The 140,581-nt window shown below is 36.9% G+C and overlaps 4 protein-coding genes, 1 long non-coding RNA gene and 1 pseudogene across 8 annotated transcripts; 4 read left to right on the top strand and 2 right to left on the bottom strand.

Annotated features, from left to right (window-relative positions):
- Positions 1-48,822: 48,822 nt before the first annotated feature.
- On the bottom strand, positions 48,823-50,315 carry LOC145823253 (exocyst complex component SEC8-like). 2 transcript variants are annotated; one of them, XM_082922843.1, is made up of 4 exons: positions 49,604-50,315; positions 49,369-49,529; positions 49,091-49,170; positions 48,823-48,956 (listed from the first exon to the last, which is right to left on the bottom strand). In XM_082922843.1, the coding sequence occupies exons 1-4, from the start codon at positions 49,623-49,625 to the stop codon at positions 48,920-48,922; spliced, it is 300 nt and encodes a 99-aa protein (XP_082778969.1). In that variant the 5' UTR covers positions 49,626-50,315; the 3' UTR covers positions 48,823-48,919. The 2 variants fall into 2 exon arrangements, with proteins under 2 accessions (XP_082778969.1, XP_082778968.1); XM_082922842.1 differs by having other exon boundaries at positions 49,091-49,206; positions 49,604-50,307.
- A 13,838-nt stretch (positions 50,316-64,153) lies between these two features.
- On the top strand, positions 64,154-74,944 carry LOC114314477 (Riboflavin synthase-like superfamily protein). Of its 2 annotated transcripts, none has more exons than XM_028260959.2 (14): positions 64,154-65,148; positions 65,300-65,459; positions 66,191-66,239; positions 67,675-67,788; positions 69,347-69,769; positions 70,551-70,934; positions 71,042-71,137; positions 71,389-71,504; positions 71,593-71,763; positions 71,858-72,014; positions 72,109-72,300; positions 72,453-72,581; positions 72,777-72,855; positions 74,265-74,944. In XM_028260959.2, the coding sequence occupies exons 1-14, from the start codon at positions 64,572-64,574 to the stop codon at positions 74,372-74,374; spliced, it is 2,757 nt and encodes a 918-aa protein (XP_028116760.2). In that variant the 5' UTR covers positions 64,154-64,571; the 3' UTR covers positions 74,375-74,944. The 2 variants fall into 2 exon arrangements, with proteins under 2 accessions (XP_028116760.2, XP_082780339.1); XM_082924213.1 differs by having other exon boundaries at positions 64,304-65,148; positions 72,777-72,851; positions 74,265-74,483.
- On the top strand, positions 73,326-73,632 carry LOC145824476 (uncharacterized). The gene is made up of 2 exons (XR_014366000.1): positions 73,326-73,458; positions 73,502-73,632. It is a non-coding gene; the product is annotated as an uncharacterized LOC145824476 (long non-coding RNA).
- Positions 74,945-75,070: 126 nt separating the features above from the next.
- LOC145824475 (uncharacterized) lies at positions 75,071-84,250 on the top strand. 2 transcript variants are annotated; one of them, XM_082924214.1, is made up of 2 exons: positions 75,071-78,705; positions 81,998-84,250. In XM_082924214.1, exon 2 carries the CDS (start codon positions 82,935-82,937, stop codon positions 83,985-83,987), a length of 1,053 nt encoding a protein of 350 aa, XP_082780340.1. In that variant the 5' UTR covers positions 75,071-78,705; positions 81,998-82,934; the 3' UTR covers positions 83,988-84,250. Both variants share the same exon structure in this region, with proteins under 2 accessions (XP_082780340.1, XP_082780341.1).
- An 8,996-nt stretch (positions 84,251-93,246) lies between these two features.
- LOC114314475 (peroxiredoxin Q, chloroplastic) lies at positions 93,247-96,073 on the top strand. The gene is made up of 4 exons (XM_028260957.2): positions 93,247-93,565; positions 93,768-93,905; positions 94,919-95,008; positions 95,745-96,073. The coding sequence occupies exons 1-4, from the start codon at positions 93,344-93,346 to the stop codon at positions 95,961-95,963; spliced, it is 669 nt and encodes a 222-aa protein (XP_028116758.1). The 5' UTR covers positions 93,247-93,343; the 3' UTR covers positions 95,964-96,073.
- A 1,274-nt stretch (positions 96,074-97,347) lies between these two features.
- Positions 97,348-113,192, bottom strand: LOC114314484 (putative flavin-containing monooxygenase 1; annotated as a pseudogene).
- Between the last annotated feature and the right edge of the window lie 27,389 nt (positions 113,193-140,581).

Here is a 140,581-nt window from a genome sequence, read left to right on the forward strand (position 1 = left end):
TCTAACTTTTGCCAAGGCGCCCGCTGCGGGTTTTCGACCTTGCGAGCTTTATTCTTCTTCCATTTTCACATCTTTTTTGTATCTTTTCATTTCATTTCTTTTCTTTTCTTTTGCATTTTTTCTCTTTTTTTTTCTTTTTTTTGTTGTTTTTGTGTCCTTTTTTTTTTTTCTCTTTCTGTGTTTTTCTTTTGCTCTAACTTTTGCCTGGGTCGCCCTTCCGGGTTTTCGGCCCAACGAGCCTCTCAAAGGGTAAAAGTGTAATAAGTCCATGCCAAATGGTTTTAGGGTTTCGAAGCCATCCGTGTCTAGGAGAGTGGCTATTGTATCGATTTGTTGAAGGACCCCTCTTCGGCTCTTCGAGCACATCGGACATTTTTGCCCCTAGTTGGAGGGGTGCTTCTGATTCAGCTCCGCGAGCTTCCTCTGATGAGGTCTGATCTTCTTGATCTGACTTTGGTGCCTCTTGTTCGAGGGCTGCTTCCAATCTGGCCACACAGGCCTTACATCGCGGTTGATCGTTGAACAGTCTAAACCCAAGGTCCAGGGTTTGAAAGCAAGGGCTCAAGTCTCGAGGCTGAGAGCGATCCTAAGCTGCACAATCTCGAGAGCGATTCCACACAGGTCTTCGCAGGACTGCGCAAAATATTTTATTTTTTGAAAGTTTTTAAAGAAGCGACAAATCGCTCGCGCCGAAGATAGTGTGGAACCAGTCTGGATCAAGCCAGGGTCCTTCTCAGTACTCACGTTAACAAACATGATTTCAATCATTAAGGGCTTAGCACGCCTCTCTTTCTCTCGATTTGATCAAAGTTTTGTAAATCCCGAGGAATTCCTTCCTTTTTGTTTTCACCGCAGTGTTCAAAAAGGTTTTGAAAAACTTAGGTCAATGCAATGATTTTCAGGGCACAAGAGAGCAGGTGGAATGTACTGCTGTTCCATTCAAATCCTCTGGTACAACTAGCCCAAAACAGCAATAAGCACGGAAGCATGATAGCCACAGCTGTTTTATTCAGATTCCCTAGTTGCAACTGGCTCCAAAGCAGAGACAGACACAAAAGAAAGCAAAAGGGTAATTACAAACAAAAGGGTGTTCAAGGCAGCAACCCCGAAATCACCCGACATTCTATACGATGGGACTGACTCGACGCGACAAGACAGACCCTTAAGCAAAAAGACCGACTTAAAACAAAGAGACAGACTCAAAACAAGACCACCGAACTGACTCCACACTATAAGTCAGAAACCACAAAAATTGGCATTCGTAGATGCTCAAAAGTGCATGCCTGACGCCACATCCAGAATGCGCCGAGCGTCGCCCGCAGGTGGTCTAACCCCTGATCACATACTTGCAGTATTTTCAAAGTCCAATAGCTCAGTGATAACAGACTTTGCTGAGGTAGGCGGGAGGATGACCTCATTGTCGATCAAATCTTGCACTTCATGACGAAGGCGGAAACAACCATCGGTACTGTGACCGGACTGTTGGTGGTACGCGCAGTACAAGGCAGCATCATGTGTAAGAGGGAGATTCTTTGGGAGAGGTCGGGGTTCGAGGGGTTTAAGATGCCCATTTTTAGCCAAAATTTGAAATGCCCTAGACAAAGGCATGTAGAGAGCATGAAAGACTCTGCGCCCTCGAGGCAGATACTTCGGAGTCTGAGGGTTCTTGCTAGACGCACTAGCGAAAGGGTCAGCAGGCACTGCCTTGGCTTTCTGATCTTTTCTTGGTACAAGATTAGGAATGACAGGAACTGTCTTGGCATGACGGGGCCCATCCCAATTTTTCGTCCAGCTTGAACTGCCTTCGGTTGAAGTGGGGAAAGCATCATCCACAGCTTTAGTCACGACTGCGAATACTTGTTGCTTATTCATCTCCCTGGCTTTCAAAGCCTCGACTGCCCACAGCAGTCGCTCAACAGGATCAGCATCTGCTCTCACTTTATCTTTACCTCTAGCCTCAGCCTGATCAAGGGTTTGGGTTACTACATCAGAGCGAAACTCGGTTGTTATTGACACGTCGTTGCTGTAGCTGGAGGCAACCTCTGGTTGGCTGAGCTCGATCACAATCCGCCCCAGTAGCTGGGGCTCCTGTGGTATGAAATTCCCGGTATACGGTGCAGCTGGTGGCAAAGCCGACATCCCATAGGCCAGATCGGCCACGGATCTCTGGAGATCGCCGATCATTTCCATTAACTCAAATGTGGTAGGTTCACGAACTTGAAACATCTGGGGTTCCCAGATCGGGCGCGCAGCAGGCGACCTGGGCGGATGCGGTACATCAACATTGGTCTCATCCTGCAAAATGATCCCTTGGTCTAACGCGGCTGCCATAACCATAATTTCCTCTGAATTCTGCGTCATCATAAGTCCGCTGAATTGAACGGTGACTGACGGATCAGATATCTGTCTTACCTCAGCAATGGAGAACATTGGCTATTCTGTACAAAATCTCTGAACTGAAAGAGAAAACAAGCAGCATTTCGGCTCAATCAGAACAGACAAAAGTATAGCTGAATAACTGTACTCTACTACTGATCACTGTTCCGCAAAATCACTGTCCCAAAAAAAACTGAATCTAATACCCGCAAATATAACCGATTCCCCAAAACACTGATACTGATGCTCTCAGGCCTGGTACTAATCTTGCAAACTGATATGTGCATTCCTGTAGAGATACACTCTAAAAGCACATAGCAAGTAAATGAGAACCAAAACATCCCTATGTTGGGGTAGGGTTTCCCTGTCCTATTTTGTCAGGAGCTAGGGTTTCACTATGCACGCAGCGGTTTCAAACAACCTATATCGGGTAAGCAACCTGTCCTAGTTTGGAGTGGTCACTATAGATTTCGATATGCACTAGGTCGAATGGTCAAAAAGGGTGCCCCGGTAAAAAACCAGGGTTTGTGTTCCCATCGTGGCAGAGCCCGTAACCAATCAGCCTTATGGTCATGCCTTGACAAGACAAGCCTCCGGCAAACCATTCAGGAATGGCAGATGGCAAACACGGTGTCCTAGGCGCACCAATGCACATGCAATGCAAAGAAACAAATAAGTGTAGTCAAAACAAGATATCATGAGTTCGAGTCAAGTTCTCTAACTCCCCAGCAGAGTCGCCAGAAACTGTAGACGTCCCCGAATGCCCCGGGAGGATGAGTCTCGTTCTGTTCATATTGGGCTCACTATAGTTCAGGACTCTCAAATTGTCACGGTTCTTAATCTGAACCAAAGAGTCCAAATTCGACAAATCGTTTTGAGAAACAGATTTTTGAAAAGAACTGCCAAACATGGACTGCTTTGCCAGATACAGAGTCGCCATCTAAATGTTTTATTTTGGAAAATTTAGGAAACCCTGACTCGGTACCAAAGGCCACGTGTCCGTCATCACCAAAGTTGCCTCGGCTCGGGAACTTGGGTACGATTGGGGAAGGTCAGCTATGAGCACCCCCTCTCGCCCGATCAAAGATCGGTCTCTACTAACCGTGATATCTAATTTTGAAAACATTATGTGTTCTTAATCCGGTTTAATTAGCTAGAATTACTATGTGATGCGCACAGCAAAATAAGTATAGACTAGATCACCTAATTTGGAACAAAGCATCGCATATCCGTTTGTTTGGAAAATATTTTGAAATTTGCTACTCACGAGTAGGCTGAAACACGGATTTCAACGAGTTGTTCCAACTCAAACAATCCAACCTTCACCCACAGGCATTCAAGCAGTTTATATCACATAAGCATCTAGCCACATGGTAAGCATGCTGTCATGTTGACATTCACACTCATGCGAGATGCTAAAGCATAAAAATACTTACAATGTACTCCGAGCCAAGACAAGAACATGTTAGCAATCAATGCATGATCCAAGTCCATGTTAAGTGGCTAATGCAACGCATACAGAATGCAATCTAGAATAGGCTCGGCTAATCTAAGGATGACATTTGAGAATGCATAGATAGCATGCATTCAAATTAGATTTGAAATACTTTATGCAGTTAGCATGATGCGCCGAGCCTGGTGCATGCAAGACTAATGAATGATGCACGCATGCATAGCATACGGTATGCTAAAGTAAACATGTCCTAATACTAACCATCAAAAGCAGGTAAGTAAAAGGAAGAAAGAAGTGGGGGTTGGAAGACATGCACACACGCACCCACACTTATTACAACTTTGCCCTCACTCGGAGGGACCAAAAGAATATACAAATTAATTAACCTACAAACTAGTTAAATATTACAGACCAATTAATTAATTAACGAATTAATTAATCTAATAAAACAGTAAACAGCCTCGGGAAGAGGGCCCAATGCAATGCGCACTCTGCTCCGCTCGGAAAGCCACTGCCATGCACAAGTTGCCTCTGCTTTGACTGTTATCCTTCTTTGAAGACTGCACAAATCTCAGGGTTGCTTCCCTGAATGCTGTGGAACACCACCGGCTGAGGGAATTGGTCACCGGCCATGGAGAATGGTTATCGACCATTTGTTGGGCTCTCGGCCATCCATATTTGGTCGGTCGGCAGTATAGATGGCCGGCCGGCCAGCCAAAGCTTCTTGCAGAATCTGTTTTCGACAGCAGCAGAGGGCAAAACATAGCATGGCAATGCATTTCAAGCAATGTATGCACCAACCACATCCCTTATCATGTTTATGACTCAAAGGGGCATGGCACTCAGTTTTCGGACCACCAATCGCACATTTCAATGCGTGATGGCCCAAGAAACCACGTATGTATTTTGATATGGGATGCAATGCACATAATCAAACAAAGGGGCTCCACCTCTATCATACTCAACTCAAGAGGTAAAACATGCATGCCAATGCAATGCATCCTAGGTATGGAGGCTAAGTATGCAAAATGAGCATGCAAGGCATGTTATAACACATGAAGGATGGACTTAAACTAATTTAGGCAGCCCTCAAACAAGCCTAAAATAGTGGCCATAAACTATGGAAATGGGGCCGAATGCACATACAAGCATGCATGCATTCATGATCCAATTCCTAAACACCAAAAGGCAACTTTTAAGCACACTTAAAAGAGATGATCATGGGCATATGGCAAGCATACCAAACTCTGAAATTGCATAAAATAGAGATGCCAAACCAACTAATTAAAGCAAGTAAAGCATGCTCATGACATCACACATTCAAGGCCTACAAGCTAGAATGCAAAGAGACTATACAAAATATGTTAAGCATGACCAAAGCAACTGAAAACAGAGCTAAAGTACACTAAAACATACACAAAAGCTTCACAAAGCTTGGCCAAAATCATGCTAAAACAAGGGTCAACACTAAAAGCATGTTTAGGCCAAAACATGGCATTACAATACAAGTATGCTAAGCATGCATGGTATGTCTAAACCAACTAAAAACAGAGGTAACACATGGCAAAATACTACCAAATAGCACTTAAGACATGGCCAACATGCACTTAAATTAGATGCTCACACATGAGACAAAAATGGCCCTTTTCAAGGACAACAAGGAGAGGGGGGTGGACCTCTCTTTCTTAGGACCTCAAGGCACCATCCTCACTACTGAAATCCCTCAAGATTTCAGTGGTAAGGAGGCCCAAACACAATGGTCCCGGAGCTCACCAAAATGGCACAAAAATAGAGCCTAACAAGGCTTAAGAGGGGTCAAACAGCCTCAAAGCTCAAAGTACTCTTAAACAACTATTTAGAGTAGGAAAAAACAAGACTTTTATATGTTATACACCAAGTCTAAAAATAGTTGCAAGGCAGTCAAAAAAGCTATGCAAAAATGGGATAAAAAGAGCAAGAATGTTATCCTTGAAGACCATTTTCACAAATGGTGGACCAGCAGCTTCCTTGAGCTCAAAACCACTCAAGAACACCAAGAACAGCCCTCTTGTGCCTCAGTTCCAAGAGAAGGTGTGATGGTGGGTGTTTGTGCACAAAAGTAAGACAAAACACACACAAAAACACAAAGAGAGAGAGATATAGAGATAGGATATATGCAAACCCTAACCCTAGAACTCAAAGCTCTGAAAAAAAGTTGTCTAACCAAAAAGAGAGAGAAGAGGCCTCCTCTTATAGAGGATTCAATCTTGTAAAGCTTCCAAGGCAAGCTAACAAGAGGGAGATCCCTCTGGAGGGGAGCAAAGTGTATACCAGCTATCACAGCTGGCATGAAAATATCTGCAAAAGCAGATGAACAGTGGTCGGCCAGCCAAAAATGCAATTTGGCCAAAAAAGATGGCCGGTCGACCATCTATAGTGCCGGCCGGCCAAACATTTGGTCAGTGGAAACAAAACACAGCCGGTGGCCTCAAGCCATGGCCGGTGATGTGTGGGGATGGCCCACAAGCCATTCCCTGCCCCTCCAAGGCAAAACACAAGTGTTTGGTGCAAAACCAGACACAAAACAGTCGAGTCGAGAGATCTTAAGGCAAGGCGCGTAGCCGAGACCTCCGGGAACTCAAGACAAACACAAACAAAGATGATCACCGAGTGCTCGAGCTGTGATGTCCAAGTCTTGAGGACGATCAAAAATGGGGTGTCTATAACAATAACAAACACGATTTGCGTTGACGTGCCTGAAAGGAAATGATAAGGCAACCGAGCAAAGAGATTGACGAACAAACGACGGACAAAAACTTGGAAGATATAATTGAAGTACCAGACCCCAAGATGTCCTCAAACCCATCTACTTGTTGAAAGTTATTTGTGGAAGAGAAGTGGAAGTTTTTCTTGGATGGAGCTTCTAATAGGCATGGAGCTGGACTGAGAATAGTCCTCATCTTACCAGACGGCCTAACTATTGAACAGGCGATCAGGTTTTTGTTTCCAATGTCCAACAATGAAGTGGAGTACAAAGCACTCTTGGCCGATCTGAAATCTACCTTTCGGATGAAGGCTACTAAGCTAATAGTGTACAGTGACTCCCAAATGGTGGTTTACCAAATATCTGGCGAGTATGAAGCGAAGGACAACAAGATGGCTAAGTATCAAGAACTGGTCAGAACGGAGATCAAGAAGTTTGAAGTGGTCAAGATAGAACAAAACGACCGAGATGAAAACAACAATGCGGATGAGTTAGCCGATTTCACATCAATGTCAGACACTTCTATTTTAAACCCTTTGTTAATCAACTTCCTCACAGGGTCAAGTATTGAAGAACTTGAAGCGGAAGAGGTATTGTGCGCCAAGTTAGGTCCTTATTGGATAGACCCCATCATCACTTTCTTGAAAGACCAGATTTTGCCAGACGATAAGGAGGCGAACATAATTCAAGCGAAGTCACAGCAGTTTTGGCTTTCCCCATCTCTAGTGTTGTATAAAAAGTCTTTCACTAGGCTTGTGACAACCCCATCACGTATTATGCTTAATCATTAATTTTGAATGTTACTTAAAGCTTAGTTTAAATTTTAATGCTAATTACGTGTTTTATATGATTTTTGGATTCATATCTATTAGCCATAGGAATATCTGTTGTGATTTCTGTGATAATCTGAAATTGAAGCCTTAATAGCGTCAGAACCCAAAATTGATTAATTTATTGTGAATCGCATAATGTTTAGAGCCTACTAAGAAGTTTAATTAAAATTTGATTCAGAACCAATTAATTAGATTAAATCAATTAAATTAAGCCTTGGATTAATTAGCTTAAGCTTTAATTAATTAGTTTGAGCCTTGATTAGTTAATCAAACTGATTGGGCGTATAAATATATGATGAATGTGATTACGCTCATATTTTACACTCAAAATTCTGAAATTACATTCTAGAGAGGGAGTGAGAGCAATTTAGAGAGAGAAAAGACTTAAACTTGGAGATTTGGGCTAGAAGGCTTGTGAATTGTGAAGTAAAGCTCAAGATTCTTGCTAGATTTAGCTTCATTGAAGACCTTAGGTATGTATTTGAACCTTAATTTGTGAATTTAATTCATCAATATGTGTATTCATGAAGATTATGAATTTAGATACAAGAAATGAGCTAAAGATGATGAATTTAGAGTTAATTCATACATGCATGCATAAATTAGTAGAGTTTCATACTTTTGAGCATAGTTCATGTCATCTAAGTTTGAATTGAAGATCATATCATGCATGCATGCATGAATTATGTTATTTTGGAACTCAATTGCATGTTTTTAAAGCTTTGGAAAGGGATTTGAAGTCAATTGGGCCTTGCATGGTGAATTCATAAAGTTTTAGGCCTTGGATTTGTAAATTGGTTTTATATCCATGCTTATGGTTATATATTTGAAGATAAGAGCATGTCATGAAAGCTTACACACTTTGAATACATGTTTTGAAGTTCAAAACCAGTTCTGAAAAACCCAAAATTCGACCGCATCGCTTGAGCGAACAAGTTGTTGCTCGAGTGCACTTCTCATGTATCTAGTATTTTTGCAGACATTGGCAATTGGCTTGAGTGACCGCCTTTTTATTTTGCACCTTGGCTCGAGCGACCATCGACCCTAGATTTAGACCATCCAATACTTTTGCAGACCATGTGGTCTGCTTGAGCGACTAATGCTGCGCTTTAAGCAAAGTGCTCTGTTTTAACATATTTTGAAAAGACATATTCTGATCACGTGTGCATTCTCATTCCTCTCTGAGCATTCTTAGACATGAATTAGGCCTCATGAATGACCTAATAAGTAAGAAATAAAGTGAAAAGAATTAAGTAAAGCAATAATGATTTGAATTAGTCAAACGTTCCAATGTGTTATGTGTAATGTAGGTTGGATCACAGAGGTGTGACAACACTTCGAACACAGTGAGTAATATCTTAGTAAAGTTATATGCAATTTTCTTAAATGCTTTTATGGTAAGTCTCTAAACTTATGATTTTTGAAATATGAATGAGACATTAAATGTTTCAATGTGACTTTTGAATTTGATTTGATAAAGATTAAAGTATGATGGACCCAAGGTCGTTTTGTATATAATGAACCTAAGGTCGTTTTGCATATGAGTTGGACTTAAGGTTGTTTTGTATATTTGTCTTAATGGACCAATGGTCAATTTGAATAAGAATATATTAGACCAAAGGTCATTTTGAATATGAATATGTTGGACCCAATGTCGTTTTGTAGATCTGTCTCAATGGACCAAAGGTCGTTTTGAATAAGAATATATTGGACCAAAGGTTGTTTTGAATATGAATATGTTGGACCCAAGGTCATTTTGTATATTTGTCTCAATAGACCTAAGGTCGTTTTATATATTTGTCTCAATGGACCAAATGACGTTTTGAATAAGAATATATTAGACCAAAGGTCGTTTTGAATATGAATATGTTGGACCCAATGTCGTTTTCTCCCTTTGATATGTTTTAAGTATAATGGACTAAACCCAAGGTCATTTCACTTCACTATGATCTGCTTAAGTCTATTATGAATGGGAATAATATTCCACATGTAATATGTATAAGTATGATTTATTTATATACGAATCTCATTCATTAACCTATTTACTTTGATGTTATTCATTGAGTTTTCGCTCACTCTTTATATATATGTATACAGGTGAGCAACCGGTTGCCCAGCGTTAGAGTCTGCCCAAGAGAAGCTTGTGGTTTTGAGATGTTAACCTAGGAGTGCCTCTTTTTAGAGGCTTTTGTTTCTTTTGTTTTGGTCTTTTACTTTCTTTTGTTAGTCATGTTTGACCATGTCTACATATAAGTTTTGGTTTTTGTATGGTTATGATATATGTATGATCTTAGACATGTGAGATCTTTTTATATATATATGTGTACGAGCACGAAATAATCATTCTCGAGCTTACCGAGCTATCTCGCAAGGACATTAGTAGCCATGCATACAGGCAGACGCAGAGAAGTATGTCAGGAAGTGTGAAAAGTGCTAGAAGTTTGCACATCAAATCCACTAACTGGCCAGAGAACTCTTACCTTTGACCAGCCCTTGGCCTTTTGCAATGTGGGGTTTAGACATAGTGAGACCACTCCTAACTGCATTAGGCAACAAGAAGTTTTTCATTACGCCGACGGACTACTTCACAAAGCAGGTAGAAGTATAAGCGATTGCTTCCATCAAGAAGAAAGACGACAAAAAGTTTGTCTGGCAAAACATCATAACTCGGTTTGGAATTCCCAAAGCTCTGATATTAGACAACGACACTCAATTTGATGGAAGAATCTTTAGAAGCTCTTGTGAAGAGCACAAGATAGAGTTCTACAACTCCACACTAGTATACCCTTAGGCCAATGGCCAAGCCAAAACATCAAACAAAGTAATCTTGGACAGCTTAAAGACACGATTAGAGAAAGCAAAAGGAAAGTGGATTGATGAGCTCCTCAATGTCTTTTGGGTCTACCGAACTACCCTAAGGCATGGAAATAGTCATCCCTTTGGAAGTTGGCCTTCCCATTATCGGAAATGAAAATTTTGACTCATATTTAAATGGAGAAACAATAACCATGGAACTTAACCTTGCAGAAGAATGAAGGGGAAAGGCTCTGATACACATTGCATCATATCAGCAAGAGCTATCTAGAAAGGATAACAAAGTAGTGCATCCAAGGCAATTCAAGGTGGGTGATTGGGTTTTACACAAGGTCATGGGGGACACTTTGGTACCTATTGATGGAAAATTGGAACCCAATTAGGAAAGACCATACAAAATCGTTGGGTTAGCAGGAAAAATGTCTTATCACCTACAAGAAATGGATGACCAAGCTGTTCCTAGACCATGGAACATAACCAACTTGAAGTGGTTTTATTTTTAGTTTCAGCACTTGTAATTTTTTCTTTCTTTTTTGCTCGACATTAATAAAACAAGTATAGTTTTCTTTTCAGACTTTGCCTTGTTGTAGTTTTACTATGTGCTTGTATTACTTCAGTTTGAAATTGGAAATCTTTGACCAAGTTGGTTAGCTCGGCAAAATGGGATAGCAGGATTGACCAATTTTTTTGAAAATCTTTGCCCGACTAGTTAGTTCAGCAAAGTAGGTTGGTAGGATTGACCAACTTTTTAGAAATCTTTGGCCGAGTTGGTTAGCTCGGCAAAGTGAGTTAGCAGGATTGAACAACTCTGGAAAATCTTTGCTCGGCTGGTTAGCTCGACAAAATAGGTTAGCAAGATTGGCCAATTTTTTTGGAAATCTTTGCTTGGCTGGTTAGCTCAATAAAGTGGGTTGGTAGAATTGACTAACTTCTTGGAAAATCTTTGCCCACTGGTTAGCTCAGCAAAGGAGGTTGGTAGGATTGACCAATTTTTTGAAAATCTTTGACCGAGCTAGTTAGCTCGGCAAAGTGAGTTGGCAGGATTGACCAACTTCTTGGAAATCTTTGCCCGACTAGTTAGCTTGGAAAAGTAGGTTGGCTGGATTGACCAACTTCTTGAAAATCTCTATCGTACTGGTTAGCTCAGCAAAGTAAGTTGGCAAGATTAACCAACTTCTTGGAAATCATTGCCAAGCTAGTTAACTCAGCAAAGTATGCATTCAAACTTGATTGAAATATCAAAACAAACTGGGCATGCAAAAAGTTGTGGAATTTTCATTGATGTAAAAGTTGATTACAGAAGAGAGGCAAATAACCCAGGTACCAAAAAATAAAAAATAAAAGCAAGTCATATCTCGGTCAAATCACAAGGTCATGTAGCTTGGTTGAGGCACCGGTTTCACCCTCAGCCAACACGACACTAGCACCATTTTCAATAGTCAGATCGGTGATGCCTTCATTAGTGGCGACATTCAGCTAAGCCTGACTGGCAATCTCCTATCAAACTGAAACATCTACATGTCGTGCTGAACTAGTTGCTGGCAAGGCTGTAGTGGCATCAACTGTCAAACTATCCCCTTCATCCACCTCCAGCAGTTTTTGTTGCATGACATTGGCATACGCCACCATGTAACTTGGAATGAAATGAGAAGAAGGGTTCATGAAGACCTCTAAATCTTGAGCCTGGCCGAGCTTCTCCGCCGCCGCCTTCCAACCACACTTAAATAAAATGTCCTTGGTGGCTTCGCACTGCTAAACATAAGCCTTTTCACCGTCAGCATATCCTCGGTCCTCGGCGTCTTCCACTTGTTTCTCTGGTGCTTTTATCTCAGCGTATTTGGTGTCCTTAAGCTTCTTTAGCTCGTGCAGATATCGATTCTTCTTGTCTGCCAGGGCCTTCTGCTTGATGTCGTCAGTCGTGCGAACTTGCTCGGCCAGTTGATCCCGCTCGGTACTTATCTCGACCAGTTGCGTCCTCAATTCTTTCAATTCAGCGTCATTCACATTATTATCAGCAATGGTTGCTTTGGTAGTCTTACTCAAGTTCATCAATCGCTGATGCACCACTTGAATTTTTTGCATGGCTTGCAAAACATGTTGGATGTTAGGAAAATCGTGCAAACAGTTGAAGCATGAAAAAGAAAACTAAAGACTTACAACTCACCAGAACCAGAGACTTAGTAGCCAACCTGATGGCCTTCAGGTCCATGAGTTGCTTATGCCTCTCTATGTCGGCATGAAGGCAAAGACCCTTGGCCAGATTGAAGGCCAATTGGTGGTCCTTGTCAGTGCAGACCGAGACTAGTGTGGTCATAGCTCAGACCTTGTAAGTCAAGACCGGTGCCCACATCAAGGGGATGAGGGGTTGGCCTGCTCGGTTCGGTTATCCTCTAGAGGAGTATCCAAATTGAAATGCTTGGCAGTTCACTGCTCAATCTCTTCTTTGTCCACCAGGCGTTGCTTGGTGGGCGCAGTTCAGGCCCTTTTGCTGGGCTGAGATGAATACACGCTGGTTGTGGGTAGGGTAACAATAACCACCCTCGTTTCTTTGGTAGGCTACTATTTGGTCTCAGCACCCGCACGTGCTGAAGAAGCTTGTTCGATGATGAGGGCCCTTAGTGCTCTTTTCTTGGCCATGTCCTGTTCTTTCTGTTAAATGAATGAGACTGATTTCAGGCAAAGTTGGAACAGGTTCTAGCGAAGGCTCTAAAAAGAAGTCTGTAACCTTACTTTTTCATTTGTCGCTATATCAATACGTCGGCTCAATGTTAAGTAAATCAGTTCAATCTCTTTGTTTGTATCTCAATGCAGCATGGAGAGCGTCTTGGTTTGCATATGCATAATTCTCTTTTAAAAGGTTCAGATTTGCAAAGAAAAATCAACAATAGTTAGCTCGGCAAAGAGGTAGCAAAATGGCTAAGTTAAAACAAGTACAACCGTGCTACCTATATTGGTCGTCCTTTTATTACGGTTAATGTCATAGCCCAACACTAAAGCCTCTTGGTCCTCATAATTGCCACAGACCCAAAGGAAATCGTCATCATGCAAGTCATTGTATGGCATTCTTTTGACGATCTTCTCACGACCTCTTTTTACTTTTAAATAGTAGCACCAGCCATCGTCTGTCTAGCCTAGAAAGTATTGGTGGAACAGTTCAGCTAAGCCTAGGTTAATGTCTAGACAACGGTTTATCTTGGCTATACCGTTTATTATCCTATAGGTGTTGGTGGAAAGTTGGGTTGGGCAAAGTCTTGTTTGCCTCAGGAATTCGCAGATTAGGAGTTGGATTGGGAAACATACTCCACCCTCTACTATAGATAGCACAGTGAAGGGGCAAAAATCCAATTTTCCCATAAGGTATTATGTCTTGCTCGACTAGTGTGAAGTGTACATCGTCTGGAATGTTGTAGTCCTTACGAAATTTGGCTATGGCATCTAAAGAGCTCACCATGAAGCGGTACTTGCCCATGGGAACTGTTCTTAAGTTAATAAATTAGTGGGTTTTCTCGGCTTCTCAGTGCGGCCGCAAGCTGGTGTGTGTTTGCTCGGCCGAATGGTGTCGCCAAGGGGTAATGGTGAAGGTGTGTCTAACAAAGCCTAGTTGAGTTTGCACGGTTGAAAATGAATTATGTTATGCTCAAGTGACTGACCTAGTGAAAACAACAGTGTAAATTAAGTATAGAGTGTAACGAGGCTTTAAGCAGGTTGCTCGGTTGAGAGAACGTTCGAACACTATTTTTAGCTCGGTTATTGAGCTTGGTGTGTTGAGCTGTAGTAGTTCGGTTTACGACGAAAACATGCAAGGATTCAATTTGAGCAAGGTTTTAGCTCGGCTCCAAAATATGAGCAAGGATTTAGCTCAGTGGGAACAAGCAAGCAAGGTATTAGCTCAATTAGATACTATTTTTACCCGGTTCAATTTATAAGCAATGTTCTTAGCTCGGTTCGAGGTGCTAGCAAGGTTTTAGCTCGGCCTCGCTAGTGAACAAGGTGTTAGCTCGGTCATGGTAGCTAGTGAAATTCTTAGCTCAGTTTGTTTCTTAAATATACTACAAACGCGAGGTTCACTTGATTCTGCAACAATTTTGGATCGAAACACAAGCTCTTAATCGGTTTTGCCCAGATCATTTGACATTCATCCCAGCAAGTGGGAGTTTATGGGTGTATAAAGTCCTAAATCGATTCTGAGCCTAATTTTATAATTGTGTTAGTGATTAAGAGTGCTATAATACTGGTCATGGATATGAATAATAGGATAACAAGACAAAAATGCCTAGAACGTGAAAAACGATATGAATTTTAAGGGAAGATACAGAACAGTATGGAGAACTTACTAATTTGGACTATTGGAGTGATTCCAATTGGTAGAAATGCTCGAATAGAGGCGGTGAATCAGGAGCAGTAGCGAGAACGTTTCAATTCGGGCTTAAATGCAAGAATACGAAGGGCTGGAGCTTTGGTTTTTAGGGTTCTTACTTGGCAAGATGAACAGTGTAACCTACAAGGAATATGTGTGGGTTATATATATGTTGAAGACAAAAAGGCGCGATGATTCAAATTTGGGAGAATGTGCACGACGGCTATAACAATGGTATGAGCTTTATGGGGGCAAGCCACATGTCCCATAAAGGACGATGTGTCAGAGTGGTTGGTGAACATGCTGTACGACTGATGAGACCTCTAGAGACCGAGGAGGCTATGAGACCGAGCAGCTTTATTAGCTCGGCAAGGTTGAGTATTTTAGTTTGGTTGAGGAGAGTAATCCCAATCACGTATGGAAGATGGAATTAAGGAGTAATTGAGAGGGTAATTTGTGTACCCCAATTGGGCCGAGCTAAGTGGAAGTGGATTTGAAGTTTGGACCGAGCTATGTCTTGGAGTTAGCTTGGTTTTGGGCCGAGCAGAAACTAGGCCGGTCAAAGATAATTGACCGGACTAGTAAATGATCACATATTCTTGGACCTAGTTACTTCCTAGTGGCGGTCAACATCTTGACTGAGCTACAAGGACGGTGGTCAAATGGAACCAAGGAGTAAAGTTTGACCGAGTTAGGAGGAGAGCCGAGCAATGTTAACATGGTGGCGCGCTGTGCAAACATAGCATGGCGATGCGTGTTGCACGGCTAAGCCAGTGGCAGACGAAGTAAAAATAGTTCAGTTGCACGGTGGAAAGCCAAGCAAAGAGTTGTATCATCTCACTTGGCTTGCAGTGAGGAGGGTGTTAAAGGATAAGCATTATCCTTTACGAATGTAATTGCTAAGAGAACTCTACAAAGGAGAGTTAGAATTCTACTAAGATTGTGCCATGCATAATCTACAAAAGCTCATGCCAAACCCTAATCTCAGGCATTGCAATTATTATTTCTGAATTTACAAAGCTTTTGCTTCCTTGGTCTACTTGTTAACTTAGGCATCGGAAGGGTTTCCGGCACACACCCGTCAGCTAATTCACGTTTGTGATTTCAGGTATTACGATGACGTTTGGAAGAGCGCAAGCTTAATCAACAAGATTATACGAGCAAAGATTATTTCGTACTTGTACAATATATATATATATATATAAATATATATATATATATATATATGTATATGTATATATTAACAACATATTCGAGTTACTCGGATTTCTCTTGTTGTGCCCAACCCTGTTTGAATTTTATTTGAGCTAAGAAATTTTATCACAAGCCTTGGCCAAGTTTAAAATTATACTGCCCAAGACCTATACGTTTTCGGGATATAATCAGGTTGCTTGGTTAGGCTCTCCCAATTTGCACTCCTTAATGATATGTGTCAACAGAGGAGGGATGCTATATGAAGGTGGCAAAAAATATTTGCGTTGAGGTAACCATTGCTAATTACTTGAGACTACTATAGATGTCTTTTACGTTGACCTTGTTGTGGTTGCCAATGGTCCAAAACCATACACTCTGTTTGGTTTCAGCTTTCATAATTTATTTTTAAAAAATTTTACTTCTTCATTTTTCATATTTATTTGTTTTCATTTAATTTTTTTAATATTTTAAATAATTTTTTTAATTTTTAGACACACCTAACATAAATACACTTAAAATGTATAGTATTTGTTAAAAAAAATCTTTAAAAAATTCACTAAATATCAAAAATAAAAAAAATACAAATATGAGTACATTTTTTGTATATATTAATTTTTTTAAATAATTTCTCATAAATATTTTACAATTTAAATACATCTAAGTAAGGTATATTTTAAAAAAAAATTACTTAAAATTTCAAAAATATTTATTAAAAATAAAAAAACAAGAAAAATAAAAAACTTAATTTTTAGAAAATTAAATTCAGAAAATTGAAACCAAACACACTGATAGATATTATTTGTGATGAATTTTATGTTATTGCACATAATATTTTTTTGCAACCACTGCACCTCTGTCGCAAATAGTCTATAACTTGCAACACCTCATTGGCGATCATATGTCGAGCCATTACACAACCCCAAAAAATTAAAAAAAAAATTAAAAAAAAAAAACTATTATTTGCATTGGATACTAGCGCAAAAAAATAAATAAATAAATAAAGTATAGAAATCCCTTTTCTAGTAGTGTAATTATAAATTGGTCAGTGTTATTCATAAACTACTAGTAGAATGTGACAAAAGATAGATTAAAATAATATTAAAAGAAATGAAAGAAATTTAAACATGTTAGCAGCCGATGAATGAGTGTAATTTATTAAAGAAACAAGGACTCAAAAAAATTTAAAATTTTTAATTCATAGATTGATACATGGTGGCCAATTTCTCTTCATGAAAAAATGAGACAAAGTTTTTCTACATTAAAATCAAATTATATATGCAATTTGTTAATATAATATTCCATGTCAAAACCAGCCATGCTATATAACCCATATGCTAGCTGGTTTTAATGTAAAATCAATTTAATTTTTTATGTTTTCGTTTGCTGAGGTCATCAAAACAACGATTTTACTTAATTAAAGCAGAGAAAGGAAAACATCAAGCAGAAAAGTACATAGGTTAACACTGATCATTATAAATGTTTTATTTTAATTCAAGTTGCTTGGTTCATCACATTGGCAAAGACCTTCCATGTTGTCTCTATTAGTTAGTTAATTTTTGCATTGTTTGATTGTTAATTGTCAATTTTAGAGTAAACAACTCCATATATTTAATACATTCCACAATAGCATGCTAGTTATTGCTCTTTTCTTGCAATGGAAATTTGCTACATTTTTAATTTCAAAGGGAGTTAGTTGAGTTTCACATCTCAAACCTAGCAACTTATGGAGATATCGACAAGAATCGACCCATGATTTTAACATAAGGGAGGTGAACAATTATAACAAAAAAAATTAAAAGAACATATGAATTAAAACATTAATTTTAGATGTATAATAAGTAAAAACAAGATAGAATTTTTTAATTATTTATGTACCAAATCAGTAATTGCGAGACAATTTAGTAATTGCAAGACAATTTATGTACCAAATCTAAGGCTTGAACTAAAATAGTAATTGTTCAATTCATGTGCCAATCAAAAATGGTTGGGACTCCCAAAGTTGGAGACTCCCATGACCCTCAAAATGATGTGGACCAATCATTTGTTTTTTTTTTTTTCTTTCCTTCCTGGACCAATCACATGTGAGTGAGCGTTGTGGGTGTTATGTTTTTTGAGAGTTTGTAGCATTGTTGTGTACCAATTTATGTACTAAGTCTTGTAATAAATACTACATAAGAGAAATTAATTTCTTTTGTTACATTTTGTTTATTTTTTTAAATTTTATACTTTGAAGTCAAGTACCTTAAATAGAGAGAGGGATAGCCACTTAAATTTTCTTTAAAAAAAAAAAATTAGAATTATGATTTAAATGTGACATTCTATTTTATTGACTTTTTAATCTATTTATCTTCTTTTTTTTTTTTGACTATTTTAGCCCAAACCATTTATGTCAAACGAAACCTTAATACTAATGGTGTGTTTGGTTGACTATTTTCACCTACCTTTTCCATTTCTCTTTCCAAATCCCTCCCCAAATCCCCCAACCAAACACACCATAAAAGTCACACAAGTTGGTGAGATTAATGATAACTGCGTAGGAAAATATTTGCAAAATCCTAATTACTCTGTATAGTCTTACTCAAAACAGTTAACATCAAACCACCCACTCCATAATACATATTACATAATAGGTTCGATGAAAGAATTACTCTGTATGTATATATGTATAGTCTTACCCAAAACAGTTAACATCAAACCACCCACTCCATAATAGTGAATATAAGAAAATCAACTTGTTTGACATTACGTTCATTATAGTGCAGCTTTAATTCTTTTTTAAGCCTTTACTCTTATATTCGAGAAAGTTATGTGGGTGCAAGGTTTTAAAAAGCGGCCGCAACCGTAACGTAACGCCGTTACGTAATGGTTTTGGTGGTTACCGCCACCCGTTACGGCCGCTTTTGCAGTGTGATTGAAATTCACAGGTGTGCCGGTCGTAGCGGCTGCCGTAGCGGTCATAACGATGCCGTAACAACCGTAACGGCCTGTTACGCACCGTTACGTAACGGTTTCAAACTGTTTCTTCCGAAAAAACAGACAAAAAAAGCTAAAAATTGGGGAAGAGGGATAGAGAGAAGAGGGAAGATAAAGAGAGAAAATGGAGGAGCAAGAGATAGAGAGAGAGAAAAGGGAAGATGAAGAACATGTTATTGATTTGTTGAAACTGTAAGACCTATGATATTCTATTCAGCTGCTATCACTAAACCATTTTGTTTGTGTGTGTCTATCTATATATTGTTTGAAAATAATAATAATAATAAGTGTGGTTGTTATCTATTTGGCTTGGTTAAAATATGTATATATATATTTAGACTCTTATTTATTCTCTTACTTTTGTCATTGTTTATCTTATATATAATAGTTAGTGATTGATTTTTTATATAATATAAAGTCATTAATTATTAAAATAAAATGTAAAAAAATCAGTTTATAGTGATTTAAAAATAGGAAATGTATTGAATCATACTTAAAAATTTACAAAAATTGATCAATATTTATTTTTAACCCAACAAATATGATCATGGAAAAAAAATATGCGTATCGGTAAGTTTTTTTCAAATTGTGCGAAAAATAAAAAAATTCACGGTTCCGGTTACCGCAACCGTTACACTACGACCTTTACACCCCGCAACCGCAACCGCGTCACCGCCACCGTTACGGCGACCGCAACCGCTTTTCAGAACCTTGTGTGGGTGTTTGGAAAGTGGATTCTTTTGTAGATTTTTTTAGTTGTAAGATATTATTGAAGAAAAAAAAATTATGTTTGGGAAGATAGTTGAGTTTTTTTGTGGTTAAGGCCTCGTTTGGCAAGAGGCTATTTTAGCCAATTAGCCAAAAAGTTACTAAATTAGCCAAAAAGCCAACAACCCATACCAAAAAGTCAAAGATTCTCTTTTCTCTCTACTTTTTGCACATCTTTTCGTAATTAGCCAAAAAGTCATCCCAAACATACAAGTTTTTTTTACCTATCTTTTTAACCAAATAGCCAAAAAGTTACTAAATTAGCCTGTTCCCAAACGAGGCCTAAATGTGATGTTTGTAAGAGAAAAAATAAAATGATTATGGAATTTGATGTGATATTTTGTTTAGATTTTTTTTTTTTTTTTTTTTTTTGGTTTTGTAACAAATTTGCCTTTTAGTGAAAAAAAAATCAAAAAAAAAAAACCAAAAAATTTCCTTGCCAAACACCACCAATATAAGCATTAAGATTTTGAATGCATAAGGCAATAAATTAATCATGAATTATTAATAAGAAGCACATTTTAATGCAATATGATATAATTTAAACATCCTTACATAATTATTAAGGCAATGTTTTAATAATTTCCATGATGTGACACAAAATTGAATTGTTTTTAAGCTATAAACTGATTTTTTTTTTTTTAGTAAAACATAAAATGCAAATTTTGAAAATTAGTTTTAGTAGCACATGAAAACAATTTTGAAACTGATGTTAAAATTCAAATCCCATCAGTTAAAAATAATTAATTAATTGAAAATTCATAATGAGAAACCACATTGTGCACCATAAGCACACCCTACTAATAACAACAATAATAGATATAAATGAAGTCAATAATAGATATAAATGAAGTGGGTGGTTAATAATTTTCATGGAAGGATTTAGACACTTTTTTCAAGAGCTTTCAAAGGCAGGAACTTGAAGAGAGGCCATAATGGAATCAAGAGTGGCCAAGTATGACTTTTATTACATCCCAACCCAACTGCTCCAAGATATATGTCAGCAAATAAATGATAAATCCCGGTCAAGGGTAAGATTCTCTCCTATTCTACTCTACTCTAGTTAATTTTTTTTCATTTTTTTGTTTTGTTTTGTTTTTTTATTTTATTTTTATGTACACCAACTTTAGTTTCAAATCATCTCTAAATCTTTAACATAACTAAAAAATATATATATGCATCAAGGTTTGAAACATGTATAGTTAGTAGACTTTTGTTCAAGGTAAATGTCAAATCTTTATTTTAAAAACAACGATAAATTATACTTTTTTACTCAAATTTTACTTTGATCTTTTATTTTTTAGTTATCATAAATAATTTTTAAATTTTAACTTATATATTTTAATGTAATCCTTTCATCACTTACGGTTAAACATTTAGACAAAAAAAACACTCACCTAACCACGTTTTAAGTATATTAGAAAAAAAATTGTATGATAAATTACATTTTTCATCCTTCAACGTTAACTTAAATTAGTTGATCCATCATGTTCTTAGCTTTTACACAACTTTTAAGTGATAGGGTGATTGGAGAATGTAAGAGGGGCTAATTTGAGCCCACTAAATTATTTAGGCCCAATAGCCCAAGATTAGTGGGCCCGAATTTATCGCAAGTCCAAGAATCGGTGGGCCTAGATTTATCGCCATCAAACGGATTGAATCGCTCTAAGCCTCGAAAGGGTTCGGATCCACGAACCTAGAGACTTACTCAGGCCCGGACTCGAAAGGGTATTAGGCAAGCCTAGAGATCCGAGGCACTCGGACTCGAAAGGATTCGGATCCACGAATCTAGAGATCCGAAACACCTGGCTTCGAACGGATTCAAACGCAATCTAGAAGTCGCTCCGTTAATGAGTCCCAGAACACTTGCGGGCTCGGAGCTTTCCGGGATCTACGCACCAGAACCATGGGCGTAATGGAGTTCGAACAAAGGACCCGATCCCGAGGACGGTGAGTGGAGATAAATTCACTCTTCGGTTAAACTAGCCTATACCCGGGTCGAGGTGGCACGACCCCGGGGGGTCCATGAGACTCGGCAATATTTTGCGGCAGGACGTCCTCTAGGACTACCCCTGACCCTTTGGGATGATTGGGGATCATTGGTTAGGTGTGGCTAAGAAGAAGGGTTTGCCGAGGGATTGATCTCCTCTTCGGGGTTTTCTCATCCTCGGAGAAGTCACCTCCTCGGAGAGGTCACCTCCTCGGACAAGGTGGTTAGAGAGAATATCTCCCATGTGCCTTGCACATGGGCTCCATCCTACATCATGAGGTGCCTATAAATAGCACCCACCCATAGCTTTACAAGTGATGAATTTTGGAGATTTTTTTTAACTCTTGGGAAAGAACTAATTTCCCTTCTCCATTATCAACCTTGAGAGTGAAAGTGGGAGATCCATGGGAGAGCCTTGCCATTATTCTATTCTCTAGCCATTTTGCCTTCTTCTTCACCCAATCTCTTATCTCCATCATCTCCTTTGTTGTTGTGTTCCTAAGTTGAGATTATTGAAGAATCTAAGCCTCTCATCATATTCTAGAGAATTCGATCTTCGAATTTTCCAACTCCTTTCTTGAACCCTCTCCTACATTTTGGCGACTCTGCTGGGGAGGCGGATTGTTTAATGGTCTCAACGAGATCTGGAATCCACACAACTCCAACAAGGATGGCGGGAGAAGATGAAGTTCACCAACAAGGATCCTCTAATGGTGGTGATGACAGAACCATGGCTCCAGATCAGCCACTTTTGCTTGAAGCCATTCAAGGACTTCAAAATACTCAGCAAGAGATTCTTACCACTCTGCAGAATCTCACTCACACCATGTTGGTGATGAGTTCTAACTTTGCACCGGCGCCAAACGGAAATCAAACTGGTGGTGGAGTTATTCCCGCCGGAGCGCAAAATCAAATCCAAGGAGAAGTAGGCCCCAATCAGCCTATGGCTCATGGCAACACGGCCACAGTAACACATGCTCAAACCACAGTAGGCGGCAGTAGTTTGCCCATGCCCGGGCTCCATGGCGTGCCGAGCCAAGATCCAATGGTGACTAGGGGAGTTTTCTGGTGTAATGAATGGCGCTCCAACGACTGCTGGTGTCCAGGAAAACATAAGGAGCATGATGGCGCAAAAGGGAGCTATGCCCGTACCTAATCTTGTTACGCCTCCAGTGAATGTTACCCAAGCACCAAGCGGGCCTCCTTTGGTGCCGACAACAAATCTGCAAGCACAACCCGGTATAGCGGCGCCGTGTGGTGGACTCTATGGGCCTCAATTCAATATCCCATCACCAACTGGCTTGTCTATAGGCGCTGATGGCCAGTATCGTCAAATGTCCTCACCAATGATGAATTCGCAGCACCAGAATGGCCAAGACGCCCCTAGCTCAGTCTTCGGGTACATAAGCCAAGTCCCGGGAATACCACCATCAAACTTTCTCCCTCAACAGTTTCTCACTCTCGCCGATGTGCAGGCCATGTTCGATCTCGAACGGGGCAAGAGGACCTTACCCTCTTTGCCTGATCCAGACGTCAAGCCGCCTTACCCCATTGAGATGCTGAGCTATCCATACCCTGAGGGGTATACAGTGCCGAAGTTCATCAAGTTCGACGGCAAACAAGGAAATGCCCGAGAACATGTTGTGCGATTCATCGAGACTCTAGGTATTCGTGGTTCAAACCACGTCCTCCGACTGAGAGAATTCTCTAAGTCCCTCACCGACCGAGCATATAGTTGGTATGTTAATTTGGCCCCAAACTCTGTCCGAAGTTGGGAGGAAATGGTTAACAAATTCCACTCCAAGTTCTTTCAAGTGGCGGAGAAAGTGACCACACTTACATTGTGTAAAGAGAAACAACAAGAAAGTGAAGACATCCTTGACTACGTCAAAAGGTTTCAGGACAAGGCCGTGGATTGTCATGAAGCAGTTGAGGAGAGTTATCTGGTTCAAATTTGTCTAGAAGGGGCATTGAGCAGGTACAAAATGTTTCTAGTTAACCACAAGCTACCCACCTTCTCGGCATTAATAGAAGCAGCTCGGAACATTAGCATTCCTCAGGCTCAGGAGTCCGGATTTAAAGCCAGTTACAAGACTAGTTTCAAGTCATCTCGTGGACCTATCGTTGCTGCTGCCTCTGCCCCGGATACCCGAAATTCACAAGGAGGAGGTCATAGAGGCCAGAAAAGAAAGCAATATAATGGTGAAAAGGGGAATGTTTCTTATCCATGTGGAATCGAGGAAGTGAAAGCTCTAGTTAAGGAATGGGTGGCTGACGGAGAGCTAAAATTGCCTTATGTTGAAGAAATGCCATCAAAAAAGGACCGTGAGAGCCTTGAATTTTGTGTCTACCATCGTACATTGAAACATCCGACAGAGAAGTGTTGGACTCTCAGGAAAATCTTCAGAGATAAAGTCGAAGCAGACGAATTGAGGTTCAAAAAGCGAGGGACTCAAGACATCCGAGAACAACCATATCCTCAACACCGAGACAAGGGCAAGAATGTTGCTATGATAGCTTATGAAGGCCCAATGATCGAGGCTATCGCTAATCTCGATGACGATGACTGTTATCTGGACGACATCCTCGAGCCAGAGGGTGAGCAAGTTTACTATGGAAGTGCTCTCGATCCAGAGGGCAGAACATTTATGACTCATGGCGAAGATCCCTTTGATCCAGAAGGAGGAGAAGAATACTATGGAAGAGGAGGACACCATGTTTATGTGGCATCTTATTTTGAGGAGACCGAGGAGATGGTTAACTACGAGCCTCCAAGAGTGGAAAAAGATCCGGATCACTATGCCAAAACCTTGCAAGACTGTGTAAAGTTCAAGCAGTTCTTTGACCAGCTTGGACTTTCCAAGGTGGCAAGAACAGAAATCACCAAGTCTATCATTAATATAGCCGAGGCACACCATGAGGAATGCATGTCGACTGAGGGATCTATCCCGAGGAAGGCAAAAGAGCAATCTAGTGCCATTACTTTCTCCGAGGTTGATCGGAAGTATCCTTTTTCTCACAATCGCCCGCTTTATGTGACTGCTTTTATTAACGGGGTTGAGTTCAAAAGGGCCTTTCTAGATAGTGGAACCTCTATCAACATTATGACTCGCGCTACTCTAGAAAAGGCCGGAATCTCTGAAGAACGCATTGTGAAGCAGCCGATAGTCATCACTGGCTTTGGTGGAGAAAGGAGAGTTACTATTGGATGCATAACAGTTGATTTAGCCGTTGGAGAGATTCGCTCGGCCACCAAGTTCCATATTATCGATTCTGAGGCAAATTATCACATCATTCTAGGAAGGACCTGGATGCATAGATATGGGGTTGTACCATCAAGTTATCATCAGTGTGTTAAGGCTAAATGGGGAAAGAAGACGGTGACAATTCAGGCTACAGAAAGGCCTTTCGAGATCCATGAAGCTCATTATTCTGATGCCATCTACTTCACCGAACTGGCTGTCGAAGAAGTTCCCACCACCTCTAAGCCTCGAGGGGTCAAAATTCCTCGTTGGGAGGATATCAAAGATGACAAGGAGCCGATGGCAAAGTCAAGTAAGCGGGCAATGTCTAGAACAGAAAGTCCGCCTATTCCTCGGAAGGTGATGAAAGTTCGAGAAGGGGGCAAGATGGTGTACTATTTATGAAGGTGCGAGGAGTCGGTTTCTTCAGTCACCGACTCCGAGTCAAAAGAAGAGCCTCCTGACAATGATATAGTAATAAAGCCTGAAGTGGCTCCAGAATGTATGCAAGATGGGCCGAAGCCTCAGCCCGAACAACTTATTGAAATAGATCTGAGTGATGGACAAGATGCACCGAGGCCGGTATTCGTAAGTTCGACCCTTAGCCCAGAGAAGCGGGAACAGTTGTTAAAGTTGATAAGCCGATACTCAGATGTGTTTGCTTGGTCATATAAGGAAATGCCCGGACTAGATCCTGACCTAGTCTCCCACTATCTTGATGTGTTCCCAAACTCCAAGCCAATTAAGCAAGCTGCTCGAAAATATCATCCAGATCTCGAGGAGGAGATTGAAAAACTTCAACAGGCTGGTTTCATCCGGCCAATACAGTACCCCACGTGGTTAGCAAACATCGTGCCAGTAAAGAAAAAGAATGGCCAAATCAGAGTATGTGTAGACTTTCGAGGAAAAGCATGACAGAGCTGCAAAAGTCATGGAAAGGTATCATGAGTCCATCGCCCGAGCCTATAACCAGACTGTGATACCAAGGAAGTTTGAAGAAGGTGATCTAGTATGGAAGATTGTAGACCCAATCATGCGAGGACAGCCTTTGCCCAAGTTTTCTCCAAAATGGGAAGGGCCCTACAAGGTGGTTCAGGCGAGCTCAAGCGGGTACTATAAACTTGTAAGGGTTGAAGACGGCTTCCGAACTGGCCCACTCAATGCAAAGTTTATCAAGCATTACTACCCATAGTTGGACTCATCTATGATGAAATTCATTTTCACTTTCTTACTTTGTCTAAAAGTTGTATTTCCCTTACGTTATGAAGAAGCTGGTTCTCTCTATGGTGCATGTTTTATCCCATCACTTACAGTGAATCTATTATACTTTTGTCAAGAAAGTTGAAGAACTAATGAGAATATTTCAGCTTTTATAAACATGTGCATATGATTGTTCTTTCCATTGTATCATTCGAAATAAATATTTTATCAAGTAGAATGAGAAAACAATGCGAAAATATCCAAACGACAAAAATTTTGTCATTTCATTGCATTGTCCTAGATAAAACATTTTTATCGAAAGGGGCAAGAAAGTAATGATAAAAAAAAAAAACTCAATCTTTCCTAAAGACACCCTCGAAGAAGCTGCCCGTCACATCTACATCTGGAGGACAAATAGTAGAGTGTGCCTCTAAAGTCTCCAAGGCCCGAGCATAACCCGACTCAAGTTCACAAAGAGTTGCCTTTGCCTCATCTATAGAGGTGCGATAAGAGGCAAGCACAAACATAAGTTCCAGCCGATGACTGGCGTTCGAAGCTATATCCAGGCGCTTCCGAAGCCATGATAAGTCCACTTGGTGACGCTCCATGTCAGAGATCCCCTGATACGCCGTCTCGACTACTTTCCCATTAAGGTCACACAACCGTTGCCTGTCCAAGCTATATAAGATAGTGGCAAAAGACTCGAGAAGAGCAGTCTGAATGAGTGGACACTGGCAAGCAAATGAAGCAAAGGTCTCCGGGTAACTTGAATGCACAAGCTGTAGAACTGAAGCAAACTCAGGAGCTACCCAATAATGGAGAAATGATACTTTGCCAGAAGCCGAAGGAGGAATTGGGGCCAGAAAGCTTCTAGTCTCAGGAATCTCCCCAATGTCTATCGGGTTAGATGAACCACCCGGAGGGGTAACTCCCGGCAGAGGTCCCGAGCCTGAGAATGCCGAACGATAAGGGGAAAGACCAAAAGCATCACTATCAATGTGGAAATCACAGAGATTCAAATCCAAAATATTCGAGGGCACTGGCGATGAAGAACCTCTGGCAGTCGTCTCAAAGGCAGATGTTCCCCCTTGAGAAGGAGAACCGTGAGGAGTTACAAAAAGAATCGGAGCAGAGTCCGAGACAGGTGAAGGCAGGACCCCGGTAGCAGCTAACGCTGGAGCAGATTCTGAGGCAGGTGAAGGCAGGACCCCGGTAGCAGCTAACACTGGAGCAGAGTCTGAGGCAAGTGAAGGCAGGACCCCGGTAGCAGCTAACACTGAAGAAAAGATAAGGAAGCCTTATTAGAGGTAGGGAACAGGAAATCCATTTGAGTAAAGATTTCTCACAGATAGAAATAAATAACAAACTTCAGAAAGAAAGATTACTAGAGGGAGAATCAATATGCAAAGCCGGAGCAACTGAAGGACTCCTAGCATCAGCAAGGTCACTTGGCCGTATAGAGAGCACCTGATCGATCTCAATGTCTGATGAAGCCTGAACAGTAGCAGTCATCCTTGAAGAAGGAAGGAGGGCCGAAGGATAAGAATCACCATAAGTGCCAGAGCGAGTCTCAGAGATTTCTAGCACATCCACCTCCACACCATTCCCAGAGGCGCACCTCGTCTCTACATTGCTTCTAGAAGCATGGCCTACGGCATCAATTTCTGAGGCATCAGTCCCTCCAGTAATCTCAACATCAGAACGGTAAGCCCCAATAACCTCGTCACCAAGATAGCGCTCATCCTCAGCTACGGTAGGGCGGTGACGACGCATACGTGGAATAAGGTCACAAAAATGGTCGGAGGACTCAGCCACATCATCATCATCATCTATAACTGCTATACGAGAGGTGCGCATCTTCACAAGTCTTGCAGACAAAGGGAGGGTGCCGTCCAAGTCTGAGTCCGGCCTGGGGGAGGCAGCATGGCCAGGAGCCACGGTACTGAGAACGTCAACAACCGCAAGATCCTGCACAACATGGGCAAATAAAAGTTTTCATTTTTAGAAGGTATAGTCGCAAAAAGGAAAGTAGCTTCAAATCAAAAATTTCGGGTACCTCATGAAGCCTTTTGGAAAGGCGAGGAGCGGAAGGACTGGCATCAGAAGTCCTCTTGTGAGCCATCTTCTTAAGGCGGGTCGTCCGAGGACCAGAGGCCTTATTCAAAGGGACTGGCTCCGGAGAAGTAATTGCCAAGCTAGAAGCAGATGCCCGAGCAGAAGGGTCAGTTGGAGCAGATGAGGTGAAGAAACTCTCGTACATGTGGTCAGATTTTCGGCTCTCGGGTAGCCGAAGAGAAGAATCCTTCTTATAAATCGGCGGAGGCAAACATACGGTCGGTCTGCTCTGGACAAATGCAATAAACGCATCGATATTCTTCTGCCAATACCGCCTGAAAGAGGGGGTGAAACCCCCTACTCGGCTCAAGCCTGGCATCGTCAAAGAGCCGGATATGGGAAGCACGGTGTGTACAAGCCCGCGACTAAAGCGCCCGTAGCTCGCTGAAAATGATAATAAAGGATGTGCTGGCCCCGGGGCACATTGACCAAACCCGAATTGACATGCTACGCGGTCAGGCCTATAAACGGCACTATCAACGCCTTCCTCATGCCACACCGGTAATGAACTCGAACGAATCATAATCAACATATCAACAAAGGGTGCAGGGATGTTCTTCGGCAAAGGAAAGGACACCGAGCGGGAGGAACCATGATAGATAAGCGGTGTGGCCACACCCACAGGTGGGCATACATACGGCTGTGCCACAAAGTGTCGGGGATCATCCAAGACCCATCAGTATCGAGCACGGGGATGCCATCTTTATCCACTATCTCCCGAAGAACTTCCGCCTCAAATACAGTCGGAGCAGGGGCAAATTTTGGGAACCTCTAGAAGAAGAAACATAGCAGGAACTGGCTGTGAATACAGGAGACAGGCTCATATCGACCCACGGAGCGAACCATATCTCGATGTAGTAGATCCAGCCGATAGTAGAGATTCCCAAGAAATAGTGGAGCCAAAGGGATCCGATCTCCTCTGAAGAGCCTGACTGCCAAGGGGAAGAAGAAAGGATTGAGGGAATCCGGAGGTGTGCTCGGAAGAATGAAGAATGAAAGGAAGCAAGCCAGAAATCCCAAGAAATAGAGCCTGGAGCCATACATCGGACCGGCCTCATACTCCCGAGAGTCAGGGTCAGCATCTCTGGCCAAGGGCTGAAGATCTTTGAAGAAGTGGCGGATCCATGCAGTATAGGAGGCACGGTCCGTCCTTACTCGACTAGTCCTCCTCGCTAAACCATCAAAAACGGAACTCCACCGACCACAAGTTTGAAGATTTAGCTTCAGAGATTGGATCAAAGAATCATCTTCGGGGGGTGTCTGCTCAGGGTCGAAGGCATCAGGGCCGGTCACTTCCAGACGCAGCAACATGAACACATCCTCAAGGGTGGGCCCCATCTCGTGCTGGCCAAGTATAAAGGTGTGTGTCTCGGTGCTCCACCGAAGAGCCATGGCTTCCAGGCTAGCATTGTTGCGACGAATGGATAGGGATCGAGATATTTTCACTGGGATCAATAGTCGGGCCTCTTGAAGCCGCTGACAGAAGCTCTTGTCCGAGAGGACATCATCGACCCACTCCCGCCAACCAAAAGGAGGGTTTGAGAAGGCCTTGAACTGAGGATAACAGTATGGAAAGTCCCCCCGCTCAATCCGAAAGCGTAGCACCGAGGAAGGAGAAATGAGGGCCTCATGTCCAGAGTCAGTGTCCTCAGTGAGACATAATGGAGCCGCCTTCGGAGATAGAAGAGAAGTGGTGGAGGTAGCCGCCCGCCAGAAGGGGTCCTTCCGACCAAAATAAGGAGATTTCCTCCACTCAGATGCCGGAGGTACATCCCTCTCTTTCATGAGAACCGGTTCTGATGACCCCGGAGCTACGGGTTTCTTTTGAGAAGACATATGGCTGAAATAACCGGTATAAATATTAAAGAGTTGACCGTATTAAAATTCAGAATATTGTTACATGCAACATGATGGGTTTATCAACAAATTCAACTTCGGACGTCATCAACAATTCATTTTCTCGGATATTCTTCAAGCTCAACAAATTTTAATACCAATGGGTGCATCATCAACATATAGATTTTCGTCTTCTATCATCAATAAGAGGTGCAATATCATAGGTCGCTTCATGATGAAGTTCAATCGGGTCAATTTCTTAAAGTCACTATGTTCCATATTAAAGGTCCAATTTATACGGGGCTCAAAATTTGGACAGAGTGAAGTTCAATAGCAAATTTCAGGCCCAAGATCCGAAGTATTTTACATTTCTCATCAGTAGCAAGATTCAATGGATTGTCATGTGAATTACAAGAGTGTTCCTCCCAAGTCAATATTATTTGCTCAGTTCAAGTGGCAAATATTCTATTACGAGGGCAAAATTCAGCAGCAATGGGTCAAGTTATGCAATAGTCCAGAATTTCTTTAGCAAATTTTAAGTTAGAAAAATCGTTTAAATAAATCCCACAACTTATTTCAAAAATTGCAAAGCCCAAACAAATTCAAGATTCACATTGGGATTTCAAATCACCGATATTATTTTTATTTAATGTATCAGAACATGGAAGTTCAAGCATGGATTCATTTTATTTAATATAGCAGTGCATGGGTTTATATATCTATTTCTTGAGCACAAAGACCCATCAATAAGAAGGAAAGTGAATTTATTCATTTATTTATTACAAGAGTTGCCACCAGACAAATATATATATATATATATATAAAACAATTGAAAGAACTTACTCACAGATTCACGCCAATGGAAAAAGAGCACGGCTGGAAGTAGTGGCGAGACCACAAACGCGAGAAAGATACTCCTAAGGCTAACGCCGAGTTGAGCGGTGCTAGGCAAGACCACACATGTCGCGTTGAGTGGGCGCACGTGTGTGGTCAGCGCTGGATAATTCGAAAACGGAAGCAAGAGTGGTGCCACAGAGGAGTCGGCAACCACACACGTCACGTTGAGTGGGCAACGTGTGTGGTCTGCGTTGGAATGGTTAAAGCCGATGGTGGAGTAGAAGCGGAGTGAAGCCAACAGTGAGCGGTGTTGGGCAGTCGAGGTAGGCGTCGCGGGTGATGTCGCGGAGACGACACCGTCAGTGGCTCTCGAAAGCCAGAAGCAGCAGTGGCGTTACGAAGACGCTGGCGTTAGTACTATTCAGAAAAACCGAGCTCCAGAGAGTCTGGGTCTCTGAGGAAGTTATGTTGTTTGGCTCTGCAATAGCAATCAATGTACACACAGATTTAGCCTCTGATCTATTTTTAAAAAAAATGTGTCATTAGAATCATAGATGTTGAAATAAGACTTTTCATAAAAGCTGCCACAAAATAAATAAATATATATATATATACAAGAGGAAGAGGTTCAAGAATGGTGAAAATATAAGCTGAAATCAGGGAGGTTTTACAGACTGTGGTCAATAAGAATGGTGGCACGAGCAACAGCTGAGATCGAAAGTAGGCAAACCGACGTCACGTTGAATCGGCGACGCATTCTGCATTGATTAATTACGGATAGAACCAGCAGGTATAACACAAAACCGAGAGCTACGAGATCTGAGCTCTGGAAGATATCGCCGGACCAAGAAGACGTTGAGTTGAATGGTGTTTGGCGAGACCACGCATGCCGCGTTGAGAGGGCGGCGTGTGTGGTCGGTGCTTGGCAATCAAGGCTACCAGCAGCGACGTGAGTGGGTATAACTGGACAGCCGAGGCCGGCGGCAAAATTGCAGCAGTCGCGACGTTGGGACAAGTCGGTGGTGTTGCTCGAAGCTGTGATAGCAGTCGGTATGCAAACAACAGTGGTCTTCAAAGCAAGAAGCAGCGTTGGTTTGTTGAAGAAGAAGGCTAGCCTGTCGATCTAGAGAGAGAGAATAGGCTGAGAAAATGGGTTTGGCGGCTGTGCAAAAGTTGGTGAGCTAATTAGGGTTTTGCTATTTCCTTAAATAGAAAGAAAGAGGTATAATTGTGCAAAAGACACGTGTGAGGTAAAAAAAAAAAAAGTACAAAAAATTAAAATTTTTGCTTGTCAATTTTTTTTGTAAATTGAAGTGCGTCATCAACTTTATCCATAGGATCTGTCGTGACAAAATGTTTTTTTTTTTTTTTTTTTTTTTTGGGAACGTGATGCGAAACAGGGTCGAAGAAATGACAGTATGCATGTATGAGAAATTTAAAATTTCTCATACACGCAAGGGGCAAATGTAAGAGGGGCTAATTTGAGCCCACTAAATTATTTAGGCCCTATAGCCCAAGATTAGTGGGCCCGAATTTATCGCAAGTCCAAGAATCGGTGGGCCCAGATTTATCGCCATCAAACGGATTGAATCGCTCTAAGCCTCGAAAGGGTTCGGATCCACGAACCTAGAGACTTACTCAGGCCCGGACTCGAAAGGGTATTAGGCAAGCCAAGAGATCCGAGGCACTCGGACTCGAAAGGATTCGGATCCACGAATCTAGAGATCCGAAACACCTGGCTTCGAACGGATTCAAACGCAATCTAGAAGTCGCTCCGTTAATGAGTCCCAGAACACTTGCGGGCTCGGAGCTTTCCGGGATCTACGCACCAGAACCATGGGCGTAATGGAGTTCGAACAAAGGACCCGATCCCGAGGACGGTGAGTGGAGATAAATTCACTCTTCGGTTAAACTAGCCTATACCCGGGTCGAGGTGGCACGACCCCGGGGGGTCCATGAGACTCGGCAATATTTTGCGGCAGGACGTCCTCTAGGACTACCCCTGACCCTTTGGGATGATTGGGGATCATTGGTTAGGTGTGGCTAAGAAGAAGGGTTCGCCGAGGGATTGATCTCCTCTTCGGGGTTTTCTCATCCTCGGAGAAGTCACCTCCTCGGAGAGGTCACCTCCTCGGACAAGGTGGTTAGAGAGAATATCTCCCATGTGCCTTGCACATGGGCTCCATCCTACATCATGAGGTGCCTATAAATAGCACCCACCCATAGCTTTACAAGTGATGAATTTTGGAGATTTTTTTTAACTCTTGGGAAAGAACTAATTTCCCTTCTCCATTATCAACCTTGAGAGTGAAAGTGGGAGATCCATGGGAGAGCCTTGCCATTATTCTATTCTCTAGCCATTTTGCCTTCTTCTTCACCCAATCTCTTATCTCCATCATCTCCTTTGTTGTTGTGTTCCTAAGTTGAGATTATTGAAGAATCTAAGCCTCTCATCATATTCTAGAGAATTCGATCTTCAAATTTTCTAACTTCTTTCTTGAACCCTCTCCTACAGAGAACTACATTAAAACACGAGTTGAAGTTTAAACACTTAATTATTATAACTAAAATGAGAGATCAAAATAAAATCTGATTGAAAATTGAAGGAAGAAAAATATAATTTACCTTAAAGACGAACGTCAAGGTTTTAAATATGTTTATCCAGAAAAAACTTTGTCCGGGCAAATGTCAATATTATGTATGTACTAGTCTCAAATATTTATCTCTCCAAGTGTTGATGACCAGTCTTAAACAACAACTGTATCACCTAATTTTTGTTTTTATATTTTATTAGTGAAAAAGAAACAATTTTATTAATGTGATTCACGAGTACAAAAGAAATTACATTAATAAAACCGCCAACAACTAACGTATCCCAACAAGGTGCCTTAATTAGCATTAAATAAACACATAATTGCATATGCCACTTTCATATTATAATAATAAAAAGAAATAAAAATGCTAAACATAATTTATGATTGCATCTAACATGTCATTATTTAGCATTGGTCTACATCAATCATGGAAGATAGGAATGATAAATATATATGAAGACAAACTTTGATAAATTATTGTTGATTATCACTTTATTTAAATATTTAAGATCTTTAAAGTGAGTTATAACTTAACGACTCGTCTCTATAAACGACTTAAATATATATAAATGCAATTTCAAAAATCAAGCTATGATAATTATTGGACAATTTTCACTGTATTTAAAAGATTTAATTCTATTGTGTACACAACAACAAATAGAATTTAAAGAAATAAAGAAAATGAGAGAATTTGTTTGATTACTAAAATCAAACTCGAAATAAAAATAAATAAATAAAAAACAGATTTTATTTTGTTACAAAAACAAAATTAAAATCTGAATAAATAAACAAATAAAAACAACACTGAAAGTAATTAAATAACTTACTTGATTTAATTTCTTCGAATTATTTTTCTGATCAAGTCCAGTGTTTAACACTGTGTCCTTAAGACAGATTCGTCCTCTCCACGGTGCTTTCAGAATTCGGACGTCTATCTCCCAGGATGAAATGATCTTCCACAAACAATAGCAGCACTACTAATTGTTTGCCTTACGAACACACTAAGTGTTTACACTCTTTCTTTTGAAAGTAAAATGCAGCAAGATGAAGAATAGAATTAACAGAGGTGAAATACGAAATTTCTGAATGCAAAATATCAAATGAGGATGGTCCTATTTATAGATGTGAAGGTGGCTCTTGGATTTGAATTAAACAGGTATGTAGCTCTTGGTTTTGAATTGAACAGGTATCATACCTGTTGGGTTTTGAATTCAAACAGATTTGAATTAATTCAAACAGATAGTAAAACGGGAAGGGCCCTGTTTGGGTGTGCATTAATTCCAAAACAGTTTATTTCTGTTTGAAACCGGGAAGGGCCCTGTTTGGATGAACAAAAAATCCAAACTAATTTAATTTGAATTCTGGATTTTATTTTAATAAAAAATAAAATTAAATTCAAATGTTTTTGGCCCAAAAAGATTAGAAGCCCAACCCAACCACACACCACGCACCCGCGCCCAAGCCCAGGCCCAGCCCAGCCGGACGGACGGCGGCGCGCGTGTGTGGTGATTTTTGGGTCCAATGGGTCTAGCCCATTTTGCCCATAACCTCTCCCTCTAAAACACTTGGGTACCCCTTGGGGCACACCCCAAGTATCTCACCCTAAGCCTTATAAACCCTTTCAAAACTTCCCACCAAATCAATGTGGGACAAGCCAATTTACAACCTTAAGGAATTTCCACCAAAACTCCATTTCCATGGAGCACACTTTGGCTTCAGTTTCCCATTCACTCGGTAATGGTTTTGAGCAACCAAATATACCACGTGAATCACAACGCGGCATAGAACGCGTTACCACTTTGACCCGAGTAAATCGACACTCGGGGCCCACCTAAAAAATAGACCAAACTTGAGGAAAAATTAACCATTTCCAACAATCCCCCACATTAATGGAATTTGATGACAACGGAAATGCAACAATATGCAGACTTAACGAAAGAGTATAAGTCGAAAATATCTTGCATCATGATAGGTAGTTTTCGGCTTTGAACCTTCCCTAGTGATAACCTATCGGACTTACTGGCTAACCAATGGACGCGATGCCTTGAATTGTTCAGCCGTTTGTGTAAGCCAAGACAATAGATTTCACACAAAATATCTTCTAACACATCGTGGTTCTCACTGTTGTGTTCATTTTGGCCTTGAACGCGCCTGGTTTTTATAAGTGTTTCTAGAGAATTTAGCCTTTGCATTCTCATAGAACCGGCCCCAGTTCAACACTCATATAGGTGATTCTTATTGTGAATATCTCCTTATACTCGTCTTGATTTTATGTCTTAATCAAGATATAAGTAATCATTAAAAGCAAAGCTTATCCTTATACCTCTGCATACAACATATGTTGCAGATATCACTCTCACCATAGGAATGGGTAGGAATTTTAATCCCTTGGTGATTTCTGGCGAGCCATACATAACTTAGTTGTCCCTTTGAACTTAGTTCTTGGGATCTCCAGTCATATAAGTAGGGTTACCATTATGACGACTCTTATATAATAGGCTTTAATCCCATCCCCTTCGATGAACTATACACTAGCTCTTTTGTCAAACCTTTTGTTAACGGATCCGCAATATTCTCTTTAGATTTTATATAATCTATTGAGATTATTCCGTTTGACAACAATTGCCTTACGGTATTATGTCGACGACGAATATGTCGTGACTTACCATTATACATATGATTCTGTGCCCTGCCTATTGCAGATTGACTATCACAATGAATGCAAATAGCCGGCACAGGTTTTGGCCACATTGGAATGTCTTCTAAGAAGTGACGAAGCCATTCTGCTTCTTCACCTGCTTTGTCTAAAGCAATGAACTCGGATTCCATTGTGGATCGTGCGATGCACGTTTGTTTCGTGGACTTCCAAGAAACAGCAGCGCCTCCTAGAGTAAAGACATATCCACTAGTGGATTTTGAATCTTTAGTATCCGATATCCAATTGGCATCACAATAACCTTCGAGTACTGCTGGATATCGAGTAAAGTTCAAACCATGATCACGAGTAAATCTTAGATATCTAAGAACTCGAATGATCGCTTTCCAATGGTCTTCTCCAGGGTTACTAGTGTACCTACTCAATTTACTTATAGCATAAGCTATATCAGGACGAGTACAATTCATTAGGTACATTAGGCTTCCAATGATTTGGGAGTATTTTAACTGAGACACTGCATCACCTTTATTTTTCGATAAATAAAGACTGATGTCTACAGGTGTTCTAGCTAAATTCAAATCATCCTTGATAAATTTATCAAGAATTTTCTCAATATAATGAGATTGAGATAATGCATATCCGTCAGATGTTTTAGTAATTTTCATTCCTAATATAACATCTGCGACCCCCATATCTTTCATATCAAATCTTTTGTTAAGCATCTGCTTAGTTGATTTGATCATGTTTTGACTGCTTCCAAGGATAAGCATGTCATCCACATAAAGACAAACTATGACATATCCTTGGTCAGTGTTTTTAACATAGACGCATTTGTCACATTCGTTTATCTTAAACCCATTAGTAAGCATTGCATGATCAAATTTTTCATGCCATTGCTTAGGTGCTTGTTTTAATCCATAAAGGGATTTTACAAGTCGACAAACTTTCTTTTCTTGCCCTGATACTACAAACCCTTCAGGTTGTTCCATATAGATCTCTTCATTTAGATCACCATTTAAGAAAGCTGTTTTAACATCCATTTGATGTATTTCTAAATTAAACAACGCTGCTATAGCAATAAGCATGCGAATGGATGTTATTCTTGTCACAGGGGAATATGTGTCAAAATAGTCCAGACCTTCCTTTTGTCTGTAACCTTTAACAACAAGTCTTGCTTTATACTTGTCAATTGAACCATCTGCTTTCATTTTTCTCTTGAATATCCATTTATATCCAAGAGGTTTAGAACCTGGTGGAAGATCCACCAATTCCCAAGTATGATTTTGCATAATGGATTCAATTTCATTATTAACAGCCTCTTTCCACAAAGGTGCTTCAGGACCTGTCATTGCTGCCTTAAAGCTTTGAGGTTCATTTTCTAACAAGTATGTCGGAAAATCTGGACCAAAGGATTTTGATGTTTTTGCTCTCTTACTCCGTCTTGGTTCATCATTAGTTAAATCCTGTTGGTCGAGACTATTACTAGTCTCTTGTGTTTGATTATCATTAGTCTCTTGACTTTGTGTACAATCATAAGTTCTTTTCTGTGAACTTAATTCCTGTCCTTTCTTGTAAGGAAAGACATGTTCAAAAAACACAGCATTCCTTGACTCTATAATAGTGTTCACATTTATATCAGGTATATCTGATTTATAAGTCAGAAACCGATATGCACTACTATTCTGAGCATAACCAATAAACACACAATCTACTGTTTTTGGTCCTATCTTAGTCTTTTTAGGAACAGGTACTTCAACTTTTGCCAAACACCCCCACACTTTTAAGTATTTGTAGGAAGGTGGTCGACCTTTCCACAATTCATAAGGAATGCTTTTGGTTTTCTTGTGGGGTATTCGATTAAGAACATAATTAGCAGACAATATTGCTTCCCCCCACAAGTTCTGTGGTAAGCCTGAACTTAGTAACATGGCATTCATCATTTCTTTTAAGGTTCTATTCTTCCTTTCAGCAATTCCATTTTGCTGTGGAGAATAAGGGGCTGTAGTTTGGTGAATAATGCCATGTTGTGCACAAAATTCATTTAATGGTGCATCATATTCACCACCCCTATCACTTCTAACCATTTTAATGGTTTTACCAAGTTGATTTTCAACTTCTGTTTTGTAGAGTTTAAACATTTCTAAGGCTTCATCTTTACTTCTAAGTAAATAAACATAACAATATCTTGTGCAATCATCGATAAATGTTATGAAATACTTTTTGCCCCCTCTAGTTTGAATAAATTTTAAATCACATACATCAGTATGAATTAATTCTAGAGGTTCGGTTTTTCTTTCAACCGATTTAAATGGAGCCTTAGTTAGTTTCGCTTCTACACAAATTTCACATTTATGATTAGGATTAATTTCAAACTTTGGTATATAATCTAAACCAATTAATCTACGCAAAGCATCAAAATTCACATGTCCTAATCTACCATGCCATAAATTTGACTCAAGAATATAAACAAAAGATGTGTTATTCTTATTCATAGCAACTTTCGGTACAACTGTCATTACATTCAACTTAAAGAGACCATCACTCATGTATCCCTTACCAACATACATACTACTCTTTGTTAATACAAATTTATCAGACTCAAATACAAGCCTAAAACCATTTTTACTTAACAAAGACCCAGAAACTAAATTCTTCCGGATGTCAGGTACATGCAGTACGTTGTTGAGGGTCAGTTCTTTCCCTGATGTCATCTTCAAGATTACTTTCCCTTGTCCAGCCACAGTAGATGTAGAAGAATTTCCCATGAAAAGTTGTTCACCATTTGCTGCCTCATTGTAGGTAGTGAACATCTTCTTGTCCGCACATATGTGACGAGTTGCTCCAGTGTCAACCCACCACTCTTTGGGATTTCCAACCAAGTTAGCCTCAGACACCACAGCAGAAAGGTTGATGTCATTCACTCCGTCAGAGATGTAATCCAATTCTGTTACATTGGCTTGATTGGTGGTCTTCTTACTTGTACTTCCATGATTCTTTTTAGGGCGGCGGCAGTCAGAAGCTCGATGTCCAGTTTTGCCACAGTTATAGCATTTTCCTTTGAACTTCTTGCTACTATCGCCTTGTTTAGGACCATCTCCAGTAAACTTCCTCTTTTTGTTATGTGGTTTATGAACTTGTTCAACCACATTTGCCTTGGACTCAATGGGATTTTTCCCATTCCTCTTTTCAGCCTTTCGGTTATCTTCTTCAATTCTTAATTTTACAATCAATTCATCCATAGTCATCTCTTTGCGTTTATGTTTTAAATAATTTTTGAAATCTTTCCAAGCCGGTGGTAACTTTTCCACTAAAGCAGCGACTTGGAATGACTCGCTAAGAGACATACCTTCTGAATGAATATCATGCAAAATTATTTGAAAACTTTGAACTTGAGATATTACCGTTTGGGAGTCTACCATAACAAAGTCCAGAAATTTACCGACGACAAATTTCTTCGTGCCGGCATCTTCTGTCTTGTATTTCTTCTCCAAAGAATCCCACAATTCTTTTGCTATTTTCAGAGGACTGTATACATTATACAGCATATTGTCAAGGCCATTTAGGATGTAGTTTCTGCACAGGAAATCTGAATGTTTCCAAGCATCTACAGCGGCAACAACTTGTCGATCACTTTCACCCTCTTTAAGTGCTGGAGCCTCTTCATGGAGAAACCGGGCCAAATTAAGAGTTGTAAGATAGAACAACATCTTCTGCTGCCATCTCTTAAACTCGGTACCGTTAAATTTTTCCGATTTTTCTCCATGATTGATTGGTACGTGAACATGGTTCTGGATAGGGACCGATGTAGGTGTAACAATAGGAGTACCACTGCCAGATGCAGTTTCAGTTGTAGTAGCCATAATCTCTGATTACAAAAATCAGAAAATATTAAAACACAAATTAATTTTCTAGTTACTAAAACCAGAAAATAATTATAACACCAAAATAATTTTATTTTCCTTGTTACTAAAACTAGAAAAATAAAATATCACAAGAATTTTCTGTAATACCAAATAATATTCTGAATTGTTAATGATACCAGTATCGTATTACTAGTAGTTGTCAAAGAAAAGAGACAGTATATTACTACTATCTGTCAAATAGCATAAATCACTATTTGTTTTTCCAACCAGAATATTAATTTGAAAACACAGAAAATTAAATACAATGAAGATACCCAAAAAGGAATCTGTCTTAAGATTGTTGGACAATCTTCACTGTATTTAAAAGTTTTAATTCTATTGTGTACACAACAACAAATAGAATTTAAAGAAATAAAGAAAATGAGAGAATTTGTTTGATTACTAAAATCAAACTCGAAATAAAAATAAATACATAAAAAACAGATTTTATTTTGTTACAAAAACAAAATTAAAATCTGAATAAATAAACAAATAAAAACAACACTGAAAGTAATTAAATAACTTACTTGATTTAATTTCTTCGAATTATTTTTCTGATCAAGTCCAGTGTTTAACACTGTGTCCTTAAGACAGATTCGTCCTCTCCACGGTGCTTTCAGAATTCGGACGTCTATCTCCCAGGATGAAATGATCTTCCACAAACAATAGCAGCACTACTAATTGTTTGCCTTACGAACACACTAAGTGTTTACACTCTTTCTTTTGAAAGTAAAATGCAGCAAGATGAAGAATAGAATTAACAGAGGTGAAATACGAAATTTCTGAATGCAAAATATCAAATGAGGATGGTCTTATTTATAGATGTGAAGGTGGCTCTTGGATTTGAATTAAACAGGTATGTAGCTCTTGGTTTTGAATTGAACAGGTATCATACCTGTTGGGTTTTGAATTCAAACAGATTTGAATTAATTCAAACAGATAGTAAAACGGGAAGGGCCCTGTTTGGGTGTGCATTAATTCCAAAACAGTTTATTTCTGTTTGAAACCGGGAAGGGCCCTGTTTGGATGAACAAAAAATCCAAACTAATTTAATTTGAATTCTGGATTTTATTTTAATAAAAAATAAAATTAAATTCAAATGTTTTTGGCCCAAAAAGATTAGAAGCCCAACCACACACCACACACCACGCACCCGCGCCCAAGCCCAGCCCGCCCGCCCGGCGGCGCGTGTGGTGATTTTTGGGTCCAATGGGTCTAGCCCATTTTGCCCATAACCTCTCCCTCTAAAACACTTGGGTACCCTTTGGGGCACACCCCAAGTATCTCACCCTAAGCCTTATAAACCCTTTCAAAACTTCCCACCAAATCAATGTGGGACAAGCCAATTTACAACCTTAAGGAATTTCCACCAAAACTCCATTTCCATGGAGCACACTTTGGCTTCAATTTCCCATTCACTCGGTAATGGTTTTGAGCAACCAAATATACCACGTGAATCACAACGCGGCATAGAACGCGTTACCACTTTGACCCGAGTAAATCGACACTCGAGGCCCACCTAAAAAATAGACCAAACTTGAGGAAAATTAACCATTTCCAACAATAATAACATGAGAATAATCTTTAAAAGATATCAAAAAAGAAAAAAAAAAAAAAAAAAAAAGACAAAAAAAAATGAGGTAATGTAACTATCATTTGCATTCTCACATCTACTTTATAAATCTTCGTCAATCTATTAATTTAAACATCGTAATAATTTTGACCCGCATTACACTGGTGTCAAAAGTCTCGCAATTCATTACGTTCGTGGAAACAGTCTCACAAGGTGATCAATCTTGTTCACTACAAGCTTGGAAAAGGGACACATCACTAACAGCATTTGCAGGGATAGTGGGGTTAGTTAAGAGATGGACAAAAGGCAAAAAGACAAGAGTTCTCCATCTTCAAAAGCGAAGTATCAACCCACAATTCCACTTTTGAAATACATGAAACTCAAAATCTCTCTTAAAATCAAATCTGAAAAAAAAATTTAAGAATACAAGAATTGATTATAAAATATTATAAAATTAGATATAACTCTCTTATGTAAAGTGGCTCTTATTTGTTTGTAAATTTCATCATTATTTGAGAGTATTGTATATAATTTTGTAATTAGTTTTTATAGAAATAGAAAAACTGAATTTAGCTTGGCTGCATACACTCGAAAAAATTATTTAGTGTCTCTCAAGACATTTGTGACTACAAAATGTCACCCTTAATTTCGTTCTTCAATCACCAATTATAAAGATAATAAATTTTATTATATTCGCTGCCAATGTCTTACATGAGACTAAGGGGCAATTTGGAAGCTAGCTAAAAGCTAGCTTTTTTCACATTTTTTACACATAAAAGATAAAAAAAAAAATTAAAAAATTAACTTTTAACTAACTTTTCAAATCACCCTTAAAACTTATAACTTTCAGTGTAAAGGTTAAAAAAATATACCAATACAAGGCCAATCATAAATGACCTGACCAAATTCATGAACACCAAATAATTTCTCCACATAAAGACATGAAAGTAGATGGTCACACGATAAGGTGATTGGGTGCAATTATTTTCCATCATGACAAAGAAGGGTAGTGTGTGTGTGGATCTTCTAGAAGGATGTACGTACGTCAGTAGCCAATCCCCATCCAAGGCCTCTGTGTCTTGGACTAATCAAAAATCTATCTATAGATATCTAGGCTAAGGCTTCTTGTTCTTGTAGTAGTGGCTTGGACAAAGGCAGCAATAATACAACCCCCAATACCATATCCAATTCATTTCTAAACAAATGTTTATGGATCTCACTCTCAAGTTCTCAACTCAACCTCTCTCTCTCTCTCTCTCTCTCTCTCTCTCTCTCTCTCTCTCTCTCTCTCTCTCTCTCTCTCTCTCTCTCTCTCTCTCTCTCTCTCTCTCTATATATATATACTAGTGTATGCCCGTGCCTAAAGACACGGTGCAAATAATGATAAAATCAAAATGTAATTAAATATAAAATTGTTGGGTTAAAATATAATTTATTCTATTTGTTGCTAAAAAATTGAAGTCAAAATATAAATCAAGGTCTGATTAATTTTGAAAAATTCTTTTTTTTTTTTTAAACTTGAAAATAAACATTTCGGTGCCGTTTGGTAATACTTACGTTTTCAGTTTTCTGTTTATATTTACAAAAATTTTAAAAACTCAAATAAAAACTTGTTTGGTAAAATTTTTGATTTATAAATCAGTGGTCTCAGTTTATAAATTTGGCCAAAAAATGAAAACACAAAAAATGTGTTTCCATTTTGAGTTTTCAGTTTTTTTTTTTTTAACCACCCAACACTAGCCACCACCCGCCACCATTTTCCACCACCGTCTTCCGCCACCACCACCCACCTGCCACCACCACCCACTTGCCACCTACTCGCCACCACCACCCACTCCTTGCCACCACCACCACTACCACCACCACCACCCACCACCCACCACTCACCTGCCATCCACCACCCACCACCCGCCACTACCATCCACTGCCGGCCACCACCACCCGCCACCTACTTGCTATCACCACTCACTACCCACCTACCACCACCATCCACCACTTACCACCACCAGCCACCTGTCACCCACCCGCCCCCACCACCACCACCACCCCACCCGCCACCTACCTGCCACCACCACCCACCACCACCACCAACTCGCTACCAGCTACCACCTACCACCCGCCACCGTCACCTACTCACCCACCCACCACCTACTCGCCACCACCCGCCACCACCCGCCATTCGCCACCCACCACCCACTTGCCACCACTACCAACTACCCACCGCCACCACCACCACTACTACCCACTCGCTACCACCCGCCACCGTCACCCATCCAACCACCATCACCACCAACCACCCACCCACCCACCACCACCCGCCATCCGCCACCCACCCGCCCCCGCCACCACCCACCACCGTTATCCACCCACCCACTACCAGCACCCGCCACGTACCCGCCACCACCCGCCATCCGCCACCCACCTGCCATCACCACCCGCCACCGGCCACCGCTACCACCACCACCACCGGCCACTCGCTACCACCCACCACCCGCCACCGTCACCCACCCACTCACCACCACCACCACCACCCACCACCAGGTACCCACCACCCACCGTCACCACTTTCCACCACCCGCCACCGCCACCACCCACTCGCTACCACCCGCCACCGTCACCCACCCACCCGCCACCACCCACCACCCACCGTCTTTCGCCGCCACTTGCCACCACTTGCCATTTTTCACTCTTTTTTATATTTTTTAAATTTTGTAAATATTTTATCAATTACCAAACACGTTTGTAGTTTATGTTTTTCTAAAAATAAACAAAAAATAAACAAAAACCAGTTTATAAATTTTTTGAAAATATAAACTGAAAACGTAAACGTTACCAAACACACCCTTCGTAATCAACTATTTAAAGTACGTCAAGTAACTCAATCATAAACATTTTGATTTTATTAACAAACTTTATGACTCTAAAGCATAAACTTCATATCAACACAAAAATTAAAAATAAAAGCATCCTTACCAAGCAAGTCAAAAAAAAAAAAAAAAAAAAAAAGAAATTTATAGATACAAAATAAAACGCACAAACCAAAGATATTGTACATTTGTTAACACAATAATCCAAAAAAAATTACACCAAACAATGCACAACCAATGCTTGACAATTACAAAAAAAAAAAAATCAAATTAAAATTGAATATCAAACAATGCATGCCAGCCAATGCTCTATAATCTATAAAAAAAATTAAAATTGAAATGCACACCAATCAATACTTTATAATTTAAAAAAAAAATAATTTTAAACAGCAAGCAATGCACACTTGCTAGTGCTATTGCCACAACTCAACATTGTAATAGTTCTTTGCAAATTATAAACTCAAAACTACATGAGAAAAAATATAGGGGAAAAAAAAAATTTAACTTGCCTACATGGTCACATGAGATTTTAAAAAATGTATTCTCAGCACAATCTACACCACATGAAAATAAGAAAAAATCAAGTACAACAACTTACTAATGGTGCAGAGAGACCATATATATTTTGTTCAAACCTTATGTAACACAACAGATATATAAAATCATGGAAACACCTATGTAAGGACTAAATACTACTGTAAATGTTTTGTAAGGTACATCCCTTTTCTAATCACTGATAAATGTGAACGCATACAGGAAAAGATTTCAACTGTTGAAGCAATTATGGATTTAACAATTATAATAGACCTCATCAGTCAGACAATAAGGTATAATAGACCCTAAAAATATATTATATATCTGTACAAAATTCCTTCCACAACATGAGGAGTTTATTCCCAAAACCAACCAACAATACAAAGTTAATGAAATAAAGAACATCTGTAGGTGTGAAATCAATAATCTTCTACACTTTTCAGTGTTTAAATAAACATCTAAAAAATTTTCATATACAAAATTGTAGAAAGCCTACTGTTTTAAGCATTCGCTTTAAGTGAATAAATCTTCCCTCTGTAGAGATGAACCTTGAGAGCAGTCTCAAAATGCAAAGCTCAAAAAATATTGTTTTTCCACTTCCCGTTGGTGCTAAAATGACCATATTTACATCAGATTGGAAACAGGCAGAAACATTCACTCTGCAATGAGTTAAAGTACCTATACAACAAATACAAATGCATAAACAATACCAATTACACCATGTATAGCAACAGAACAATATTTTAGGCATTGTGGGTCAATTCCCTAAAGAAAATTTAGCATCATACATTGTTTGGGAGGCACGGTGTAAAGAAAATTTAGTGTATGCCCGTACCTAAAAGCATGGTGTGAAGAAAACAAATGGGAAAAAGGATACAAATGGGAAAAAGATTAAAAAAAAAAAAAGGTTTGGGAGGCATCCATTGCCACTGGTGGCGACATCATTAGCAGGGAATGAAGGGGATGCAGAGGAGGCACATGTGAGGCGAACAGAGTCGATGATGGCTTAGGGGTGAACAGCAGTGTTGTAGGTGTAGGGAAAGAAGAGAAAGAGTCAATAGAAGATAGAAGAGGTATGGTGAGAAAGAAGAGAGAAATGGAAATAGTGAGAGAGTGAAAAAAATCTCAACGCTTCACTTTTTAGTTGGAATTATCTAAACCATTCTAACCAAATATAAGAGAAATATTTTCAAAATTTGCTACAACTATAAACTGAACTAACTACACAAAAATTACCTAAATGAACATCTATAAATCTAGAAACAATGAATCAAATGTAAAAGTTAAAAAACCGAACTCATCAATAATGAAAAACAAAAAGAGAGTAGTTTTTTGATGTATGTATGGTCGACCATACTATCAAGAGAGTAGTTTTTGGATGTAGAAATGGTATAGACTATTAAGAAAAAAAATTTATGCTCTATACTAAATAATTTGTCGACCATACATACATTGTATGGAAATAAAATCTGTAGATATTGAATCAAATTTGTCAAGCATACATAAATTATGAAAACGAAATAATTTTGTTCTAGATGATGAAAACAATTTTGTTCAATGATAAAAATATAAAATTTCTGAGTTAAGCTCTCAATTTGGGACCATGAAAGTGGTGGCCCTTTAAACATTATGCAAGCAAGCCATATGACATAATTGTATCTGCATAACAACCAATTATTTGAGATGTTCCTTGAAGGTAACAACACAAAATTACACCCATAGCAGCTCACTTCAGTCATGGTATTAACTGGAAAGGTGTAATTTGATTTGTAGGGTTTACCACTGGTTTCAATTTGATAAAATATGATATAATTGTATATGCCTAATAATCAATTATTTAAGATGTTCCTTCAAGGTCACAACACAAAATTACACCCATAGCAGCTCACTTCAGTCCTGGTATTAACTGGAAAGGCGTAATCTGATTAGTAGGGTTTACCACTGGTTTGAATTTGATAAAATAAGTTAATTAATTTCATCATGTTTATCGTTAAGAAATGAAGAGTCTATTATAAAATTATGCTTATCACTTATTTTTTTTAAAAACAAATATGATAAAAATCATATAATTACAAACCTTTGCTACTCTGATAAGTTATTAGTGGGTCAGTGGATAATGAGAAAATTCAAAGCAAGCAATTTAACATGAAGTTAGAGGGCCACTATGAAGAGGTTCCCTGATTATTTTCTTTACTGTTTAAGTGGGGAGGGCTGGAAATGCGTGAAATGGTAATGTAAAATGTGACCTTCCATGGGTATCCAAAAATCTCCACATAATTGCTCCACTTCTAAGTTGATGCTCACTTAGCAAGAATTACATTTGGATTAGGCTAATCACACAGACACAAACAGACTTACTTGGAATTCACACTTCGGAATTCAAATAGTTCATGCCTTGTGTGAAGGACTGTTGATGAGCAAACTGCCAATATTTTATGACATGACTGTCTTATACCAGTATACTAATAACTCTACACCAGTATACTAATAACTCTAATAACTCTTAGCTTAGCTTGTTCTTGTTTTTGGCTAATATGTTATCCATGTGTGTGTGTTCTTAGATCTTCCGACTCGTATAGAGACCTAATTATAGAAGTATAATGGTTTGTTGAATCAAAGATGAGAGATTTTCTTCAATTTACATTTTGGACCGTTAGATCTCGGTTGATGCTCAAAGAGCATTTGGGCGGGAAATAAAGACAGCTTAACCATTGAAGTTGAGATGAGACAATTTAAACCATTGGATCAAAATGTATCTCTATGACATTTTATATATTTTCAAAAACCTTCTTCCCTTATTATATAGATTTCTTATCGTATTTTCTCATCTCTAAACACAGTAATTGGGTCTCAAGTGAGAAAATAAGATAACAAATGAGATTACATGTAACATTATCTGCATTCATTCGATTCAAAATCAGGAAGTTCGTTTTTTAGATAGGAAAAATCAAGAAGTTTTGGATACATAAAAACTGATTATAGGATTGGACATAAAATATATATGGAATAAAAAGTGAGCGTGTGATGCAAATTTAAAGTTGATGGAATGTAGATCACACACACTCAAAATAGATGTAGACTATTGATTTTTTTTTTTTTTTCTATGTGATTTTCTAAAGTAAATCTTCTGGATTTGTAGCATTACTATATATGAAAGACATTTTTTTTTTTTAAAGTGGGCCTCATTAGCGAATTTTATAAAATTTTATTTCATTAATGCATGTTTTATGCTCTTTTCTGTGTTTGCAACAGAATGGGATGAAAATCAACAACTATATGGGTGAGTTTAGTATTGTCTTTTACTTTGGAAAACAGAAAATAGAAGTTGACTCAGAAAATTTGCTTGCCAACTGTTTTTGAAAATTGAAGTTTTTTGAAAAAAGCTTAGTTGAATTGTTTTCACAAAAGAATGAAAACAATTGGTGTTTTTGAACTACTCATTGTTTTTGTTTCTGAAAACTTGAAAAACAGAAACAACACCCAAAATGACGACCACAATTATGGCTATCTAAAGTGATTCAAATTGATTTTTTTTTTCTTCTTCTTAATCAATCCACCCCAAAAAAAAAAAAATACAAAAACAAAAACAAAACAAAAGAAAAGTTGCTTACTCAATTGGCAATAAAGAAGGGGAATTTTGTCCAAACTAAAATCTAACAGTTATCAACACATGCATCTTCCCAAAGCATCAAAATAATTTTGGAATTAATTCCCTTTGGTTTTGTTTTCAAATTTTGTTTTAAAAAAAATGATCTGAAAACTTTGTTTGGCAATTTCTAAAAACACCCGTCTTTTAGAAAAACATTTTCAAAAACTTTTCCAAATTTTCAACAGCTGTTTTCAAACAAAAACGAAAACGATGAGTGTTTCTGAACTCCTCATTATTTTTGTTTTTGAAAAAACAAAAATTTCGAAAACCATACCTCAGCTTGAAGTTTCTGGTTCTGAGATTGGAGATATCATTATCAGCCTTGATAGCATCAAACTGTCTCTTAAGAACATTATAGTCTTTCTGTAACTGCTTTGTCTTCCACCTAGCCCTCCTGTTCTGAAACCATATAGCTATTTGTCTTGGTTGCAGCCCAAGAGCCCTTGCCAGCTGCATTTTCAAGAGAGGGGGAAGAAAAAAAAAAAAAAGGAGCCTCAAAGATACAAATAAGGAAATTACAGAGAAAAGAATGCCAAAAAGGTATGCATACAATATAAAAGAAAAATAAAGTTTTAGTTTCCTGCCTCTTTTCTTTGGAAGGAGCCTTGTTTGCAAGTCTAGCTGTTTGTACAGCAGCATCTGCAGATGCAGCTTCAGGAGTTGCCTGCAGAATCTCACATATAAGCTGTTGGCATTCACTCTATTATACAAAATTAGAAAAATAAGACTCAATGAGAACTAAATCTATGAACCAATATTTTTAATTAAATGGACAATGTTGAAATTCAGAAAATGAAAAATTTTCAATTGGTCGCTAGATTAGCACCAGAAAGCTAATGACAAATACAATGGCAGACACTACCTGCAAAACTGTCAATGAAAAGCCGATACTGTAGCCTCCAGTATCATGAGATGCATCAGAATCAGGGTTCCAATTTATCTCTGCCATTGACTTTGGTGTGTTCATGTCACTTTGTTGTGAGGATTTTGATTCTAGAAGCTCTCCAACAATAACATGTTTCTCTGAACATTTATATGGTCAAACTTAAATTCAACAAAAGGGAAAAGAATACCCAAAACTAAAGGGAAAAGAATACCCGAATATCCGAACAACAGCATCCAAAATCGAATTAAGAAGTTCCTTTGCTACAGCCTGTGCTGTTCCAATGGGAGCCATCACAGGTGAGACAGGGCTGACAGCTAATAGCGTTCCAGCCAATGATATTCCATTCTGTCGCTCTCCAAATAGTAGCTCTGTGAGACACTCATATAACTCAACAAATCAAATTATGTCGCTCTCCAAATAGTAGCTCTGTGAGACACTCATATTCTGTCGCTCTCCAATAGCGTTCCAGCATCCAATGATATTCCAGCCAATTGGCAACTGGTAGCTCTCCAAATGCCCTTTCAAATAATGCGGCCTGACCAATGCCAGCCCTTCAGCAACTAAAGTGCTCTGCATAACCTTTGATCTTGCCAGTGATAATGTCGTGAATTGTGGGACGCAATCTTTGGCTGTTACAAAGGAAAATCAAGGACGTAAAAAGATCATCCTGAGATACAAACTTATATTAAGAACACTATAAAAAATACATGTGAGACACTCATATATAACTCAACAAATCAAGAATATAATACAAAGAAAATTACACATGCAAACTATATTCACAATGGTAGCCAAATCATGTTTTCTATGATTAGTGAAATATGCAACTCACTGCATGTCTGCCAGGAGGTGGGGATGAAGAGGTAAAAACTGCTTCAATATAAACCAAACGATTAAATACCTATTTGCCCCAATCTATCACAGAAGCTGAAATTGAATGACAAAAATAGGAGTTAAAAATATGTTCCACTAATTAAATACCTATTTACCCCAATCTACCACAGAAGCTGTGGGAGTTACACTTACCGATTCAAGAAATTCATTCACGATAGAGAGAGAGTTCGAGGTTTTAGTTATGTATTCAAACAATTAGTAGCAACTAACTTGCGCATTATTCAGGGGAGCAATAATTCAGAAATCATAAAATCAAGATTCCTTACTTTGATGAAGAATCAAGAGAAGTTCCACACATTTGATTTGAGGGAATAATAATTCAATAATCTTGCAACAATGATAATTTATAATAGAAACTCCAAACATAATGAAAAGAATGTTAACTGAACAATCAAAAGAGATCCACACCCAAAAGTGATTTCACTTTATTGCTTTGCAAATGCCCAACAAAATGCCACTCAATGTCCTTAGGAAGCTGCAAAATGTTCAACAATTTCAATATCAAGCATCTTCTTACTCCACACAATCTCAATTCCAAAACAAACTTCTAGAGAGAGAGAGAGAGAGAACCTGAGGTGCTTTTTCGATGATCTCTTGGACATAGTTCTCGCCGAAACAGCGATGACCAGAGTCGTAGACTTGGCGGATGAGAGAGATGGGCTTGGTTTTGCTCACTGCAACCACCCTCACATCATCGGCTATGCGGCCTGATCTCTCAGCAGCCTGGCGGACTCGGTGGAGCACCGCTCGCAGAGCCGTCGAGGCCGCACCCTCCACGGCGGTAGCAGCCATCATCACCATTATTTTGATTTCTCTATCTTTTCTGGTGGTTCGGAGTCACTCTCCGACAAATGTGGAATCTCCTTCACCCGATAGAGAGAGAGTTCGAGAGCAGCGCCAAAGCATCGAACATTGAAAAAGAAATCGAAACAGAGGGAGAGTGGAGAGATAGAAATCGAGGAAATCTTACCTTGCAAGCCGAGCGATGAGGGAGGGTTGTAAGGGGAGGAGTGAGCAGCGTCAGTATGAAGAGGGAAGAAGAAGATCAGAGAGGGCGAGAGAGGTAAAGAGGAAATGGGGAGAAGACGTGGCTGAGAACAGAGTGGGAGAGAGAGAGAGAGACGTGGGTAGGTGGAAGGCTGAGGGAGAGATGTTTAAGCGGGAATCACATTGTCCTTTATCATGATCTGTACCATTAATATATTCTTAGAACTGATCTTGGCCATTGGATCAAAATGTATCTCACATACATTTTGATACATTTTTCAAAAACCTTTGTGTCTTATTATATAGATATGTACATATATCTGAAAACATGTACATATAAAAGCATTAAAAATAATTAAAGTCCTGAGTTTTGCTAAAAGTTACCAGTCTGTTTTGTATTTGGGTTTTTATTTTAAATTAAGCATCATTTTCATATTATTTTTAATTGTGTAATAAGAATTTTTGAAAATTCAAAAGCAATTCTTCTCTCATTTCTTAAAAAGCGAGTTTTTTTTTTTTGGAAAAAAAAACATTTTGTTTATTAGTATTATTATTATTATTATTATTATTATTATTATATGTTCTCATTCTTGTGTACAATTAATCTTCACTTAATTTTGAGTATGGCCATTTATTCATCTGTGTTGGCATCCCATATCCGTTATGAACCATGTTCAGCATATACTTGCAAGATGACACTTCAATTGCAGACATGCCTCGTGGAGCTCAAAGGGGCAATTCGTGAGTCGAATTGTTGGGTTGGGGTAATAATGAAAAATGTTTCAAAGTGGGAGTTGGGTCACATGTTTAGTATGATATTAGAGTTAGAGATGTGTAGATATAATGAAGGATATATATATATAGAGAGGGAGAGGGGGGTGTGTTTTGGGTTAAAATTTAAAGGAATAAAATAAATTTGTAGAGTCAATTGTCAAATTGAACTGCATAACAGACAATACTTTCAGATGTGAGTTAAGTTTGAAAGATTAAATTTTCACTCTTGTTAATGCATCAACCAACTTAAAAATGATATGGAATAATAACAAAATTTATTAGTATTATTGATATTTGGATTCCTTCAAAAGACAAGAAATGTTTGACTGTCAAAGAGAGAGAGAAAGAGATCTTATAATGTGATTTTGATAGAGCCATTATATATATAAATAATACCACAATTGAAACAGCCAACCTTTCTCCAGCAGAATTGATAGACTAATCACACTGTGGGCGGCCAAAGTGGGAGACACGAATATATATGATGGCTAGACAAAGCTTATATATTTTATTAGGGACTTCCAATTATTATAATATCCATTAATCATTGCAAATTGGATATTTTATTACCAAGCCAATAAATAATAATAACATCATACATATATATCTTTCAAACAACTATTGGCCATTGTCACTCGGTTATTTTGTATATAAAAATATAGAAACTAAATGATGTCACGAACTAGTCAATTTGGGTTTTTCCAATTGATTAGAGCTTATGACTCTTTAAATTTTAAAAGTGAATTAATTGTTAGTAGTTTCATTCTATCATCATGATTGAGGTTATTTTTTAAATTAAAATTCTATAATTACTTTTTATATATAAGATGAAAAGTTATACATACTCGAGAAAGTAAAGTTCCTGATGTCCTCACCAACGGTAGACATAGAGTGCGTAGGCATAAACTACGCTCTCTAAATTTGTCAAAATCTTAATTAATTTCATAAAATTTTAACAACCTTGCTACACACCCCCACTGGGGTCAACCCCCAGTGACGTGGGCTTCCCCCATTGGCCAGTTTTTTCTTTTTTTTTTTTTTTTTTCTTTCCTTCCGATCCCCCAGTGCCACGTGGCACTGGGGGTGGCTTTTACTGGGGGTCTCGCGCATTTCTGAAATTTTAATATTTGGGAGAGTTTAGGGAGTCAAATTTACAATTTTTTTTGACTAAAATCTATAAAAAGATAAAATAGATTAAAATAATTAATAAGACAAAATGTCATATCAAACTCATAATTATTTTATTTTTTCTCTCACAAATATCACATCCAACTACCAAAAAAAAATAGAAAAATTGGTCTAAGATCCTCTCCCAATTTTAGTAATGGAAGAGATCCATAATATTATATTATGATGTCTAAGGTCCCTCAACTTCCACACCAATATATCACAGAGAAAATTAACTCTCTCAAGTCAATCCTTTTTTTTTTTTTCTATCTGTCTAAACTCTGTCTTCTTCGCGGAGGCAGATCTTGAGTTGGACCGTGCCATTTGGTCTGGGTGTCCAAGCTGGTAAATATGGAGATTCAGGTTCCATTGTTCCAGGTCGGTGGTTCCGCCATGCAAGGTAATGGTCCAGCGGTGCTATTGATTTCCGTTCCCGCACGAGGTGAGGCGTGGATTTATTCCTACACATGCTAGCTGGTTGATGGCACCATAGGAGACGATCCTTCTTTCTTGGGTTCAGCCAATCGCCAGTGGAATTCATAAATGCTTTGGTTGAATCTCAAAGTAGAAATTTGAAGCTTGTAGCAGGGGAAGCAAGTCGTAGTGACGAAAAAAGCTCAGATTTCTTCAATCAACCATGGTAAACTCATCTGCTACTTGCTGCTGATTAAGTTCGTGATTGATACTTTCTTATATAGGAGTCATGATTATTTATTTATTTATTTATTGTGGATTAAACAGGGTTGAAGATGCTGTTATTCATTATCTGAATCACAAGCCAGTTACAGATGGTCTTGGAGGCACATGAACTAGGGATCATGGAGATAAATTTAGAATTTCTCTGGAAATAAATTCCGAAGTCAGAGAAATTTGGTTAAAACACATTCCGAAGTCAGAGAAATTCTGAAGTCAGAGAAATTCAAAATTTCTCTGGAGCAAGGTCAATGGAAACAAGACAACCTTTTCATTTCCATCTGAACTGCAATTGATGGTTTATGGAAGCAGAAATAAAAGAATGCATGATAAATAAAACAAAGCAAATGCTTTCAATATAGACATGAATATGATATGACGCAAGAAGAAATATGACAACTAGTAAGAAATTTGGGAAGCAAAAAGGTCTAAGAAAGCAGATATGACACAAAACTTTAGGTGAAAAGATTGAAGAAACTATAAAGCAGTGTTAGTTAATTATTATACGAAGGGCTCAAGAAAGCTTATTCAGAACTGCATTGTTTCACTAATGTTTCTATAACAATTCAAGCAGCAATTCCCATGCCTGTTCGTAACATTTCCTAAATAATTCCAATCAAATTTTTTAGAAAACTCATTTCCAACCATGGACATGTTACTAATATGGTCCAAAACACAACCCAGTGTTCAATTGATGACCAAAATAACATTTTTTTATTCAAGATGGAGAGAAATTCCGAAGTGCAGAGAAAATTGTTCAAAACACAGAGAATCCATAGAAATTCAAAATTTCTTTGAAGAGAAATTCTGAAGTCCAGAGAAATTTGGTTAAAACACAGTAGAGAATCCAGAGAAATTTAGAATTTCTCTGGAGAGAAATTCCGAAGTCCAGAGAAATTTCCAGAATTTCTCTGGAGAGAAATTTTCCAGTTGAATTTTCTCTGGTTGAATTTTCTCTAGATTGATGCTGAGGGACCTTAGACATTATAAAAATATTGAATGTTTTTTATGCTATAAAATCATAATACCAGGGACCTTAAAAAAAAAACCCCAAAAAAATTTAACTATCTTCCTAAACACAAAAATTTTAACCTACTAAAATAGTTAAAAACTAAAATAGTCTATTAAAATAACTAACTTCCCAAATGAGACATTTATAAAATAAAATAAAATAAATTAGTATTTAACCTCCCCAAAAACATATATATATATATATATATTTAAAAACCGTATCAAAGTTTACAAAAAGCCTTATTAGCCAATATAATTTTGAGTATTTAAAAAGAAATAGTATTTTGACGTCCCAAAATTTATGTAACTTTTACTTGAGTTCCACAAAAATTTAATAATTTTATCTTATTAGTCAATTTTTTGAACAATTTCTGAGTCTGTTACTATCCTCACCAGCTGAGAAGCCAAACGGTGTCACGAGCTCTCCTTCGAATGGGTGCACCTAATTTTGACTCTCAAGGACATTCGCTTTCTCAATATTCCATTAGTGACGTAACTAGAGACTAGAGTTATTCAATTGCAATTTTTGAACATCATACACATGCATATTCTGATATATTTTGAGATGTAGGTTTAAAGTCAATTTTTTGATTTATTTATTTATTTATTTAAAATATATAAATAAATAAAAATAGAACAATAATATGATTCAAAAAAAATCAAAAACATAAAAAAATTGACTTTTAACTAAAATAGGCCAGAGGCCCTTCTACCTGTCTTGGAAAAATTGGGAAGTTACCAACTAATTCCCCCATCAAAATTCTATGTTGTCCCTGTTTTGGACTTGCCCATCAATCTTTCCCTCAATTTTTTACCTAATCCATTGACCAGATAGGTTAAAAAAAGTTAAAAAATAAATTGATGAACAATCCCAAATTGACTTGAGGATGGGTGATTGGACCCTCCCTCAACACCAATTCTTTATTTTTATTTTTTATTTATCAAAATGAGTAATAATTTGGACCAAAAACTTCATTTGATATAGTTCACTTTAATAGTAAGAATAACTTTTACATTCCCATTATCGCCTCCCTCTCCTCTTCCTTCACCACCACCACCAATGTTTTCCACTCCTATTGCTACAATAAAATCACGAACTCTATTGAATAACATTGCACATTTCTTTATCTAGTCAATCCATACTATTTCAAACACAATCTAGTATAGTCGAGCCACCATAATTGGCCACATACACCACTTGCAACATCACGAGTCAACCAAAACCACGAACCACCACGCCTTATCATTACCATGTTGTTGGTGTGTTCTATTAAAGATGATGACATGAATAAGATCAAGTTCAATAAAAAAATTTGTACAATAAGACCGTTGGATATTTGATGAAATGTTTGGTATCGACTCAATTTAATTAAAAAAATTAAATTCCTCTTTATTTGATATAAGTTTGATGAAAAGGTTGACAATGTGCAAAATTGTTATGTTTTCATCAAATTGACGAAAGAACTAATAATGCACCATGCATTATAGGCTACACTTACAAATAAGAATAAATGGATGAAATGATAAAATTGCACTCATTATTATTATTATTATTATATTCTATTTAATTAATTATTTGATATGACAACCAATAATTTAATAAACTCTAATAAAGTTAATTAATAATTAATAATTATGAACTTTTGATATTAAAATAATAAATTAACGCAAGATATGAAAAAATAATAGGCATAGAATTATTGGTGTGGCCTGGTGGTCGTAACAAACTTTTGGCTAAATAAGACATGTGAAGAGCCTTTTGTCGCAAAAATAGATTAACCGATTTATAAGAACGGGTTAATCGGCGAGTATATCACCACAGGGTCGCAACAATACTTTATTACCGTTTGACCTTGGGAAAAATTTGAGCCTTTCAAAAGTATTCATAGCATGATAGAATATGTATTAATTTTTAATTTATTACATATTTAATGATGGTAGATCTAATTCTTATGTCACATTATTGTAGGTAGGAGTCTGCGCGGTGTGGATCGGTGCGGTTTGAGAGTAAAATATAAACCGTATGACGGGTGGCGGATTGATAAAAGTGTCACTAGAATTTGTCATTTTCCTTATCAAAAACCGGTGGTTCGGTTGGCAAATAATGGCAGATTTGCCTTAACGGTTCGGGCGGATTGGCGGTTTATTAAAAGTATAATTCAAATTACAAAACTTAAATCAAAGAGTAAAAAAAAAACAAGAGGTACCATGATGTTAAGCATCTTGCGAAGCTTTGTTCTGATGCAGCAAGTGTAGTAACAACATGATAATATCAACGACTATGCCATCAGTTCATTACAAACATTTGCGGAAGGTACAATGATCAAATACAATATATAAAATTAATATCATTCAGGGTTTACAACATATTGAAAATGTTTACTGTTGAAAAGTATTTAGATTGAAAAGTGAGCTGATGCAAGTTTGCAACATGGCCAGAAAAAAAAAAAAAAAAAGATTGAAAAGTGAATTGGAATCCAACTTTATTTTGGATTATTGATATCTTGAATTCCCCTCGAGCAGTAATGTAATACTATATTCTAAGGTATAGAACAACAAGCAAACTTAAGTAAAAAAGAATTTTTAGAATCTTATAAAACATGATTTAATAGCAATGCGGGTCGGTGCGGTTTGGAAGAAAAATAAAAACCGGCGGATTGATAAAAGTGTCACTAGAATTTGCCATTTTTTTTACCAAAAACCGGTGGTTCGATTGGTAAATAATAACGAATTTGCCTTGGCGGTGCGGTTCGGTACGGTTTCGGTGGTTTCGACGGTTTGGGCGGTATTATGCACACCCCTAATTGTAGGTAAATTTGTGAATATAAATGTGTAAATCTTTAATATTACTCCCGTATAAATTAGTTGTTCCCACTTAAAAGATTTGTCTATTTAGTTCTATTTTTAAAACAATAATTATAACTTGTAATTAGTAACTTAGTATATACGATAAAAGAAATATTACATTATGATTTAAAACTTATAATTTATTCATAATGACATCATAATTAAATTGAATCTTACATAAATAAATGGGCAAACTTTACTTTATCCCCTTATAGTTTAGACCATGTGCGGATTACCCCTAACATTCGAATATCACCACATAATCCCCTGTGGTTGATGGACTAAAATGCACAGTTAGTTTTTCCATCTATTCTCACAGACTGTGCAGTACACGTAAGTGTGGTGCAGTTGGACATGAAAATATAATTTTTCCTCCGAATTAAATGATTAAAATGCCCTTATCTTTATCATCAATTTCCAAAGAATACCCTCATATTATTTTCTTCATCTTCATCACCAGATCTGGAAATGTGATGATTTTGATTTTGATTTTGTTTTCTTTCTCCGAACCCGACGGCGTTTGGCCAGAGAGTTTCCAAATCTAGATCCGTCGAGTGCAGAAGCAAGAGCTTTTACTAGGTTTCATCCTCATCCTCATCCTCTTCATCTTCTTACTGGGTTTCATCTTTAATTGAAGAAAATATCCACCAGCATCTATTTGATTCTTCTGTCCAATCCAGTCAACCTAACACAAACATATTTATTCAGCATGAAGAAAAACAGAAAAATTTGGACGGTAGCCCCCAATTTTAGTTGGTTGTGATCAAGTATAGTTGGCTGTGGTGATTGAAGAAGAAGCAACCGATTAAAAAAATTTTTAGTTATTCAATTTTCTTAAGATTGGTAAGTTTATTTGGTTTATCTAATTTTGTTGGTACTGACACGAAGATGAAATAGAATATATATAGTGGTTGATCCTGGTTCATTTTCATTGTTGGATTTCTATTAGTGCAATCTTAAAGGGCAGCTTTGTTGATTATATTGTGGTCACATGTTAATTGTTTGTTGTGCAAAAGCCAACTATTCACCATGCTCACCAATTGAAGAAGTAAGTCGGCAGGATCATCATTGAAATCAAAGACGATTATATATATATATATATATATATTTAGCCACAAATTATATATATTGGATTACACTGGAAAGTTTGCTAATTTATTCCATTTCTTCCTTCTTCTTCTTTTTCTTTCTCTCTCTGTTTCTCTTTCTAGATTGATGTATTATTATCATAAGAAATTAAGAGAAAGAGAACAAAATCAAAATCATCACATTTCTTCTACTGTAAATGTGATGATTTATTTTGTGACTAAGAATGTGATGATTTTGTGTAAATTGATGTAATGATTTTTAGAAGGACTTTTGTGATCTAAAAGCAAAATGATTTTGTAACTCTTAGACTATTACAAGAGAGGAGAAGTTGAAATGTCAACAAAATCCCACCTCAAGAACAAAACCAATTTGAAAATATGATATCCGGTGATGAACAATTTAGTTTAATAACATTGCAAGGATGCGGTTTAGATACTTCATTTGATTTTTACTTCACTGTAAGGGTTATATATACAAGGGTAAATTGGTCTTTTTACGTCTGTCATTAACAGTGTTAACTGTGCACTTTACTCCATCAACTACAGGGGTTATGTAGTGATATTCGAACGTTAGTGGGGTAATCTGCACATGACTTAAATTATAGGAGGTAAAGTGAAATTTATCCTAAATAAATTTGTGACAAATCAAAAATTATCTTATAACATACTAAAATTATTGTAAGCGAATTGTGAAATTTTTTTAAGAGACTCAATCCTTTTTCTTTTGGACAAAGTTTCCATTTAATCCATTAATTGAACTCTCGGTTTAACTTTTAACATTTAGGGCATGTTTGTTTGGGTGGACATGAGGTTGGAATTGGACTAATAGTCTAATAAAATTATTAATCCGATGTTTGGTTAAACAATTGAAGCAAGGATTAATTATTTTAAACTTGACTATTAGTTAAGATATGATACATAATCTAACGGATTCTTAGTCCTAGGACTATTAGTCATGAAAATGCTAATCCAGTCCATCCAAACAAACATGACCTTAGTGATCATATCATCCATATCGGTAATCGCAACATCAAGGCATATATTTGTTGTAAAAAAAATAAAAGATAAGATATGCTTTTAAGAATATATTGACTAATTTTTTAAAATTAAATGTAATTTAATTAAAGAATTATTGTTATTCAATCAATTTAAATGATCTATTATAAAACCATACAAAATAAACCCTCGGAATCAATAAAATAGGCCTAGAGTGGCTCAAATCTGATCACCTAAATTTCAATTTAATGAATGAATTTAGTTAGAGTAATATTACTCTCATTCAAAATTTGGAACTCTTATATCATTTTCCTTTATTTGATTGAAAAATACTAAAAAGTCCACTTAAGTATTTTAAATTTATCCCGAATAAAAGTTATATAATTGCCTATTGAATTTATATAATATAACATTTATATATAAAATAAATTTGAACAAAAGATGACAATTTTCAAAAAATTCTCAATGGGTAATTTTAAATTTGTAGTATTAATCAGTGTGTATGGTTTTAATTTTCTATAAATTAAATATTTTATTTTTTGTATTTTTTTTAGTAAAAATTTTTAAAATTTTAATTTATTTTTGTTTTTTTAGATACATCTTACTTAGATATATCTAAATAAATATTTATGAAAAAATATTTTAAAAAATTAATAAATACACAAAAATATGAAAATGTACTGAATTTTTATATTATTTTTTTTTTGGTATTTTTGGTATTTAGTGAATTTTTTAAAGATTTTTTTATAAATATTATACTTTTTAAGTGTATTATATTAAGTGTGTTTAAAAATTAAAAAATTTATTTAAATTATTAAAAAAATTTAATAAAAATAAAAAAATATATATATAAAAAACAAAAAATAAATATTTCTAAAAAATAAATTTTAAAAAACAAAACCAAACAGAGTGAATGAGTTTTTGTATTAGCAATCCGTAAACTTCCCTCTTTCCTATGATTTTTATGACGCTGTAAGATTCTCACCTACGTGGCGCAATCTATGCCTAGGGGTGCAATTTTGGCCAGCGGCTTGTGGGTGGTTTGAAACTCGCCCGCGACCTGAGGTGGGCCCGGCCTGTTAAGGCCCGAGTCCAAGCTCAGCCTGAGACCATAGGCGAGGGCCTGGGCCATCTTTTTGAAGCCCGGCCAAGCCCGTGGTCCGCCCATGGGCCCGCTCAAGGCCCGCACCGAGGCCCAGTGTTATTTTTAATGGAAAATAATAAAATTTTGATAGAAAAAATTTTAAAAAATAAAAAAAAAAATTATTTAGGCCCGCCCAAGCCTGCCCAAAGCGCCAGCCCAGGGGTCCCGCCCACTTGCCCGGCCATAGTCCGAATATCCCTGGGCCTAGGCCTAGCTTTTTGGCCCGTGGGCCGTCTCGGCCTGGCCCGATTTTTTGGTAGGAGCCCGTAAGGCCCGACATAGGCCCGGTCAGGCCAAAATTACACCATTATTATGTCGTAGTTCCTGCATAAAACAACGGCATCATCGACAGCTTAGCTTAAAGGGGATGGGGATACTGTTGTGTCTCAGATATGCTCTTTGGGAAAGGTTGTCCTAAGTATTTTTTCGATAATCTGAATTGTTCATATTGTAAGGTTTATTAATAATATTATTTATGTAAACAATCAAGTTAATCGGATATTCAAAACTCTATGATTAGGTCCTAATTGTTTTTAAAAATTTATGAAAGTTATGTTAACCGTTAATTTTTATAAAAATAAATATGTTTTGATTATAGGATTACAGATATCCAATCAACTTAATCTGTTGTATTAATAATTCATTCAATAAATCTTACAATTTAAACAATTCAGATCATCAAAAAATATTCAGGACAACCTCTCACAAAGGACACAACAATAGTTACTGTGCCTAAGATACAACAATATCCCGAGTTCAGTTTTAAAGGATAAATACACTCATGCCTCCTGACAATTACATCATATCTTATCTGGTTTTAATAATTATACTAATTTCATTTATTTTCACCCTGTTAAGTTTATATAAAAGACATTAGTCAGGTGTAAAAATAATTATATTACTCTTTGATTTGTATTGTGAAAAGATAAAAATATTCATAAACTAAGAAATCTCATTCATTGTCGACATGAGCAAATTACACTTATTTCTCTTGAGATTATATATATATATATATATTATCAATGACTCATATATATTTTAGCATTATTTAATAAAATTCTTAAATTTTATGAAAAATTAAATAAATCCCTTAAATTGCTAAGGAATTATTAAAACATTTAATGGCAAAAAACCCCCCTTAATTTTCATGATAAAATACTCAAATATAAACAATATCTCTAGAATTAAAAAAAAATCAAATAATAAATGAATTACTTAAAATGATAAATTTTACATTATTTATGTAGTGTTGAATAAGTTTTGAATTAAATTAGTAGGATTTATCGAAATAAATGGATTTTTTTTTTCCCGAGAATTTGCATTACTCATTTATTTATATGTAAAAAAAATATTATTTTATCTTTTCTCAATCATATATTATTCTCAAATTTTAATTTTTATCTTTGAGTCATTAAACTTGTAGTCGATGCATTTTTTTTTTAAAGTTAATATTTCTTACATGATTAAAAAAAATTAAAAAATAAATATAGAAGCGAAAAAAAATAACCTCCCCTGAGGTTACTGGCAATTAAACCAAACTAATTCATTATAAAAATTAATCTTAACCTTAAATACACTAAATTTAATTTATCCTGTTAAATATACATGAAATTATTATTTATTTTTTTATAAAATTTTCAAAATATAAATGTAATTTCTTGACCCTATTCTTTCTCACAACAAGTTTTTGAACTTTTATGAATAAAAAATAAAATAAAATAAAAATTCAAACATTAATGAAGGTGAGAAATTGATTTTAAAATTTAATTTAATAAAAATTGTTTAAATGAGAAAAATAAAGATGAAGAAGTAGACTTTAAGTATCATAGATGACAAATTATTTGAGTATTTTATTATTCTCAAATAATTTTTTCATTTAAGTAAAGATTAATTTTAATTTTAGGTGTAAGAAATGGCAAGTTGTTTGAATTTTTTATTATTCTCAAATGATTTCTTGATCATTCGTTCACTATTAACTAATTTTAATTTATTGTGAAGTGATTAGATTTTTTTTACTTCTATATTTATTTTTTAATTTATTTTTATTGTGAGGCGATTAGACTCTTTTTACTTCTATATTTCTTCTTAATTTTTTTTAATCATGTAAGAAATATTAACCTACATTTTTTCTTTAATATGTTTTGACTAGAAGTTTAATGACTCAAAAATAAAAATTAAAAATTGAGAATAATATACAATTGAGAAAAGGTAAAATGATAATTTTTTTACGTATGAATAAATAAGTAATACAAATTGTCGAGAAGAAAATAAATACATCTATTTCAACTTTTAAAAAAATTCAAATAATAAATACATTACTTAAAATAATAAATTTTACGTTGTTTATGTTGCGTGGAATAAGTCTTATATTAAATTATTAGAATGTTCTATAATATTAATTTTAGAAAGATTGTTTATTTTTAAGTATTTTTTTAATAAAAATTAAAATAATTTAATAATGTCTTAACGATTTAAGAGTTTTTATTTAATATTGTATAAAATTTAAAAATTTTATTAAATAATACTAAAATATGTATGGGTCTTTGATAAGATATATATGTAAAATTTTAGGAAATGTGAATAAAATTTCTCATTTGAATAAATAAGGCAACTAATAGGCAATTTCGTCATTTTTGATATTATAATCTATGACATGAGAATGATATTAGAGCATCTCCAACGGTAATAGGCATTTTACCTATCTAAATATTACTATAAAGTATATATTTTATATTGCCTATCAACTATTTCATGTTTCTACTCCAACCATGCTCTTTATTTTAGCTATTCATCTAAATACTATTAATTTTATAAAATGCCACATCAGCAACAAAGATGGAGGGAAATGATCCTAATGATTAAATATATTTTGCCTAGTCTTGAAGGCTAGCTACATGTAGCTAGTGAATGTGAGTTGAGCTAAAATGCCTAACCATATGCCTAGTGCATTGGAGTTGAAAAAAATGAGTTATACTAGGCATTTTGACTAACAAGCATGATAATAGAGCAATCTTAATAATAATTTCAAATATAAGAGAAATTCAGTGTAATTATGTAAACTATATAGGAAGTCTTTGCAATTATCAAAATTTCAGGAAAGTAAATGTAATTTACCCTAGTTTAACTAAACACCCCCTCCCCCCGACACGTAAAATTCTCTCTCTCTCTCTCTGTCTAATCACTATCTAATCATCTGAGCTGAGAAAGTTTCTCCCACCCACCCAGGGAATGTAAATGTGAACGAAGAGTCAGAACGAAAATGATTATTTACTATTATTTTTTAAAAAGTAAATATTTACTAAAGTAATGTTATATATAACAGTAGTTAGCTTAGCTAGCTATGTAATGTATCGGTTTGGTATTTATATATATTGGAGGAATTATTTCGAACAAATCTCAACTACTCTATTCACGACTGGCCACAAGCGTTGAAATCGTGTCCAGAGATCGGTTGAGAGGTGTTTCTGAACCTTGCAGGCGCTATCCTTGTTTTCTCTCTAGTCTTTAGAGAGAGAAACTTCATTAACAAAAACCAGACAACTTAGAGAGAAAGAAGAGAATTGATTACTTTCGAAAAAATGAGATCATCGTCGTCATTCGGAAGCGGAAGCTCCCGGAGATCAAACTACAGCCGTACATTCGACTTTCCTGAAGAATCCAGAGACCACGGCGTCGCCGGATCAATGCTGCCTATGTTTCTCAACGACTTGAGACAGAATAATCAGCAGGAATTGGTTGAAGTCACGTTAGAGCTTGACGACGACGACTCCATTGTCGTCTGCAGCGTCACGCCGACTTCGAATTCCAATCTCGCCGTTGCCGGAGAAGAAGCCGCCGTCAACGGAATTTTAGCGAGGAGTCTCTCCGCTACGTCGAGGATTTGCAGGAAATTCTCGTGGCTGAGGTCGTTGTCGACCGGAATGCAGTCGGAGGACGCCGATGAGCTGCCGGACTCTGGTTCCGCACGCGATGCGAGGAAAGTCAAAGCGAAACTTGATCGGACGAGATCGAGCGCCCGGAGAGCTCTGAAAGGGCTCAGATTCATCAGCAACACCACCGGAAAGTCAGACGAGCTCTGGAACAAGGTGGAATCGCGGTTCGAATCGCTTTCGAAAGACGGTCTGCTGTGTAGAGAGGATTTTGGAGAATGCATTGGTATTAATTATTAAAGCTTCTATTTAATAATCAATGCTTTTTTTTCTTTTTTTTTTTCCAATGGCGATAAACAAGCCAATTCGATGCTTAATTTTGCATGATTTTTGGATGATCTTGATGTTGTTGTTTTGAATTGTATTATGTTTGATAGGAATGGTTGATTCGAAAGAGTTTGCAGTGGGGATATTCGATGCACTGGCGAGAAGAAGCCGTCAGAGGCTTGGGAAGATAACGAAAGAAGAGCTTTACAACTTCTGGTTGCAGATTTCGGACCCCAGCTTTGACGCTCGTCTTCAAATTTTCTTCGATATGTGGGACTCTCTCTCTCTCTCTCAAGTCTCAATTCGTCCTTTGTCCAGCTTCTTACCGCTGATTTGTTCATTGCGATCGTGTGTCAAACAAATCTACGGCGGATGAGGCCGTTTTTTTTTTTTTTTTTTTTTTTTTTTTGTTGGTGTTAACGTCAAACAAAAATAATAAGATATTCATTTTGACTGATAAAAATAATATCTTATCGGTAAAAAATTTATTTGAAAAGATTTGTGAAAAAAATTTACGTAATTATAGCAGTGCTCTAATGGAAATACATTTTTCGTAATTGATATACATACTTTTTTAAAAAAACTAAATAAAAAATTATTATAGAATGATATTATCTTAAAGTAAAAGATTCAACAATATCTATATTTAAAATAAAATTAAAAAAAAAAGTCTCTGCTATATTTTTTTTTCATAAATTTAATAGAAAATTCTATAATCTGGGTTATTCTACATTTTAATCCTTGCAAGAATATTTCTCTTATAATTGAATTTGTGAGAAAAGAAGGAAAAAAAATTCAAACTTAATTGGAAGCAACCAATAATTAATTAACAACAATAATATTCACACTCAACTTTAATTTTCTAAACTTTTTTTTGCTTTTGCTTTTGTATTTTGTTTTTTAGTCTCTCAAAAGTATAATGCTATAGAATTAGAGTATGAATATTATATTTGATAAATCGTTTGCTTGATTAACATAAGAAAATTTGTTTGGTTTCTCAGGGTGGATCGTAATGAAGATGGAAGAATCACGCAAGAGGAAGTCCAAGAGGTAAGACAATTACCGTTTTTTTTAAAAAAAAAAATTATTATTAATTGTTTTAGATAAATTACAAATATCTTTGAAATTATATTTTAAAAAATTTCAGATAAAAATTATGGGAAAACGACCCACAAACCTCCCAATCATTTATTAACATGGGAAAAAGATTCTTAATGGAGGTGTTAAGTAGCCAAACCAATTTTTTTCTTATTTATATTTATATCAAACAACATTATTGTATGGATTGGTGATCAAGGCAAGCTTAATCTAGACAAACACATTTATATTACGAATGGAAGTGGTTGAACTATTTTTGATAAAAGATTAATCTGCCATCATTTGTTACATCTGTCCTTTATTCTATTAAAAATGTTACATACGTTATCCATTTTTTGTCATTGTCTTTTATATGAATTTTTATGATTAATTCTTTGTCTGCAATTTATGTTAAAAAGTTCGTGAAGATAAATAATATTTTATAATTACCTACTACGTTAATATAAATACTGTACAAATATATATAATATGTAGCAGTCCTCCTGTTTCGATTACCATTATATTGATTTAATAGTAATATAAATTTTAAAAAAATAAAAAATAAAATAAAATAAAATAAACATGTTATATGTGACGGATCTCTTGTTTCCATTAGACATTATATTCATTTAAAATTTTGGAGGAACGTTATCTTCAATAATGCCAAGAACATGGAGGCGTTACATTTGGTAGAATAATAGATAAAGTACCCAATTAATTAAAAGAAAATGACAACTACACTAGAATTATGGAAACATTTTGTGTCGGTTTTCTTTTTCTTTTTGTTCTGATTTTATTTTATTTTATTTCCGTTGATTGACCTTCTTTTTAGCCGGGGTTTCATTTCTGGCATAGTGTAGTGTGAACATAAGCCCAATGGGCTGTGTGTCTGTGAATGCCTATGCCAATCTGATGGGCTGTAAATATTATTTTATAGACTATACATTTTGCATGTTTTCTAGCTTTAGCCTTAGCCTTTTGGGGCTAAGAGAGACTCCAAGGTGTAAGGTACTTGTTTGGTGCGTAGCTTTACGGCAAAAATAAAATAAAATAAAATAAAAATAAAAAATTGTAGGACAAGTTTCCCTCTAATTTATTCAATTTGAGGTGATTGTGGGCTCATGTTTGGTCTATTTCAGTTAATCAAAGTGTTCATATTATTGGTTTTATCATACAGATAAATAAAATTTAAATATGTGATTATTTATATTCGATCAATCTTAATTTTTTATTTAGATAGTTTATTTGATAGGTCTTACATTTTAAACATTTTAATCACTGAAATGGATTAGAATGGGTTCAAAATTCCCACCCTCTTATTTCTATATATATATTGATGAGGCTATGTTTAACTGTTATTTTTTTTTTTTTCCTTCCTTTATTTATTTATTTTATAATTTAATTGCAGCTTCTACTCCTCAGTGCTTCGGCGAATAAATTGTCCAAATTAAAGGAGCGAGCGGAGGAGTACGCTTCATTAATAATGGAAGAGCTAGACCCCGAAAATCTTGGTTACATTGAGGTAAGTAGGTTTTTTTTTTTTTTTTTCACACAATCGTGGCAAGTTAGTTACCCTCCTTTCCTAGGAGAAATTTTAATCCAATATTTTTCTTATTGCAATTGCCTCCCGTATTTGTTAGCATGTGATAATCTTATGCATTGTAACATGAAAATGTAAATCCACTAGAATTAGGCTTTCTTCAGCAACCTCTTGAAAACCAACTTATCTTTGCGTTGACTTGTGAGGAATGGACCTATAAAGCATGAACATTCCTGGAGGTAATGGACAGATGTCTGACATGTGTCAGACACAAACAAGCTCCGAACATATGTCAAACACGTTAGAGAGAGTCGGACAGGCTAGGACACTTGGGATATGTTGAGGGTAGAATTTTTTCTTTTACTAAAATAGTGTACCAAGATTGATAAATTTAAATATTAGAAAAAATGAGATCATAAATATGTAAAATTATATGTTTTGCACATGTCTTAAACATGTATCTTGCATTTTTTAAAAATTTACATATCCACATGTTTGTGTCGTATCACGTGCCTGTGTTTGTACTTCATAGGAATAGACTGGATTGACAAAAAAAACAAAAAAAAAACATCTTGTTCGCTTGTGACAATCATGGGAGATCATTTTTATTTTTATTTTTAAAGTGCATACAAGCATCTCCCATGAGGTGAGACTCATTAAATGTGTAAGCAAGGTTTTTAAACCCGGACGGGCCTGGTCGGTCGAACCAGGAATCGGCCCTTCTTCTGGTTCGAAAAACCCTCAAAACCCAAACTATGCCAAAAATCGGCCTTATTTGTAAAAACTGGAAAAATCGGTGGTTCAACCGAGAAAACCGATGAATCGGTGCCAGTTCTGGACCAACCCGGTCTGGTTTTCTAAGGGGGTTTTTTTTTTTATATATATATATATATATTATCAAGCTTTGACTAAAAACTCTTACTTTAAGAGTCTTCTCTCATGAGGAAAGTCTCATTGGAAGCTTGAAGAAATTATGAAAGTCTATTCCTATTTATAGAAAAAAAAATTATTTAAAGAGAACCTAAAAATTCAATGTGGAATTCAATCAAATTTTTTGAATCATATTTGATTGGAGGGAGAGTTGAGAATTTCATTTCCCTCCAAAATTAAATCTAGCATTCAATCAATTTGTTTGGAGAGAATGTTAAAATTTTTTAATTTCTTTAAAACCAGTGATTTTTTTATTTATTTTATCAATTATGACTTTATTAAATATTATTAGAAAATATTATGCAATTCTTTTTTTTATTATTTCAGTAATTATATATATTTTTATTTATTTATAATTTATAATTATGTTTTTAATTATATAATATTAATTATGACGTCACGGTTCGATCCTTCGACTCGATAGTTAAACCAGTGACCCGTCCAGCTGGTCTTTTTTCTGGTTCGCTCACCGGTCCAGTTTTCAAAACATTGTGTGTAAGGTTGTGTTCGATTCCATAATTAGATTATAAATATTTAAAAAAAAAAAAAAAATTGTTTCGGGGGTTCATTGAGGAAACTTTCTAAGGCAGTTGAATTGGCTTTCAATCAGATATGGCAGTTGGAAACGCTTCTCCTACAAAGAGACACCTACATGAACTACAGCAGACCTCTCAGCACAGCCAGTGTGGGTTGGAGCCAGAACTTGAGTGCATTAAGGCCCACGGGCTTAGTGCGCAACGTGAGCTGCACACTCAAGTGTCTGATACTAGATAACTGGCAAAGGGGTTGGATCTTGCTGCTCTGGTTCATGGCCATGGCTGGCCTCTTTGCCTGGAAGTTCAATCAATACAAAGAAATGGCAGCTTTTGAAGTAATGGGTTATTGCCTGACGACTGCTAAAGGAGCCGCAGAGACTCTTAAGCTCAACATGGCTCTCATCCTCTTACCAGTTTGCCGGAACATGCTGACGTGGCTCCGGTCTACTAGAGCCCGGCATTTTATCCCTTTTGACGACAACATTAATTTTCACAAGGTATGAATTATTCCGCATTGGTTTAACAAGTTAAATTTCATCACAGAATGTGCCAAACGATCAATTTTGCTCCCGTTTCTTTTGACACAAAATATTTTTAGTAGAAAACTTATCATATGTTTGGTTGCGATCTTAATGTGTTAGTGGTTGTGATAGTGATGGTGTTGGGGTGGTGGTGGCAGCGGCAGGAGCTGGTGGACAGTGGGGCAGATGACAGTGCTGGTGTTGGCAAGACTGGATTAGAATTCTTTGCGATCATCCACCCTTGCAATAGTGGGTTAAGATTCTGGTGGGTTAAGATCTTAACCAATTATTGCAAAGGTTGAATATCACAATTTGGGCTGTCAAATCACCATGACAAGTTTATTGATAGAATGAATCATTGTAGAAGATCCTACTCTGACAAGACTTCAATATCAAAAAAGTTTCACCTTTCAGAATAGAAAACATTTTCCATTGAATTATGTTATGAGAAATGTTAGGAATCATGAAAAAAATTTCATGAAAATGATCATAAAAAATTTGTGACCCTTGGATTACTTTGATTAGTGTGTGGTGTTTTATTCTAAGTGTAATCCAAAGGTCACAAATCTTTCATGATCATTTTCATGAAAGATTTTTCATGATACCTAACACTGCTTGTTAAAATACATTTTCTATTGACTTTCATTTTCCCTTTAACCAGAAATTGCTTTCCGTCAAAACAAACATAGCACTAATAAGAATAGTCGTTATTTTCACATCCAAATTTCTTCCCTAAAAGTTCAATCTTAATTTCCAGATAATTGCGTGTGCCATAGCAATCGGAGTCCTCCTCCATGCAGGGAATCACTTGATATGCGATTTTCCTCGCCTCGTCAACTCTTCACCAGAAAAATTTGCCACCATAGCCACTGACTTCAATAACATACATCCCACATACAAAGACCTCTTAAAGGGTGTTGAAGGCGTGACAGGGATTTCCATGGTGATTCTAATGACCATCGCATTCACACTAGCAACAAGACACTTCAGGAAAAATATTGTGAAGCTGCCTGCACCTTTCAACCGATTGACAGGCTTTAACGCATTCTGGTATTCTCATCACCTTTTCGGTCTAGTCTACGTGTTGCTGCTAATTCATGGAACATTCGTGTTCTTGGTACACAAATGGTATGAGAAAACGGTAAGCACTCTGAAATAAGTATTCGATGCTATACAGTAAATTTAATTTAAGAGAGGTGATATGTGTTTTAGTACTCAAAAGTGACTAAAGATGTTCTGTTGTTCCAGACATGGATGTACATCTCTGTTCCTCTTTTCCTCTATGTGGCAGAGCGGAGTCTGAGAACTTGCCGATCAGAACATTACTCTGTCAAGATATTGAAGGTAACTTTATATTTTTCTTTTTCTTTTTCTTTCTGGGCTAAAGACAATTATGCATTGCCAAAAGAAAGGTTCTAAGGGGTATAATTGAAAGAAATGGAACTGACAGTCTAACAGATTCTTTCTAGTATTAAGGACTTGATGTGCATTTTGAATTAGAGAAACAATCGCATTACACAGGCCATTTTAGCAGCTGCAAATTAGTCCTGCTGTAAATTGTTTGAATAAAAAAGATTTACTCGAGATTCTTACAGGTTTCAGTACTACCAGGAGATGTCTTCAGCCTCATCGTGTCAAAACCAAATGGTTTTAAATACAAAAGTGGGCAATATATATTCCTACAATGCCCAACAATCTCCCCATTCGAATGGTAAGTCTTATTCTTTGCAAGCCAACTCCTACTCTCACTTGACTTTGAGCTTTTTAGAGTAGCCTCTTGAATCTTGACACCTCTCCAGGCATCCGTTTTCAATAACTTCAGCGCCAGGAGATGACTACCTGAGTGTTCACGTCCGGACAGTAGGAGACTGGACACAAGAACTCAAGCGAGTATTCACTGAGGATGTTGGCTCAGCATCTGCAATTGGTCGAGCAAAATTTGGGCAACTGGGGAACATGGATCGAAGAGGGTAACTTCATTTCCTGCCTAAAATATATATTCAGATAAATCATTATCAATACTGGTAGAGCAATCTATGTACTCAACGTAACACGTTGGCGCAGTTTGCCAAAATTGCTCATTGATGGACCCTATGGCGCTCCAGCACAGGACTACAAAAATTATGATGTCTTACTTCTTGTCGGGCTTGGAATTGGAGCTACTCCTTTTATAAGCATCCTCAGAGATCTGTTAAACAATACAAGAACAGAAGACCAAATGGTACAATTGTGTATATACAGTTGTTTATTTATTGCTGTTTTGCTAATCCAATATGAGGAATTTCACTATATGTTGTACCCCTATGCTGACTCAGGATTCCAACACTGAAGCCACCAGTAGATCAGATGATAGCTTTACCAGTTTTACTTCCTCAAACATGACTTCAAGTGAAAAGAAGAAATTGCAGGGGACCACAAATGCTCATTTCTATTGGGTTACAAGGGAACCCGGCTCCTTCGAATGGTTTAAAGGGGTGATGAATGAGGTCGCAGAGATGGATCACAAAGTAACACCCATTACTTTCTCATCATCATCTATCATGATTACATAGTCCTTTTGTTTTGTTTTTTGTTTTTGTTTTGTTTTTGTTTTTGTTTTGTTTGTTTTGTGTTTTTTGAGTTATAAATTGACCATGTTTTCCTTTTCTCCTTGAGACAGGGTCAAATTGAGATGCACAATTATCTTACAAGTGTTTATGAAGAAGGCGATGCCCGGTCAACCCTTATCACCATGGTTCAAGCTCTCAATCATGCCAAACATGGGTTTGACATCTTATCTGGCACCAGAGTATGATCTATCATTATCTTTTAGCTAATATAGGAATAATTTAATACAAACAAACGATAAAAAACTATCATGATTAAATAAATTTGGTATAAAAATTTAGTCACCGCAACATATATTGTTGAATGAAATAATTTTGTGAAGGGGGAAAATATGCTCCTGACAGTACAGGTAACATGGACATTATTTTGTTGGCAGGTGAGGACACATTTTGCCAGACCAAATTGGAGAGAAGTCTTCAACAAAATAGCTTCAAAGTATCCGTATGCTACAGTAGGTAAAGAAATTTTTGAAAAAACCGTACATGCGCATGTATGAAAGGGGCACCTTTTGACCTGAGTTCTAAATGTCTCTCCCAGTTCATAGACAACTGTGTGATCAGTGGTCAACTTATGACACAGAAATATAATGAGTGAAAATGTGACAAAATGTACAAGAAATATGAGAGAACATACAAACACATGATTATAAATAATTAATTGGGCTCATTTAGTTGGCTAGAATCATTACACTTCACTAAGAGTATCTCCAACGCTTCATCAAATTTTTTATTGAGTAAAAATTTGATCTAATATGATGCACTCCAATGATAAAGAATACATTTTCAGCAAATCATCCGGTCGCCTGGTGTAGAATAAATTTTCATCAAATCTTTTTATAAAATTCCTAATTCATCCCAAAACCTAGTTGACACACAAGTTGTCCAGTCGGTCATCCACCAACAGCCACTTACAAAATTTGATGAAATGATAAAAGCTCTCTTAATTTGATGAAAAATATAACTCTCCATTCATTTTATATTAGTTTGATAAAATGGTTGAAGCACCGTTTTATTTGAGATTTCATCAAATTTAAAATTTGATGAAGAATTAGAAATAGAGTATGACACAAAAAATTCAAGTTATGATATGACAACAGGATAGGTAAGTAGTGCTTCACTACCGACCCGAGTCATATGTAGAGAGGCAAATTGAGAGGTTGCGGGGTAGTACTAGTAAAAGTGAGATAATTTGGTACATTACCAATAATGATTTATAAATAATAAGAGTTCAAAGATGTAGAATGAGAGATAGACAAGGAAAAATGCATGTTAAAGTGTAATAGTTTGATATTTTAATCTTGCTATATTTCAGAAAAATAAAATATATATTATATAACTAGAGAGATATTTAACAAATATAATTGATTAAATATTTCTAACATATATACTTGAGACGGGAACGAGGTAAAATGGGACGGGAAATGAAACTTGTCTCCACCCGCTTCATTAGGTAAGGTGTTTCTATAATGGTAATAATCGAGGTGGCTGGGGTGGGTTAATCTTGCAACTATAAGAATGATAATAATAATAATAAAAATAAGAGATAATATAATATATTGCAGGCGGATGGAAACCAACCCAATTCCTCATCGGATGGGAAAAACCGTGATAAGTATGGCAGGGAAAATTGTCAATCACAGGGTTACCATTCCAAGCAATTCAAAAGATCTCTTAATCTACACACAATCCATACAAGCTTTCATCAATGTCTGATGTTCAAACTTGAAACAGAGAGTTGGAAACATTAGATCAGGTGTTTCTAATGAAAATAGTCCGTGAGCCTAGCAGTGCGAAGATAATGGAGACAAACAATGAACAAATCAAATTATAGAGACACTTTTAATGAGAGATTTGATCTGCTGCAGGAGTGTTCTACTGTGGGATGCCACTGTTGGCAAAGGAGCTGAGGAAGCTATCACATGAACTGACTCACAGAACATCCACACGATTTGAGTTCCACAAGGAGTATTTCTAAATCAAGAAGATTTGCTACCCGAAACACGCCAAGCTGTTATTCTTTTGTAATTATTCAAATGATCACAGAGGAATGAAATACATATATACATATACACACCGCCACAAAAGAATGTAAATGCATATATCATTATATCATACCGTTGATGTAGTCAGTTGTCCAAATGACCAATTTGTGTGTCATTGATATCTTCTACTTTTTCTTTCATAAAAAAAATTGGATATGCCAAAAATTGCAAATATCTATATATATATATATATATATATTGCACAAGCAAGAATCAGACAAACTTGATTTTAGAAGCCTCTAATAGACACAAACTTGTCAATCTGTAAGAAAGCAATTGATTCATCTCTATGACTCAAAACGGCTCATAATGACAAACAATAAAATGACCAAAAGTATGAGTCATCTCATCTATGAGCAGTAAACTTTACAGATTTCAGATCCCCAAGAAAATGATGATATAAGTATTGAGTTAGCCCTAATCATCTCTTATCCTCCTGAGAAGTTTAGATGCCCAGCGTCGGACACGTCGCTTCAGCGTGAAACCAAGAACTACTCCAGCAACAAAGCAAATTGCACAAAGCTTTGAGCATGTCCACAACGATACAGTTTGTCTGCAATTAGAGATATGGAGTTCAATCTTAAGCATTTTTTAAGTGCTGCCACTCGCCTTCTACTGGTTTCCAAAACAAATAACAAGCATAAAAACATTAAAATAAAATATTAAAAGGAATGGTAACTCAAAATTCAGAGGGAGGCTGAAGTCTTCTCCTCAGGACTAGTATTCTCATTCATGGATTTTCTCAAACAACATTGACCATTATATGTTACGAAATCCCTACAAAATACCTAACGAACTGATCACAAGAATACCAGTCGAACAAATGAAAACAATTGAGCACACCTTGTTTGATTGTAGGCTCATACCTCAGACATAATTTATGCTTTATTTCATGTTTAGTTAGCGATTCACATCTAATAAATCTCATACAATGCATGCCAAATTTACTTCCATAAACAACACCACATGCTACAAGTAAACCAAACCAAAATAAGTGTTGTGTCTTACTCAAGTAGGGTCGGCTACATAAATCATTTTTCTTTATTAAACTCTGTCAAAGACTATACGCTCAATTAAATAAAATAAATTCATATAAATTTTTACAGCAGCATCTCATGTCAGTTTAGGTCTTCTCCTCCCTTGAACATTTTTATTTATGATGCTCATATCACTATTCCTTATCATTGCATTACAAGTATTCGTTGTACATAACCAAACGATCTTATTTCGTTCTCTCAATTTATCTTGAATTGATATTACTTCTACCATTTCATGAATATATTCATTTCTAATTATATCTTTCTTAGTCATACTAGGTATCCATCTTAGCATCTTCATCTTAACTACACTTATTTTATGAACGTGTTGTTTCTTAGATGGCCAATATTTTATCCCTTACTAAACACACTTCTCCACTTGAGTTAACTTCTTTTGATTCCATCATCTTCAATATCTCAATCCTGATTAATAATCGAACTTAGGTAAAGAAAACGTTCATTGATTGCTATCTCCTGATTTTCAATCTTTACTTTTCTTTTATTTCTTTCTACTCATATTAAAGTTACATTCCTTGTATTTAGTTTTAATTCTACTAATTTTAAACTTATTTGACTCAAGAGCATCACTGTAAGTAATGACGAAAAATAAAAATTCTCTTTTCAATAAGCTATTTTCCACTAAACAAATGAATCCTTGAAAAAAAATCTATGGCTTTCACAAATTAAACAATTCAAATAAGCTTTTCTATGCCCTATCTGTTTATTTGTTTTTATGTATATCTTCTTGCAATAATCACACAACTCAGAAAACAACCCCTATCCTCCACCAACCAGTCTTGTCATTTTTCCCCGTGTTGATTAAGAAATGGGACAATGACGGGTTTTGCTTCTCCCAACCCCCGGGTTCCACCAAACCCCGCCCCGATTATATTTATTAAATATATTTATACGTATATAATATATTTATTTTTCATTATAATAAAGTTAAAACACTAAAATATTATACTTAATATTAATTTTTATTCATTTATTTTTTGTCTTGTATTATATAATTCTCATTAAGTATAAATTATTATTCGTAATATACTATATTATCTATAATATTTTATTAATATTTTTATTTTCAACTTACAAAATTAACCTACCTCCTATCCCACTTTCGCCATCCCCCGATTTGCCCCACCCTCGATATGATACAGGGCGGGAGTGGCCCCAAACCCAATTCCCTTAAAACAAAACCAAACCAAACCAAACCAAACCAAGTTAAGCCTTAAGTCCCATCAAATGGGGTCGGCTATATGAATCATTTTTCTCTACTCAGCTCTATCAAAGGCCATTTCGTTAGTCAAATTAAGTAAATTCATATCTCTATTTACTACGCTAACCAATGTCAACCTAGATTTATCCCGTCCCCTAACACTTCTATCTACCGTCACTGCATCGCATTTCTTCATTACTGCCTCTATTGGTCTCTGTTGAATATGACCAAATCATCTCAATCTATTCTCTCTCAACTTATCTGCTATTGGTGCTGCTCCTACCCATTCATGAATATATTCATTCATAATTCTGTCTTTTCTAGTCTTTCCACACATCAACCTTAGCATCCTCATCTCAGCAACACTCATCTTATCTACATGTTGTTTCTTGGTTGTCCAACACTTTGAACTGGTCTAATAGTCGTTCTATAGAACTTTTCTTTTAGTCTAGTGGGTACTCGTTTATCGCATAGTACTCCAGACGCACTTTTCCACTTAAGTCACCCCGCATTAATTCTATTGATTACATTCACATCAATATCCTCCGCCATTGTGATAATCAACCATAAATAACGAAAATGTTCACTGTTAGGTAGTTATTGGTTCTCAATCTTCACTACTCCTCTACTTTCATTGTTACTGTTGCTAAATTTACACTCCATGTATTCTGTATTGGTTCTACTTATCCGAAATCCTTTAGATTTAAGTGTTTTTCTCCAAATCTCCAACTTTGTGTTAATTCCTTCTCTAGTCTCATCTACTAACACGATATAAAACTATGTCTCCTTTTGTTTTAATAGGAAAGAAAAAAAAACAAACTGCTACAGATATGTCAAGTGGCTGTTGCAAAGAAAACACTTTAAAAATGAAATAAAACAGGACAAAAAACACTTTAAAAATGAAATAAAACAGGACAAACATAGAAATAAAATGGTGGGAGCAATCATTTAATGCCAAAAACACACACACACACACACAATTCCATGACACAAATTTCAAATTATTGCATAAAAAAGGCCAATCCCCAATGTTGGTCCCTGATAACTAAACTAATATTTTTTTGGGCTAATGATTACCAAACTGATAAAATAAAATAATTTCTTCTCCAAGACTGTTGATCTTCTTCTACTCAATATATCCACCATACCGAGATGACAAGCATGAACTATCATTTAATGCATGACAAGCTATGAGTTGCACAGAGAAGAACTTTCGTATTTTTTTTATTATTATTTTGGTAGATGCGTATTTTTTTATTCTCAATAATCAATAGGTGTGTATTTTTTTATTATTATTTTAGTTGATGGTGTATTTTTTTATTCTCAATAATCAATAGGTGTGTATTTTTTTATTATTATTTTGCTTGATGGTGTATTTTTTTATTCTCAATAATCAATTGGTGTATCTCAAGAAAAATCTTTCTGATCCTTACTCCTCCCGCCAACTCGTACTCCCGCCAACTCTATATAACCATCAACATCCATCTCATTCTTCAAAGTGGAGTTAAGTTCTGTATATGGCAAATATATAACCAGAGCTTCTGAAGAGTTAAAGTTTTGTATATGGCAAATATATAACCAGAGCTTCTGAAGAGTTCAAGCAAGCTGATTTTGGCTTATAAGGCAAGCACCGTTTTATGTACATTCATAAGTTTCTCTATTGGTTTCCATTTCTATTTATTTTCTGTTAGTTATTTTTTCTAATCTGTTGTATACTTGAATGATTTCACACTACAGATTTTGAATGGATTTAAGCCAAAGCATTAACTCTCAAGAAGTTGTGGAAGATGAGGATGTTGAAGAGCCAACTGGTACTCCACTTTGGAAATATGTCACAAAAATTTCTGATGAATCGCCCAATTCCAAAGGTGGAGGTGGCTCTGCAAAATTCATATGCAATTTTGGTTGCAAATTGGAGGCTTATACTGATTCTTATTCCCGAGTCCGTGCACACTTAATAGGCAAATTACCAGGCCAACGAGCTCAAGGTATACAACTATGTCCAAAGGTGTTAAAATATAATGTATTATTGGTAGATTGATTGTGTTGATTGATCTGATACATTGATGTTTTTTATTACAATTACAAGGATTCCTATATATAGAAGAAAATGTGGTAGTAGGTGTAGGAGTGAAGTGGAGGTGGTAGGTGGAGTGTGTGATAGTGGAGGTGGAGGTGGTAGGTGTGGAGTGTGTGATAGTGGAGGTGGTAGGTGGAGATAAATTCTAACAGCCCCCCGCAAACTCAAGGAGGAGAGAAACTAACCAACTTGAGTTTGGAGAGAGTAACAAAACAAGAAAATACATAAAAATAAAAAAAAGGATAGGAGACACTGTATGGTCGTGTCAGACCGTTGGTGAAGACACTGTATGGGGTGTCATAACGTTGTAGAGGACATTGTATGGTGGTGTCATAACGGTGTAGAGGACACTGGATGGCGGTGTCAGACCGATGTAGAAGACAGTTTATGGGGTCATGTCGGACCGTTGTAGAAGACAGTTTATGGGGTCATGTCGGACCGTTGTAAAAGACAGTTTATGGGGTCATGTCGGACCGTTGTAGAAGACAATGTTGTGACAGTTTACGGAGTCTTGCTGGACCCTTGTAGAAACTAACCGGAATCAATGTCGGGACAGTTTACAGAGTCTTGTCGGACCCATAAAGGAGCTAACCGGAATCAATGTCGGGACAGTTTACAGAGTCTTGTCGGACCCTTGTAGAAACTAACCGGAATCTATGTCGGGACAGTTTACAGAGTCTTGTCGGACCCTTGTAGAAACTAACCGGAATCTATGTCGGGACAGTTTACAGAGTCTTGTCGGACCCTTGTAAAAGTGGCACCCTCAAAAGGTGTGCCCAATTTTGTCAAAAGGCGTGCCATCAAAAGGCGTGCCCAATTCATCAAAAGGTGTGTCGGACATGATGGCGAGGCACGTGGGCGCCTTGGCTTGCGTGCCCGTTTGTCGGCTGGTGGTAAGAGGCGCGCGATGCGCGTGGCTGCCTCGGCTATAAGACAGAGGCTGAGGCTGAGGCAAAAAACCTACAAGAGATATTCTGAGAGAGATTTCTGAGAGAGATTCTGTAACACTCTGTTTTCTGAGAGAGAATTCTGAGAGAGATACTGTGTAACACTCTGGTGCCTAGAAAATGGCTTCATCGTCTTCCCGCGGGCTTCTCACCCTCTTTCCCGACCTCAATGAGTCAACGAGAGAGAGAACTGGTGCGGTGGCACTGGAACCTCAACCAAGCGCCCCGGAGTTTGCTCCGTTGAACTTTCCGATGCGGTCGGTGGAGCAAAGAATGGCAGTGCAGTCGGATGTGGAGGCCAATCAGTATACTCTGAAGGCATGTGTGGAAAGCATGACGGCGGTCACAAACTTGTCGAACCGGCTGCAGAGTAGGACAAATGAGGTGCAGCATTTAAACTCCCAGCTGGCTCTGCTCCAACGCATGTATAAGGATGCGCGAGCAGAGATAAGCGTGCTAAGGGCAGAAAACAAGGAGCTGAAGCGGAAGGCCACCGTGATGTTCCGATTTGGAGGGCCGCCATATGCGGCAGTGGAGGAGCAGGGAGGAGGCAACTTGCTTGGTGGACAAGGAAACACGGAGACCGGACTGGCACGGGACACCCAAGATAAAAGTAAGAAGAAGAGACCTGCAGTAGAATAGAGAAGGGAAAAGAAAAATCCCACTGTGGGTGTGGTCGTTTTTTTTTTTTTTTTTTTTTTTTTTTGTGTGTAAAATGGTGATCGGGGTGAGGCCCGATATGAATAAAATGAGTTTGCAGTTTGTCTTTTTCCTCTTTTTTTTTTTTTTTTTTTTTTTTAATAAAAGAAATAAATAAATAAAATAAAATAAAAGAAAAGAAAGAAAGTGGAGCAACATGGGGGAGGTGCAAAAGTGATGAGAATGTTTTGTGAGTGGAGAATAAAGAAAAGAAAAGAAAGGGGTTCTGTTGTGGGGGTTGTGTATGTGCTGGGGTTGGGCTCGGAGAATCATCTCCATTTCTTGAATTTTTTCTGTGGGTTTGCTAGTCAAGGCTGAGACCCAATATTCCGCTTCCATCTGAAGCAATGGCCACAGCTGCACCCCTGAATTGGGTAAGCAAGTCCTTGTTCTGTGAAGGATCTCCATAGTTCTCAGTTCATTACGATAAGATAATGGCCATCCCAATGGCGAGAAAGCACGCAGCAGCATCAAAAGGTGCGACAGGCCCAAGATTCAAGCTATCAACTAGCAGGTTTCCGAACAACCCAGCGACAATAGCAACTAGACCATTGCCAAGAAATATTGCCTTTGAGAATGTTAGTGACAACCATTGTTGATCAAACCCTCTGTTAAAGTGTTCTGCCACAAGCCAAGAACCCACAAAAAGCACGGAGTGTCCAGAAGAGTATTGCAGGGACACCAAACTCTTGAGCAGCTTTGAGAGTGAAGTAGAGCAGGGTGTGGATGAGTATGGACGCACCACTGGTGTGGAAGTTGCCGAATTCAACGGATCTGCTCCGCCCCGAGACTTGAAACAGCAGCCCCGGCGATAGCAGGACGAAGAGTACCACCGCCACGAACACCGGGCCCCAGTCCGACATCTCTCTCTCTCTTTCTCTCTCTCTCTCTATAAGTGGGTGTATATACGTTTGTGTGTGGGTATGTTTTTGTGAGGCTCGATCGGGCTAATTGAAGTTGATGATGGGAAGGGTATGAAGTGAAATGGGGTGAAAGGAGAGAGGAGGGATGTCTTGGGTGGAGTCGGCTTCTGAAGGAGGGAGGCCATTGGGGATGGTTTCGAACTGGAAGTCCGGCAACCCGTGGACCGCGTTGGTACCTCTGGACCTGAGTAGTTTGCATCTTTTCCAAGCTGAGTCCAGAAGCATCAGACTGGAAAGACGCTTGCACAGCAGGAGGGTATTCTGAAGCAAGGTGACTAATCAGCTGGGTCTGTGGAAGAGTAAGTAAAGGTACACTATATTCTTCTTTTGGAGGTCTCAAATTGGTTGAGGTCCGGCGGGCGGTCAAGGCAAAGTTGCCGCCCGCCGGAAGGCGAAGAATATCAAGAGCTTAACCTATAGCTCTGATACCATGTTAAAATATAATGTATTATTGGTAGATTGATTGTGTTGATTGATCTGATACATTGATGTTTTTTATTACAATTACAAGGATTCCTATATATAGAAGAAAATGTGGTAGTAGGTGTAGGAGTGAAGTGGAGGTGGTAGGTGGAGTGTGTGATAGTGGAGGTGGTAGGTGTGGAGTGTGTGATAGTGGAGGTGGTAGGTGGAGATAAATTCTAACAAAAGGTTAACAAGACTGAGAGGGAGTTGCTAAAACAAGAGGAGCTAGATGCACAACAAATGTTTCTGGGAAATGCCAAGGCCAGAAAATTTCCTAGGTCCACTTCAACATCACAGGTACAATCTCAAACTGTTAGGTCCTCTGATGTGCCACACTCAGTCAAAGTTTCAATTGACAACATGTTTCATATAAGAAATAGAGAAGAAGTGGACCAAACAATTGCTAGGTGTCTTTATAGCAATGGCATTGCTTTTAATGTTGTGAGGTCTCCATGGTGGGCAGATATGGTTACTGCTATTAATAATGCTCCAAAAGGGTACAAGTCTCCTAATTATGAAAAGGTGAGGACCAACTTATTGGACAAAGAACAAAGCAAGGTTCAACAATCCCTCAACCCTTTAATGCAAGATTGGAGCATACATGGAGTTTCCATTGTTTCTGATGGTTGGTCAAATTTGAAGAATCAAACTTTGATTAACATCATGGCTGTTTCTGGTGGTAAGGCCATTTTTATTAGTGGACATGATGTTTCTTCAAAGGAGAAAAATGCAACAAATATTGCTGATTTGTTGATTAAAGCAATTGAATTTGTTGGACCCTCCAATATGGTCCAAGTAGTTACTGACAATGCCACTAATTGCAAGGCAGCTGGAGCAATAATTCAGCGCAAGTATTCCCATATATTTTGGTCAGGTTGCTTAGCTCATACTTTGAATCTCTTGATGAAAGACAGCCAAATGTGAGGATCTAGCTTTGTTATTTGTTGATGAATCATATAAGAGGGGTAAAGAAGTGGTTAAATACATAAAAAACCATAGCTCTTGTCAATACTTGTTCAAAACATTTTCTGGTCTGGATCTTCTCAAAGCAAAGAAGACTAGGTTTGGGCATCATTTCATTGTTTTACAACGTCTTGTTAAAGTCAGACCTGCTTTGTTGTCCATGGCTCTAAGCAAACAATGGGAAAATTTGAGAAAAAATACATCATCTCCTCATCAGCATGACATTGTCCACCAAACCATTATGGATGATGATTTTTGGAGAAAAGCAAAAACAGTCCTCACCATCACAAAACACATTTATAAGATGCTTAGATTTTCAGATTCTGATAAGGCTGTGATTGGAGAGGTTTATGAGTTGATGGATACTATGTTAGGGAACATTAAGGATACTCTTTCAAATGATCCTATTGTTTATGATTTGATACATCAATTTGTGGTGGAAAGATGGAATAAGATGAACATTCCTTTGCATTGTCTAGCCTATATTCTTGTTCCTAAGTACTACACAAATTCTTGGTTGTCAAAATCTGCCCCAGGTGGTGTGAGAAGAAAAAAACCTCATTTTGATGTTGAGGTGCAAAAGGGGTATCTTGAGGCAATTGAAAAAATGATTTGTGATCAAACTGAAGCTGTTGTTATAAGAAAACAAATTAGTGATTTTGTTAGTTGCAAAGGAGTTTTTTCACAACCTCAAGCAGTAAATGATAGATCAACCATGGATGCACTATCATGGTGGCATTTGTATGGTGGGGCCGCACCTGAATTATATTCTTTAGCATTGAAAGTGTTGTCTCAAAGTGTAAATACTTCTTGTGCAGAAAGGTGTTGGAGTACCTATTCCTACATTCATAATGTGAAAAGGAATAGGTTAAATGTTGATCGAGCTGAAAAGTTAGTTTTTGTGCACTATAATCATAGACTCTTGTCAAGGTATAGGGAGGATTATGAAAATTTTAAAAATTGGGATGCACATCCAGAAGATGCCAACATTGAAGAGGACATTATGGCAATAGAAGAAAGAGACAATGTATCACTTTCAAACAGTGAAGATGATACTACTCTTGCAGCTTCAGTTGTTCAACCATGTCCAACTCCAACACCATTGCCTACATCTTCATCATCTCCACTTCCTACTTCTCAAGAGCATTCAATGGAACAAGTAGCAGCACAAAGGAGACTTGAAAAAGCATGTGGCAAAAGACAGAAGAAGTGAAAAAAAAGGCAAAAGAAGTGAAATATTTTGTTATGTGGAATTGTAATATTTTATTTTTTACCTTAGTTTTTGACTTTCTTTTTGGTTGCTTACTTTTTGGAAATTATAAGAATTAGAGATCTCTTTTAGTTGTCAAGTCTTTTTGTTATTAGATGATTAAGAATTAATGATATTTTGTATTAGTGATGAATTTTCTAATGGGATTCTATTATATTTTTGTGTAGCAATGCAAATGATCAAATTTAATATATTTAAATAAAGCCACTCCAAAAAATAAATACATAATACAGTGCACAATTGGACCAAGGATATAGTGCACAGAATTAATGATGAGAATTAAAGATCTCTTTACAGATCTCTTTTAGTTGTCAAGCCACTCCAAAAAATAAGCCACTCCAAAAAATAAATACATAATATAGTGCACAATGTAAGCCACTCCATAATATAGTGCACAGAATTAATGATATTTAGGCCTCGTTTGGCAAGAGGCTATTTTAGCCAATTAGCCAAAAAGTTACTAAATTAGCCAAAAAGCCAACAACCCATACCAAAAAGTCAAAGATTCTCTTTTCTCTCTACTTTTTGCACATCTTTTCGTAATTAGCCAAAAAATCATCCCAAACATACAAGTTTTTTTTACCTACCTTTTTAGCCAAATAGCCAAAAAGTTACTAAATTAGCCTGTTCCCAAACGAGGCCTTAATATAAATGAATTTTTGAATTAATTTTTATTTATATATACATATAATATATTGTTAGAATTTACTATCACCTACCACCACTACCACCTCACCTACTCCACTAAACCTAACCCACTACACCACTACCACCTCACCTACTCCACTAAACCTAACCCACTACACCACTATCACCATCCACTACACACCATCCACCACACCTACATCTATATAAGGAACCATTTGTAATAGACAGAATATGAATCAACATACATCAATAAATAATACTTCAATTTTAACATGGTATCAGAGCAAGGTTGAGAACTTAGTATTTTCGCTTCACCGGCGGGCGGCAGTCTCGCCTTGGCCGCCCGCCGGACCTCTCATCACCCTCAGTATTTCACTCCAATCTAGCATCAATTTATCAAAGCTCCGAACTCACCAGAGCTTAATCTTGCTTCCACAGTCGCCTGTTGCAGCAGCCCCCGGTACCGTGACAGTCGCCACGACCTGCACTATTGACCTTCAACGCGCCTTTGTTCGCTGGTTACATTTGCTCCGGACACGCCAGCACCGCGACCCGAGCTGTTGCTGGCTCGTGCCGTCGCCCATACAGCTTGCCAACTTCACCATTTTGCTCTCTCAGCGCCTTCACGGCCTACGTTCATACTCCCACCACCACTCATGGCCGGCGGAGACGGCACCGTCGCCGGAGACCCTACTCAGGCGCCTCTCCGCCTTGTTCGCGACGTGCTCCGGTTGTCTGCTGCCGGGTTTGGGGGTGCCTTCAAGAGGGACTGTACAGATCTGGCTCGGAGGGTCTCTCTTTTGGCTCATTTGCTTGAAGAAATTAGGGACTTCAAGACCGATTTGAGGCCTTTGGATGTTCCTGCTGCTTCGTCTTCATCAAATTCGAGTTTCTTGTCTGATCTCATTATGGCAATTCAGGCTGCCAAGCGACTCATCTCCTCTGCTTCCAACTTCGATTCCAAAATCTATTCTGATTTGGCTTCCAAGCAAATTTCCTTTCAGTTTCAATGTGTGACGTGGAATAAAAGATAAAAAGTTGGGCAAGCCACTATAAAATATTATCTCAAAGCATCCACCACCCACCTTCTTTCACACTTTACTTTTTTTAATATATATATATATTACAATAATGCACCGTACAACCAAACCCATAATAATGCACCGTACAACCAAACCCATGTGCTGGTTCCACCGCTGTTCTTTCACACTTTTTTTTTTTATTATTATTTTTATATATTTTTTTTTTATTTAAAAAAAAAAAAAAAAAAAAAAAAAAAAAAAAAACACCTTCTATTCATTCCATCTTTTTCGTATCACCCACTATCTCTTAAAATAATTTATCATTTGTTCCACCCAAAATCTCATCATCATATATTCTATCTATATTTTAATATGTAAACATATACATATATATACATTGAATTCAATTTCTTTTCTTTTTTCTCTTTTCTTTTCTTTTCTATCTATACATATATTATTATTCTTATTATTATTATTAAACCAAAAAAAAAAAAAAAAAAAACCACCATTGCCGTTTTGATTTCCACTTTCTTCCTATTATTTCTTTCTTTATTTTTCTTTCACATTATTTTTAATCTTTTTCCAATTGCATTCATACCATATAGCTTTGCACACCAAACCATATTTTATTTATCTCAGGGATCAACCCCGATCACAATTTTACACCAAAAAAAAAAAAAAAAAAAAAAAAAAAAAAAAAAAAAAAAACATACAAACAAACACCCACATTCACAGGTGGGATTTTTCTTCTTTACTCTGCAGCCGGTCTCTTCTTCTTGCCTCCGTCCTGGGCGGCCCTTGACGGTGTTGCCTCCGTGTTTCCCATTCCACTGGGCACGATCACTCCACCCTGCTCCTCCACTACAGCATATGGCGGCCCTCCAAATCGGAACATCACGGTGGCCTTCCGCTTCAACTCCCTGTTTTCCGCCTTTAGCACACTTATCTCTGCTCGCGCATCCTTATACATGCGTTGGAGCAGAGCCAGCTGGGAGTTTAACTGCTGCACCTCATTTGCCCTACTCTGCAGCCGGTTCGACAAGTTTGTCACCGCAGTCATGGTTTCCACGCATGACTTCAGAGTATACTGATTGGCCTCAATATCAGTTTGCACCGCCATTTTTTGCTCCACCGACCGCATCGGAAAGTTCAACGGAGTAAACACAGAGGTGTTTGGTTGAGGTTCACTGGCCACCGCACCAGTTATTTCTCTTGTGGACTCGTTAAGGTCTGGAAAGAGAGTGAGCAGACCACGGGAAGATGAAGCCATTTTCTGGGCAACAGAGTGTTACAGAATATCTCTCGCAACAGAGTGTTACAGACTCTCTCAGGAATCTCTCTCAGAAAACGAAGAGTTTTTCAGAGTGTTACAGAATATCTCTCGCAACAGAGTGTCTCTCTCAGGAATCTCTCTCAGAAAACGAAGAGTTTTTCAGAGTTTTTCTAGCAGGTTTTTTGTCTCTGCTTCCAAGCCTCAGCCTCAGTTTATAAAGACCCTGACGAAGAGGCAGACACGCGCATCATGCGCCTCTCGGTGCTCGCCGACAACTTGGGCGCGCCTTTTGATGGCACGCCTTTTGATGGCACGCCTTTTTATGAATTGGGCACACCTTTTGAGAGTGCGACTTTTTAAGGGTCCGACAAGACTCTGTAAACTGTCCCGACATAGATTCCGGTTAGTTTCTACAAGGGTCCGACAAGACTCTGTAAACTGTCCCGACATTGATTCCGGTTAGTTTCTACAACGGTCCGACATGACCCCGTAAACTGTCCTACTACATCGGTCCGACATGACCCCGTAAACTGTCTTCTACAACGGTCCGACATGACCCCGTAAACTGTCTTCTACAACGGTCCGACATGACCCCATAAACTGTCTTCTACATGGTTATGACACCCCCATACAGTGTCCTCTACACCGTTATGACACCACCTTTCAGTGTCTTCACCAACGGTCTGACACGACCATTCAGTGTCTCCTATCCTTTTTTATTTTTATGTATTTTCTTGTTTTGTTCCTCTCTTCAAACTCAAGTTGGTTAGTTTCTATCATCCTTGAGTTTGCGGGGGGCTGTTAGAATTTACTATCACCTACCACCACTACCACCTCACCTACTCCACTAAACCTAACCCACTACACCACTACCACCTCACCTACTCCACTAAACCTAACCCACTACACCACTATCACCATCCACTACACACCATCCACTACACCTACATCTATATAAGGAACCATTTGTAATAGACAGAATATGAATCAACATACATCAATAAATAATACTTCAATTTTAACATATATATATATATATATATATAAACGCTCCCCGAGGCGCTCCCAACCTAAGAAACTTCTATCAGCTCACGCTCCCCCGCTCCCGCTCCCGCCTCCGCCCCCGTTTCGTGCAACTAAGTATAAAACTATGTCTCCTTTTGTTTTAATAGGAAAGAAAAAAAAACAAAATGCTACAGACATGTCAAGTGGCTGTTGCAAAGAAAACACTTTAAAAATGAAATAAAACAGGACAAATATAGAAATAAAATGGTGGGAGCAATCATTTAATGCCAAAAACACACACACACACACACACAATTCCATGACACAAATTTCAAATTATTGCATAAAAAAGGCCAATCCCCAATGTTGGTCCCTGATAACTAACGGCCTTGGGTGTTGAATAGCTTGATGTACATTGTTAAACCCATTTTCTAATAAATTATGTTTTGAAGATAATGTCATCTAAAATGGCATTACAGTTTTAGTTCCAAATGGTCCAGAGTTCAAGTCTTATCACCTTCAATATTTCCGTCAAAGTGCACCTTGTTCTGTTCAGTCCGTTTTCGTGCACCTTATTCTCAATCTACTTGTCTCTCCACATGCAAGATGAGGTTGCACGTGAGGAGAAATGTTAGCCTGATTTTTGGATTTTGGACCAATTTCCAAACAATTTAAACTTTTGAGACAATTGGTGATCTAACACCAGGAGTAGACCAGATACAGAACTAACAGTAGGAGTAGTCTAATATGCACAAAGAGATTGCCCTAACAAGGACCCGTATTGGCAGCCCAGGTATTTTACTACTGCATCAAGCGAAGGCTCCTCATTCGCTTTTGTTGCACTCATCACTTTTGGTAAACCAAGCATGCTTGTAGAATTTTATTTTCAGCAAGCATGATTTAACCCAAACACAATATATTGGCAAATTCAAACTGCTAACAAACCAATCCATGCGCTTTCAAAGCTTGTAAAAGTTACCAATGCATAAGGAAACATTTGATTAAAAAGCATGTTCACCAAAGCTATATGTAGCTTCTATGCTGCTTTTCAGCCAAAAAATCATATGTTCTGCATACTCGGTGGCAATCTTCAAGCAAATGATACAGATCCAAAATATGATCCTTTTTTCCAATTAAATTATATATATATTATTTTTGTAAACCTGTTACATAACTAAATATATTTTGAAGGTTTTAAATTAACTACAACAAATTTTACATCTTAGATAGCATTAACCATGATAGAAACTACGTCCAAAAGTGAAGATTGACATAAAATCCAAAATTGACATCACTATTGCAAACTCTAAAACAGTGTTTTCATCATATCCACACAGCAATAGCGATTGACAAAAAGCCAACCAGAAAAGCTAGTGATCCAGTGTTGCAAAGAAAATGAACTCAATGTTCCAATAACAAGGCAACATAATACTAAGATCACAGTGAAAAGTACAACTTTTTTCAATCAAATGTATCGCAAGAAGTAATATGTACAATATCTGAAGGAATCAACAAATAAATACGAATTAAGAATACCCATTAGTAAACTTGACGTGAATTTGAGAGAGAGAGAGAGTACCTGGGAGGTCTGGTGACGAGGACTTGAGATTGGTCAGCAGACAAAGCAGAGGCCCTTCCTCCTCCGCTGATGGAAGAAGAAGAGAGAAAGCCCAGTTTAGGGTCTTGAGAAAAATCACGGAACGCTTTCTGTAAACCCTCCATAGTTGAAATCAAAATCGAAATCAATAGTCTCAGCCTCAGTCTATCAACATTACATAAAACCCTACCACACACAGTACATACAGACAGTGGAAGATCACCCAATTGTGTGATTAGCGCGCTGAACGCTCCCACTGTTTTCTCTTTTCTAGCTTTTTAGGGTTTTGTGGCTTTTTCAGAATCTATTTCCTGTCTTTATTTATAGAAACAAAAAAAAAAAAAAAGTTTGGTGAATAAACTTAAAATAAAAAATATATATATATATATATATATATATGATTTTTGTTGGGGCAAAAGCAAATATAATTTAAAAAAAAATAATTTATGTTTTTATTATCACCAAACTAGGGAATGAAAGTTTGTTTTCTTTAGTCCTTGCTTCAGGAAGGGCCACTAACGTGAATTATTATTATTATTATTATGAAAAATAGTTTGTTTTCTTTAGTCCTTGCTTCAGGAAGGGTCACTTACGTGAATTATTATTATTATTATTAAAGGTTGTTTATTTAATTAAATAAAATAAATCCGCGTCTTTTTCAGTATCAAGTTAGCTTAGATCTTTTCCTCTTGTTTGTTATATATTAAAGTATCTCTAATAGGCAATGTTATAATAATAATAATAATATTATTATAATTATAATTATAATTATAATTTGATAGTAAATAGTAAAAAATAGTAGAATTATAATAATGGTGCTCTCATAGTCAGATGTCATTTTGGCTAAATTAAATACAAAAACTGGTGTGTTAATTTCTATGTTTGGTTTTACTAAAATGGCAGTTTTGCAAAAAATTATTTATTTTGCTAGGAGAGAATAAGGTTTTGTCTGAATTGATACATATAGCACCTGTCAAAACTTTTATCAAATTTGGCACAAGTTTGGTATTTGCCAAATTTGACAACTACTATATGGCATTATTGGAGCACCATTTTCTTCTCCAGGTGTCAAATTATAACAATAGCAGCTCTAATGATAAACTATTGGAGATGCTCTTACTATATCATCTTAGGTGGTGTTTTATAAAGGTGAAAACTGAAAATTAAAAATTAAGTATTGAAAACTGAATGCTGAATTTTTTAAGCTAAAAAGTTATTTGATAAAAATTTAAATGCTAAATTAAAAATAAGTTGTTTGATAAAAATTAAGTATATGATCGAATTCGAAATTTATTATTTTTAAATTATATATTTTAATTTTTATATTGTAATAGTAGTGGTGATAGTGGTATGATGATGGTGGTGGTGGTGGTGGTGGTGGCAGTGATCGTAGCGGTAGCATTAGCATTGACAGTGGTGGTAGTAATGGTAACAATGGTAATGGTAGAAAATGATGGTGATATTTATAACAATAATGATAATGGTAATGAAGGTGGTAGTGGTAGTAGTGATGGTGGCAATGGCGACGGTGGCATGATGGTGATGGTAGCAATGGTAGTTGTGGTGGCAATGACATGGTGATGTCATGGTGATAGCGATAACGATAGTAGTAGTAGCAGTAGCGATGGTTGTGGTGGTGGTGGTGATAATGAGTTTATAATAGTATATCTCAATAGTTATGTTTGATATTTATAAATTTAGTCAGAATTAAGTGAGTTTCATATGATTTAAAATTTTTTTAAATTTTATTTTACATTTTAAGAGGCACTTAAGTTTACAAGTGATATTAATTGTGGTTATTAAATGGACTTAATTGATTATTACTTATACGTACATTCAGTTTTAAGTGTTGAATCAGATTATCAAACACCGTTTTAATTTGTTTCTTATATATGTACCATTTCACAAAAACATTAATTTTTAATTTTATCTTTCATAATTTTACTACACATTCATCTAAATATTTCCATCTCAACTATACTAATTTTATATAGAGTAGTGATTAAGAGCTCTAAAACTAGAGTTATAATTTGAGCTCTAGTGATTGGCATAGGAAAAAAAAAACCCACAAATAAGCAAGCATAAACATCACATTACATGGTAAGTCCCACCATTAGAGTTTTTCCTAGAGCTCCTCCTAGAGCTCTAAAATAAAACTTCCAATCATTTTTGTTTTATATATATGTTATTTTTATGACAATTTTTTTTTTCTTTTCTTAAAAAAATAAAAATAAATTACACTTTTATCACCTTCGCTATGGATAATTTTCACTTTACCTCTTGCCACTTGATCTTTTGATTTAGGGTTGGTTTGGGATATTCTAAAAAAGTGTACTTTTTGACTTATTAGAGATGTGATGTGATTTAAATAAGATGATGTGACTTAAATAGGATAGTGACTTTTTGACTTTTTGTATTATTTAGTTTATGCCAAATCAACCCTTACTTCAATCTCAATTTTTTGATAGTATTCTATTATGAAAAAATGATCGAAAAAATTACATATGAGTTATACATATCAATTTTATAATCACAATGCTTATTCAGAAACTAATTTATTCACACTTCCAATGCATCATAGGTAATGTTGCTCAAGTTACAAATGTACACAAACAGCTAGAAAATTAAAGAATTAAATCAATTCAATCTTTATAAGTTGGATTGGTTTTATTTTTTTATTTTAAAAAAATATTTGTTCAACTTGGAGTTTTAAAATCATGCACAAATTGGACTAACTTAATACGTAAATATAGGATAGTGTTGTGATATACACTCCAAAAATAGTGTGCACAATATATAAGTTATGTCATTTATAAATTTAATTATTACAAATAACATTACTCAATACTATGAGAGTGTAATTTTAAATAAAAAAAAATTAAGTTATAAAAGTATAACTAAACAACTCTTTTATTATAATTAAAATAATATCATAACTACTATCACAATATATTATTACTAATAACATAAGTAATAACATATAACCATTAATACAAAATTCATAACTAATACACACCCAATAGAATTTCTCTTAACTGTAAATTTAGTCCTAACCGGAACCAAATCCCTAATGCCAAGTAGTTGTATTTAGCAGTAACCGCAATCAGAGGTTGAGGCCAACAATTGTCCACGCCCAAAAACAACAAAAGCCAATCTATCCCCACCCCATCTTCCCCAACCAATCATCATCACCCTCTTGCTCTTGCCTCCCCCCAACACACACGCCTCCCTTATCCTTCCTCAACACCAACAACAACCAATAACTCACAAACACGACAGGTACTACTATTTTTTTATACTACAATAATGTTACATACCACCCAAAAAAAAAATATAATCTCACAATTCTATTCATTTGTAATTGCTTTAGGAAGGAAAAAAAATAAAAATATATTATTAATTCACGTTATTTAAAGATATAAAAGTCTCTAATTTTGAAGATTCCAAATATTTTTATACTATATTATTATAAAAATATTTAGAACCCTCAACAGTTAGGTATGCATAATCTCTAAAATGATGTGACTAATCAGTTTTTTATTTTTTATTTTTTTAAAACCAATCACAAGTGAATAACGTTGTAAGATTGTATTTTTTTTTGGGAGTACGTGGCATCACAGAAAAAAACAAATTAAGAGCAGGATTTCTCTGTGGAGATTAAAAAGAAAGTAACTCTGCAACCGCATCAACTCATTCTTCGTTTCCTCCCAAAGCGTCACACCTTCTATCCCTATACGCTTCACTGCTGCTGCTAATGGCTTCCCTCTCCCTCCCAAACCACTCTCTTCCTTCTCTACTTCCATCCCAATCTCCTAAAACCCCATCCTCGTCATCATCATCATCACCTCCCTACCTCTCCATTCTCCCCAAATCATCATCACATTCTCAATTCTATGGTCACAAACTCTCCTATGCCTCCTCCTCTCTATCATTCCCATCTTCTGCTTCTTCACTCAAGACTTCCATTTTTTCCAAGGTATATGCACTTTGTTCGCTTCTTCATACTATGTTTGGATCTTGAATTTGTGAATAATTCAGTCAAGACTTCCGCTTTTCCTGCTTTTTCTTTATCCTCTACCAAGCCCTTTCCAAATCCAAAATACATACACAAATCTTATGTATTGTATGTGTAATTGATGTCTTATATATAATAATTGCGGCTATGTATTTGTTTTAAGGTAAACAAAGGTGGGGTGCCTCCAAACTTTTCACTGAAAGATCAAGATGGAAGGAATGTGAGTCTCTCCAAATTCAAAGGAAAACCTGTGGTTGTCTACTTCTACCCTGCTGATGAATCCCCTGGTTGCACCAAACAGGTACTCTTCCATTTCTCTTCCCTTTCTTTTCCTCCATGCTGTGTTTGGATTTGGATTTGGATTTGGATTTATGGAGGGAAAAAGAGAAGAGGAGAGAAATGTGAATGAAATATACAAGCTAAATTTTTTTCACATTTCCCTTCACTTTTTTTTTTTTTTTTTTTTTTTTCTTTTTCCGCTTTCCCTCTAAAAATTCCTAATCAAATCCAAAATCCAAACACGATCCTAATGTTACAGTAGTTATAATTCAGTGTTAAGACTTCCAAGTTTTGGGACTTTCTGGAAATCATAACAAGATCCTCAAAACATCGTGCAAATCACACCAATAAATGCGTAATAAGAATTTGTCCATTGCATATACACAGATATGTTTGTATGCTAGTGATTCTTTTATTATTGACTGTGAATTTAGTTTTGCTAGGGACTGATTCCGAAATCACTTTGCATGTGTTTGGTTTACTAGAATAAGGTGAGAATGGAATTGTCATTCCGTTGAAATGTTGGTAAAAAAAGGAAAGAATTTACATTGCAAATGGAATCACCATTGACACATTTAGGAGAATGGCAGTTCTGTTGGTAGGCCAAGAAATAGTCATTCCAGTTCTGCTTGAAGTCATTCCAACAAACCAAACTCTACCTTAGAAACTGGAAAATTCTTTTGAACAATTCTTTTGAAATAATTCCAACAATTCTTGGGACTTCATTATAATCATGTAAAAATTATTTTAGTACCTTCCTAGAAAATGGATCATGCACCAGATGAGCACAGATGAGCTAGTACTCTCAATTCAACCAATAATGTTTGTTTGTTTGTTTGTCTTTTTTTTTGGGGGGCAAGAAATAATATACTGTTCCAATTCAAAGCCTTATTTTGGCCATTTTGAGGTGCTACTGTCTGATTAAACTAGTGAATTTCCGTAAGCACTGAGAGTTACTAGCTTTGAATGAAGATTTCTCAAAGCAGCCTCTTAATATAAAGATGCTAATGAATTTCTGAATCTTTGTATGCACAGGCGTGTGCTTTCAGGGACTCTTATGAAAAGTTCAAGAAAGCAGGAGCTGAGGTTATCGGAATCAGTGGTGACGACCCCTCATCGCACAAGGTAATATCAACAAATGCATTTCCTGGACACTGCAGCTGAAACAACTTTGGTATCTCTGATTGTTTAACCTATGAGTTCAGAGAAAACACTGAAGTTCCCGCGCCCCACCCCCCCCCCCCCCCCACACACACACACACACACACACACTCACACTTGTTTGGTTATAATCAGTCCATTTTTTCTTCTAAAATTCTGTTGCCAGCATTTGTTTAATTTGGAAGTAATAATGCTGCAAAATATCATCGATGCATCTTGGGCGCTTGATGGCTGGTCAGATGCACCCTTTTTCTTTTTTCTTTTTTTCAAATTGAGAATTGTGATGAATTAATATATTTGACACAACCTAATCAGTTGCCATTCTGTTTAAATTAAATGTTAATTTTCTGCATTTTAAGCCAATAGAGAATTCTTAGAATTGTGAATTTTATTGTTACTACTTGATGAAAGCATGTTTCAAGTTCCTTTTGCTTTGGAAAATAAATGTTCATTGATCCCTTTCTCTTTTTCTGTTTATTTACTTTCTTATTTTTTGGTAGGAGAAAAAACATGTTAAATTTTTCTCAATACCCTCCTCTGTTATGTTATGCTTCAACATATACATACCATTTTGTTTTTGTTTTTGTTTTACTTATAACAACAGAACTTCAACAAAACATGTGAGTAAATCTGTCTACTGTTTTTACATTTTCTTCTTACAATTTAGCTTGTGGTTGATGAAAATTTTGGATGGATATAGGCTTTTGCGAAGAAAAACAGACTTCCGTTCACATTGCTCTGCGATGAGGGTAACAAGATCAGAAAAGAGTGGGGCGTGCCATCGGATCTGTTTGGAACATTGCCCGGAAGACAGACCTACGTTCTTGACAAGAGTGGGGTGGTTCAACTTGTCTACAACAACCAGTTCCAACCCGAAAAACACATCGATGAAACCTTGAAGTTACTTCAAAGTCTTTAGACCTTTCTTAATTTAAACATGTCTTACTTCCTCCTGCCCCCTTCACTCTCTTTCTCCACGAGTGATACTTATTTTCTTGAATTTAGATAATCAATTTCTTGATTCTCTTATGAGTTTGGGCCTTGTGAGTCGTGTATATGTTATGTGCAACCATTACAGTTATTAGTTGAATCAGGGCCTTTCCCTTACAAAATTCATGAAAAGGGGATGATTCTGCTCTATACCACCTGAATACTGTGAAATGTAAGCAATGAGAAGTCAGAGGTTAGTTAGCCTTTGTGCAGTTTAGTTTTCGGGTTAAATTGTAGCAATCCACAACTAGGTGGAGTTGAGTGAGTACTTAATCTTGGACCAACCATGTTGCACGAAGTGGGAGCTAGGACAGGAGAGTGAGGGTAATGTAGAAGAGTTTAAGGTTACGACTAGGAACGGGGGCAAGAGTGAGATCGAGCAATGAGGCCCCATAGGAATTTTCTGGTACTAATAAGGAACCAAACCATGTATATACTTCTAGATGAAAACATAAATTTCTCATTAATTATTTTCCAATATTACAAATTCTTCATTGATTAAGCACAAGTCTTTGGTACTGTTTGGTGTAGCTGTTAAAACAGATTATAGATTATAACTTAACAGATTATAGATTATGACTTTAATCAGAAGATGTTAATCTGTTTGGTATAGCTGTTGGATTATAGATTTAAGTTGCTGAGTAGTGTTTGTTAAATAAGCTGTGAGTAACTTTTTTAATTAATTTTTATTTTTTATTATTCACTATTTGTCTACATTTTTCATAAAAAATAATAATAATATTTTATAATCCATTTGGGTCTTTTTCTATTTTTAAAAAAATAAAAAATAAAAAAATCTAAGAGTATAACCGTGAATTAACATGTCCACGGCAGAAGCTGATAATCAGAAGCAGGGGGTGAACAGCTTCTCAGAATCAGTTTTTTTGACTTAAAATAAGTTGTTAGAATCAGAAGCTGTTTGCAATAAGTTTAACCAAACAGACCCAAATAACTTTTTAAAAGCCAGAAGCCATAAGCTGGCTCAAAAAAGCTCCACCAAACACCCCCTTTATTGCTTCTACACATTGATATATCTAACAATTTCTTCTTATTCTTCTTTTTTAAATTTGCAATAAAAGATATTAAGTTAAATAATAAAGAGGAAATATCAAAAGGTTGAAAAACAAGAAAAGTAACTACAAATCAATAGATTACAAGTGAGAATTGTGCAAAAACGACACAGTTCTCACTTTCACCTACCTGCACTCCATTGATTTGTAATTATTTTTTCCGCATATCATTTTTTTGATATTCCCCTAATAATAAATCGTTTAAATAGATATAGTTAAAGGCATAAGTGTAGCATCATAGATTTATTTATTTTTCTCCTCATAATCTTGACTGTTATACGGGCTAAATGCTTCGGCGAGCCAACTCTTCTTCCTGCAAGAAGCCCATCCAATCTTTTCGCAGATTTTGTCGTTGTGGTTGATACTAAAAGTTGAAATGCAGCTTCTCTTGTAGAAGTGGGTTGCTCTTTTCATGATTTCCAGCTCTTCAGTTGTTTGCTCAAGCATCTTCTCCACAACTGGGAGCTTAAAATGATCGTTCACTAGTCGAGCCAGCCATTTGCACCGCAACTCTGCAATGTGCTGATTCGAAACACTCTCAATGTAACCGACAAATTGTTAGGACTATAAGACACCAGAAATCAATCACGCACAATAACACAGGAGATTTACGTGGTTCGGCAATTGTCTATGTCCACGGAAGAGATATCCACTATAGAATTATCTCGGAGGGAGATTACAATACTCACACCTCACAACTCTCTCTATAGCACTCTCACTCATAGAATATACACTCTGTGTCTGCTCTTCAGCTCTGTGTTCTATCAAACCCCTCCTCACTCATCTCAATTTATACACAAGAGAGGAGGAGTAGGTGAAGAGACAATAATAGGTGGGCTTAGTTGGTGCCACCCTTACCATCTACCTTTAGCATATGGTGCTACCCTCACCATGTGGATAGTAGGCTGGAGTTACCCCACCATCTTCCTTTAGCATGTGGAGTGGGATGGATCTAATAATTCTCCCCCTCCACGCCCACTTGGATAATTGATTCCTCACTTGAAGTCCATCCCGGTCAGATTCTTGCAAACTTCCAGTTTGTCTCTGGTGACACCCTTGGTCATCATGTCAGAAGGATTCTTGTCTGTGTGAATCTTCACTAGTTTCATTAGCTGCTTTTCCATCATTTCTCGTATCTAATGATACTGAACATCAATGTGCTTTGTACGTGAATGGTACATGGAATTCTTGCTCAGATCAATTGCACTTTGACTATCACAATGTACCTTGTATTCTTCCTGCTGTAGACCCAATTCTTGGAGAAATCGCTTTAACCCCAACATTTCCTTTCCAGCATCTGTGGCAGCAATGTACTCTGCCTCTGTTGTAGATAAAACAACACACTTTTGTAGTTTGCATTGTCATGAGACAACTCCCACTGCAAAAGTGAACAGAAATCTTGATGTAGACTTTCTACCATCAAGATCACCTGCCATATCGGTATCTATAAAACCCTCCAAAATTGGTTCAGCTCCTCCGAAACATAAACACATCTTTGAAGTTCCCTTCAAGTACCGAAGAATTCATTTGACCACCTCCCAATGCTCCTTTCCTGGATTGGCGAGGAATCTGCTCATAACGCCAACTGCGTGAGCTATATCTGGCCGGATACACACAATTGCATACATCAAACTTCCTACTGCGGAAGAATAAGGGATTGCCTCCATTTCTTTCCTTGCAGAGTTGGTCATGGGACACAAACGCTTTGTCACATTGAAATGGTTGGCCAGTGGTGTGCTGACTGGCTTGGCATATTTTATGTTGAACCTTTCAATCACCTGTTCAACATATTTCTCCTGTGACGGCCATATCTTCTTGGCTTTTCTGTCACGAACAATCTTCATGCCCAAAATCTATTATGCTGGGCCTAAATTCTTCATGTCAAAATATTGCAACAAGTCCTTTTTCAACTTGTTGATCATAGCAATATCTTGTCTGATGATTAGCATGTCATCGACATACAATAGTAGGATGCTGAAGTTTCTATCCGAAAACCTTTGAAAATATACACACCGGTCTGCTACTATTCTTGTATATTAGTCATCCACCATGAATGAATCAAACTTCTTGTACCATTGTCTTGGTGCTTGCTTCAAGCCGTAGAGACTCTTCTTTAGTTTGCAGACTAGATCTTGTTTTCCCTTAACTTCAAATCCTTCTGGTTGCTCCATATAGATCTCTTCCTCCAAATTACATGGAGAAAGGCAGTCTTGGCATCCATCTATCCTACCACCATATTCAAGTGAGCTGTTAATCCTAGAACTACTCAAATGGAAGTTATCTTCACAGCTGGGGAGAAGATCTCATCAAAATCAATTCATTTCTTCTGCCCAAAGCCTTTGACCACCAAACGAGCTTTATGCTGCAATACTTTACCGCTTCCATCTTTCTTCAACTTATACACACATTTATTCTTCAAGGCTCTCCTGTCTCTTGGAAGTGGAACAAGCTCATAAGTGTGGTTCTTCTGCAAAGAACTCATCTCCTCCTTCATGGCTTGCATCCAACAGTCTTTCTCTGTATGACTCTTGGCTTTTGAAAAACTCTCGGGCTTCCCCTCATCAGTAATCAGAATATACTGAGAAGCGGGATATTTGGTTGATGGCACGGCAACTCTTCTAGATCTCCGCAACTGAGGCCCAGTTGCCTCTGGTTGAGGGGGTTGCTCCTCCTGCTCAACACCCTCTTTATCCAGGTCTTTATCTCTTTCCTCCTGATCCTCAATTTCTGGCATAGGATCCTGCAACTTTGGCACTCCTTTTTGCACATCATCACATCTAGCATTTTGTGATGGCTCGAGAGATGGGAATAAGTCTGGAGTGATGACATCTCTAGACTTTGCAGATTTCTCAAAATCTGTTATTATCTGGTCTTCCTGAAACACAACATCTCTACTCCTGAACATCTTCTTGTTCACTGGGTCCCACAACTTGTACCTAAATGTTGCATCTGAATAGCTTACAATATGCATGGAATGGACTTGTCATCAAGCTTCTGTCTATTTTCCATGGAGATGTGTGCAAGCGCCTTACACCCGAAGACTCTCAAGTAAGAATATGATACCTTTCTTTTGGACCAGACTTCTTCAGGTATCGCAAAATTCAACGGAACTGAAGGCGACCTGTTGATGATATAACAGGCTGTACGGGCGGCTTCAACACAGAATGACTTCAACAACTTTGCCATTCTGAGCATGCATCTGACTCTTTCAATAATAGTGCGGTTCATCCTTTCTGCCACACCATTGTGTTATGGGGTGCCGGGAACTGTTGTCTCGTGCTAGATACCTCTGCTGGCACAATATGTTGCAAAATCATTGGAAGTGTACTCACCTCCATTGTTTGTGCGAAAACACTTTAACTTCTTCCCAGTCTCTCTTTTAACCATTGCATGGAACTCTTAAAAGTGCTGAAATACCTCATCATTTGTCTTCAGGAAATGCACCCACAACTTCCTTGATGCATCATCAATGGAAGTCAGAAAATACTTGCGGCCGCCATTTGACTCCACTTCAATTAGGCCACAAACATCCGAGTATACCATACTAAGCACTTCTGTTTTCCTCTTGCTCGTTGAACTGAATGATGCTCGATGTTGCTTGCCATAAAGGCAATAATGACACGGCTTCGAAGCACTCCCTTTGGATAAGGGTATCCTGGATTGCTTTGCCAACAGATGCAATCCCTTCTCACTCATGTGAGCCAGTCTTCTATGCCATAAGTCTGGTGACTCCTTGTCTTCTGCTGCATTAAAACTTTCCAGACAGATCTTCGTTTGAGTCTTATACAGTGTTGAAGACATCTCTTATCTGGTGATTGTCAAAGCTCCTCCTTCCAGCTTCCAACGGCCATTTTCGAATGTACTTGTATAGCCCTGACGGTCCAGGGCACTTCCAGAGATAAGATTGAGGCGCAAATCTGGAACATACCTCACATCTTTGAGAACCACCTTGTTCCCGACAATAGTCTGAATGCTAATATCGCCAATACCCATAATTTTCAAATAGCTAGAATTCCCCATTTGAATAGTACCAAAATCTCCAGCGTTGTACCAGCTATAGAGTTCTCTGTGGGAAGTGGCGTGATAGGATGCAACTGTGTTTATCACCCATTCTGTGTAACTGTGGTCAGTCACGTGAAGGCAATCCTCCTCTTCACCAACTGCAAGAAGTATTTCATTAGTTGTTGTGACTGTTGTGTTCTCATCTCCTTTTGACTTACTGCTTTAGGCTTTCTCTTTCTAGCTTGGGCAGCTTCTCTTTATGTGACCCTCCTGGTCATAGTGAAAGCAAGTGAAGCCTGAGTTACCTCGACCTTTGTTGTCTCTGGATTTAATCCTGTTGTTCCAGCTGCTTCTATTCTTGTTTCTTCCTCTATCTTTTCCTTTACCTCTTTCTTTGCCTCTATCTTCTGTGACAAGAGCATGGGACTAATTACCTCCCATGTCTTTCCTTCTTGTCTCTTCATTGTACATGGCGTCTATGACCATGCTTATGGTCAGCTTTCCTTTTAGTGTAGAGTTGTTGAGAGAAACCACTAATGTCTCCCAACTATCCGGTAAAGAACTGAGCAGTAGTACAGCTTGCCTTTCATCGTCTAAGCGCATCTTAACGGTTGCAAGCTGATTCACCAGATTTTTGAATTCACTAGTGTGCTCGGCGACAAACATACCATTCTTCAACTTCAAATTGACAAGCCTTCTCATCACCAAGGCTTTGCTCCGAGCGGTCTTTGACCGGTACATGTCGTCTAACATTGTCCATAGAGAATAGGCATCTGTCTCCTCGGTGACATGATGGTACGCACTGTGGTCTATCCATTGTCTGATATAACCAATAGTCTTGCGGTTCATCTTTATCCAGTTATCATCTTTCACTTCTTCAGGTTTAACCCTTTTTACAAAAATAGGGTCAAATAGGTCTTTATAAAACAGGATGTCTTCCATCCGTGACTTCCAAATTGCATAATTGGAAGGAGTCCACTTGAACATAGATCCTGAAGTTGTTATGGATTCCTCCATCGTATTCTTTCTTTTTACAGAAAACTCCGAATGAAAAATCTGACCATACGAATGTGTCCGCAATACTCCAAATAGTTGGAAAGTACTATTGGATCGTAAAAAACGGACTCAAAATGGCTCTGATCAAGCCAAAATAGTTTGGACGGTTCAGATCTGCAGAATCTGGTGCGTCTGAGATGCACTGGATAATTCCTCTGCCTCTGGTTGACTGGTCAACTGGGCGCTGACATGCCAGACACGTGGCATTGGATTGCTGACGTGGCAGCCACGTGGTAGACATGTGTCGCTGACTTGGCAGACAAGTGTCGATGACGTGTCGGTGACGCGGCTCGTCTTCTTCCCTCAGACGCGGGTGAAGCATGTGTTAAGCTTGAGGTGACGCACCGACACTGTTGATCGGCACGTGAGGCACGTCTGGGTGCGTGAGACTCGCGTGCTTTCTTTGGGAGGCGCGTAAGAGCGCATGGATGCTCTTCTGGGGCTCTGCTTTGCAGTTCTGGATTTCTCTCTTGGAGACCTTGCTCCTGGTATGCTCAAAACCTGATTTCGAGCAGCTTGATTTCTAGGCAGTTTCGAAAAAACACACCCTGTTTTTCTGAAACACAACCGACGAGGCTCTGATACCACTTGTTAGGACTATAAGACACCAGAAATCAATCACGCACAATAGCACAGGAGATTTACGTGGTTCGGCAATTACCTATGTTCACGGGAGAAATATCCACTATAGAATTATCCCGGAGAGAGATTACAGTACTCACATCTCACAACTCTCTATAGCACTCTCACTCACAAAATATACATTCTGTGTCTGCTCTTCAGCTCTGTGTTCTATCAAAGCCCTCATTTTTCTCAATTTATACACAAGAGAGGAGGAATAGGTGAAGAGACAACAATGGGTGGGCTTAGTTGGTGCCACCCTCACCATGTGGATAGTAGGCTGGAGCTACCCCACCATCTTCCTTTAGCATGTGGAGCGGGCTGAATCTAACACAAATGCCATGTTGGGAATCAATGGATGGATTGTGCCCTTAACAGTGAAACAAAACTCATGTTGTCATCATCGCATTTTTCACAATATTTTTCAAAACATTTTGTTTTCAAAAGCACATTTTGTTTACCTGTATAAGGGCATCATGCCAGAGTAATACTCGATCAAACTGCGAAAAGGCTCGGGGATTATGGCTTTGAGCTTTTCCTTACCATCAAAACCGGTTGCTAGGATCACAACATCAGCTTCCAACTTGGTATTGTCTTCAAATTCAATTCCTCTCTCTAAAAACCACCATCTTGATGCTTTTTTGAATGCAATCTTTCCTTTGTCAGCCTCGGCGAAGAAATTTTCGGGGAGAATAGCCAAGACGCATAGTCTTCTTCAAAGGGGTGGTCTGGCGTCAATCCATACTTGTCCAGTGGAAGCTTCCAAGCCAAATAGGACTCGATGATTTTCGACACAGCTTGTCTCTGTCAAAAACCAAAATCAAAGAGCCATGATTTTAGCAGTATAGATCTATTATCAAATTGTTGCTAGAAAATAATGAGATACTGTTTGTTTGTAAGAGAAATTTGAACATACCGCGCGCGGGAGATAATAGGCGGCAAAGGAAGTTTCTAGGGAAGCTCTGGTTGGGTCTTTCATATAGGAACTAAGAAGATCTTGTGGAATACAACGTGTAGAAGGGTAAGCCCCAAATCCAGTAATGTGGAACAGTCCAATGCAGGGTCCTGATCATCATGGTGCATGTCTGCCCATCTGGTCCTAATATATAATCCCAATTCAAACAACAAAATCATTACATAAAAACCTCAACTTTCTATTCATTAAAAAAAAAAAATAATGATTGAGGGAGGTGTATAAATGGTTGGATTCAGTTTGATCGAAGTTGTGTGTTTGTCAGCTATTGATTTATTATAAAGGAGGAATTCACATAAAAATTTAAGGATTTTATAGAAACTTGTAAAAAAAAGGTGGGGTTATACTATAAATGCTTTTCTCTTTTAACTTTCACTACAAAACATGCTCAATAATTCTCTTAATGCCCAAAGAATTATAATATAATAAGTATATTTAAATGTAGTAATTCAATCAATTCAGTTGGTATTGAATAAAAATTCTCAAAATCAAAACAAACTGTATCTTATGAAAATTTCAAATTTCAATTAGTCTCACGTGGTCAATTCAATTTCATTGAATTTTTTTTTAGAATGAACCCAATTTAAAGTAACATATATGTGTCACCATTTTAATGATTTTTATTTTTTTTTATAAAAATTAAAAATATTAAATAATAAAAAGAAGAAAATAAATTAAATTAACTCAAGGAACATGTAGTTCTTCCTTAATTTTCAAGTTCACATATTGAAGATTAATTAAATTTTCTTGAACAACATGTAATTCTTCCTTAATTTTTAAGACATGTTGAAGTTGATTTTGTTAATTTTTTATTTGGTCATGTTTGGATGCACACTTTGTGTTCTCAAGAGAATTTTCATGATTGACTAAATAAGGATATGAAAACCCAGTTGTTTGTGTGGATGCTGAGAAATTTTCTCATATGTAGTTTTAAATTCTTTCTCTATTGTCCAAACTTGGCATAGTATAATTCTATAATAAAAAATAATGAATAAATAAATTAAAAACATGTGTATACAATACTCAACACATCACACGCTTCATCGTCTGTTCTTTTGGTCAGTCACACACTTCATTAATTGTCTATCTGATGGCTTGACCAAAAATGGCCTTTTCTCACTCAACTCTCTCCCTCCCTCTCTCTCTCTCTCTCTCTCTCTCTCTCTCTCTCTCTCTCTCTCTCTCTGTCTAATGACTTCCTTGAGAAACAAACACAAGCATGTATCATGTTCCACATTCTCGTGGAAATTCTTACGCAATCATTTGTACAATAAAAGGACAAATTAAAACCCAACAACCAAAGAAAAAAAGGTAATTAAGGGCCCAAAAAATTACCAACAAAAATTGGAAATTGATTCACAAACAAACAGAAGTTTTGTGTGGAAGCCCAGTTAGAATGATGTGGTATTGTTAAATTTCAAATTTATTAGCAATAATAGTTGGTGTTTAGTTTAAAATGAAAGGATTATAAAAAATTGCACCATTTTGTACAAAAATTATGTTTGTGTAGTATTTTATTTTCTGAATTTAGTTTTTTTTTAAATTAAGTTTTTTATTTTTCATATTTTATTATTTTTAGTGAATATTTTTAAAATTTTAAGCAATTTTTATTTTTTATTTTTTATATGCACCTTACTTAGATGTATCTAAATAATAAAATATTTATGAAAAAATATTTTTAAAAATTAATAAATACACAAAAATATGAAAAATGTACTAAATTTAGTGAATTTTTTAAAGATTTTTTTCATCAATAATATACTTTTCAAGTGTATTTATGTTAAGCGTATCTAAAAATTAAAAAAATTGCTTAAAATATTAAAAAAATTCAGTAAGAATAAAAAAATATGAAAATAGAATTTTTTGAAAAATAAAATTTGAAAACTGAAACCAAACAAAGTGATTATTATTCAAAAAAGAATGTGGTCACCATGCCACACACTAAGGCCCCGTTTGTTTCACTGGATATAAAATGAAGAATATAATATGATGTGGGATTTAGTCAAGATATATGATGAATATGATATAGGTATTGGATAGTATATCCCGCAAGTCATGTTTGTTGACTTGATATATAAGATTTGTTTTACAAAATATAATGTGGGATATAACAAGTAATTTCCAAGATTGCCCTCATAATATTATATTATATTAAATTAAATTAAATAATATTATATTATATTAAATTCAAAATTTATATTAAATTATATTATATTATATTAAATTAAATTCAATAATATTAAATTAAATTAAATTAAATTAAATAATATTATATTATATTAAATTCAAAATTCGTATTAAATTAAATAATATTATATTAAATTAAATTAAATTCAATAATTATATTATATTAAATTCAAAATTTGTATTAAATTATATTAAATTAAATTAAATTAAATTAAATAATATTATATTATATTATATTATATTCAATAATATTTATATTATATTTAATTCAATAATATTAAATTCAATTCAATAATTATATTATATTAAATTCAAAAAAATATATTAAATTATATTATGTTAGATAGACAAAAGGGTAAATTGAACTTTTTACATCATATCCCAACCAAGGGGATATGATATAATGGGGTGGGGGTGGTATTGTATATCCTCTACTTTTGGGAGATATACAATCCCACCAGATATTATATCCCCTTCAAAAAAAAATTGCAAACATGAGATATATAGACCCCACCGGATATAATATCCAATCTCAATTTTCATATTCCTCAATCAAACAGGGCCTAAAGGCTTTGTTTAGTAATTTTCAAATAAGCTGCTTTTGGTTTAAAAAATCAAAGTAAAATGTTTGTTTCATTTGGCTTAAATAAGTAAATTCCACATAAAATAATATAACTATTGAAAATTCCTATAGATATCTGGCTCAATACTTTGAAAATTCCACCTTGTTTCTTTGCTTATGTTAACAATAATTCCACAATACTAGGGTTTCATTTGAGAATATACTATTTTAGTATTTTTTTATATATTAAAATATGAGGTAAAAAGAATTAATATGTTTGGGATTAATTTTTATAAAAAGATGTGTAAAAAGTAAAAAGAAATGAGAATATTTGACTTTTTAGTATAATTTGTTAATTTTTTATTTGTTTTAATGACTTTTTACCTTTTAACCTAAAATAGAATGTTGCCAAACAAGACCTAAGGATTATGATCACCCATTTCTCATAAAAATCAAACATTTATATAAAAAAATTTACAACAAAAATAATAATATTTTTTTAATTACCAAATATACCAACTTTTTTAGATTCTAATATATATATATATATATATATGTATATGAATAATGCTTGGGACCCCCTTTTGGGGGTCACCCCCTCACCCCTTTGCCACGTGGCGGGTGGTGATTGGAGGAGCAGGAAAAAAAAGAAAAAGAAAAAGAAAATGTAACCAATGAGAGAGAGAGGGGGTCAAAGGGGGTGGAAAAAAAAGGGGGGATGAATCATTGTTGATATATATATATATACTAAAAAAACAATTGCTAAACTCCAATGGAGCAAAATAATGCAAGAGTTCAATGGAGCAAATGTTTGCAGAGGATTGAGGGGTCTGTTGGGAACATGCCAAAAAAGTAAGGTAGCGTTTGGTTGTATTTTGTAAATGTGATTTGAGAATATAAATTGTATTTTGAGTTTGTGTGTTGTGGAATTATGATTTGAGTGTAGAAAATTTGTTTGGTAAAGAGTTTTGAAAATAATTTTGGAAAAGAGGTTTGATTTGAGTGGGGAATTATTGATGTGACATTTGATATGTGATACAAAAATTTACAACTCATAACTAAACATACAACTCAAAATTATTTTAAAGCACATAAAAAATTTAAAAATTTTCAGAAAATATTTGTCCCGATTATGTAAATCAATTGCAAAAAAAAAAAAAAATCTGGAAATCAGCCGGACATCCGGGTGGACATCCGGGTGGTCTACTGGGTGGTCTACCGGGTGGACAAAAAAGGCGCCTGTGCATCAGAGTTCTCTCTGCAGAGTGTAGAAAATTGATTTGAAAACGAAACCAAACATCATGCTCCAACACACGGGTAGAAAATTGATTACAGAGCACAACCAAACAGAGCCTAAGGCTTTTTCACTTTTTAAGTCAAAAATGTCAATTTTTTTATTCAAAACAATTCAGTTTTTTGTTAAAAAAATTATTAAAAAAGTTAAAAAATCAACTTTTTATCAATTTCTCAAAACACCACTGAATAATCCCTTCGAAGCAAAATGACTTTAATATAAATTAAAAAAAAATTAAGAAGGCAAATCTCTATTATCTCTAGTGAACTAATAAGAGTCTCACATAACTTTGAATCTTTAAGCGTTCTCTTTAACTCGTCAAATTCGGAGACAACAACGTCAACAATATTATTATTATTATTATTATTATTATTAATTTTTTATTTTATTTTATATGGTAAGAAAACACTTGGGGAGGTATTGTTGATTAAACTATGGCAAGAGAATCATCATGACTATGTGGATGCCCTTCTAAGACACATTAAGCCTCCTTTGGGGGGGGGGGGGGGTGAATTGCTTTTTTATTTTTTTTTTGTTATTTTAGTTTGGGTTAAAAAGTTTAGTTGGAAAGAACTTTTTAATTTTTTTGACTTTTTTTTTTAGAGAAGAGTGCAATAATTATGGATTAGATGTGATATTTTGTTTGTTGTGGCTAAAATAGTCTCAAACCTCTTTGCCAAACAGAGTTAGGTTTGGAATAAGTTAAAACCAGTGGCGGATCCACAGAGGGGTCATGTGCGGCTCTTGGGTTTGGAATAATTTTTTTTTTAAATAAAAAAATTATAAAATATTATTTAGAGTGAAATATCAATGACATTTTTAAAATTATGAGAATAATAATAGTTATTTTTTTATTGAAAATAAAGATATTACAATAAGTCATATTATTATCTATGAAAATTTTAATATAATGGTGATGTCTATCATTATTGACATACAATTATAATTCTCAATGAAAATTTAGAATTTATTAAATTGTTAGTTATATTTGACATCTGGGATTCATCCTCTATGTGTTTTTTTACTATTAATTGGTGATATCATATGTCAATGATAATGTGATATTACTATTATATTAAATTTTTATTGAAATTTTGTATAAAAAATTACTTTATCATTATATAATTTATTTTAAAACTTATATCCATGACTTTTTTTTTATATTGTCCATGATATACTAATTACAAATAATATATATATATATATATATATATATATATTTATTTTAAAACTTATATCCATGACTTTTTTTTTATATTGTCCATGATATACTAATTACAAATAATATATATATATATATATATATATATATATTAATTTATGTTTCTTGAAATCAATCATAAAAAAGGGGTTTTTTTTTAAGGTCCTTGGTATTATGATTTTATAGCATAAAGGACACCAAATATTTTCATAATGTCTAAGGTCCCTCAACAATATTTTCATAATGTCTGAGGTCCCTCAACCTTGATCCAGAGAAATTTCAGTCCAGAGAAATTTCAGTCCAGAGAAAATTGGTCCAGATAAATTTGGTCCAAAGAAATTTCAGTCCAGAGAAATTTCAGTGCAGAGAAAATTGGTCAGAGAAATTCTGGCTCAAAGAAATTTCTCTGGACCAAATTTCTCTGGATGAGTTTCTCTACTTTTCTTCTCATTCACATCCAAATCATTGTGATTCATTAGGTAAGCAACATTGTTCAATTGAATTCAACTGGAAAAATTTCACATTGTAATATGTAAGCAATATTAGAATGGGATAACAATGGCAACTTACCAGAACCAGAGAAATTCTGGAAAAATCTAAGTATTTCTCTGGTTTGTTATTGAAATATCAATTGAGAATTTCTTTGGTTTATTAAAAATAACAATTGAAAATTTCTCTGGTTTATTAAAAATAACAATTGAAAATTTCTCTAGTTTGTAATATCTGGAAAAATTTCTGCAACTTACCCAAATCTGTTCTTCGCTTTTTTCCAGTTAAATTTTTCAATCGAAAGTGTTTCTCTGTTGAACAATGTTCAACTGAATTCAACTGGAAAAATTTCACATTGTAATATGTAAGCAACATTAGAAGAGATAACAATGGCAACTTACCAGAACCAGAGAAATTCTGGAAAAATCTGAGAATTTCTTTGGTTTGTTATTGAAATATCAATTGAAAATTTCTCTGGTTTATTAAAAATAACAATTGAGAATTTCTCTGGTTTATTAAAAATAACAATTAAGAATTTCTCTGGTTTGTAATATTTGGAAAAATTTCTGCAACTTACCCAAATCTATTCTTCGCTTTTTTCCAGTTGAATTTTTCAATCGAAAATGTTTCTCTGTTGAACAATGTTCAACTGAATTCAACTGGAAAAATTTCACATTGTAATATGTAAGTAATATTAGAAGGGATAACAATGGCAACTTACCAGAACTAGAGAAATTCTGGAAAAATCTGAGAATTTCTCTGGTTTATTAAAAATAACAATTGAGAATTTCTCTAGTTTGAAAATTCACCAGGTTGGTTCCTTTCATTTACAAAAACATTTTGTGAAGACCAATCAAACATTAGCCAAAAAACATTAGCCAAAAAATTCTATTTTCTGTCACCATTCGAATCCGACCACTTAGCTTACTTGATCTTCTCAAGCTGAACCTAAGTATCCTTGGACAGCTGCATTCTCTCAACCTTCAAATGTCAACCACGGCAGCTTCACTTTTTGAGCTTCACACCGCACACACAGCTTCAACCCATGCACATACACAACCCATGCACACAGTCACACACATACACGGCACACACACACACCACAACACACAGATAACTAGCTGTATCAACATTACCTCTCCAGAGAAATTTTGAAATTTCTCTGGATCAATCCAGAGAAATTTTAGCGGCTTGGTTCTTCTCTGATCTGTCACTTATATACTCTATTACCTCCAGCTGCTGATCCATTCGAACAGCATTCTAGGTGAATCTGATTTTGGATCTTTCAATTCTCATGAATCTGATTTTGCTTTGGAATTAGGTTTTGTTGGGAAATATTTCAACAGGAGCCCAAAACGACTTAGAGAAGGTGACCAAGATGACCTATGCTCAAGTGACGATCTATGGTTTCAGCGATAAAGTAGGTCTTCTCTCATTTCCTCAAAGAGAGGACACATTTGAGATGACGAAGTCGTACAGCAGCAAGACCGCTGCAATCATCGACAACGAAGTAAGAGAATGGATGGCAAAGGCATACGATCGCACGTTACAGTTGATAGAGCAGCACAAAGAGCACGTAGCTCAAATCGCAGAGTCGATCGATGTGTCCCTGGCGGAGGAGCTGAGTACAGGAAGGAGAGCAACTGGTCAAGGGTTGGGGATTTGGAGCCAGCGATGATCAAGCTCAGGACAACGTGGATGGAGAAGGGATGGGGTGAGGGACCTTAGACTACAAAAGAACAGATTGTAGACCTAATCCATTACTAAAAGTTGGATAGGGACCTTAGACCGAGTTTCCCTAAAAATTTATGTAAAATATTTTTGTAAATTTTTTTAATATTATAATTAATAAATGCTCCTTCTAATTTAATTTGTTGATTCCGCCACTAGTTAAAACCATCTCACACGGATAAGAGCAAAACCTAGAGTATCTACAATCTAGTAACTATAAAAAAAATTTATACAATTAATTTGTTACTAGCCAAATTGTTTGTTTGCGCGTGTTTTTGACAATAAAAAATAAAAAAAATAACACACTAATCACATAATGAGTTGACTTAATCAATTGGGATCAATCATTATCAAAGATTAATATTAATTATCACTCCTATATTAGGAGGTTATATTGTGCTGTTGGACAATAATTGTCTAAGTTGATGTAATAATTATCATATTAGTAATTAATCTTATATTAACTGAGGAAAAAAAAAACCCTAAAAAAAAGAAGAAGAAAGAAATTGACTTAAAAGGTAAAGTGGACCCATTCAACCCTTTTGTGTGTACATTATTGATCATAACGTATAGATGTACGTTTGAGATCTTTTGTTTTTATATTTTTCTATTCTCATGTCTTAAAGCACTCACAGTGATCGAATAATGTCTCAAGATTTTCACATCTTAAGATTATCGTATGTGAATGTTTTAAGACAATAAAATAGAAAAATTTGGAGACACAGGTTGCTAGACCTTACATCTATTATGTATTGTGTAGGGGTGAGTGTGTGTGTGTGTGTGGATCTTGAAGCATTAGTTACCTTGGTTTGCTTCAGCACATTCAACAACAAGATCAATAGCTGATTTCTTGTAGCCAATGACTGCAACCTTCTTTCCTTTGAGTAGTTTTGTGGAAGCTTCTCTGTCGAGTTTGCAATAATCAAGGGAATGCAAGACTTGCCCCTTAAAGATTTCAGGGCCTTTGTTGTGTGGAAATTTTGGTATTTTTGGAACATCACTATATTTCCCAGTGCAAATCACAAGAAACTCAAAAGCATACCACTGCCATCAAACAAGTTAACTGTACGGGAAAGAAATAAACCTTCTCGTATAATCCTGTTGATCAAGTCTGCGCTCCTCCAAACGTCGTCACTTTACTCCCTGAAAACACAAACGTGAGCTAGCCGACGGGTGTGTGCCGGAAACCCCTCCGATGCCTAAGTCAGAAAATTAGACAGAGACAAAAAGCTCTGTGTATTCAGGAATCAAAGTTGTGTGTTACCTCTCCATAGGTGATGTTATGAGCTTTTATAGGTTCCGTGTGGCACAATCCTAATAGGACTCTTACTCCTCCATGTAGAGTCCTCCTAGGATTCACACTCCTGAAAGATAATGCTTATTCTTCAACACCCCCCTCACTGCTTAAACAAAGTGAGATGGTTTTACCTCGGCAGGATGACCATATGACCGAGATAACTTTCAGATCGGCTTTTTACTTCCTCACTTCTACCTCGGCTTTGCATACCAAGACCGAGCTATCTGTAGAAGAGTTGGACCGAGCTAACCAAGAACAAAAGTTTCGAAGAAGGCTAGGTATACCTCGGTTAAAGATTACGACCAGGCCAACCAATTTGACCGTGGCGACCGAGATAACAATAAGGCCTTCTTGGACCGAGCTAATGAAAAAAGCCATTTTACTCCGCCTTTCTTACTACGGCCCAAAGCGGCCCATTTTCCAATCTCGGCCCAATTTATTCAAATAAATTACCCTCTCAATTGCCCCTTAATTCCATCTGCGCAGCATGATGGGATTACCTTGTCTTCCAGCCGAGCTAAAAAAAATTTTAACCTTACTACCGAGCTAAGCCTTTAAGCTTTTCCAGCCGAGCTAAAAACTTTTTTAGCCTTTCCAGCCGAGCTAGGCTCACACCGGGCTGTACCTGTCCGGTTCAAACGTCTCTTCAATCACAGCAACTGAATCGCTTCCCATTCTAGTGACACGTGGCAAGCTCTAACTGGCCCTTTGCAACTGTCACGCCGCCCTCGTACTTCGCAAAATTTGAACAGTTCCCGCCATTAACCACAAAAACAAATATTTTTGTTTTTCCTTTCAAATCATTACATCTTCCTATTCACCTCTTCTCTCTCTCTTTCTCGCATTCCTTCTTGTAACTAAGGAGCTCGTGTTCTTCACTGCCATTGCTTCATCTTCAGTGTTTCTGCCCCTTCATCTGGTAAGTCACTCAAATCCTGTGAAAACCCACATTTTATTTTTTTTTAAAAGAAGATAAAAAAAAATTAATTAATTAATTTTATCCAGAGTCTATCTGAAATATGTATTACTGTAAAAGTTAGTTTTAAATTAATCTAATTCAATCACTAACAAAGAAAAAAAAAATTAATAATAATAATAATAAATAAATAAATAAATAATAATTTTGTGGGTGTTCAATAATTGTTGTGTATAAATTATTTTAATTAGGATTCAATATAATAATTATTCTTACTAAATACCTTAGTTAAAAATCTTAGTGTGTCAACTTTCAGAAACCCACAAAAAAAAAAAAAAAAAAAAAAAGGGAATCAAACCTTTGCAGAATTTTGGTGGAGGCTTTCCACATGTTGATTTGCATGTTTGTTTAGGGAAGAAGAGCTAATGATGCTCTTAGAATTGAGAGAAAGAAAACTTAGAATGAAGAGAGAGAGAGAGAGAGAGAGAGAGAGAGAGAGAGATTTGTGCAACAAGGATTGTATATATATATGCATGCAAGCCTTCATTGTCTATAGGGTGCATGCAAGCATTCGGTGAGAAAAAAAAAAAAAAAAAGAAAAAGAAGAGAGAAATCCCTGAAACAACCAAGCTTGGTGATAGGAGAGGAAGAAGAGTAGGAGATTAAGGAAGCCAAAATTCTCAACCATTTTGTTACCCTATTACTAAGTAAGAAAACCCTCTCAACCCTCTCATTTCTTTTTATTAGTGAAATTTTCAGATTACTTCCTTGTGATTAAAATGACTACTCATAAATAGAAATTTTTATATATATGTGTAGGAATTTTGTGATTAAAATAGTCTGTTTTGAATATGCTAGCATGTTGCCTGAATTTTTAGACAATTTTATACTCAGAATTTCGAGATGATTTCTTCTACAAAGTTGTTGACAATGATGTCTACTTTATCCAGAAATTTTTGGAAACAATTTTTGAGCTTTCTACGAATTTATACAAATTTTTAACTAAATCTGAAACTGTGTTGAGAATAATCTGTCTTGAATCTGCCAGCATGTTACCCGAATTTTTAGACAATTTTATACTCAGAATTTCGAGATGATTTCTTCTACAAAGTTGTTGATAATGATGTTTAGTTTATCCAGAAATTTTTGGAGACAATTTTCGAGCTTTCTACGAATTTATACAAATTTCTAACTAAATCTGAAACTGTGAGACAGATTTTACCATGTATTTGAAAATTTATTTAAAATTCTATACTAAGCCAAATCTGGTAATTTCTAACTAAAAGATGAAATTTGAGAAGTCTAGTTTCATGATAAATTTTTAGATTATGGGTTTGATCTATAAATTTAAGCATGGAATTAATGTAAGGAAATGTGACAAATCTGTGTCATAAACACCCTTGGAATTTGTTTAGAATTATTTATAAGTTATATTTTGGAAAATGTTTTCTGAAAAATAACCATAACATGTTTATTGAGTATCCTGTAGATTGATATGAATTTTAGAGTTGTATAAGTAATATATTTATAATTTTATTTGCAAGATATATACTCTGAAAATTTTTCTGGACAGAATGAAATCACCATTTTAATATTATGCTAGTCTAATTTTGTAAATCAAAAATTTGTGCATGTGTGTATTTAGGGTTTAATTCTTGTATCTAAGTTATTATTTCATACCATGGTTTAAATAAATTGTTTATTTAAATTCTGTACTTTTATTTAGTATTGTGTGACACATGCAATATTTTATGATTGAGAATTTTAATGAGTTGGTATAACATTACTTGTGATTAAAAATTTGAAATTATTTGTGATTAATATCAAAATTAACTGAAATGATTAACGGCATATACAAAGTTAACAATTGACGGTTAATACCAGTTGTTCGGGGTGAGTCTTGGTTTAAAGACTGTACGGAATTAAGAGTTGACGGTTAACACCGGTTGTTCAGGGTGAGCCCTGGTTTTTGAGAATTCTCACGTAAATTGTGTTGCGAAACTCTAAGATGGCACGGGACTTATTTGAACCCTTTTCGGTATTCGGTTTTGGAATAAGGGTGGATGTGCAGGTGGCACACAGGGAGGTTGCTTACCCCTGGCAGACCGTTTCCTTGGGGCAGACCACGGATGCCACTACTTGGGTATATAACTCCGGACGTGGGCATCCCTGGTAGTTACGATTGGTAACACTTAAATATTTGACCAAGGGAGGGTTTCAAATTAACCGTTGCCATGCTTAGTGGTTGGTAAGTTAAATCTCTTTGGTGAGATTAGTGTCACCTAATTTATTAAAATTACTGAAATTATTCTAATGGTTGTAATTTCTGTGTATAATTATATTGTTGTCTCATGTTTAGAATATTATTATTTTTCTCTTAAAAAGAATGGTAGGTTGGTTACGTTTTCTTACTGTGTTGCAAAACTCATGGCATATATTTTGTTGCCCTGGCGTTTCATGCCAGATTATGTCGAAGAAGGGATTGAGGCTGAAATTGGAGCTGCTGCCAATATCGAACCTTGGCTGACTTAGAGTCAAGATTTTATCAAAATAAAATCCTGTTATCCCTTGTATTAGGATTTAACTATGTTGTGACGTTGTGTGTGAACTTGTAGTTTTATTTTGTCGTTGGACTTTGGCTTTGTAAGAACTTAAAAGTTCCTAATTAGTAGTTAAAACTTTATCTAGCAAGTTATTGTTATTTAAATCTTATGATTTACAAAAAAAAAAAAAAAAAAAAAAAAAATTGGAGCGTTACAAATCCATCTTTCTTGCTTTTGTTGTTTTCGTATTTTCTTTATACAATCCACAGCAATCTGTTCATGTGTTTTTACAAAACACTGTTTTTGCTTCTTTTTTTTTTTGCCTTACGTTTTCTGGGAAAAAACTTCATGAGAACCCCATGAACTTTACGAAGCAATCTGTAGAACACTCTGTTTGATCCATAAACACGTCTCAACTGAACTAGGATACTGTTTATGCTATGTGTAAGTCTAGCCAGACCATTCAACCGAACCAACACTTGTACCAGTAGTTTTAACAAGTCAAAAAACCATCTTTTGATTTATCTTAGCCGAGATAACAAACCGAACTAAGTCTGCACTTAGTGTGTTTGAAGGCCTCAATTCCGACCGAACTATCTTGGGGCTAAACCAGCACTCTTAGTTCAGACCGAACTAAGAAAGCAGCCCCTAGAATTTCAACCGGTCTAACAAATCACTTGCCCCAACCGAGCTACCAAGCACCTTGCTGAAACCGAGATAGGACCTGCAACATTTCACAAAGCCGAAGTAGGACTTAACTTGTTTTTACTTTGTAGCACGGTCTAAAGATCTGCGCTTAACACTTCTGTTTTTCACTTTGCAGACTTAGGTCGCCTAGGCACTCCTTTTGATCGCTCAACCGAGCTACACAGCAACATTTTCCGACCGAGCTAGCACCAAGCATAATTTATACATAACTTAGGAATAAATGGGTAAATATAGGTCTTTAGTAGAAACACCAGGTGGCTTGGTCGAATTCCGAAAGGATTATAACATCCCTGACGATGTCCACCTAACCTTAGCTAAAAAAGATGTTATACCTTGGGAAAACCAGGGCTTTGTACCCTTTACCCTTTTATCAATAATAGAAACCGGACTAAGATTTCCAGTCCAACCCTTAATTTGTGAATTCCTTAGGCAAACAAGAATATGCCCAACCCAGCTTTCCACCAACTCATACCGCATAATAATAGGCATAGCCGAGCTAAACCGCCGAGCTGGCATTAACCTTGGCTTAGCCGAAATCTTCCACCAGTACTCCATAGGGTCAAAAGAAGACGGCTGGGTTTACTATCTTAGAATACGCCGTCGCCGAGAAAAAATAATAAAAGACACACCAGACAAAGACTTGAATGATAATGACTTTTTCTGGGCGTCTGGAAATTTTGAAGACCAGCAAGCTCAGATCCCTGGCCGAAGTATAAACTGGAATAAAGGAGCACCTGGTATAATTACTTCGGTTTGTTGGCATGCTTTGTTTTATTTCGGTTACCCATTCCGGACCCGAACTAACAGTTTGTCTTCTTTATGCAGATTCAGCCCATCTTCAATCCTTGTACAGTTACTCCAACCTGAACACTATCTGCGCCGCATTACATTTTTCAGAAAGAAGTTGGGCCAAACTTCTAAATTTCAAACCGACATACAGATACGGCGGCCGCCGAAAAGCCAAAGTAATTGACTTTTTGTTGGAGGACGCCCCCGAACCGGACCCAACCTTGCCACAAATTAACCTAATCCCACTGACTGCTGAAGAAGAAATGGCCAAGAGAAACAGAGTCAGGGCCCTCTTGACTGAGACAAACAGGGCCGAGGTACCACCACCAAACCAAACACAAGAAACCGTGGTGGCCCTACCATCACAACAACCCTCCTCATCATGCCGAACTAAGCGCGCCCATACTACCCAAACCGAACAACGCTTAGTTGATGAGAACGAAACCACTCTGCCGCCAAGCCCTCCACTGAGCTCGCAACCGGAGCATGCCGACCGAGCCAGCTCTTCCAAATGGGCACCCAAACTGACTTTCCCGAACCGTGATATTCAGGACACTGATTCTGTTGTCGCTGAAAAAGACCATCTGATGGCTTTCAACCTTGCCAAGAGTGTGTGCCTCCCAGCTAACATGGAGCACCACAAGAACTTGACCGAGCTAAGGGCCATCCGCTCGGCCATGAAATCAATGATCCTGGTAAGTTGTTCTTCTTGTCTCTCTAAATATTACCAACTTTCTGTTTGGTTTGGTTTTGTTTTGTTTTGTTTTGTTTTTTTTTTTTTTTTTTTTTTTTTTTTTTTTTTCAGGCTGTGCAAAAGAGCCAAATTGCGCATAAAAAGGTGTTGGAGCTCAGGAACACAGCAAGGCAAGCCATGACAGAGGTTGAAGCAAAGACAACCGAACTGAAGGAGTCCTACCAGAAAACAGCCGAGCTAGAGGCCGAGGTAGCTCGTGTGACCGGACTAGTTACCTCGGCTAATGCAGACAAACAGAAGGCCCTAACTGTGATGAAGGATAAGTACCTTCGTGAGCTAGTCAAGCTCGAAGGTAAGAAGGATGCCGAGATAGCAGAGCTGAAGAAGAAGGCAGAAGATGCCGAGCTCCGGGGTTTCAAGGAGGGCGAAACCCTTTACATCAAACAATGTGAAGCAGCAAAGGATTTATTCTTCAAGTGCGGCTGGAGAGGTGCTGTGGTGCAGCTCTGTTGTGGGCCCGAAACCGAGGTCTACAATTCTCCTCAGTATTTCATTCCGACCTCACTGGCGGAGTATGCTGCCGATCTTCAAAAGCAATTTCTTGAAGAAGGTGGAGATGAAGGCTCTTCTTCTGAAGATGACTCCCAGCCCGGTCGCCAGCCTACTCCTCCAACTCCAGTGATCTCCAATCCCCCAGCACCTGATGCTATAGTCGTGTCTCCAGCTGAGCTGAACCCAGAGGAGCTTGTTTCAACCGAGCCCAACCGAGTTCTGGTTACGACCGAACTTCCTGCTGAGATCGGACTCAGAGTTGAGCTGGATGCTGATCTGGATGATCTCTTTAACTGATTTTGTATCTTCATTTTTCTTTTTGCTCTTGTAACCGGGCTGTGGCCCCTCCTTTGTACTTGTTTTGAATTTGATCAATGAAAATCATCTTTTCTGCTCAACACTTATTCCGGTTTGATCTGTATGCTTGTACCTGTAATGACTTTTCAATGACTTCTATTGCTCCAACTATTATCTTGGTTTACTTTCCTGTTTGAGCATGCTTTCTAACTGCAACTTGAAACATACTATTTTTCGGCCGAGATACTTTATTTCGGTCTTAGCTGTGCCATCTGACTAACCTTACTAGCCAACCACTCTTTTGTCGATATACTTCGGCTGAAGAGTACCAAGAGTGGTTTAATTCAGTCAATTACTCTTCAGCCTAAACCCTTACTTCGGCTAAAGAGCAATAAGAGTTTAATTCGGCCATCCTCTAAGTTGGTTTTGTCCAGCCAACCACTCTTTAGCCGATGTCCTTACTTCGGCTAAAGAGTACTAAGAGTTGGTTTAATCCAGCCAACCTCTCTTTAGCCGATGTCCTTTTCTTCGGTTTAAAGAGTACAAGAGTTAGTTTAGTCCAGCCAACCACTCTTTAGCCGATGTCCTTACTTTGGCTAAAGAGTACTAAGAGTTGGTTTAATCCAGCCAATCTCTCTTTAGCCGATGTCCTTACTTTGGCTAAAGAGTGCTAGGAGTTGGTTTAATCCAACCAACCTCTCTTTAGCCGATGTCCTTACTTTGGCTAAAGAGTACTAGGAGTTGGTTTAATCCAGCCAACCTAGAGTAAAATGTTTGGTTATTCCGACCAAACGTCCTGCAGCCTGAATCCTTATCCTGGGCTTAGGAGGGGTGTTGGTTTAATCCAGCCAACCTCTAAGTTGGTTTTTCCAGCCAACTTAGAATAAAATGTTTACAATGTTCCTAACTTCACTAAAACTAACTTTTACAGAAAACAACTTTGCTGAAAAGAATCGACTTGTTTTATTGAGGAAAGAAAAAATTACACATGCTTGAAAGAGGAAAGCTAAAAATAAAATAACTTGAGATTGGCGGTGTCCCATGGCCTAGGGATTGCTTTGCCGTCCTTGTCTTCTAGGTGGTATGCCGCTTTGCCTGCTAACCCAACCACTTTGTAAGGACCTTCCCAATTAGGCCCTAGCTTGCCATCTCCCAGCACTAGGGTGTTTCCCATCACTTTGCGCAGCACCCAATCTCCGATCTTGAATTGCCTTGGATGCACTGTTTTGTTGTATTTCTTGGATAACTCTTGTTGATATGAGGCAATGTGGACTAGTGCTCTTTCTCTCCTTTCTCTCGCAAGGTCGAGTTCCAATGTTATGGCTTCGCCATTTAAATCAGGATCAAAATTTTTGCTTCGAATTGTGGAGAGACCAACTTCCAGTGGGATCGCTGCTTCCATGCCATAAGCTAAGGAGAATGGTGTTTCTCCAGTTGATCGTTGTGGTGTGGTGCGGTAAGCCCATAAAACATGAGGGAGTTCTTCTGCCCACTTGCCCTTTGCTTTTTCTAACCTTTTCTTCAATCCATCCAAAACGACCTTGTTTGATGCCTCTGCCTGACCATTTGCTTGGGGATATGCTGGTGTGGAATTGTAGAACTCTATCTTGTATTCTTCACAAAAGCCTCTAAAGATTCTGCCATCGAACTGAGTATCGTTGTCTGATATTAAGGCTTTTGGTATACTGAATCGAGTGATGATGTTCTGCCAAACAAACTTCTTCACATCCTTCTCCTTGATTGATGCCAGTGCCTCTGCCTTCACCCACTTTGTGAAGTAGTCTGTTGCTGCAAGAAAGAATCTCATGTTGCCGGGTGCCGTTGGAAGTGGCCCTACTATGTCTAGGCCCCACATTGCGAAGGGCCATGGGTTAGTGAGAGGTAGAAGTTCTCTGGCAGGTTGGCGCATTTGGTGCGCAAATTTCTGACATTTCTCGCATTTTTTGACGTACTTCTCTGAATCTGCTTGCATATATGGCCACTAATATCCTTGCGAAATTGCTCTGTATGCTAATGATCTTCCTCCTTGGTGGCTTCCACACACCCCTTCGTGTATTTCAAACAAGAATGCTTCTACTTTGCTGGGGTGGACTCACTTTAGATAAGGTCCTGAGAATGACTTTTTGTACAATGTCATAGATGGGGAGAGCCAGAATCGCTGCGACTTTGCTCGAATTTTGTTGGCTTTTTTCTTGTCTTCTAGTAAGATGCCGTCTTTTAAGAACAGTATGATGGGATCCATCCATAAGGGGCCTAATTCGGCGCAACATACCTCTTCTACTTCGGGGTCTTCAATGCTTGGTCTCGGTAGGTAGTCAATTAGTAGTGGGTGAGGGGTGGATGCATCTGCCATTGACGCAAAGCCTACTAGTTCGTCTGCTCTGCTGTTTTCCTCCCTGCCAATCTGTTCTATCCTTACTACTTCAAATTTCTTGATCTCTGTTCTGACCAATTCTTGGTACTTGGCCATCCTGTCATCCTTTGCTTCATAGTTGCCAGAAATTTGGTTTACCACCAGCTGTGAGTCGCTGTAGACCATTAATTCAGTGGCCTTCATGTAGAATGCTGATTTGAGTCCTACAAGAAGTGCTTCATACTCCGCTTCGTTGTTTGATGCTGGGAAGCCAAGGTTAATTGCTTGCTCCACAACCAGGCCGTCTGGTGAGATGAGGACTATGCCAAGTCCTGCACCATGCCAATTGGATGCTCCATCCACAAAGAGCTTCCACATCTCTCCAACGAACAACTTCCAGCAAGTGGAGGGGTCAAATGATGTCGTGGGATCAGGGATGTTGCTGGTGTTCTCAAGGTCCATACTAGTTGTTTGCCCCTCGCTATCTGATTGAACCAAGTCTTTATTTGTTGGTGAGTCTTGGCTTGGTGTAGCATGATTCGCTTCTTCCTTGCTGTCTTTATTCTGGTCTGCCTTGAGGTCTGACTGAATATCCTGCACCAGGGGTTGCGCTATTCCGGCGTCAACTTCTATCCCTAGTTTGGTTGTATCAGTCAGGTCGACTGGGCAGATATGATGACTTCCTGGGGTGAATTCTGCGACAAAGTCTGCTAAAGCTTGGGCCTTTATCGCGGTTCTGGGTTGGAACTTGATGTCGAATTGTCCCAACTCTACTACCCACTTCAAGATTCGCCCAGAAAAGTTTGCCCTCTCAAACAAAGCTTTTAATGGAAAAGCTGTAAGGACGACTATGGTGTGGGCGTAAAAGTAGTGCGATAACTTTCTTGAAGCCATCATCAAGGCCAATACTAGTTTTTCCAGTGGCAAGTACCTTGTTTCGGCACCCAGCAATGTCTTACTGACATAAAAGATGGGCAGATGTTGGATTCCTTTCGCGCGGACCAACACTGCGCTAATTGCGTGCTGAGAGACTACCAAGTACAGGAAGAGTTCTTCTCCAGGTATCGGGGTTACCAGTAGTGGTGGAGAAGACATGTATTCTTTCAAGCTTTCCTGAGCACGGTCGCATTCTTCGTCCCACTCGAACTTAGCTTTTAATGCTTGAAAAAATGGTCGTAGTTTGTCTGACGACCGGCTAATGAATCGGTTGAGTGCAGCTGCCATGCCGGTGAGATGCTGTACTTCTTTTGTTGAATTAGGCCTCTCCAGATCCTGAATAGCTTTGATCTGGGAGGGGTCTGCTTCTATACCCCGGTTGGTCACCAAGAAGCCTAGGAATTTGCCAGATCCTACACCGAACGCGCACTTAGATGCATTAAGGCGCAACTTATGCCTTTTCAAAATCTGGAACATCTCACCTAGGTTTCTTAGATGGTCATTATCGTCCTTGCTTTTGACCACCATATCGTCGATGTAAGCTTCCATTGTTCTGCCTAACAACGGCTCAAACATCTTGGTGACCATTCTCTGGAATGTTGCCCCTGCGTTCTTTAGGCCAAAGGGCATGACGTTATAGCAATACAGTCCTCTTGGAGTAGTAAAGGACGTGACCTCCTAGTCTGGTTCGTACATGGCGATCTGATGGTAGCCTCTGTACGCATCTAGAAAGCTAAACCGGTTGTGCCCCATCGTCGGGTCTACTAATTGATCTATCCGTGGTAGGGGGAAGCTGTCTTTTGGGCATGCTCTGTTGACTGTCTTATAGTCGATGCAGACACGCCATTTGCCATTCTTCTTTGGTACCACGACTGTGTTGGAAATCCATCTAGGGTAGTGCACCTCTCTGATAGCTCCTGTCTCTAGCAGATTTCCCACCTCTTCCGCCACTATCTCGGCGTGGTGGAGTGCCGATCTGCGAGTGCGTTGAATGATTAGTCTGGCAGATTGGTGGACATTGAGTTGGTGACAGATGAAGTTTGGATCAATGCCTGGCATGTCGTAGGGTGTCCAGGCAAACACTTCGATGTTTGAGGTCAAGAATTCCAAGACCTCTAATCTCTTAGTGCTGGACAACGACGAACTGAGCAAAAAGAACTTATCCAGGTTCTTTTCATCTATTCTTACCTCTACCAAATCTTCCACCGCTTTTTGATCAGTTGCTCTGCCGACATCTGCCAACAGTTCATTACTCTCAGGTTCTTCCACCGAATGAACATATCCCTTGGCAGCACAGTTGCCATTAGCCGTGACAAAGCATTGCTTAGACATAATTTGGTCTCCAAAGACCTCTTCAATTACACCGACTTCGCTGGGGAATCGTATTACTTGATGGTAGGATGACGCCACAGATCGCATGGCATGCAGCCACGTTCTTTCCAAGATTATGTTGTAAGTGGAAGGGGCCTTTAACACCCAAAACTCCACTTGTTTTGTCACGCTTCCTGCCCTGACTGGAAGAATGATTTTGCCGACTGGCCATTCTGGCATTGAATTGAATCCAATCAGGAGGGATACAGCTGGTGCCAGGTCTTTGTCCTCCAATTTCAGTTGTTTGAAGGTATCGTAGTACATTATCTCACATGAGCTACCTTGGTCTATCAGAATTCGTTTGACGTCATAATCCTTGACGCGGAGGGTGACGACCAGTGCATCGTTGTGAGGGCAATATATTCTTTCCAAGTCTTTGTCTGAAAAGACATGACGTTCTTGGCCTCTGTTCTCCTCTTTTTGATGGTAGGTTGGGCACTTAGTATCTCCCTTAAGTGGTCAGCCTTCTTGATCGACCCTCTGAGCTCGCATACACGCTCAGGTTCGAATACTTCATGTATCACAGTGATCACTCCTTGAGGTGGGGCGTCAATTGGCATTCCAGTGGGCTTATCGTGGTCTTGGGGGGCTGGTTGCGTCCCTCCTTCAATGTATTTATCCAGGTGACCGGCTACCACCAACTCCTCCAGATGCTGTCTCAATGGCATGCAATTTTCAGTGCGGTGTCCCTTTTCTTTGTGAAAGGTGCATCGCGATCTTTCGTCATAGTCTTTCTGTACTTCTCCTAGCTTAGCTGGCCATCTGACGAAAGGCTCATCACGTATTTCACTCAGAATCCGATAGATCGGTTTCTTGAATACCGTGGTTATGGCAGTACGGATTCTTAACCATTTTTTATCCTGGTCTTCTCCGTTGTCCCGTCTGCCTCGTCCGTTTTTGTTTGGACGTTCTACCGCGTTGATCTTTGCTGTGGTCTTTTTATCTGGTACTGCGGTCGTGCTAGATTTTGTTTTGGCACGGGCGCCATCCTCTTCCAATGGTGAGGGGCGGTGTCATGGTGATTGAGTCCCTTAGTCTGTTCCCGACCGGAAGGCCTCTTTTGTATTGTGCAATGGCAAGATTGGTGGGGCAGTCCCTAATCTGGTTGAATGTCTCTCAGTAGCGACTATTGTAGGATCTTAGTGTCTCCTTTTCGCCCATGTCGATGGAGAATAACTGGTCAATCTCCACCGGGGTTTTGGTGTTTGTTCTGAACCTCGTGACGAACGCCTCCGTCAATTGTGCGCAGGAGGCTATGCTGCCTTCTGGAAGTTTTTCGAACCAAGTCAAGCCTAGGTCACCAAGGCTCGATGGGAAGAGGATGCACATCAAAGCCTCGTTTCGCCGATATACCGCCATAACCTCGCGGAAGTGGCTTAGGTGTATGTAGGGGTCCGTCTTCCCCTCGTACGTGGTGAATTTGGGTTGAAGGAAACCTGAAGGAAGGAGCGTGTTTTCAATTATTGGAACGAACAGCGAGGTCTGCAGCCTTGCTAATGCTATGTCCGTTGGTTCGTAGGCAGGTCGTAGCAACGGCATTCCGACCTCGACGTTTCCATGCGTCCGAGGAGCCAACCGTTGAAGGGCAGATACCCTGTGAGGGTTGCGCGCCCTAGTACCCTCCTTCCGTCGTGCCTTTTCTTCCAACATGTTTCACAAATCGGATGATCTTGGTAACTCTGTCTGCCTGGATGATGTTTGGTGTGAGTGCGAGGGTCGATAGGTACTTCCCTCCGTGTAAGACCTCAATGATCTCATTCTCTTAGACCTAGAGAAACGAGTTCTGGAGGTTCTGGATTGAGTATCGCCTGTCCTAAGACTTCTACTCTCTGCTTGTGATGGTGTGGAATGCCTTCCACGGTCTTCTGAGCGACGAGGGGGCGTCTTGCTTTTGCGCCTCTCTCCTGTCGCCACTCCTTTTCCCTTCATCTGGCACTTCAAGGCCTCCATGTCCGCCGCCATCTTCCTTATTAATTCATCTTGCTTCTTCACGCGGTCCTCCAGAACTTGAGGATCAATCCTCCTTCTTTGTCTGTCAGGACTTCGTGAACGAAAGTGAAGAGGGCTATTAGTCCGCCTCCTCCCCCTTGTATCCCTCCTGGGATTTTGTCACTGTGGCTCTAAGTCTGCCATGGGAGGGATAGAAGGTAGGCCTTCGCGTCTTGCACCTCCCTCTGGTGTTTGTCCGTCGATGGCGGACTGCGGCAAATCTTCGTTGTGCGCCATTTGCTTCTAAAGAGGAAAAGCTTGATCAAGAGGTTTTGTTCTTGTCTGAATTCCTACAGACGGCGCCAATTGTACGAGAAAGAAATAAACCTTCTCGTATAATCCTGTTGATCAAGTCTGCGCTCCTCCAAACGTTGTCACTTTACTCCCTGAAAACACAAACGTGAGCTAGCCGGCGGGTGTGTGTCGGAAACCCCTCCGATGCCTAAGTCAGAAAATTAGACAGAGACAAAAAGCTCTGTGTATTCAGGAATCAAAGTTGTGTGTTATCTCTCCATAGGTGATGTTATGAGCTTTTATAGGTTCCGTGTGGCACAATCCTAATAGGACTCTTACTCCTCCATGTAGAGTCCTCCTAGGATTCACACTCCCGAAAGATAATGCTTATCCTTCAACACCCCCCTCACTACTTAAACCAAGTGAGATGGTTTTACCTCGGCAGGATGACCATACGACCGAGATAACTTTCAGATCGGCTTTTTACTTCCTCACTTCTACCTCGGCTTTGCATACCAAGACCGAGCTATCTGTAGAAGAGTTGGACCGAGCTAACCAAGAACAAAAGTCCCGAAGAAGGCTAGGTATACCTCGGTTAAAGATTACGACCGGACCAACAAATTTGACTATGGCGACCGAGATAACAACAAGGCCTTCTTGGACCGAGCTAATGAAAAAAGTCATTTTGCCCGCCTTTCTTACTACGGCCCAAAGCGGCCCATTACCCAATCTCGGCCCAATTTATTCAAATAAATTACCCTCTCATTAGCATAACAAAAATCAGCACAGCAACCTTAATAACACACGCACATATAGTTCACACACTGCGTGCAGGTGTGTGCAGTTGGAACTGTTGTTGAGATCGTGAACTAGAAGAGAGAGATGTGTAGTATTTGGTTGATCGATTTTATATTTTTTTTGTCTGGTACTTTTTGAGAATCAAAATTGTGTGACAAAATGTCCACACTAAATGAAGAATAGCTATGTCACTGTGTGTGTGTGATAGCTTGTCTCACATGCATAAATACAAATATGCATGCATACTTGATCATGCAAGTCATCAATTTTGTTTTGAAGAAGGCTTAATTCTCCAAGAGAAGAAAGACCGAGATAAATTTGATCATTTTATGAAAAGTAATATTATACAAACAAAAATTATGAACACGTAATGACGTGGAATTGTTGATTTTATAATTTGAAGCGTAAGGCCCATATAAGTGGCTTAAAAATTAAAAAATGTCACTGTTACATAATTTTGAACAAAACTTCAGTAGTGAAATTATGTGAGAATAGGCTTTTCCTAATGCAATTTTTTCTCCATTAATCTGGAAGATGTATGATTCTACAAAAAAAAAAAAAAAATACAAATTCTAATGAAAATTCTCCATTAATATGGAAAGTACAGGAATCTAAAAAACATATATATAGAAAAAAAAATACAGTTAATTTAAATAAAATGATATAGTTGAGTTCTGGCTTATCACTTATAAGGAGGGAGAATTACATTAATATGGTGTCAATGAAAAATATTTACAAAAAAATAAAAATATTATAAATAGGAAAAATTGGCCTAAGGTCCCTCCTCTACTTTTGATAGGAGGAGAGGTCCAAAATAATATGTTTTGATGGTTAAGGTCCCTCAAGTTTATTTTAGGTTATAAAGTACCTAAATTACCCATCTTTTATAACATAAATTTGTTTGAATATTATATTGTTGCCTCACGGTGAGATTTTGGAAACCGAATTCGCAGTGGAGATGTTGTTAGAGATTGCAGTGGAGTTGACGAGAAATTTGTTTGAATATTATATTGTTGACTTCACGGTGGAGATTTTGGAAACTGACTTCGTGGTGGAGATTTCGTTGGAGATTTCAGTGGAGTTGACGAGAAAGTTTGCTACGATCGTGTAGGTGTGACAGTGTGTTGATCACGTAGATTTTCAGTGGAATTGAATCAGGTTTGTTTTCAATGGAGATTCCACATGCATTTTGATTTTTGTTTAGAGAGAGGCAAGCTTGATAGAGTTGATTTTTATTTTGGAATTAATTTTTGATTATCTGTTTTTTGATCAATTTCAAAGAGTGTTGACAGTGTGTTGAATGCGTAGATTTTTCAGTGGAGTTGAATCAGGTTTGTTTTTTATTTAGATTCCACATGGATTTTGATTTTTGTTTTGAATTTTTGTTTAGAGAGAGACCAGCTTGATAGAGTTGATTTTTATTTTTGGAATTAATTTTTTATTCTCTGTTTTTTTGATCAATTTCAAAGAGTGTTGACAGTGTAGTTGATTTTGATCTTTAGAGTTCATTTTTTGTGCTCTGTTTTTCATCAACATGCTGATCAATGATAAGTTTTGTTCTATGTTTTTTCAAACCAGAGAAATTTTTTTAAACCAAAGAAATTTCATTTTCTGCACTTTTGTTGGTATAGTCCAGAGAAAATCGTAAGTTTGTTATTACAATCTAACGAAAATCGCAGAAAAAATTATAAGTGCATATGGATATATTATTAGAAGTTTCTAATGCAGATAGAATCTGAGAAAGTGAATGTAAGTTCATAAATTTCTCTGGACTTTTATTTGCAGTTTAGAGAAAATTATAGGTTTGTTACTTTCAATTTGTAGTTCAGAGAAAATTATATGTTTGTAGAAGATGAATATAAGTTTTTGTTTCTCAAAGCAAAAGTTATTTTTTGTGTTTTTTCTTTCAGTTTAGATGGACAATGCAGTGTTTTTTGTTATCTTGAAGGTGTATATAAGTTTGTAAATTTCTCTGGATTTTTCTATGAGTGCAATATTGCAGAATGACGCATAGAAAATTGTTAGCTTGTAGTGAGGTGAAAATCACAGAGAAGCTTATAATTTCATAACAGATATTCTATGTGATTTTTTTCTATGATTGTGTTTAATAGTTAGCAGCAAATTGCTCTGTGATTCTCTCTGGATTCATTAAGTTTCTGTGATTTTATTTTTTGTTATCTTGAAGGTGAATGTAAGTTTGTAGATGTCTTTGGACTTTTATTTGAGTCCAGAGAAAATTTTAACTTTTAGCAATTTCTCTGGACTTTTATGTTGTTCTTGTGAAGTATTTTTATGTTAAACAATTTATTTTTCTTGTTTTTTCTTTCAGTTTCAATGGACAGTGCGGTGTTGTTGCTATGAAAATATGGGAATGATACTTTTGTCATTAATGTTTCATGCGAATTGAATTTTGAGGAATTGGTTGGCATTTTGTGTAAAACATGGGAGAATTTGAAACCTGAGACTATGTGTATTTCATATTCTATTGTGGGCCATCCGAATTGTATGGTTCGAAATAATATTGATTTTGTGAATATATTGAGGGTTGTTTGTGCACACGGTGTTGATATAGTTGATGTTTTAGTTACTAGATGTAGTACTTCTGATAAAAAGGATGAAGTGGGATCTAATTGGGTAGATGCTGTGGATGGTGAGTGTGATAGGCTGGTGGATATTGAAAGGAATTCACTCTCTAAGTTTTGTTCTCACCAAGAAAATGTGTTATTGTCAGCTGGTTGGCGAAATAATATTACGAGTGTTGGACAAAAGTTTGAGGGTGGTGTGGTTGAGTTCCGTACTTTTTTATGCAAGTATGCTATTGAGGTTGGTTTTCAGTTTACGTATGTTAAAAATGACAAGCTGAGGGTTACGGCAGAATGTGCATATAAGGAATCAAGGGGATGTATGTGGCGTGTACATGTTTCAGTTGAAAAAACAAATGGGTTCTTTTACATAAGGACTTTGAACAATGAACATACGTGTGGTGTGGCGGTTCGTACGAGTAAACATGCTAGGATGACTTCCAGCTTAGTTTCTGGGCTGATACTTGAAGAGGTAAGTGCAAAACCTTTAACTCGTCCAGTAGATGTTGTCAAAGAAATGAAAGACAAGTATGGGGTCAATCAGTTATAACTGTGGTTGGTTGCGTGTTGAAAAAGCAAAATGTAGTACATATGGGGATTCTTGTTTGTCATTTGATCAATTACGGTGGTACTTTGATGAGGCATTGAAGAACAATCCGGGTAGTCGTTTTGAGTTAGATTTTGAAGACAACAAGCATTTCAAAAGAGTGTTTGTGGCTTTTCATGCATGCATTGCTGGTTTCAAATATTGTTTGTCATTGCTTTTTCTTGATGGAACACTTTTGAAAGGACGATACAAAAGAGTTATGCTTGCTGCAACGGGAAAAGATGGGAATGAAGGTAATTATAAATATATCTAATTTTATCTAAGTATGTGAATTTTCTATATATGTAGGAATTGAGTGAATGTGATTTTTCTCTGACACTTTGAATTTTCTCTGATTTTGGCCACTATGTGGATTTTCTATGGTTGTGGCCACTGTGAGAATTTTCACTGGATTTTGGTCAGTGTGCGAATTTTCTCTAGATGTTGTCATTGTGTGAATCGTATCTGTAGTTGGTCACTAAGTGAATTTTCTCTGGATATTCTGATTATGTGAATTTTCTCTGTAGTTGGTCACTAAGTCAATTCTCTCTGGATGTTGCCAATGTGTGAATTTTCTCTAGAGTTGGGCACCAAGTGAATTTTCTCTGGATGTTGGCAGTGCCAAATTTTTCTGGTTGTTTATTGTTCTAATGTTCTTTGTATGTGTAAATCTAATATACTTGTTCCTATTTATTTTGTAGGTTTTTTTCCTGTAGCTTTTATTGCTGTTGATGATGCTGAGAATAAAGACAATTGGTGTTGGTTTCTTGCACATTTATGTGGAGTATTGGGATCAGAAAGGGTGATAAGTTTCATATCACATCGATATTGTGGTATTGTGGAGGGAATTGCTAGGTTTTTCCCTAACTGTTTTCATGGATTTTGTCTTGAACATCTAAAGAGAAATTTGAGGGATAAGTTGTCATGTGGAAACACAAATTTGGTTAGGGAGACGAGTGTGTTTAAGTTTTCAAAATGTGCATATGCGCCAATAAAGGCATCATTTCATTTCAAGTTAAATGAATTAAAAAGTGAGGAGGAGACATTGTGAGTGTTTTCTTGAGAAGTTTACCATATGAAAATTAGAGTAATGCATATTTTGTGGGGAAACGTTATGGTGAGATGTATTCAAATGTTGCTAAGTCATTCAATTCATGGATACGAGAAGCTCGGCACTTGCCAATAATAAATTTGGTGGACATGATACAGTTGCAAATCATGAATATGAGGTCTGATAGGAGACTGCTCTCTAATAAATAGAATAAAGTTTTGTGTCCTCGTATGGATAGTGTATTGGAGAAGTCTTTTTTGGATGGGAGGACATGGAATGTGAGTTTATCATCTGATAATGTCTTTGAAGTGCGTTGTTTTCCTTCGGTTATGGTTGATCTTGGGTTGAGAACTTGTTCATGTCGAAAATGGGAAATAAATGGGTATCCATGTCAATATGCTGTTGCTGCAATTTTTAGGAGTAGAAAGAATTTGAATTCATTTGTTGAACCATTTTTTCATGTTGATATGTATCGTCAAGCATACTCATTTTCGATTGGCCCAGTTCCAACTGTTGAAAAACCTCTGTGTAGCATTGAAGATGCTATGATTTTAGCTCCATTGAGCAAGAGACCAGCCGGGAGGCCAAAGAAGAACAGAATTGCTTCTACTGGAGAGTTTAAAATGGTGATTAAGTGTAGTCGTTGTGAGAGTATTGGTCACCATAATAAGAGGACATGCAAGGAATATTTGTTAAATAGTTGAGGATAATACATTTTATTGATTGAATAATACATTTGATGATTAGTTTGTATATTTTGTTTTGTGCAATGTATTTTTTAGACAGTGTATATAATAATATCAATCAAATTCATCCAGAGAAATTTTTCAATATCAGTTAAAGTGTGCATTGTGTTTGTTGATATATATTATAGGCAGTGGGTTTGTAATACCTGTCAAATTCATCCAGAGAAATTTTCCTATGACAGGGAAAATTCTCTGTGTATTGTGTTTTGAAACTTCAAATTCATCCACATAAATTTGACAATGGCAGAGAAAAGTACTGTGTGGATTGTGTTTTTTTAATTTGATAATTGTTTTGTACTAACACAGTGCATTATAGATCGCATGATCATATAGGCACTTTCTTTGGCACGATATGAGTTAAATTTCTCTGTGAATTTCTGGTAACTTCATATCAGTCATTTCAAGAAATGTGCATACCAGACAGAGTATACACCAAATTATTGCACTGAGTACAACCAAGAAAGAAAATTAAGTTCTTTTGAAATTTCTTTGAGTTGAGAATTTCTCTGGACTAGGGAAGAATTTATCTAGAATCACTTCAACTCAGAAATTTTTCTCAAAGCTAGAGAAATTTTCCTCACCAACCCAGAGAAATTCTCCCTCTCCAAATCACTCAACCCAGAGAAATTCACAACTCAGAAATTCCATTTTCTGTCACCATTCGAATCCGTCAATTTCATCCAGAGAAATTTTCCACTATCAGAGAAAATTATTTGGGCATTGTGTTTTGAAACTTCAAATTCATCAAGTGAAATTTTCTAGTAGCAGATAAAATTACTGTGCGCTTTGTGTTTTGTTGAGTTTGATGATTGTTTTGTACCAACACAAAGCATTACAGATTACATGATCATATAGGCATCCCCTTGGGACGATACAAGTTATATATATATATATCATACCAGAGAAATTTCTGCAAACAATTTTCTCTATGTGGATTGTGTTGACAATCACAAAAATATATATATATATATATATATATTTAACCATTGGTAGGTATGAAATTTACATTAGTCAAAATAAAAAAAAAATGAAATTTACATTAGTCAAAAAAGGATATATACATATATGTCAAGCATCATCATTCCTTCAATGTATGAACAAAAAACTGAATGGTTAATACTGTGTGGATATATACATATATGTGAGACAATTTTCTCTGTGTGTATATGTACATTGTCTTCCTTTCACTAGTTTTTTGTTCTTCTTCTAGAGGTATTTCAATTAGTTCAGTCCATGACTGGCCAACTTCGGTCACAAATCTCTCTATGAGTTCTGCCTTCATCAATCTTATGTCTTGTGTGGACAATTTGGAGTTGATAGGTTCATGCTTGTTGTATTGTTTCATTATATAGCAGACAAAGATGCCACAATCCAGACTGCATACAAATTATAGGTATGGTTAGTTTTAAGAAACATGCAAATCAGATTATCTTATTTATAGATGTTGTATGAACCTTACGAATCACTGTCTTATTGTGGAGCATTGTTGACATAGTCAAAGTCGTAACTTGTGTTTTGTGAGTTTATAAATTTGAAAGAGGGTTGTGATTGAGCCTCTCTTTCAAGGCAAGCTTTCAAAAAATTCTCCACATAATCTTGCTGTCAAAAAAAAAAATTTAAATAACAGAGAAATTTACAGACAAATCAATGGGATTCTATGAAAATTATCATCACATAAAGATTATAATGGATCAGAGAAATTTGCACTCGTTACCAATTATTTTGCATCTTTGACATATTTGTCTTCTGCATCATCCCTCCTTGGCCTCAGTGAGTTGTAGAACCTCCATAAATTGTCTTGTTTGTCCAAAACAAGCAAGGTCTAGTGATTTCCATTACCTCGAATATTTATTGGGAAATGGAGGAACCTGTAGTTCCTCCATGCTGTTTCAATATGCTTGTCAAATAAGGACACTCGAAAAGTTTGGTTTTCTGTCATCTTGATGAAATTCTGTGGTCAAAGAAAATCAAAAAATGGTTATGTTATGAGAAAGTTGAAATGACAGGAATTTAAGAAATATACACAGAGAAATTTTAAATGCACACAACTAGCCAGAGAAAATTAGACTAGTGACACAACTGGCTTCAAGAAGTATCTTAAGAAGAGAAAGTAGTAAGTAAATTCCAGAGAAAATCAAATAAAATAGTAGTAACATACTAAGCTCATGGATGTGAAAAAATGAAGTTGGCTTTTGTCTTTCTCTCATTTGGTCAGCCAAAAGGATCTCTCCATAGCCATCAATGACCTGAAAAATATGATTTATAATTGTAATATTGGTTTATAAAGTCTTATGGAACATTGCAGAGAAATTTTGATGAAAGACTTACATTGTTGGCAATTTCTTTTTACTTTATTAGGTTTCCAATGTCTTCGAAGGTAATGAGATTCAACTCACTTGTCCAAATTAAAGCCCTACAAGATGACAAAGAAGGGATTTAATTGTTGTTAATGCAATATAAGTTTGTAATTTGTTGTTTGTTATCTTCTATTTTGTTTGTTGTACTTACTCAAGTCCAGACACATTTGATATGTGCTGCAAGATGTCTTTTACATGATCTTTTATCAATCTTGAAATAGGTAGAGTTTATGGAAAGACCCAAGATTTTATGATGTTTATTGGTTGAGGCAAGACGTATGCATCAGCATCAAATACTTCTTTATCCTTCGTGGTTTGCTCAGTTTGCTTTGCAGCTTGTTTTGAAGCTCTAGTCACTTTCGTAACTTTGGGATATTGAAATTCTGGATCGTGCTACTTTTCCTTCCTTTCTTTTGCCTTCAAATTTTTTATCATTGATATCGGATCTTTTTTGACTGTAGACAGTGAAAATATTAGTAAAAGTGAAATTTCTCTGAAGTAATAGATGATATTTCAATATATAAATTTATTTGATTCAATATTTTCCAATTACCATAGACTTTTGTCTTTTGTCTTTTGTTTCGGTTGTTCTTTGTGTGCCATTTGTTCTTGTTGTGTTATTGGTTGTTGTTCCACTTGCATTCCAACTACACATAGTGAAAATCAAACAAGCCCCAAAAATTGAATAAGAAAATAGACAGAGAAAATGAAATTAGCAGTAGAAATCAATAGAAATAAGTGGCAGAAACTAATGTGTTCAGAGAAATATAAGTTCCAGAGAAAATTACCAATGACATAGAAAATTATAATAAATAGAAATTTCTCTGAGTTATGTTGACACAAGGACATAACTTTTTGTGGCTTAAGATTTTCACTGACCTTGTGGTTGAAGTTGTGTTGGTGTCCGGTATGGTTGTGTTGCTAGTTGGACGGATAGTTCTTGAACTTGTTCATGCAATTTAGCATTTTTAGTTTCGAGCTCCGAATTTGAATATCTCAACTGTTGAATTGTTTTTGTATCGTCTTCTTTTTGAACCTCCAACATCCTTAGTTTTACTTGGATTGTGCTGTCTCTTTCTTGAAGTTCTGAGTTAAGTGATGTCAAGGTTCTTATTGCAATATCCTTTTCAGCAAGTAATTCAATCTAATTTCTCTCTTCTTCTTTTTTAGATTGAGAATGTGCCTTTAGTCTTTGACGTGGATCAGCAATTTGGGCATCCTTTGATTCCTCAGATTCTTGAGGCTGATGCATTGTTGAGTCACAAATGCTATCACATTGTTGGTCCATCGGCTCATTACGTTCTTCTTCGTCACTTTCCTGCTTGTTTTCTTCTTGCTGTTTATCTTCTTCTTCTTCACTGTCTTCTTCTTTCTGTTCATTTTGTTCTTTATCTTCTACTTCTATTTCTTCACTTTCTTCTTCGGCTTCTGCTTCTCCACTGCTTGCATGATCTTCTTGTCCATTGTTGGCTTCGTATTCTTCTATGTTGCCTTTTGCTTCATCATTGAATTTGACAATTGCTTGATTTTCAGATGAATCTTGTAATGTCTTCTTGAATTTGACAATTGCCTTTTTTGATTCTTTCTTCGTCTTTTTACCAAGACAGAACTCCTCTGATGGGTTTTTGACTAGCTACCTGTTATCTATCTGTAACATGAGGCTCTTTTATTAGAGAAATGTTACAAAATTCACTGAGAGAAAAAATTCAAATAAGGAAAATAAAATTCATCTAAATGATACTAATGGAAAACAAACTTCAGAGAAAATTGTGTGGGCCAGAGAAAATTACAGACAAGGAATTAATTTTATGAGGCAAAGAAAACTATAAAACAAGCAACATAATTTAGATATCAGAGAAAATCAATCAAGGCATATAAGTTAATGTTTGACTATAATTGTGTCAAAGAAATTTGGATTCCAGAGAAAATTTATTAGAAGAGTTGAAATAAACAGTGTTTATCAAAGATGCAAGGCACATAAGTTATGGGCTAGAGAAAATTACACATAAGGAGAAACAATTTTATGGGCCAGAGAAAATTATAAAACAACCAACATAATTCAGATATGACAGAAAATCAACCATGGCATATAAGTTAATGTGTTACAATTGTGGTCAGAGAAATTTAGATTGCAGAGAAAGTTGGTTACAATGCCAGAAATAAACCAGTTAGTACCAAAGAAGAAAACATAAATTGATAGTTCAGAGAAAATTGATCTTAATCAATCAATGCATAATGAGGGAAACAAAAAGTGGTCAGAGAAATTTTGGAATTTCACTGAGATTTCAGTAGCGATAGAAATCTAACCTGTCGAGGTGCAAGAGAGTGGACTGGAGTCTTCTGCAACTGTTTCGTCAAGGTTTGCAGGTTTCACTTGGCACATCTTGGGAAGTCATTGTGTTACTGTCTTCCGAGTCAATGATATTTGCATGTTCACATAGCCAATACTGTGATGAAAATTAAAGTAATTAAAATTTTCTAAATGCAGAAATTTGTAAGTATGATAACTACAAATTTGAATAGATATTATACTTACCAGCAATGCAATGACACACCCTGTAACTTTTTCTGGAGTTTTGTGCAATGCTATGATAGAATCAGTCAATGTTGATGTGATTGCTTCTAGCCAATCATACTGTTTCATTGATTCAAGAGATTCTACATACTTTATAAAAACCCACCCTATTGAATTCCCACTTGTTTCAAAAAATAGGGTGAGATACAAGTACAATGTAACACTGATTGCTACATCTTTGAAGTCAGTTGGTTGATTGCCTTTCATTGCTTTGACTAAGGCATTTTTAAGAACAGGACTAGTGAGCCTTGTGTCCTTTTGGAATCTTCTCCTTAGGAACGCAGATTTTGGCTTTTTAGAGTATCTTAATGACATGGTTCCTTTACCTCCTTGAAAACCAAAAATCAAGGTCATGCCATTTGTTGTAAAGGTCAGGTTCTTTTTACCAACTGTGAATGCTTTTGTTTTTTCATTGTAACATTGGATTATGGCAACTACATCATCATCAGATTTTATAGATTTCTTTGGATCCATCCTTCCAGTGGTTAGAGCTTGGATCAAATACCAGAATGGGGTCTTTTGAAGCTCTACAAGTTGTTTTGAATTGAATTTAAGTGTTTGAAAAAAGGAGACAACAGATGAGAGGTTGGATTGGAATTGAATGCTGTGGTGAGCTATCTTTCTGTGGAGTTTAACAGGTTTTTTCCCCCTTGAGTTTGAGTCTTTTGAAGTTGGGGTACTCATCTGGATGCTAGTTGCTTCACTACCTTGGACTTGTGTGTTTTGGCGAGGAGTTTGTTGTGTTTTGCTGCTGGTTTTTGATCTTAGATCATAAGAAGACTGAGAGAGTTGTTATTTCTTACTTGGTGTTTCCAGTGTTTTGCTGCTGATTTTTTATCTTAGCTCATAAGAAGACTGAGAGAGTTTTTGTTTCTGGCTTGGTGTTTCCGGTGTTTCGCTGCTTTTACGTTTTGCCATTTATAGATAATGATTAAAATATAAAGATGTCAACATTAAATCCCAGAGAAAATTGAATATGCTAGAGAAAATTGGACATGTCAGAGAAAATTACAGATAAGAGAAAATTAGAGATGTCAGAGAAAATTACAGATAAGGAAAAATTACAAAAAATTAGACATGCCAAAGAAAATTGGACATTAAAAATTAAATGCCAGAGAAAATCAACAAGCATCATAAACATGGGAGTGAAATTTTCAATCATTGTTAAAATTACATATAGAAGTAAACATACCAGAGAAAATGAATGACAGAGAAAAGTAAACATGGCAACCCAAAGAAAATTTCCATTCCACAATTAGCAAGATAAAATAAACAAAGCAATGTAAACATGCCACTGAAAATTACACCACATTGAAACCAAGAATTGAACAAAATAAACATACCAGAGAAAAATAGATATTCTGGAGGAAATTACACATTCTTGAGGAAATTTCCATTCCAGAAAAAATTTCAATTCATAATATTAACATGCCAGATAAATTTACATACGCAACCAGAGAAAATTAACCATGATAGAGACACACAAGGGTGGAAAGTGATGTGATGTTGTTAGAGAAAATTATAAATACCAGAGAAACTTAGACAGAGGCAAGAGAGTAATAGACATTCCAGAGAAAAATGCATATTCCAGAGAAATTTGCAAAGCAGAGAAATTCATAGACAAAACCACAGAAACATGTTCAAGAATAAGATCAAAACACAGAGAAATAGCTTTTTTTCAAAATACACATGTCAGAGAAAATTCAAAGAAGAAACATTTATTCCAGTCCATAATATTAAAATGCCAGAGAAAATTAAACATGATAGAGACAGACAAGGGAGGAAAGTGATGTGATGTGGTCAGAGAAAATTATAAATATCAGAGAAACTTAGACACAGACAAGAGAGTGATAGACATTCCAGAGAAAGATAAACATTCCAATTAAAAATATATATTACAAAGAAATTTACAAAGCATGGAAATTTATAGACAAAATCACAGAAACCTGTTCAAGAATAAGATGAAAACACAGAGAATTGTTTTTTTCAAAATAAGCATGCCAGAGAAAATTGAAAGAAGAAACATACATCAAGCAAAAACCAGAGAAATTCAAATGCCAGAGAAATTTACAGATAAAATCACACAAACATGCTCAAGAATAAGTTCAAAACACACAGAAATAACTTTTTCCAAATTCAGGTAGCTTTTTGTTACGAAATTGAAACCCTAATTTATGGAAGGTTAATATAAAATGCAATTAACTATATTTCCAGAGAAAATCTAGTTGTATTGTAGAAAAAACTTACCAGAGTTAGAATGAAACTTGAATGACGAACTGATATGGCTTGAGATGAAGATGCGATGTGACGAAGATGAACTGAGATGACGAAGATGAACTGAGATGAAACTTGAAGATGAACGGGGTCAGAGAAATTTGTGAGGAAGGAATGGGAATGATTTTTGCAGAAGATAACGAAGCTCTAATGTCGATGGTGAAGATGATATTGAAACCCTAGTTCTGCCGGTCTCTTGTTCGTGAAGATGGTGGATGCTTGGAATGGAACTCAGACGTGGGAATGAGTTTCGTTTCTGTGTTGATTTTTGAAAGGATATTTTGGTCCACAAAATAATTAAAAACGCGCGCCAAGTTGTTCAGGAACCTGATGCATCACTATTTTTTTTTTTTGTGTCCTTTATCCTCTAAATTATTATTATTAGGGACCTTAAAAAAAATTTCCCTTATAAATATTAATAATTATAATTATAATTTTTTTCACCTTTTATAAATAATTTTTTCCCCTAATCTGCTGATATGTTATTGTCCCTTAAAACAAAGATTCTGTAGGAAAGCCCAGTTTAGGGTCTTGAGAAAAATCACGGAACACTTTCTGTAAACCCTCCATAGTTGAAATCAAAATCAAAATCAATAGTCTCAGCCTCAGTCTATCAACATTACACAAAACCCTACTACACACAGTACATACAGACAGTGGAAGATCACCGAATTTGTGTGATTAGCGCGCTGAACACTCCCACTATTTTCTCTTTTTTAGTTTTTTAGGGTTTTGGGGCTTTTTCAGAATCTATTTCCTGTTTTTATTTATAAAAACAAAAAAAAAGTTTTTTTGAATAAACTTAAAATAAAAATATATATACGATTTTTTGTTGGAGCAAAAGCAAATATAATTTTAAAAAAAAATTAATTTATGTTTTTATTATCATCAAACTAGGGAATGAATAATAGTTAGTTTTTTTTAGTACTTGCCTCCCAATCAGAAAGGGTCATTTACATGAATTATTATTATTACTATTATTATTATTTTGCCATTTCACTCTATTAAAGGTTGTTTATTTAATTAAATTAAATAAATCCGCGTCTTTTTTCAATATCATGTTAGCTTAGATCTTTTCCTCTTGTTTGTTATATATTAGAGCACCTTTAAGCCCCGCTTGTTTCAGAGGTAAAATAAAAAGGATTCATAATGAAGGAATTGATAGTGAGGGAAGTAAAATTATGTTTGTTTTGATGATAGTTGTTAGTGTAAGGATTGTTAAATTATTTTTATATAAAATAATAAAACAAATAAAAAAATACAAAAATATTAAACATTAATGTTCAAAAAAAAAAAAATCCAACATGTAAAAAGTAAAAAAAATAAAACAAATAAAACAATGATTTTTACTTAAGAAAAAATATATAAAAAAAATTAAACATTAATGTTCAAAAAAAATGCCCAACATGTAAAAAAAATTTAAAAAAAATTTAAAAAATAGTCCGGCAGACTAAAAATTTAATACCATCTCCACCTCCACCTCCTCGATCCCATTCCCCCTTCCAAGGCCTATCCTAATACCAAGCGATTGGGAGTCCTCTCCCCATCTGTCAAAACAAACATGACATATAATGGGTCCTACCTTACTATCAATCCCAATTCCCTCTCTATAATCCCAAACAAATGAGGCCTAATAGTAAATGTTATAATAGCATTGTCATTGTTATAATTTGACATAAATAGTAAAAAATAGTAGAATTATTGTAATGGTAT

The sequence above is a fragment of the Camellia sinensis genome, chromosome 4, assembly GCF_055761805.1.
Source record: "Camellia sinensis isolate YWXY chromosome 4, ASM5576180v1, whole genome shotgun sequence".
Classification (NCBI taxonomy): Eukaryota; Viridiplantae; Streptophyta; class Magnoliopsida; order Ericales; family Theaceae; genus Camellia; species Camellia sinensis.

Coding starts and splice junctions, on each gene's coding strand:
- LOC145823253 (XM_082922842.1), bottom strand. CDS start 49,625: ATGCTGTTGTTCGGATATTCGG. Junction 49,530..49,603: donor GCTGTTGTTCGGATATTCGG/GTATTCTTTTCC, acceptor ATAAATGTTCAG/AGAAACATGTTATTGTTGGA. Junction 48,957..49,090: donor GCTCCTTCCAAAGAAAAGAG/GCAGGAAACTAA, acceptor TTGAAAATGCAG/CTGGCAAGGGCTCTTGGGCT.
- LOC114314477 (XM_028260959.2), top strand. CDS start 64,572: ATGAGATCATCGTCGTCATTCGGAAGCGGAAGCTCCCGGAGATCAAAC. Junction 65,460..66,190: donor CTTCAAATTTTCTTCGATAT/GTGGGACTCTCT, acceptor TTGGTTTCTCAG/GGTGGATCGTAATGAAGATG. Junction 71,764..71,857: donor GGGAACATGGATCGAAGAGG/GTAACTTCATTT, acceptor ACGTTGGCGCAG/TTTGCCAAAATTGCTCATTG.
- LOC145824475 (XM_082924214.1), top strand. CDS start 82,935: ATGGCTCTAAGCAAACAATGGGAAAATTTGAGAAAAAATACATCATCT.
- LOC114314475 (XM_028260957.2), top strand. CDS start 93,344: ATGGCTTCCCTCTCCCTCCCAAACCACTCTCTTCCTTCTCTACTTCCA. Junction 93,906..94,918: donor CCCCTGGTTGCACCAAACAG/GTACTCTTCCAT, acceptor TTGTATGCACAG/GCGTGTGCTTTCAGGGACTC. Junction 95,009..95,744: donor ACGACCCCTCATCGCACAAG/GTAATATCAACA, acceptor GGATGGATATAG/GCTTTTGCGAAGAAAAACAG.